The following is a 143,826-nucleotide window of genomic DNA, read 5'->3' on the forward strand; positions in this document are numbered from 1 at the left end:
GAGACTTGGGATTTTGTGGGTATATCTTCTACAAACCCTCACGAGAGCACACTCGTCCACTAGAGCTATCTAGGGGTTTAAAGGGCTTGTTGCATGTGCTAAATGCAACCGTGATCACCTACGGAAGTGGTACTAGAAGCGAGGAAGGACATGCACGCGAGAACGAGCGAGAAACGAAGAAACGGAGCTGCCAGTGCAGACACTAGCGCGCCCGCGCTAAGTGGTAGCGCGCCCGCGCTACTAACTGCATCACTAGCGCGCCCGCGCTAGAGTAGCGCGGTGGCGCCCCACTGAAGCTTCCCGGGCCGATTTTTACAGCTTTTCTGATGGATTTTCGCAGCGGCCGAGGCCCGGTTGACTTAGTCAATGCATTTTATTTCTCGTGTGTAAAAAACCCTAGCCTCATAGTAGTAGAATATCGAAACAATATCATAGCTAGTTTTCTTTTGTAATCGAGCACATTATCAGTTGTAATAGATCGTTCTTCGCGAGGAAGTGACAGTTTCGAGCGAGATCGTGAACATCAAATCTGTAACGTGTGATCCTTATTATTATTAATTCAAGCATTTTAATTCAATTCAATTCTTGTCTTTTATTTATCATGTTTTCATTAGAACCCATGATGTCGATTAGTTCGATTATGAACTAACCGCCTTCATGGGATTCTAATGGATTTATCGATGTAGTCTAGTAACGATTATAATTACGTGATTTTGTGACATATGTTGATTGCTTTGCATGAGCCGTGCTTATTCTTCTTAGAAGCGTAGCTAACTTCTAAGTTGTGTGTTAATTCTTTCTGAAGCGAGAGTGGATGATTGAATTTAGAACTATGCCATGTAAACATAGGATTATGTGAATGAAACATAATTTGTGGTAGACTTGAACTATTTTTATCACCCTGTGTAATCACGATAGACGACTTGTTATTAAACCTCTCTGCTTACACTACCGCTATAGAGATATAGGGTCTGAGCTTTGTTGGTGTCCATGAGATTTCTGTCTTAATTGCGGATTTTGATTGGTATGATACGTGTGCAACGAGAGTTGGCATGTATTATGATAAGTGGTATTTATACACACTTATAGGCCTACATTTCCACTTAAATTGGTTGATTGTACTTAAGTGTGTAGTGTCTTTTGATGTGTTTTTATTGTTTTTCTGTGCAGGTCACGAGTTGAGGTGATGAAGTGATTTTCTATCATTTTAGGTTGGTTTTGGTGCATTATTTGCGAGAATAGAGAATTGTGGATTCACCGAGACTTGGGATTTTGTGGGTATATCTTCTACAAACCCTCACGAGAGCACACTCGTCCACTAGAGCTATCTAGGGGTTTAAAGGGCTTGTTGCATGTGCTAAATGCAACCGTGATCACCTACGGAAGTGGTACTAGAAGCGAGGAAGGACATGCACGCGAGAACGAGCGAGAAACGAAGAAACGGAGCTGCCAGTGCAGACACTAGCGCGCCCGCGCTAAGTGGTAGCGCGCCCGCGCTACTAACTGCATCACTAGCGCGCCCGCGCTAGAGTAGCGCGGTGGCGCCCCACTGAAGCTTCCCGGGCCGATTTTTACAGCTTTTCTGATGGATTTTCGCAGCGGCCGAGGCCCGGTTGACTTAGTCAATGCATTTATTTCTCGTGTGTAAAAAAACCCTAGCCTCATAGTAGTAGAATATCGAAACAATATCATAGCTAGTTTTCGTTTGTAATCGAGCACATTATCAGTTGTATTAGATCGTTCTTCGCGAGGAAGTGACAGTTTCGAGCGAGATCGTGAACATCAAATCTGTAACGTGTGATCCTTATTATTATTAATTCAAGCATTTTAATTCAATTCAATTCTTGTCTTTTATTTATCATGTTTTCATTAGAACCCATGATGTCGATTAGTTCGATTATGAACTAACCGCCTTCATGGGATTCTAATGGATTTATCGATGTAGTCTAGTAACGATTATAATTACGTGATTTTGTGACATATGTTGATTGCTTTGCATGAGCCGTGCTTATTCTTCTTAGAAGCGTAGCTAACTTCTAAGTTGTGTGTTAATTCTTTCTGAAGCGAGAGTGGATGATTGAATTTAGAACTATGCCATGTAAACATAGGATTATGTGAATGAAACATAATTTGTGGTAGACTTGAACTATTTTTATCACCCTGTGTAATCACGATAGACGACTTGTTATTAAACCTCTCTGCTTACACTACCGCTATAGAGATATAGGGTCTGAGCTTTGTTGGTGTCCATGAGATTTCTGTCTTAATTGCGGATTTTGATTGGTATGATACGTGTGCAACGAGAGTTGGCATGTATTACTTTCGTGTTGTCTGATTAGGATCAACAGTCGCATGTTAATCAGTAATTTCAATTCTAGATGAATTCGATAATGAAGTTAGAATCCCATGTGTTTTCCTATTCTGAATTTGATTAGTAATTTTAGTTATTAGTATAAAAGAAACCAATCCTTGTTAATTGTCTTAGCAGTGATAATTGATCATACATTGTTGCATAGGTGCGTATTCTTAATTCACCAGTCTCTGTGGGATCGAACTTAATATATTACTTGTGATCGCGTACGCTTGCGTGTAGATTTCACCGAACAAGTTTTTGGCGCCGCTGCCGGGGACTCGGTGTTAATTAATTAGTTTATGTACTTGTCATCAGTGTGCATTAAAATTCACTGACTAGGATTCTATTCTCTTCTCACTTTTCTTCTTTTCTTTATTTCAGGTACTTGGATCGCGTTTATACTAACGAGTTTTCGAACCCGTAAGAAGCAATGGATTCATCTTTTTCTTCTGATTCTGAAACAATGGATTATGCTAGGACAGCAGTTGGTGAGGCATCCCGTGAATTTTCTCGTTTGAAAATCAATGATAATCAGGCTGACACAATTGAACCAGCAATATCAGCCAGTGGCATTCGTATCAAGCCATCAATCATTCTCAAGCTGCAAGATACCATTCAATTTGGGGGTTCTGTTCTTGAGGACCCAAACCTACATCTAAGGAATTTCGAGAAATTCATTACTGCATTGGACTTCAACATCGGACCGAAGGATCTAGTAAAGCTGAGACTCTTTCCATTCACGCTACGTGATGTAGCACGATCGTGGTTTATCTCTCTCTCGGCAAGCACTACTAATAGCTGGAATAAGTTGGAGAAAATATTCTGTACAAGGTTTTATCCTCTAATCAAAGTATCAGCTATCAAAAACACTGAAGGCAAATTCTCTCAATTCTCGGGAGAATACCTTTGCCTAGCTTGGGACCGATTCAAGAAGATTCTCGAAAACCTCAAGGAAGATGACATGCCTCCTGGAATGGCAATTAATTACTTCTACAGGGGTCTTAATAGTCAATGTAGAGCAGAGTTAGACGTAGCAGCTGGAGGAAGTTTGTGGAACAAAAGCTTCGATGATGCTTACGAACTGATAGAGAACCTGACCGCTGCTGAGCACAAAGATCTAAAGTGGAAAATTCCAAAAGAGGAAGAATCGGAGGAGGATGAAGCGGTCGAAGTCACTCAGGAAGTCCAGATGACTAATTGGCACAGAATCAGAGCTCACTCAGACTCAAACTTTAATGCATGTGGAGACACTTGTCCTCTATTCTCTGCCAGTGCGAGTAACCAATCTGCAATTCAATCACCTGCTGACTCAACACTGAATGAAGCACAGTACCGAAGAATAATCAGGCGTATTGACGTGTTGGAGGAACGAATTGGTCGCTTTGCTGATATACTAACGGATTCTCTTGCTGAAGCGTTCTTGGCACTAGACGTCAATGTTACTTGGGATTCGTTTGGTTATGGAACGAGGTATCCTCCACAGGATACTTCATCGGAATCTGATTAATTCTGGACTTCACGTCGAGCTAACGACGTTAAACAAGCGCTTCGTGGGAGGCAACCCACGCATTGGAACCACATTGTACCATTGTAAACCCCAAAAACACAAAAATCGAAAAATTTCAGCCTCCGGTGTCAGACACTAGCGCGCCCGCGCTAGTGTCAGGCGCGACCGCGCTAAGTTGCACAGCGCGCCCGCGCTATACTTAGCGCGGCCGCGCTACTGACTGCCGGACCAGCGGATTTTTCCCCCAAAAATAGTTTTTTTTTTTCGTTTTAAAAAGCCCACAATCCTAATTTTGCATGCCTAGCCCGAAATACATCCCATAAAACCCTAACTCAACTCTCCAATCCTTATATAAACACAAAACACATACCCAAATCCCATTATAATTCTCTAAACCCTAAATTATATATACACATCCATACACACAACCTTCATCCAATCTCCCCAACCCAATACACCCAAACCTCTTACAAATCTAAATATCTACCAATGGCACCCAAAAGAGCCCGAAGATCACAAGGACCGAGCACCCGAGCCGCCGCATCTAGCGATTCTTCCTCGATGGGCGAGGTTGAGTTTACCTCAGATGGTGCGAGAAACGAGTTTCAACGGCTTATGAATAAGTCGTTAGTTAAGGAGAGGGGATTCTTGCCCACGGCGGAAGATGGTGAGCTCTTGAACATGATTCAAGAACGCGGTTGGGAATCTTTTTGCGAGGCTCCGGAGGCGGTTCCCTTGGCTATTGTTCGAGAATTTTATGCTAATGCCAAGGAGAATCGTGATGGATTCACGGTTGTTCGGGGAATCCGAGTGGATTACAGTGCGGATGCAATCCGTAGAGTCATTGGGGGGCGTGCCAGGCGCCCTGATGAAGAAGATTGGGTGGTGGAGAGGATTGGGCGTGCAAAACGCCGATTTGATGATGATCCGGTTGATTTGGAGCGGCTAGTCTATGATATGTGTGTGCCTGATACACGTTGGAAGATGACTGCACCGCCTTTGCCGGCACATGTTTCGTTTCCAGCAGCCGCGTTGAACCGGTATGCAAAGGCGTGGAACGCCTTCATATGTGCCAACATCATGCCATCGTCACATGGGCATGAGGTGATAGTGGAGAGAGCGATTCTGCTCTATGGGATCGTCTTGGGCAAGTATATTGACCTGGGACATGTTATTCATCAGGGGATTCTGAGGTTCTTGCGAGGAGGAACCACTGGTGCCATTCCCCATGGCACAATTGTTACCAAGCTCTGTCGATCGAGTGGTGTTCGTTGGCCATCCAACGAGCAATTACAGTTGCCAGCGACACCTATTGATCATTCGGCTATCAGTCGGATGACAGAGTGGGATGGAGGAGTTCCCCACCCTCGAGGCCTCGGGTACTTATATGATGAGATGCCAGGGGGACGTCCCGAGTTTGTTAGGAGGGAGCAGCCTAGAGCTTCTGGAGCTGGTACTTCTCAGACGGAGAGGAGCTCCGAACCGATGGGAGATGCCCACTTTCGCCGATTAGCGAGACGGATGGACGCCATGCATGACATCCACCAGAGGTTTGCTTTTGATTTGACACAGGCTCTAGGCAGTGCTTTTCAGGCACAGGGGGTCACAGTTCAGTGGCCAGTATTCGGAGCAGGGATGCAGTATCCTCCGCCTGATTCACCTCCAGCAGAGGAGGGCGAGGACTCGGACTCCGATTAGGTATGTGGGCGCTCTAGCCTTTTTATCACTTTCAATGGGGACATTGAAAATTTTAAGTTTGGGGGTGGTAATCTAAGGAAGAGCATGAGCATATTATTAGATAGTTTTTTTTTTATTTGCATGTGTTAGTTAGTTTATTATTTGCATGTGTTAGTTAGTTCATGTAGTTCACGTTTTTTTTATTTATTTATTTTGCTTTGATTATTTCTCACGTTTTCTTTCTAATTTTTCCATATTTTCCATATTTTACATGTTTAGTGGTAATTGTCGTAGTTAGTATCACGAGCATTTGCATGAATTATGAAGTTAAGCCAAGTTAATTGCCTATGATGAATTATGTGCGTAGTTCTTGATTAGTAGTTTCAATTGCAATGCTAGGTTAGTACTTGGAAATTGCTTGTGTTGGAAATTGTAATTCACATATGTTCTTGAGATAGGATTTAGACGAAATTCCATGAATTCTAGGATTGAATTGAGCACCCTTCAGCTTAGGTCTGTAAATCTTAAGTTTGGGGGAACTGAGGAGTAGATATACCTTTCTAAAGAATAAAAAAAAAAAAAAAAAAAAAAAAAAAATATAGTAGTAATAAATTCACTAGAAAAATAAGTGGTAGAATTAACTAGGTTGAGCTCATTAGTACTCGAGTAATTAAGTCTGAGGGGACTTTGTGCCTAACAACCTAAAGCCCTTCGTGGTTTGGGATTGTTGACCCAACGCTCGCTACATGGGTACTAGTGCATAAATCTTTAGGGATCTCAACCATTGCACGGTTAAATAAACCACTAGAATAAAGTGAATAATTGGTGTGTGAAGTCTTGTGGTGTTCGTGACGCATTTACACTGCGAAGCGCTCTGACCTTAGACCGAGCAATTAATCGCCAATAGAAAAAATATATATATATATAGTGAATAAAATAGAAGGGTGTGGACATTCTTTGGGACCTTGGCTTTTAGTTGGACTTGAGTGACGGGGTGTTAGTTTAGACTTTTACGATTCTTGATTGGGATTCTGTGGGAGTAGTAGTTTTTGTCTTGTCTCAATAAAAGAGCATGCTTGCACACACGGGCACTCCACACTTGTAAATAGAAGAGTGATTGACTTGGTAGCGAGAGAGATGAAAGTCGAGAACATTAGCACAATCTGAGGTATTAAAAATTGACAAGGCAATGACTTCATAGTTTATTCATTCATCACGTAGTTGCATTCATGCATTGCATTGTATTATTGTTAGTGTCGTTGACGCTTGAGGACAAGCATCAGTTTAAGTTTGGGGGTGTGATAAGTGGTATTTATACACACTTATAGGCCTACATTTCCACTTAAATTGGTTGATTGTACTTAAGTGTGTAGTGTCTTTTGATGTGTTTTTATTGTTTTTCTGTGCAGGTCACGAGTTGAGGTGATGAAGTGATTTTCTATCATTTTAGGTTGGTTTTGGTGCATTATTTGCGAGAATAGAGAATTGTGGATTCACCGAGACTTGGGATTTTGTGGGTATATCTTCTACAAACCCTCACGAGAGCACACTCGTCCACTAGAGCTATCTAGGGGTTTAAAGGGCTTGTTGCATGTGCTAAATGCAACCGTGATCACCTACGGAAGTGGTACTAGAAGCGAGGAAGGACATGCACGCGAGAACGAGCGAGAAACGAAGAAACGGAGCTGCCAGTGCAGACACTAGCGCGCCCGCGCTAAGTGGTAGCGCGCCCGCGCTACTAACTGCATCACTAGCGCGCCCGCGCTAGAGTAGCGCGGTGGCGCCCCACTGAAGCTTCCCGGGCCGATTTTTACAGCTTTTCTGATGGATTTTCGCAGCGGCCGAGGCCCGGTTGACTTAGTCAATGCATTTATTTCTCGTGTGTAAAAAAACCCTAGCCTCATAGTAGTAGAATATCGAAACAATATCATAGCTAGTTTTCGTTTGTAATCGAGCACATTATCAGTTGTATTAGATCGTTCTTCGCGAGGAAGTGACAGTTTCGAGCGAGATCGTGAACATCAAATCTGTAACGTGTGATCCTTATTATTATTAATTCAAGCATTTTAATTCAATTCAATTCTTGTCTTTTATTTATCATGTTTTCATTAGAACCCATGATGTCGATTAGTTCGATTATGAACTAACCGCCTTCATGGGATTCTAATGGATTTATCGATGTAGTCTAGTAACGATTATAATTACGTGATTTTGTGACATATGTTGATTGCTTTGCATGAGCCGTGCTTATTCTTCTTAGAAGCGTAGCTAACTTCTAAGTTGTGTGTTAATTCTTTCTGAAGCGAGAGTGGATGATTGAATTTAGAACTATGCCATGTAAACATAGGATTATGTGAATGAAACATAATTTGTGGTAGACTTGAACTATTTTTATCACCCTGTGTAATCACGATAGACGACTTGTTATTAAACCTCTCTGCTTACACTACCGCTATAGAGATATAGGGTCTGAGCTTTGTTGGTGTCCATGAGATTTCTGTCTTAATTGCGGATTTTGATTGGTATGATACGTGTGCAACGAGAGTTGGCATGTATTACTTTCGTGTTGTCTGATTAGGATCAACAGTCGCATGTTAATCAGTAATTTCAATTCTAGATGAATTCGATAATGAAGTTAGAATCCCATGTGTTTTCCTATTCTGAATTTGATTAGTAATTTTAGTTATTAGTATAAAAGAAACCAATCCTTGTTAATTGTCTTAGCAGTGATAATTGATCATACATTGTTGCATAGGTGCGTATTCTTAATTCACCAGTCTCTGTGGGATCGAACTTAATATATTACTTGTGATCGCGTACGCTTGCGTGTTTGCTGATATACTAACGGATTCTCTTGCTGAAGCGTTCTTGGCACTAGACGTCAATGTTACTTGGGATTCGTTTGGTTATGGAACGAGGTATCCTCCACAGGATACTTCATCGGAATCTGATTAATTCTGGACTTCACGTCGAGCTAACGACGTTAAACAAGCGCTTCGTGGGAGGCAACCCACGCATTGGAACCACATTGTACCATTGTAAACCCCAAAAACACAAAAATCGAAAAATTTCAGCCTCCGGTGTCAGACACTAGCGCGCCCGCGCTAGTGTCAGGCGCGACCGCGCTAAGTTGCACAGCGCGCCCGCGCTATACTTAGCGCGGCCGCGCTACTGACTGCCGGACCAGCGGATTTTTCCCCCAAAAATAGTTTTTTTTTCGTTTTAAAAAGCCCACAATCCTAATTTTGCATGCCTAGCCCGAAATACATCCCATAAAACCCTAACTCAACTCTCCAATCCTTATATAAACACAAAACACATACCCAAATCCCATTATAATTCTCTAAACCCTAAATTATATATACACATCCATACACACAACCTTCATCCAATCTCCCCAACCCAATACACCCAAACCTCTTACAAATCTAAATATCTACCAATGGCACCCAAAAGAGCCCGAAGATCACAAGGACCGAGCACCCGAGCCGCCGCATCTAGCGATTCTTCCTCGATGGGCGAGGTTGAGTTTACCTCAGATGGTGCGAGAAACGAGTTTCAACGGCTTATGAATAAGTCGTTAGTTAAGGAGAGGGGATTCTTGCCCACGGCGGAAGATGGTGAGCTCTTGAACATGATTCAAGAACGCGGTTGGGAATCTTTTTGCGAGGCTCCGGAGGCGGTTCCCTTGGCTATTGTTCGAGAATTTTATGCTAATGCCAAGGAGAATCGTGATGGATTCACGGTTGTTCGGGGAATCCGAGTGGATTACAGTGCGGATGCAATCCGTAGAGTCATTGGGGGGCGTGCCAGGCGCCCTGATGAAGAAGATTGGGTGGTGGAGAGGATTGGGCGTGCAAAACGCCGATTTGATGATGATCCGGTTGATTTGGAGCGGCTAGTCTATGATATGTGTGTGCCTGATACACGTTGGAAGATGACTGCACCGCCTTTGCCGGCACATGTTTCGTTTCCAGCAGCCGCGTTGAACCGGTATGCAAAGGCGTGGAACGCCTTCATATGTGCCAACATCATGCCATCGTCACATGGGCATGAGGTGATAGTGGAGAGAGCGATTCTGCTCTATGGGATCGTCTTGGGCAAGTATATTGACCTGGGACATGTTATTCATCAGGGGATTCTGAGGTTCTTGCGAGGAGGAACCACTGGTGCCATTCCCCATGGCACAATTGTTACCAAGCTCTGTCGATCGAGTGGTGTTCGTTGGCCATCCAACGAGCAATTACAGTTGCCAGCGACACCTATTGATCATTCGGCTATCAGTCGGATGACAGAGTGGGATGGAGGAGTTCCCCACCCTCGAGGCCTCGGGTACTTATATGATGAGATGCCAGGGGGACGTCCCGAGTTTGTTAGGAGGGAGCAGCCTAGAGCTTCTGGAGCTGGTACTTCTCAGACGGAGAGGAGCTCCGAACCGATGGGAGATGCCCACTTTCGCCGATTAGCGAGACGGATGGACGCCATGCATGACATCCACCAGAGGTTTGCTTTTGATTTGACACAGGCTCTAGGCAGTGCTTTTCAGGCACAGGGGGTCACAGTTCAGTGGCCAGTATTCGGAGCAGGGATGCAGTATCCTCCGCCTGATTCACCTCCAGCAGAGGAGGGCGAGGACTCGGACTCCGATTAGGTATGTGGGCGCTCTAGCCTTTTTATCACTTTCAATGGGGACATTGAAAATTTTAAGTTTGGGGGTGGTAATCTAAGGAAGAGCATGAGCATATTATTAGATAGTTTTTTTTTTTATTTGCATGTGTTAGTTAGTTTATTATTTGCATGTGTTAGTTAGTTCATGTAGTTCACGTTTTTTTTATTTATTTATTTTGCTTTGATTATTTCTCACGTTTTCTTTCTAATTTTTCCATATTTTCCATATTTTACATGTTTAGTGGTAATTGTCGTAGTTAGTATCACGAGCATTTGCATGAATTATGAAGTTAAGCCAAGTTAATTGCCTATGATGAATTATGTGCGTAGTTCTTGATTAGTAGTTTCAATTGCAATGCTAGGTTAGTACTTGGAAATTGCTTGTGTTGGAAATTGTAATTCACATATGTTCTTGAGATAGGATTTAGACGAAATTCCATGAATTCTAGGATTGAATTGAGCACCCTTCAGCTTAGGTCTGTAAATCTTAAGTTTGGGGGAACTGAGGAGTAGATATACCTTTCTAAAGAATAAAAAAAAAAAAAAAAAAAAAAAATATAGTAGTAATAAATTCACTAGAAAAATAAGTGGTAGAATTAACTAGGTTGAGCTCATTAGTACTCGAGTAATTAAGTCTGAGGGGACTTTGTGCCTAACAACCTAAAGCCCTTCGTGGTTTGGGATTGTTGACCCAACGCTCGCTACATGGGTACTAGTGCATAAATCTTTAGGGATCTCAACCATTGCACGGTTAAATAAACCACTAGAATAAAGTGAATAATTGGTGTGTGAAGTCTTGTGGTGTTCGTGACGCATTTACACTGCGAAGCGCTCTGACCTTAGACCGAGCAATTAATCGCCAATAGAAAAAATATATATATATATAGTGAATAAAATAGAAGGGTGTGGACATTCTTTGGGACCTTGGCTTTTAGTTGGACTTGAGTGACGGGGTGTTAGTTTAGACTTTTACGATTCTTGATTGGGATTCTGTGGGAGTAGTAGTTTTTGTCTTGTCTCAATAAAAGAGCATGCTTGCACACACGGGCACTCCACACTTGTAAATAGAAGAGTGATTGACTTGGTAGCGAGAGAGATGAAAGTCGAGAACATTAGCACAATCTGAGGTATTAAAAATTGACAAGGCAATGACTTCATAGTTTATTCATTCATCACGTAGTTGCATTCATGCATTGCATTGTATTATTGTTAGTGTCGTTGACGCTTGAGGACAAGCATCAGTTTAAGTTTGGGGGTGTGATAAGTGGTATTTATACACACTTATAGGCCTTCATTTCCACTTAAATTGGTTGATTGTACTTAAGTGTGTAGTGTCTTTTGATGTGTTTTTATTGTTTTTCTGTGCAGGTCACGAGTTGAGGTGATGAAGTGATTTTCTATCATTTTAGGTTGGTTTTGGTGCATTATTTGCGAGAATAGAGAATTGTGGATTCACCGAGACTTGGGATTTTGTGGGTATATCTTCTACAAACCCTCACGAGAGCACACTCGTCCACTAGAGCTATCTAGGGGTTTAAAGGGCTTGTTGCATGTGCTAAATGCAACCGTGATCACCTACGGAAGTGGTACTAGAAGCGAGGAAGGACATGCACGCGAGAACGAGCGAGAAACGAAGAAACGGAGCTGCCAGTGCAGACACTAGCGCGCCCGCGCTAAGTGGTAGCGCGCCCGCGCTACTAACTGCATCACTAGCGCGCCCGCGCTAGAGTAGCGCGGTGGCGCCCCACTGAAGCTTCCCGGGCCGATTTTTACAGCTTTTCTGATGGATTTTCGCAGCGGCCGAGGCCCGGTTGACTTAGTCAATGCATTTATTTCTCGTGTGTAAAAAAACCCTAGCCTCATAGTAGTAGAATATCGAAACAATATCATAGCTAGTTTTCGTTTGTAATCGAGCACATTATCAGTTGTATTAGATCGTTCTTCGCGAGGAAGTGACAGTTTCGAGCGAGATCGTGAACATCAAATCTGTAACGTGTGATCCTTATTATTATTAATTCAAGCATTTTAATTCAATTCAATTCTTGTCTTTTATTTATCATGTTTTCATTAGAACCCATGATGTCGATTAGTTCGATTATGAACTAACCGCCTTCATGGGATTCTAATGGATTTATCGATGTAGTCTAGTAACGATTATAATTACGTGATTTTGTGACATATGTTGATTGCTTTGCATGAGCCGTGCTTATTCTTCTTAGAAGCGTAGCTAACTTCTAAGTTGTGTGTTAATTCTTTCTGAAGCGAGAGTGGATGATTGAATTTAGAACTATGCCATGTAAACATAGGATTATGTGAATGAAACATAATTTGTGGTAGACTTGAACTATTTTTATCACCCTGTGTAATCACGATAGACGACTTGTTATTAAACCTCTCTGCTTACACTACCGCTATAGAGATATAGGGTCTGAGCTTTGTTGGTGTCCATGAGATTTCTGTCTTAATTGCGGATTTTGATTGGTATGATACGTGTGCAACGAGAGTTGGCATGTATTACTTTCGTGTTGTCTGATTAGGATCAACAGTCGCATGTTAATCAGTAATTTCAATTCTAGATGAATTCGATAATGAAGTTAGAATCCCATGTGTTTTCCTATTCTGAATTTGATTAGTAATTTTAGTTATTAGTATAAAAGAAACCAATCCTTGTTAATTGTCTTAGCAGTGATAATTGATCATACATTGTTGCATAGGTGCGTATTCTTAATTCACCAGTCTCTGTGGGATCGAACTTAATATATTACTTGTGATCGCGTACGCTTGCGTGTAGATTTCACCGAACATATTACTTTCGTGTTGTCTGATTAGGATCAACAGTCGCATGTTAATCAGTAATTTCAATTCTAGATGAATTCGATAATGAAGTTAGAATCCCATGTGTTTTCCTATTCTGAATTTGATTAGTAATTTTAGTTATTAGTATAAAAGAAACCAATCCTTGTTAATTGTCTTAGCAGTGATAATTGATCATACATTGTTGCATAGGTGCGTATTCTTAATTCACCAGTCTCTGTGGGATCGAACTTAATATATTACTTGTGATCGCGTACGCTTGCGTGTAGATTTCACCGAACACCTTCAACTGATCTTCATCAGTTGAATAGGAAGTTTAAAGAGGCGCTTATTTCATCCGTTGAAAGTATTATCAGATCTGAGCCGTTGAAATCTCTTTTGTCTCTCACCTACTTTATACACACGATCGTGTGTGTAATTTTGTAGAGTTCAATAAGAGTAATTTCTTCTCAACGGTAATTTCTCAGCCAATCACAGCAATTTTCTGAGAAAGTATTTAAGTGTTTTAATTCATTTTCACTCTCTTTTCATCTCACTCTTTCGAATTCTCAAAGCTCTTCTCTCTCTCTGTGCAAAAGCAAACTCTAATCTTTCCTCAAGTTTTTTTTCTGCAACTACAATGGCACCCATGAAGAAGTATACTGCACCAAGTGGGTTTATCTATGAGAAGAACAACTTTGCGTCATTTGTGGATACTAAAGCTGTGGAGGAGAAGGAGTATCACAGGATGATGGAGTTCATCAAGTCAAGCCAGCTCTCTTATGCTATGACTGAAGCTCCTATCATCTACCATGAAATAGTGGAGGAAATGTGGACCTCTGCAGAATTCAATAGTGAGGATGAAACTCTAACTTTCTCTGTCAATAATAAAACTCATTCTGTCAATGCTGATGTTATGAAAGCATGCTTTAAGATTCCTGAAGATACTGTTTTATCTTTGCCTAGTGATAATCAGTTGGTTAATTTACTTTATGCCATGAATTATGTTTTGCCAACTGATGCCTTAGGTAAAATAGAAAGAAGGGGTCTTAGAAGAGAATGGAGTTATTTATGTGATGCTTTTATTAAGGCATTTTCTGGTAAGATTAGTAATTTCAATGCTCTCACTTCCCAGATTTTGCAAATGCTTTACATGTACCTGACTAATGAATATTTCAATTTTGGTGGTTTGATGATCCAAGAAATTGGGGAGAAACTAGGTGATAAAACTAGTAGACCTAGGAATATTTATTATGTCAGATTTCTTATGATGCTAGCTAAGCATCTCAACAAAAAACTGGTTATTACTAACAAGGAAGCCAAGCTTCCCAGTTTTGTGCAGGAAAAGAGAGTTTTTAAAGACCTCTTCAGGATGAATTTGTACCCCTCCTTGGAGGTGGTGTACCTGCCAATAATGGAGGCTGGAAAGCAAAAAGAGATACATGGCTTTCCTACTACTCTCTCTCAACCCTCAACTTCTTTGCTTTCTGCTATCAGGGCTGTTGAAGAGGCCCATCAACAGCCTACACAAGTAGCAAAACCCTCTAAAACCAAGTCTTCTAAACCAACCTCAGATGCCTCCCAAAAGGCATCTGTTGTAAAAACTAAGAAACACAAGCCTGAGGGGAGTGTGATTGGAGGAAGTGAGGGGGAGGGAAAGGGTGATCATCAAAGAAACCCTAAGGATAAGGATGGAGAGGTGAGTGCTAACCAGCCTAGCCACTCTGCAGTCTCCCAAAAGACTGTAGATGTTAATATGGATTTAAGCACATCCCTAGCAGCATCCTCCCAAAAGGATGTTGTTATTGAAAACAGTCCTCAGCCAAGGACACAGTCAAAAAGGGGGAGGGACACCACTTCTTCACCTGTTAAAGCCTATGGGAGAAAGAAGAAAAGAAGTGATGAATCAAAGCACTCTGCACACACACAGGAATGTATTCCTGTCATTTCTCAAATTCAGATTGATGTGACTCCAATAAATGTGGAGTCACAGCCCCCTTCTTCAGTAAATCCAATTACCCATATTCATGATCTTACCATCTCTACTGCTCAAACACTATCCCCAACCTCCTCTGTGGATGTGGAATTAATTCACACCACACTTGTAAATTCTCCATCTTTGGATTTCATGGAGAAGCCCCCATCTGAGATTGATCATCATCATTTTGATGATTTGTTGGATCTTTCTCTTCCATTTCCTTCTTCTGTGACAGTGTGTTCTGTGGATTTTCCCTTAAAATCAATCACCACAGACTCAACTGTCACAGCCTCTAAACCTATTTCTTCATTATCTTCAACTGATCTTTCTCATCAGTTGACAAGTGTTTGTCATTCAACTGATCTGCTTAACAGCTCTCATCAGTTGAATACCTCCTCTACTCATGTTTCAACTGATGTCTCTCATCAGTTGACAACTGCTACTACTTCAATTTCTTTACCTTCTTCTACAGCAGTTGATCACATGGTAGCACAGACACTTTTAGGATTGAGTGGAGTGAGCTATGGAGTGGAGAGGCAGCCTAGTGAGCTGGCAAAAGGAGAGGGTGTGGAGAGTCTGGCATTTTCTTCTGGCCAGGAAAAAGGAGAGGATGAGAGTGACCCTTTAGTAAGGGTAAGTGAGGGAGAGGTGAGTTGTGTGGTGAGCCAAGGGGAGCCCTTGATGCAAGAAAAGAGAGAAATTGAGAGAAATGCAGGTGTCAATGAAGGGTTTAGTGAACAAGAGTTTCAAGCTGAATACAGATCCATATTGGATGGTGTTTCACTAGACCCTGAGACTTTTACTCATGGGATGTCTTCCATTCAAGATTTTGCCAGATTGGATAATCAAGCAGCTGAGAGGCACCTCAATCTGATTCACACTACATCTTCTATGCTTAGAGCAAAGGAGGCATTTACAGCTCTGCCTGCCAATGCTGGAGATGATTTTCATTATGATGATAGTGATGAGGACCTCAATGATGCTCTTGAGGAATCCCTTGGTGAACAACCTACCACTTCTCTACCTTCATGGCTCTCTATGCAGTCTGCAAATGCAATGGTTGTTAGCATGGAGCTGGAAAGGCAAGCCTCCACCATTCTTCAATCTCAACCTGGAAGCTCATCCTCCTCTCAAACCATCTCTGCCACCATTGCCAGTCAAGCTTTGGAAAACCTCAAGCTTCACAAATATCAATCTCTCCACTTTCAGAAAGAGATAGAGCATCTCAGTTTTCTTATTGGCTCTGTTAAGACTGATCTGACCAAACAAATTGATGAAAAGCTTCCAGCTCAGGTCAAATCAGCTCTTTCTGCATCTGAGCAAAAACAACTACAATTGGAGAAGCAAATGGATGCTCTGGAAGGAAATGTCTATATCTTAAACTCTAGAATGGATGAGATGTTGCAGCATCAAAGAATTCAGACTGGACTCCTTCAACATCTTCTTCTTGCCTCTGGTGTTTCTCTTCCTAGTCCATCCCCTACACTTGCTGCTAACAAAAAGGGGGAGAAAGAATTACCAACTCCTGCAGAATTGATCAGACAAATTCCTCCTCCTTTCCACACTGAAAGGGAAAAGCAAAAGATTGAAAGGATGAAAGAATTGGACTCCATTGCAAAGAGAGTGGCTCAACTAGGCAAGAAATCTTCCACATCTTCTACAGCCACTACAGCTCAAATCTCTTTTCCAACCACAACCACAATTCTCAGGGTGATTACACCTGAGATTGTTATTCCCTCCAAGACAGAGAAGGGTGAGCCATCATTTCTGAATGAGTTCAAGCCAACTCTGTTTCCAAACAATTGTGGTTACTCCAGGCCTGGAAAAGACTCAAGCTCAATCTACTTTCCTTTAGCCAGGCCTGACAAAAATGAATACAAGCTTTTGGGCCAAGAAATCAAAAGTTATAAAGATTGTGCAGATGAGGCCTTAAAGGCTCATTTTGCCATCATCTACAGAGAAGGCCAGAAGTTGTTTATTGGAACTGGCCATCCTCATTACTCATATGCAAAAGCTGAAGAGGTGGCCAGAGAATGTGAAAAAGAGGAGTTTGAATCCCAACTCCCTTTAAACCAAATAGAGGTGGATGAAAGGTTTGCTATTGAGCTGGAAGAGGAGTTGGCAGCTGAGCTTTTAAATGAGAAAGGATTGCCTCTTGAATCTTCTCCAAAGAAAAAGAGAGTCAAATCTAAAACTAAGATGCCTGAGGCAGCCAAGAGAAGAGAAGAAGTGCCAGAAAAGCCTATCTCAAAGCCTTCTTCTCCAATCAAGGATACCACTGTAGTACATCCAGATGTCAACTTCCATGATGAGCCAATAATGCCAAAGGAGGAGCCAATTGACTTGGAAGATATTCCAATACCAGCTTTTCTTGTCCAAGAATCTTCCAAGCCAAAGAAGAAGGTCAAGTCTGTGGCTAAGAGGATGGCTAACCCTCCTAAACCTCCAAAAGAACCTGAGAATCCTGATGACTATCTGATCATTGCTAACATTGAAGAAATTTCTGAGTTGGAGCTGGAGCTGGATGATCTTCAAGAAGTAAGAGGAATAGAAGCAACTTCAAAGTTACCTGAAAGATTGGTATTCTCTTACAAAAACAAGGGTGATGTCATCTGGCCTCTTCACAGAGTTCTGAATTCTGAGGGATTCAGTTCTCTAACAAAAATATATGGATCTATGAAGAGGACTGGAGGATTTACACCACCTGCAAAGCAAATGGTACTAAAGAGAATCCTTGAGATCAGGAAGGAATGGAACTCAGATGCTAGTCTACAAAGAAGGCTGAAAATTCCCTACACTGGAAAGAAAATTCATCATGAACCTACTCCAGTCATGGAATTTAGGGACAATCAAGGTGTTAGGAGATTTTTCAGACCTAAAGATCAACTCAAGGTTGCTAGCTTGAATACTCTGAAGACTCTCCAATCCAAGCTCAACAGACAAGATAGTGATGAAGAATGGTTCTACAGGATCTTTCAGAAGCAGATTAATATTCTTGAAGAAAAACTTAAGTCCAGAAGAAGAAGATCTTCTAGGAACAAGTAACTGCTCAGTCTAGAGGAGCATAATCATCTGTAATCTTTTCTAACTCTTGTATTTAAATTCTGCATTTTATTTTATTAATGTTTTGTTATCATCAAGTGTAGAATTTATGTCTGCATCTTCTCCAGTCATAAATTGGGGGAGATTGTTAGGAATCAATAATTTTTGATGATAACATAAACATTTTGTAACATGTCTTACTTAGAATCTTTATCAAATTTCAGTTGTAATTGTTACATTTCTTGTCTTTGGGAATTATCAACGGATGGGTAGAATAGGATGGCTAATTGTAAATATCCAATGCCATGTAATTTTATCTAAGTGAAGGATATTCAACTGATGAGATGTAACTGTTCAACTGATGAAGACTGGATGATGTTTCAACTGATGAAAATCAAGCATTCAACTGAAGACAAAGTATTCAACTGATGATGCTGAGGAATTCAACTGATGAGACTGGAACAGCATTCAACTGATGAAGTTTGTAATTCATTCAACTGATGAGCCAGGCATTCAACTGATAAAGCAAAGAGCAGTTGAAAGTGACTAGAGCTTAAGTCTGACAAATCACATGGATCGAATTACACTAAAATAGACATGGAAGCCTATTTAGGAAAATAAAGAAGAAGCAGAAACATACTTATCTCATGCAGTGCAATCTGGATCAAATCAAGATGATGGTCAAAGATGAAGACATCTCAGAAAGCATGCATAAGACAAAGTTGTGCAGCATTGTTTTTAGATTAGAGTGCATTTTGTAATCTAGCTAAAAGCTTTGTAAAACTTGGAGTATATAACCAAGTTAGTAGCATCAGTTGAACTCGTTCAAATTACTTGAGAGAAAAATCTGAGAGTTAGAACTTGTTGAGTGATGAACCAGCAGCTGTGCGAATTGTAAAACAATCCACAGATTCTTCTATATAAAATCTCACGGGTGGATCATTCAATCCACCCGTATTTTTAATACTTGGTGTTTTTCTGTTTACTGTGTTTTAGTGTATCATTCTTGAATCTTTTAAATTTGTAAAAGATTGTATTCAACCCCCCCTTCTACAATCTTTCTCATAGTTGGTGTAAAATAACACTCCCATCCATGACTTGTACTCCCTCTGTCCCTCTCATTTCTTTACAGTTACTATTTTGGGATGTCCCTCTCATTTCTTTACGTTACTATAAATAGTAAGTTTTTCTCATCATTACACCCACTATCTTCCCCCACTATCTCATATTTAACAATAAAAACTACTATTACACCCACTACTTTCTTCCACCATCTCAAATCTATTATTAAATATTGATAGATCCCACCACTTTACCCACTTTTCATCTAACTTTACTCATTTTCCATACACTGTCTTGGTCTCCGTGTCCCCCTCCAATGTAAACAAACAATTGAGGGGGACGGAGGGAGTATCTATTTTTACTTTTGGATGAGCATTTATGTTTTGTTTTACATTGTGAGGTTGACTCGGGTCTGCATCAAGTCCTCAATATTATTCCAATCAGTGACAAACAATGTAGTATGTACTAATTTTCAGCAGTCAAATACTTGTTTAAATTTACTTAATTAAAACCAGTGTGTCAGTAATTTTATAACCCTTTTCATTTTTGAATGACTCAATATTCTCAATTTTTTTAATAATAAATTAATAATTAATCTTAATTTCAAGTTAATTATTTTATTTATATAAAATGAGAAATAACATCTAATTAATTATAAAAAATACCTCCTGGTGATATTCTTCACATCATGAAGATATCTTAACATGAACATGATTAAAAAAGATAAAATTAACTAATTTCAAATACATCTCTAAACAACAATGACATGGATAAAAACCTAATACTAACACAACAGTTGGCTTGATGCTTATATAAATATGATATCTAATAAATCAAAACAATTCTGAATCCACCTTAAACAATCGATAACCCAAAATTCCCTATTTTAGTATTTTAATTATTACAATAATTTTCATTTTTATTATCATCGTCAAATACATTAACAAATATAAACATGACAACTGTAAGAATCTTCAACCTTAAAAAGTTGAATGAACAAAAAACACAAGAAATGAAGAGGAAAAATTTAACCATGTTGAGAAAGCTACAAGCATTAGTTAGTGTTAGTTAGTGTTAGACTATTAGCCAAAGGAAAGAGGAATATAAAGATGTGACTAGTTAGAAGCTTGAGGCTGAGTTATGCTTTGCCTTTACATCAATAATGTCGATGATTGCTTAGCAAAAAGTATTTGTAAAGTAATACCGGTGGGGTTAACTAAAGAAAGTATATTATTATATTTAACTAAAGATGGGCCAAAAGTTAGAAAGCTAAATTTAATTGTAATATAGAGGATTATTTTAGTTTATATCGTACCGAACTCGGCATTTTATCATCTACCTTTCAATGATATTAAAGTTAATATTTGACTATGTATAATATGATCATGGCTTAATAATTTTTTGACCTATTTATATACATAAGGCGCCAAAAGATAGAATTCGCAAATCTTTATATATATGTAATATTAAATAAATATATACTTTTTCTGTCAAAAAAATAAAATAATAAATATATACTTTGAGTGTTCATATTTCAAACAGAAACAGGTCTTAAGATGATTTTAAGTAGTTACACGATAATAAATTATTATAATTACTCTCTCGTCTTATTTATATTTATAAGTGGTTTGATCAGTAATTTTAGATGCTTTCACCTTACTGTAAAAAAATAATATTTTTATAATTTTTTTCTGAATAAAAATATTTAAAAAAATTTATTTAAAATAATAATGATTATAAATATGTGGCCGGAAGGAAAATATTTGCAGCCAACTGCTTAGCGGTGTTATAAAGATTGTACCAGCTAAAACTGGTCTAAGTCCAACCCTTTGACTCTAAAGGTTGTTTCACTCAAATTAAATGGAATGAATTTTACATGTTAATATGGTGTTCATTCTAGAATTCTAACCTATATATTTTGAAATGAATAAACATTTCATTTCTATATGTTTCTTTATGATTTTTATCACATAAAATTCAAATTTATTTACTATTACTTCATACTTTCTTGTTTTTTCATAAAATTTTTATATAATATTTCATTTTTTTTTTCTTTCATTATATTCCATCCAAATGAACACGTCTAAATTACTACTACCATCTGTACTAACGTCGAATATTAGGGGAACCTCGAATAAGAACTCGACAGTCAACTCATGCAGTAGGTCTACAACGAATTATAAACACGCATAACATTTATTTCACATTATCAGAATATGAACTCGACAATCAACTCATCAGTACGGTGATTAAGAGATTAAAACACACGTAAAGCATTTATTTTACTCGTCAAGTTTTTCTACGTTTAATTTCTTGGTGTGTTTTGGAGGTGAGCATTCTCATTTCTCACATTTGAACATCTAACCATGATATTACCAACTTAAAAGTCGTATATATAATAATATACAAATATTGGTGACAAAAAAGTGAACAAAAGCTGCTTAGTTTTTTACATGACCCAAATAAATTACTAAATTAAATAAAAAAAATTATCATAACTCGATAATGTGACAACTGAGGTGAGAATTTTTAATTGGTACTATTAATGCATATACAGGAGTTCCATTCTAATCAAAAATTGACACATATTTATTATGTGAATATTTTTATACCCAATTTTGTGCTTCTGACATTTTCTTATGAAAAATGGCATCTTTTCCAAAAACTATGACACAGATGTCTCTTATATATAAATTTAAGGGATATATCTCGGTGATGCACAAGATTTGTGGACTTCTTACCAAACCGCTATTTCACATAATAAAACATCATATTCCCTTTCTTTATTTCTTTGGACAAAATAAGAAAAAGCCCTTTTTCAGGACCGGTGACCTAACGACGAGGAACCCTTTTCTGAGAAGCAACTTGCATGCATTAGGTTTCAAAACCAAGGCCTCAGGAACCTCTGGTTTTTGTTTTTCTTTTTTCCTATATATTATTCATTTAAATAATAATTAAACCATACTAAGCTTTTACTCGGATACTTCTCAACAGACTTGCACTGTAGATGAGGCCAGTAGTGGAATATTTGTTGCTGCTAACATCCAAACACATGGAGATTAGAACTGTTCAACTGTTGTGTTATTAAGACTAAAGAGTAGGAGTGTTAAAAGATAATGCTAGTAACACTACAAGAAATTTCATTGTTCCCAACGAAATATTTTGTTGGCAAATCAAGAAAATCCGTTGGTAAAAGAGATTCCTAACAGAATGCCCACTGAACTGGACCGTTGGAGTATACGTTGTTGGGAAGCACCTCGCCAACCGAATTAGGTGTCCGTTGCTAAGTTTAGCAACCGAGTAGTAACAATCTAGTAACAGACCTCTGTTTTGCAAAATAACAAAAGAAACACCACCCCGCCAACAGAATATTTGGTTGGCAATTCTAGCAACAAATGCCCAACGGAAAATCTGATGTTAAATATAGTCGATAAAGAACTTTACCAACCGATTACCTACAGATTGTGCTCCAGAATAAAAGCTACATTTTAATTATTTATAATTCAATTCCGTTGGTAAACGGTTGGTAAAGTTATAAAATATAGGTTTTTATTTTTATTGATACATTTAAATCTTTTTGATCCCTATATTATACAATTAATATAATAAATTGCTTCATTTGAATAAAAGAAAAGTCATAAATTAAAAGCAAAAGCAACAGCAACATCCATACGTACAAGGTTTATAATTCATAAGTCATACATACTTCATACATAACATATAAAAAGCTATCTTGTCTCGTACACAATATCTAAATTTCATTCCGATTATTAGATACCATAGCAAGTTGGCTCTTCGTCTCTTCCATTTGCTTTCTCATCACTTCTAATTCCTGATTTCTCATCTCTTCTAATTGCTTCACCTGATTCTTCATGTCTTGTAACTCAATTTGCATTTGTTGGTATTCTTCATTGTTAAAGGCTCTAACCTGAGGATATATATATATATATAACTAAGTCTATTAGAACTGGATTTTATTAGCTTTTGCAAACTCTAAGCAATGTGTATCAGGTTCAGACTATTAAAAAGTGGCAGAGCAAATGATCTTACATGAATGAAATATCTGGCTGCTTGTTCTTGTCAAGCCATATATCTTTTGACCTGCGTACAACCGTCTTAAAACATAAGATTTTATGAATATAGAATGGAAGGCATAAGATTTCATTTCTCTTTAGAAGATGCATCTTCATATAATCCACCAAAATCTTGTAAGGTTTCTTGTGAATTCAAATTATTAAAATACAGAATTGGTCAACTGGTGATGATGAATAAAAAGTGTTTGAATGCACCTAGCTATTATTGTTGACATAAAATGCTACATAACAAGAGGAATCAAATCTAAATTCTTGCACAGTTTAATCAAAATTCTGAAGCAATTCTTCTTGATTTTTAGATAAAAAGGGGCTATCAAATCCAAAAGAACTTGTTACTTGTTTAGCAGACTCTACATTACAAGTATGCCCACTACAGTTGGTGATATGCATATACAAAGAGTATATAGATGATGAGTAAGAATTGGATATACTGACCCTCCCCCAGTGTATCTCAAGCTCTCTAATCTTTCCAAAACTATGCATTGCATACCTTTCCTGCACCAAATTAACAAATCACAATATACCCATGTCATCTTATTTTACAATAGCATGATGAACATAAATACTATAAGTGTTCACCAAACACCCACATAATAGCTTTCCTAGTTCAACAAATCTATTGAATCAAACATGATTATCTATATTCTTTTTGCTAAAGGGTGATGGTTGGAGAGTATTTTTTTTACATATCATCTAAAAGTGCCACTTAAATGACACATGAGATGACACATAGATTTTTTACCTAACAGGTCTCGCCCCTTGGAGATGCTCTTAATCAATAAAAATGAAGAGCAACACAAATAAAAATGTGTACCTAATTACAAAACTTTATTAATTAAAATAAGCAACACAAATAATATAGATTTCGAATTGGTAACTAATTAATACTAAAATAGATATGAAGAGCAACTAACCTTATTTTTATGAATGGAGTAAATCTTCTCTACGAATGGGAAGAAGTAAGGTGATATTTTAACAATTTTCGGGTGTTTTTAGAGAGAAAATAAGATGAAGAAAGCTTAGGAACTGACTGCTAAAACATTTAATATGTTACACGTATGACGGATTGCCAACGGAATTTAAATGACCGATCTACTTTACCAACGGTTTCCCAACGGATAATATCTGACCAATCTATTTTAGCAACGGTTTCCCAACGGATTACCAACGATACTACTAATATGCAATTTCAACCTTATTTTATCATTTCTTGACAGATTTGCAATGAATTACTAACGGAAATAGTGACGAACTAAGCACCAAGTTACTAATGGAAAATCCGTCGCTAAAGTCGTAACAAGTCTGTTGGTATTTGGTTACTAAAATCTCCGTTGGTAATCCGTTGACAATTCTGTCACTATAGCTAAGCGGGAAGTTTTGGCGCCCCCATTTCCCAATGGAATATTCCGTTGGTAAATATTGGTAGGTGAACTGTTGGTAATCTGTTGCTAACTGTTTGACCTTGTTCCATACAAAAAGTGGTCGGCATTCCGTTGGTAAATTGTAACGGAATCCTTTCCGTTGGGAAATTTTGTTGGTAATTCCGGGATTTCTTGTAGTGTAAATTGCACCGCCGAGCTTTGTTTTCCCACGAATTAGAGGGATTTTTGGTGTGAGTGACTTGGCTAGTAAGCTTCCTTGTGGTCTTTTAAAGCTGAAAATTTAGGTAGTGGGACTGCAAAGGTGATATATTTGTGGAGTTTGTTGCAGGATAAAAACATTATGAATTGAGGAGGAAGTTACCTGTTGTTAGTTTAAATTTCAGCTGAATTTTAAAATTAATTAATATTTATATATGATAAAATTAGTCTAAGATATCTCAGAATTACCCTATTATATATTCTATCGTCTCTAATCACGATATTCATAAGATATTTGAGAAGAGTATGTATCTCGTTATAATATATATTTTGTTGTCTTTAGTCACGAAATCCAGTAGCATGAACATACACATCGTTTTTGTTAGTCGAAATCTGCGATTGATCCTCTATCGTCTCTATTCACGATATCCGGTAAAAGCACTATATCCTCTTTATTATTCGAAGTCTTATCTTAATTTAGTCATAAGAATCTATCTCGTATTAATTATCAAATTCGACTCTTACTCATCCATACTAACTAGAATAAAAAAACCCATTTTTGATAATATTAACTAATATATATATAGACAAGTGCTCAAATACAAACTCCTTAGTGTACAAACGTACAAACAATCACGAAATGACTTGAACGGAATCACTAAATAATTGAACAGAATCACTAAATAATTGAACAGAATCACTAAATTTACAAGGGGGTCTGATGGAGAGATAAGGGGAGGGGAGCACCTACGGGGTGGCATAGCCGAGTGGTGGTGCAGCGCGGCCGGCGGCAGCCGCAACGCCGGCGCGAGGGCAGTGCTAGAAACACGATTGAGGGAGAGAGACATGATTGAAGGAGATGAGAAAAGCAGTGATGAATGTGTTTGTGTGTGTATAGCACTCGTCGGTGAGCGAACAACCAAAGAGAGAGCCGCTGCCAGTGGTGGTGGTTGGTGGTCGGTGGTGGTGAGAGAGAGAGAGGCGTTGGACAGTGGTGGTTGGTGGTGGATGGTGGAGAGAGAGAGAGCGGCGCTGGACGGTGGTGGTGGATGGTGGGTGGGGTTGTCGTGGTGGTGGTGATTGGAGGTGATTGTGGTGGCGGTAATGATGTATGTATGTATGTATTTGTTAAATTAAAATCTGCTAATCACTAAATATTATTGTCATAATCACTGGTTTGTACGTTTGTACAGCAAGGAGTTTGTACTGGAGTAAGACCCTATATAGATATATAGCCTATAGGCTTACATTCCATTGTTTCGGAATTTTAGATAATTACTAAATTAATAAAAGTATACAAATCTGATCATACTGCTTTCATATATCTTTTGTCTACGCGGGCTATGTCATGACCACATTCATAATTGCAGATTTGCTAAATTTAATCCAAAAATAGGAATATCTTGCTACTATATTATGCAAAGTTGTGATTTTCAACACAGAAAGCACCGCCGAGTGCCGACCCACAGCTCGAAAGCTAGCAAGGAAGGAAGAAAAATAATTCAAGTTGATGATGAAAAAGGGGTCTTTCATAAGAGCTACCAAGCTGGCTGTGGAGCATTGGTAGACTCTTGGATACTGGGGATAAACAATTAACACATATCCCTATCGAATCATATATATGTATGAGATCATGAGTCATGACCAGTAGATACACATATAAGTACCACCATAAATGTATTCAAAAATAATCGGGACTAAAATAAAATTATTGGCTAAATAATTAGGATTAAAATAAATTATAGTTGATAGTCAAATATTAAATTATAATCTTATTTATCTTATTGTAATGAGATAAAATAAATTGAAGAGAGTTGACCCTCGTGACCACAATTTGAAACATTAAGCCTCATATATCGTCATAGGAAAAGATGACCCTCAATATCACTTATTAACAATATATCATGTAGTGTTAGCTAGGTCATATATAAGAACAGAATGATATTTTGTGTAACGTTTTATTGGGATCAAAATTATAAAACATTACACGATGTAACATATTGATAGAGTTAAAAAAACAAAACGCTACACTAAGTAGCATTCTATTGAGGTTAACTGAACAAAACCCTACACTTTGTACAACATTTTGTTGAGATTAACGAAACAAATGTTATACCATCTACCGTAATCTTCCAAAATTGAACATGCATAAATGATATTTGGGGTCATCTTTCCAACTCTGTTATTTAGGACATTGTTTCTGTGTTTTGCGATATCATGGCCTTTTCTCAAAATTGAATGACATAGGGTAAATAAATTTGCATTCTTATATAGGGAAAAATGACCGGAATTTAAATTGATTGAAATATAATAATGAATTTCATAACTTGCATTTTCATATATAACATGCATGCTATATAGTTATACTTGTAGAAATCGGAAATCATAACTAATCAGTTTAGCTATTGATTCATGATTTAAGTGATCGATCGATTCAGGATTTAACTTATATGTCCACGTATACACCAGACTGCGCACACACATGCATGTAAGTCTGCATCACTGGTTTTTTCGGTCATATCTCACTTTTGTAGCTAGCATTTGGAGGGTTGCGAAAGAGAATGAGAAAAGAAGATTATAGTAATGAATATTCGAAAGCCATTTGAGAAGCAATGATCGAACAAACCAATGCCCTAGAAAGGCGAAACTTATATAGCTCCATATCTTTACGCGAAAAGGTGAGTAAGCTACAAAAAACAAGGTTTCATGCACATGCTTCCCTCTACTTCCCATGAATATTGTACGTGGGGGAATTATTTTTACAACTCAGAATTCTACATTGCTGTTGCACTGAAGAACTCATTATATCTGTGGTGGTTTCAATAAAAAAAAAAATCGAAACAGTCACGCGTGAATCCTATGCGTGTTATACCCCAATTGCTAGTCCATATTAAGTGAAAATATTAGTAATGTTTTAAACATTTTCTTTTAAAAATGAACAATTCTTTCACCTAAATTTTGATGGATCAAAAATAATTAATTTATAATTAATTTAGTTTTATAATTTTGAGTTTCTGATATTTTTTCCGTCACTAATGTACACTTGTTCATATATGAGTTTGTTTGCCATTGATTAAAATCAAGAGTTTTAAGTCATTTTTAATTTTAAATCAAAAAATATATGTTTTGTAATAAGCGAGAGACTGACTTAAAGTTAGAAATGGACTTAAGAATCATAGGTTAGTATTTACATTTTGAAACTTGAATTTTTGCATCCAAAAAATGACTATATATGGATTATTAGGGTTATTCATAACCCATCCCTTCCACCATCACTTTTACCCACGCGGAAATTCAATTAATGATACAAAACTGTCGATTTGTTTTTGAAATTTAAATTTATTTCTAAGACTGATACGATTTCTGAAAACGTTATTTCAAATAATACTGAAAATTCGAGAGTGGTCAGGATAATATATTGATATGAAGTAAGTGTCCAATTAGATAATCAATCTTTATTTTAATACTAGCGGCCGGTCTCTATATCCTTCTTGTAGTTTGTGGTTGCAGGTGGATCTAGAGATGTTCAAAAAATCTGAAATCTGAAATCCGATCTGATCCGATCTGGAAAAAAATCTGAAAAATCCGATCCGAAAAAAACCCGGCCCGGCCCGGCCCGGCCCGAGGGCCTAAAACAGGCCTAATATTTTCAAAAAAACCCGGATAAAATCCGGATTTTTGAAAAATCCGGGCTTTTTATAACTAAACCGGGCCTAATATTTTTGGAAAAGCCCGGCCCGGCCCGGCCCGATTTTTAAAAAAGCCCGGCCCGATCTGGTTTGAAAAAAATCCGGATTTTTTTGGCCCGGTCTGGATCTGGCCCGAACAGATCTTTTGTGCATCTCTAGGTGGATCCACCGAAGATTCAGTTCCGGATAATTATGAACGAGCTGAGTCATTAATCCTCGGTAAACTTGCATTAAGGGAATGGAATACCCGATGCATGCTTTTACTATAATTAATTAGTAAAAAGATTAAATATCAAGGGTGCTTTGGTTGGCAAGAGGTAGGCCAGGAGATAGTATACACATGCATGAGCTCCCCACTAGTACTAATAATCTTTCATTAGTGAAGATTAAGCAAGTAATTAGTAGCTTAATCATACTAGGCAGCAGGCACTAGCTATCTGATACAACAGAGGTTACCTGTAAAAGTTAACTAAGCTAATTTTCCTCGCCAGAGTTACAGGACAATAACATGCTTCGAATAACAGAAGGGTTAACTGTTTGCTCCGATCGATCACAGAAATTTAAATACACGTAATTGATTATTTATTAATAAACCCTAGGCTACACATAATGCAATGCAGGGTATTTTATCTCTTTACTTATAAAGAAGATATGCAATGCATGGTATTTTATCTCTTTAATTATGAAGAAGATAGATAGGTCATTATTTTCTTTTCACATTATTACTTATTTGCAACAGTTAGTATTATTATTTTAACAGAGGGAAATGAGGGAAATTAAAATTAGATACAGAAATATATTTGGGTATATCAAAATTGGCTTGAGTTCGACTTGAATAAATATGTAACATATATTGAATAATCATACTATATAATATATAAATAATATAAGATAAACTTTATTTTTGCTAGACTTATGAAATAAAAAAATTAAAATTTGAACTTGACTTGATAAATTTCAAAATCAAATAAATTTGACTTAATTATTTTTTAAAATTTAATTTAGAATCGAGTTCGAGCAGAGCCGGAGCAACCGCACACCCTTTCAAGGAGCTAGGGAAGAGATATTCTCCTCTGAGATACGACTAAAATAGCTAGCTAGTTACTACCCTTTCCAGCGTGAACACCTCAAAGATTTCCCTTTACAAACCAAGTCCAAAATAGCATAGAACTGTGAGTTGTGCAAGTGATAGTTGGCAAGGCATGGGCAGTGTGGGGCAAATCAGCCACACAAGTCACCATCCCAATGCTTGGAAGCTAGTTGAGTTTCCCTAGACTCCTAGTTCCAGCCCAGGTGACCCAATCACTCCACGTGAGAGCCCTGTGCTTCCCCAGCTCAGCACCCCCTGCTTTGCCAAGTCAGCCCTGCACCTAGAGGAGATTTTTCATTTGTTTTGTATTAGATTTTTGAATTATTAGGGGACATCTGAATCAAGGATGGGAGATTACCAGTCACTTTCACTGCTCCCTAATTCTCATTGTTTTATGTTAAGTTGTATTTTTGTGCTAAACTAAAGCAAAATTTTCATGTTTCTTGGACTTTTCTAAGTAGGCAAACTTGATTATTTACCTAACAAGAAAGTATGATTAATTTAATTCGAAAAAGTAATGTGAATAAATGAGAATCGAATCCAGAATTTAGAGGACAAATGATAAATATTTATTATTAATTAATTCGAAAATTGATTGTAACGACAACATGGATGAGAAAATCGAATTCAGAATTTGGGACAGATGATAAACCTTTATCATTGTACAATCTCATCACGCTCTAAACAGACGCATTACAATAACATTAAATGAGTGAAAATTGAATTCAGAATCTGAAGATGATAAATATTTATCTCTAAACTATCTCATCACGCTCTAAACATACAATTACAAATGACGTGTTTCCGACTTTACTAGAACCCCTGAAAGCATCGGTGATCTTTAATGCAGATTTTTTACTTGACATATAGGGGGTGAAAAAATGTAACAAACTTAGTTAAAACAATCACTTTTCATACATGTCATTAATATCATACAAGTACAATGCCTTCATGAATCACATGAGCACCTTCCTTGTTTTATACTGTATGAACTGCCTTAAATACATATACTCAAGTGGAATAACAAAGTGCTCAATATAAAATTTTCAGCAAATCCCCTTTCTTCCCTTTAATATCAATCAGAATATAATAATATATAGTAAATTTAAGATAAAATAATTCAAGTAGCCCCAGGCTTATGATTTCAGAAAATGACTCTTCCAGGCACCTCTTATTTAAGCACCTCCATCCACTCCTCTCATTCCAACAAACTCACCAGCATTCTCTTACAAATCTCCCCAGTTCAAGCTTCAATTCGAAATCTCCCTTCAGTACTTCATCGAATCATTTCTCGCAAAAAAAAAAAAAAAAAAAAATCTGTACAAATATTTTCCTGCAATTCTGAAAACCTCCCTAAATAGTACTTATTCTCTTCTGCATTTCAGTCGAAAAAAATGTTTACTGCTATGGATCAGACCGATTTTCTAGCTCGTCGATGTGTCTGGGTGAACGGGCCAGTGATCGTTGGAGCTGGACCTTCCGGGCTAGCTGTTGCAGCATGCCTTAAGGACCAAGGCATCCCCTGTGTTGTACTGGAACGAGCTGATTGCATTGCTTCTTTATGGCAAAGGCGTACTTATGATCGCCTTAAGCTTCATCTCCCGAAGCAATTCTGTCAGCTTCCTAAGCTCCCATTCCCTGATCACTACCCTGAGTACCCTTCAAAGAAGCAGTTCATTGATTATCTTGAATCATATGCAAGAAAATTCGACATTAGGCCACAGTTCAATGAGTCTGTCCTGTCAGCCAAGTACGATAAGGCCTGTCGATTGTGGAGGATCAAGAGTGTTAGCACCTGTGGCTCTGTCAGCTCAGAAGTTGAGTATATCTGTCAGTGGCTTGTTGTGGCCACTGGAGAGAATGCAGAGCGTGTCGTGCCAGAAATTGAAGGCCTCGACGAGTTTAAAGGAGAAGTTATTCATGCCTGTGAGTATAAATCAGGGGAAAAATATAGTGGCAAGAAGGTTTTGGTTGTAGGGTGTGGAAATTCAGGCATGGAAGTCTCTCTTGATCTTTGTAACCACAATGCCAAACCATCTATGGTGGTACGAAGCTCGGTAAGTCATTAATTATGTGCTAAAAAAATTTCTCTGCAGCTCCTTTTTTATCAGATCAGATTCTAATTAGTATTCTTGTACTTCAGGTTCATGTTTTGCCAAGAGAAATCTGTGGAAAATCGACGTTTGAATTAGCCATGGTACTAATGAGGTGGTTACCTCTGTGGCTAGTTGATAAACTTGTGCTACTTTTGTCATGGTTCATTCTTGGAAATACTGAAAGCTATGGGATCAAAAGGCCATCAATTGGTCCTCTGGAATTGAAGAACATTCATGGGAAGACTCCGGTTCTTGACATTGGTGCTCTAGAAAAGATTAGATCGCGTGATATCGACGTTGTTCCTGGAATCAAGAAATTCTCAAAAGGCCTGGTACAGCTTGTTAATGGCCAAGAACTTGAAATTGATTCTGTTGTTTTGGCTACTGGATACTGCAGCAATGTCCCCTACTGGCTCCAGGTGAGAAGAAGTTCTTTTCCTCTGTTTTTTTAAAAAATTCGAAGCTTCTTGGCTAAGTAAAATTTTCTGACATATTGGCTAATGTTTTTTATTTTTTTTGTTAACAGGAAACTGATTTCTTCTCCAAGAATGGTCTTCCTAAGACACCTTTTCCCAACGGCTGGAAAGGTAATGCCGGACTATATGCAGTCGGGTTCACCAGGAGAGGGCTTTCTGGCGCATCCTTAGACGCGACTAGAATAGCACAAGATATTTCCCAGGTCTGGAAGGAGGACTTGAAGCAGAAGAAACAAAAAGTCCCTACTCTTCGACGATGCATTTCAACATTCTGATCACTGGAATTAATCCCTATTCTGCAGCAATGTAAATAATGTAAAAAATACAGAGGAACAAAAACCATAGCACACATACAACATACTAGGCGTCTCCAGAAAGCCCGAGTTTAGAGATTTTCAGGGCATTTTTGTATACTAATTAGAGGAAGATGAGGCCTTTTTATTTTCCATCTTCTCGTATTTCATTTCAGTTTTTCACAATTTGTACAATGAAAAAATTTGTTCAGGATAGTTTTTTCTAAATTCTAATATAAACCATTTTAGTAGGTAAATTTCACAAGCCACATAGTCCATAGAGGTCGTACTTGGTGGAGTCATGACCTAGCAGATAGTAAGCAGACACTCGACGATAGCTCCAAACACGACATTTATGAGAGATTCATACTTATGACAAATGCATAGTATGTATATGAATAACATAGCATGGATATGAATAGTGAGTGATAAACTGAATAGTGGTATATGTTTTGTGTCCAGTTGCTTTCAGCTTCAACATCAATACAGTTATCAAAGTTTCGAAAAGAAATGCAGACAGGTCCAATAAGAGAACTAATTATCTTCCAAATCATAGGGGGTTCACTATCTTAATTTCTAACTATTACTGTAGTTTCTGGATGGTGTCAATGTACATTATGTTCTTCACATGCCTATCTTAAGCATTTTGAAGAAGAATGGTCCACAGATTCAATATATTTCAGCTGATTAACTTGTGAATTAACATCTACTGGGGAGATGGGTAGGACCCTGAGGACAATAGACCAGAAGCTCGTTTGAAAGTCACCTGGAGCTCGTTTGGGTGAGTTTAAAATAATGACTTATGATTTATAGTGATAAGCGCGCAACTTTAATTGTCTATTTGGATAATTTTGAATTATAAGTGATAACTGACTTGATAAAAATATAATAATAGACATAAATTTGACAGGTTAGTTATCTGAGTGAAAAAAAATAATTTTTATTAAAAAAATTAAGTCGTTGGAAAAAGTACATGCTACCGACCTTTGACTTCAATTTCTGATTTAGGACTTATTATACAAACTCACATTTCTCAGCTTAAAGTCGAAAATGACTTAAATCCCAGGAACATAAACTCCGCCAAACAGGCTCCTTCTCTTAAATACGGTAGCAATCACTTATTATCGTGTATTATTATGTCTTTGATTTTGACAGAGCTATGAAGAAGAGGCTGCAGTTTTGAAGATTATAAATTCAAACTCATGACCTATTCGATAACAAATAGACAGTTGATCATCACACTTGGCCTATCTGATCCGCTAGAAGACACTCGAAAATCTTGCAATCATAGAACGGCCCTTTTAACTACTTTATAAGAACTATAGTGATTCTTCAGGCCTAGTGATGAATCAGAAAATGATGTTATTCAAATTATGGTTCCATTATTTAGAAGTGCGCCAAAAGAACACGTGAAAGCAAAATAAGCTAGAGGAAATGGAATACTTGGACTCAAACAAGGGACTGTTAGTGCGACAACGATGAACAAATTGCACAATCAGTGCAAGAAAGTGGACACTGTTGACAAAATTGCAGAGCCTTTTGGACAAATTGTTGCGAGTTCACGACAGCTTAATCATTGACAATGTACTGTCTAGCACCAGCAAGCTTGCTGTTGTATTTCTTTCCTGCACGGAAACTCAACAACAATGTTTCAATAGAACATTCTTAGTTCTTAGTAAGTTGGAGCCAATTGCAGTGATGACTGAAGTAGTAAAATTGTACACTTGTCATATTTAAGGTAAATAATATGAATTAAGAAAGGCCGCCAGCTGGGATTATTATTATTATTACCATTTTTGTTATATATTAAGGGAGCCAGAGTTTCTACGAAAACAACCTCTCTACTCTGTTGAAGTAGAGGTAAGGTCTGCGTACATCTTACTCTCTTCATATCCTGTTTTACGAGCGAGATATACTAGGTATGTTTGGTTTAGTCTAGTTTTCCAGTGGCTAGTATTATTACTCTCATAGTAAAACACATCCAAGTGAGATTTATTAGAATAATTTCCACAAAAAAGAAACAAAAAATCAAAAAATTGCTTGGTCTCCTGCTAACTACTGCACACACACAAGAATGCTCCCCAGTCTTGACCGACCTTAGGATTTTTACAACATGATTATCATGATAACGTGTAATTGTATCGTACTCGTAGCAACCAAGAAGAGCTCAGAATACCAGGACACTGCAGTCTCCCCTGGTTTTTACATAGACAGGTTCTGCTTTTGCAAGATGAATTATTATCATGATCATTGTTAGCAAATTTATTAGCACACATTACGATTTAGGACTTGGGAAACACGATTTATTAGCAAGTCGTGTACTAGGAGGATCAAAAGTTATATCAGAAAAAGGTTTTAGCCATATTTTCCGCGGTTCACACGACTGCTGGTCATTGCAGGTAGACTGCTAGATGTGAATGAATGAAATATAAATGAATTTCGCAGAAACAACTGGCATAAATTAGGGTAACAATAAAGTAATTAGTGGTTTGAACATTGCATCTGTTCATTCTTAGCAGTCTATCTTTGTAACTAACATTTGGAGGCTTGTTTAAAGAATGCAAAAGTGATTATAGTACTAATTAGTATTCTAAAGTCATTTATTCTTTAAATTATTCCTCTTATGGCCAATCTTCTATTTAAGCAACTCCATTCTCTGCTCTTCCTTCAACAAACTCAGTAGTATTCTCTTGAAAATCTCTTCTTGATGATTGAAATACTCATTCATAAATTTCCCTTGAACCTGTACGAGTCTGCTCTCGACGGTTTACTTAAAAGTGCTGACTGCATAGCTTCTTTGTGGCAGAAGCGCGCCTATGATCACTTAAAGCTTCACGCCTTCAGCTTCTGATTCTCTGAACACTATCCTGAGTGCCCGAGGAAGAAGCAGTTCATTGATTATCTTGAATCATATGCAAGACACTTGGATATTAACCCACATTTCAACTAGTGTATCCACTCAAGACTGTTCAGACATGTAGTTCTATCTGTTCTGAGGTTGAATGCATATTTCTTTAGTTTGCTATGGCAACTGGAGAAAATGCAGAGCAAGAGAGCATGTTGTGCCGGATATTGAAGGTCTCCAAGAGTTCGGAGTAGAGGTTTTCCATGCTTAGGAATAGAAATCTGGTGAAAAATACAGAGGAAAAAAAGGTCTTGGTTGTAAAGTGTGGAAATTGAGGCATGGAAGTCTCAGCTGATCCTTGTGCAACCACAATGCTAGAGCATCAGTCGTAGTTCAAAGCTCGGTAAGTCATCAATGTTAGTCTGCATTTCCCTCTCTAACATCCAGAACTGGATACTACATTAGATTAGAATCTAATCATGTAGAATTTTCTGTTCCCCAGGTTCTAAAGACCATAAAGTGGAAGAGACCTGTTCTTGACATTGATGGCTCACGAGCTTTGGACCACACGATGGATAGTCTGGCATTGTGGTTGCAGAGATCAAGGGAAACTTCCATGCCTGAATTTCCACACACCGCAATCAGAACTTTTTTCCCACTGTATTTTTCACCAGATTTATATTCAAAAGCATTGATAACCTCTCCTCCGAATGCTTGTAGTCCTTTGTTATCTGGCACAACCGCCCTGCATTTTCTCCAGTTGCCACAGAAAGCCATTGATTGATGTACTCAAACTCGTCAGACTTAGCTGATCATCAGCACTCGTGGAACTGTGGATTGATATAGAAGTTTCTTGCATATGATTCAAAATAATCAGTGAACTGTTTCTTTGTTGGGGATTCAGGATAGTGGTCAGGGAATGGGAATTCAGGAAGCTGAAATAATTGCTTCAGAAGGCGAAGCTCTAAGCAATCAAAAGTGCGTTTTTGCCACAAAGAAGCTCTGCAGTCAGCTTTTTCGAGGCTGACAAAGGGTACTCCTTTTTCAAGGCATGCTCCTACAGCTAATCTCGATGGTCCAATCCAACTATAACCGGTTTCTTAATCCAGACACAGACACAGGACAACCAGAGAAGTCATTTTAATCCAGAAATGTAAATATACTAAACTGTAGGAACTAAGGCATGATTCAATTTCACTCCAGAATCTTTGTAGAGAGATCGTATTTAAGATGGCCAGAAATTTATACAGATTTTGAAAATGCGACTCAGATTTCTATATCTTCACCATGTACAGCATACAGACCCTTCCCTGCCATTCACTATGTTCCCATAACCTGTGATCTTACTTCACACATCGGGTTCGAGCACCTACTATATAATCCAATCCCCCTATACATAGTGTTGGAATATAATATGATCCTGGTAAGCCCTCCTCTGACAGCTCGAGGTTTTAGGAGAATTGGTCACTTAACATGATATAGGGAAATATTTCATCACAGATGTTTATGCGCCAAGGATTAGGGGCTTTAAACTAGATTACTAGTAATATACAACTAAAATCTCTTTAAGATTAGGAATGCAAGTACAAGTATAATACACAATCTTATTAAAGCTTGAGAGAAATATAAATATCGATTACAACAAAAGCATAAGCGCCATTAGCACCACTCAGCAGACTTCTTCAATCTCATCCAATGCATAGTTGTTTGTTGATACACCTGCATAGTTCACTTTCTTGAACCTCACCACAACTGGATATCGCGTTTTCGGGTCCTGCAGATCACAGAGATGTTAAAATCAACAGAACATTAGCCATTTAATTATGCCTAATTTAAATTAATTCACCGCGGAAAATTACTTGATCAACAGCTACAACTGAGCCAGTGCCTTTGTACCAGTAAGATTCCTTCCTCAGAATCTTCACCTGTCCAATTCCAGGTTCACAAAAAATCAGAACTCATGCATGCACTGCTCGGACTTTCAACATCTTGTTACACCTCACTAAAATTCTGACGTATCCACTAGACTACATTACTGACAAACACCTCGTAAAATTAGTAAAAAAAAATATTAAACTAAAAAATGCTACTTGAGCGCGATTGGATAGCCCAAGTGGCGGGTTTATCCTATGTTGTCCCCGGACACCCGGGTTCGACACTCGCTCACCCGAGAAGTATTAGAACAGATACTCATTTGTAAGGCGTATAAGCCTAAATTATCTGGGAAAAAAAAGCATGCTACTTACTGTGGTTCCTCTCTTGGGTCCAATAGGGGGAGGCTTGGGCTTGGCAACCGGAGCAGGAGCCTCCTCCTTGGTATCTGCAGGCGGTGCAGGCGCGGCGGCAGCAGGCTCCTCAGAGGCCCTGACAACCATCCTACCGGACCCGAATCTTCTAGAACCACAAGGGGGATTAAACATCATCTTAGTAGAAGTATTTGCACTAGTAACACTTGGTGCAACTACAAATGCACAAGCAGCTGAGGCCATACTGCAGCTAGCCATTATCAAAATTTTTTAGGGTGCAGAAAAAATGAATTGTTGTTATTAAACCAAGATCTTTTTCTTGTTTCTTGGAAAATAATGATCTCTTACATATTTACACTGGCCAATAAAAGGATGCCATTTGTAAAATCATATCTCATTCATCTGGATAATGTTGTCACCTTCCTTGTTAGTTTTGTCTAGTGCTAATCTAGTTTTCATACAACCACTCATATATTTTATATTTTTTAATACTATTGTTGGAGTATTATAGATCATGTTTCAAGTCTTGTTGGGCTTCTGCTTCTTACTGGGCCTCAAATTTTCAAATAAATGGATCAGATACATGAAAATGGTTTTGGAGACTTGGTTAGGCTCAAACATGAAGAAAACAAGTTAAACAACTCATTCAATAAATACTGGAGTTCTAAGTCAGTTTTCTGACTTTAAACTAGAAGGTTTTTTGCGATAAATAAATCAGACTCATTTTCGGAAGTTAGTTTGAGATATTTTTTTAATAACTTAATTTTTCAAAATGTTTTTTTATTGGATAAAAATTATTCATAAGTTGTAAGTTATTTTTAATAATTATATTTATTTTTTATCTTTTTAATATCTTATAGATTATTAATAAGTGAAATCACTCAGACAGATATTTTAAACTCTTAGTTTATCGTATTAAATTATAAATCAAAATTTCAACTTCATGCAAACGAGTCGGAGAAATCAATATCTCAGTTGTTTGAATTAAGAGTATGGTAGGTGATAGAATTAACAACTCACCTAAAAGTAGGAACAATGTTTGGTGATCAAGCTACTTATTGCTCATACTAATACAAAAACATTCCTGTTTTAGGCAATATCCTCAACATCACACTTTAAATGGTTCTGATTCACCGGGCAAACATCACTATTCTTCCAACTGTGTGCCACTATTATTACAATTAAAAACAAAAATCATTTGTGTATTAAATACAGACAATTTAATTATTGTACTTTCTTTTGTGCAATAACTAAGATTAAGATAGAGATATATATCATAAAAAGAAAACCAATCAGCCCAGTTTTGAAAACCCATTTTGGACCTATTCTGTGTAATTAAAATAAAATTCAGTCACTTCATCGAAATATGATCACTTAATCATAATTAGATTAATTACTAATTTTTGAAGTATTCGATATGAATACCTGAAAGTAATTTTAAATCTATCACATATTTTTAATGATCGCATACTTTTCATTTCATAAATTTAGAATTTAAAATTTTGTATTACATATAATATTATCCATTTGATTCATTATCTAAAACTCTCTAATCTATTAAAATTTATGATTAATTTTTAAAAAAATTTTATAAAATTATTGATTACACTGTATTTTGATTAAAATATTTGATTTATTCAAAAAAAATTAATAAATATTTATCTGATTCTGAATTGATAAATCAATTAATTAATTCTGAATGTTATCTTAGGCTACATGCCTACATCTAAGCCAAGTAGGGATGGCAGCGGGTTGGATCGGTTCGGATATTTGAGATATCCAAATCCAAATCCAAATTATTTTTAAAATCCAAATCCAATCGGGTTTCATATATCAAATCCAAATCCACGGGTTTCGGATCGGGTTCGGGTTTATTCGGGTTTATCCAAAACCTGAATTCCGAAATTTATATGGTATTGTAAAAATATTATTTTTGATTTTTTCGCCCTTAAATTTCATTATATTTAAAACTAAACTACTTAAATAATAAAGTATTACACATTAATAAAATCTTGAACCGTATTTAATAATTTCTAAACACAAATCTTCACTGTATGGAATATTATCTTTAGCAAAAAAAAAAAAAGAAATTTTAAAGTAACTAATTAGTTAAACAAAAAAAGTCACTATAACCCAATAATATACACATTCACACTCTACCGATATATATATATATAAACAAAATTTAATAGATTTAAAATTGAAAATAAATATATTAGTATGCATATACATATACACACACATATATATATATATATATATATGGAATTTTTTTTTCGGGTTTCGGGTTTGGATCGAATTTGGATTTCGGGTCGGGTTTCGATACGGAATACCTAGTATCCAAATCCAAATCCAAACTCGAAAAATCAAATCCAAATCCAAATCCAAAATATCGGGTTCAGTAAGATCCATTCGGATCGAAACGATCGAGTATCCATTCGGATCGATTTTTTCTGTCATCCCTAAAGCCAAGGCAGGTGGTTGTTGGAGGATTCTATAGATTAGATGCAGCACTATAGTAGTATATAAATACAGGGAGCAGAGTGTAAATATATACAAGTACATTTTATTACATCCTCCGCAAAACTCGTATCTAACTGTTTCATAATCTCACTTCAGTCTTCAGACACACTCTCTCTCTGACACCCTCTCTCTCTCTGCACACATTTTACATTTCTCTCTCTTTAGCCTAAGCAGAAGCCATTAATTATACAAGGCTCCTGTTATTCCGGTGAATACTACTGTGCTTTCCTGACCCATTTGGTTTCCGGCAAATCTCCGGTCATTTTTACCTCCGGAATGTCATTTTCCGGCAAGATAACTGTTGCAGTACTGTTATTGTAGCTTTCATCCAGGTGGGTGTCTTCTCTCTCTCTCTCTCCCCCCCCCCCTCCCCCTCTCCCTCTCTCCCTCCCTCCCTCTCTCTCCTTGTGTGTTGGCTTATAACATCTAGATTTGATGTAGCTCTGTATATCATGTTTTTATTTATATTATTTATATTTATATTGTTATGAATCTTTGTTAACTTGTTTTGTATTGTTTACAATCTTATTGATAATTTACTTTGTTATTTACTTGTTACAAGCTAAAGATTGAAGTCTAAGTTCTGTTGTAACCTGAACTCCCTGTCTGAGGAGATTGTCAATCCTTGATGAATAAATTTGGTCAATGGTAGTATACTAGTATGATTTAGTGTCTCGAAATCGAAAATTCCCTGGGTTTATATTGTGAGGCTTCATGTGAATGTTGTGAAATCTCTGGAGTAAAAGAGTAGTTTTGCATTGGATATGTTATGCCTTTAGCACAAATCTCGTAAATTTTGCATTTGGCAGTGTTGTTTTTTGAACAATAAGCCCTTTCAAAAAATAGCACACATTTATAAGATCCATTTTTTTTTTTGGTCAACATTGTGTATCAAGTTGTACAGTGAGTGATAGTACTGAAAATACTGATTTCCTGCGGCATAAACTTGAGTTGAGAGTACTTTAGGAGAGTGTTGATTTAGGGGGTGTTTTTTATGTAATCATGTTCCATGTTCCATTGGTCCGCATCCCTTACGTCTTGCTCCTAAGATGCTGGACAATAGAAGTGTATAGACACTGAAGTTGGGATTTATCTTACCTGCTGCCATGATGGTAATTAGTATGCATTACGTTGTATATAATTCCCTATTGTGGATAAATTTTAGAGTTTAAAAAATTAAATTGTTTATCTTTTTTATAAACTTCTTTATAATTACTTATTTTGAAAATATTCAGATACGTTCTATTTTATGCTTTGCTAGATTAACCCCATTGAATTCAAGTTGTACCTATAAGTTTGTCTTCTATCGAACATACCATGAGATTAATGTTTTGATATGTTCATCCAGGTTTTGTAATGAATGGGATTCAGAATGGCGGACCTCACAATCTTGAAGAACCTTTACCAGGATGCTTCGGAAAAATGGATAACCTTTTTGATCTGACTGCAGGCATGCCAGGCAACCAGCTTCTTACAGAAAAACCTTATCGTGATGGTATATTTTATTAAATGCACATAATGTATTAAAGTTCATCTCCTTCTTCTGCAATTTAGTTCTATCCACATAATGTCAAATTAAATTATTATCTTCTCAAGTAGCCTGTTATGCGGAAGGAAATAGTTTATACTCGGGTGTTGCCTTGGGATTTAGTCAGTTATATGACACTTCTATTCTATTTTAATTTCAAATACTCTGTTATATTTTCTTCCATACTTAAAAAGGCTTTATAAAGTGCTTACTAATGACGTAGAAACTATAACAGGTTCTTCCCTGTCTAGGAGTTGTTCAGATGTGTCAGGAATAAGTCCAACCCAGGATCTTCTCGAAGATACAGAGGTGACTAACTGATCTATGTTTTTGCAATACACATGCAACTATCTAGAAACAGAAAATATGGATTAATTAGTACTTGCAGACGGGGCATGAATAAACTTTAAAAGTAATATCTCCTGGGAAGAATTACTTGTATAATTCTTTTTGGCAAAATTATATATTAGAATAGAAGCAAGCTGCTTGTAAGATATGTATAGCTCTTTGGATATTTTTTTTTTTTTAAATCGTATAAGTGTCAAGGAACTGAATTCATTGAGGTGTTTGCCTTTGATACTAGGTTGAGACATTTTTATCATCCTAATACGACTCATGTTAGTGTTGTGGTGTACAGATTATATCCAAAACGAGAAGAACATCTTTAAATAAGAAATCAAGAAGAACACCCATAAAGATGCTCATAGCTGAAGAAATGTCAAAAGAAATGATTTCTACAGAAAGCCCGACCAATGTAGTTGCCAGGTTAATGGGGCTTGACGCCATTTCATGTCAGCAGCCTCATTCAGCTTCACAAAGAAGTCACTCAAGAAATTCTTCCTATTCTAACGTGCCTATGGAATATTGCCAGCAAGTACATGACTCATTCGAGACACAGAAACTACATGAGATTCATCCATATCCAGTTCACAATAATTTTAAAGATGTTTATGAGATATGGCAGTCACACGACATCTGTGTTAAAGATAAATCGTCTCAAAGAGAGAGGTTCAGTGGAAGTGCAAGTGAGAAAAAGATGGCTCTCATTCGTCAAAAATTCGCAGATTTGAAGCGTCTTGCTTCAGATGAAAAGCTTCGCCAAACCAAACAGTTCCAAGATGCATTAGAAGTATTAAGTTCGAACAATGATTTATTCCTTAGATTTCTTCAGGAACCAAATTCTATGTTCTCCAAGCAACTGTGTGACCTACATACCATCGCTCCGTCTCCTAGTACAAAACGTATTACTGTTCTTAGACCTGCTAAGATGGTGGATGGTAACAAATTTACTGGACTACAGAAGCAGTTTCAAGTGAAGAAAACTTCCCAGACTGAACAGGTCCGTAGCCGGGACAAAAGAACTTGTGGATTTTCCAGTCCAACAAACTGTAAAGCTGAGGATAGTCATATTCAAACAACACGAATAGTGGTACTAAAACCTAGTCTTGCAAAGTCCCGTGATCTTAAGACTGTTGTTTTGCCACATTCCTCGTTTCCAAGTGCATTAAGTACAAAAGATGATCAAGGAGAGCATGAGAATAATGATGCACGTGAATCCAGTGTAGGAAAGGAGATCACACGGAAAGTGTGTGAAAATTTTGGTGGACATAGTAGGGATGGGACCTTGCGTGCTCCTATGCTTTCCAATGGTTATAGCTATATGGGTGATGGAAAATCATTCCACAGTTCGGAGAATGAATATGCTGTGGAAAATCTTAGTGATCCTGAACTTATGTCTCAGGCTTCTAGGCATTCTTGGGATTACAAAAACAGGTCTGACAGCCCCTATTCTCTATCCTTCAACCGTGCATCTTATTCACCTGAGTCATCAGTTTGCCGAGAAGCCAAAAAACGACTATCTGAAAGGTGGACTATGATGGCAGCTAGTGGAAATTGTCAAGAAAAGGGACATATGCGGAAAAGCTCTAGTACTTTGGGGGATATGCTTGCTATATCAGATATGAAAAAATTACTGAGACCAGAGGGAGATTCTAGTCATAAACAAGAGGCTAGAGCATCCACGTCATGCTTATGTACTAATTTAAGTGACAATGATAGTTGCAATGCTACTGCCAGGAACTTTTTGAGGTCAAAATCTCTTCCTGTATCTTCTACTATTGATGGTTCAAGGCTTGGTTTAGAAGTTTCCAATCCAAAGATGGAGAAAAATGAAATCATGAAGGAGGTGCCAAAGGCAAGAGCCGTGAAACTAAAATTAAAGCAAAGAGTTTCGAGCTTGTTTTTCTCAAGACACAAAAAGTATGGTAAAGAAGAATCAAGCCAACCCAGTTCCGTAAGTGACCATGGATGTAATCCCAGCACTGAGGCACCTGAACATAGTAATGACATAGCATCATCAAGCAAAGTGCCTTCTTTAGATTTATCAAGCATGGAACCTATACTGGAGACAAGTCCTACTAAGGTAAGGTATCTTTATTATACAGTCTGACTGCATGCCTTAGGTCTTATTTATATCTTGATATTACTGCATGTATATGTCCTTTGTTTCCAAAGTTGAGAATTGATATTTATTGTCACTGCATAAGAGATCTGTATGGACATATCCTTGTAAATACAATTGCCTTTTTTGTTCAAGTATTATATTGTCATTGGTTACATTGTTAGCCTGTCCCCAAGGTTGACAATATCGTTAAACATGCATTCTCTGTATTATGCAGGCTGTATTTTCAGTATTAAAGTCTTCTGCAAATGAAAATTTTAATGAGAACCAGGAGCAACCAAGTCCAATTTCTGTCTTGGAACCTTCTTTTGATGAGAATGATCATGGCATACCTGAGTTTTATAACAATTTAAAGCCAGTTGGAAATGGTAAGAAGTTAATATCGGTACACTGTTGAAGATCCTTGTACTTTATTCTTCGACTGCTGTTTGTTTACTTTGCTTATTTCCATTAAACAGGGACAAGAGAGTGTTCTTCCCATCTTACTAAATCAAATCTGATTGACAAATCCCCGCCAATAGGATCCATTGCTCGGACTCTTTCATGGGATGATTCTTGTACAGAAACGACTACTCCATTTTCAATGAACATGACTGCATTTCCCATATGTGCAGATAAAGAAAGACAAGAATGGTTTTTTTTAGTTCAGACACTACTATCCGCAGCTGGCTTTGACAATGTGGAGCAACCTGATACACATTTTCCGCGATGGCATTCCCATGATAGCCCTTTAGACCTATCACTAAGAGACCAATACTTAGACCTCAATGACAAGGAGGTACAGCATGAGGCTAAGCTAAGGCAAAGGAGATCAATCCAAAAGCTCGTGTTTGATTGTGTAAATGCTGCTTTGAAAAATCTAGCTGTCTACGAGTCAACTACAGGGAAAAAAGGAGTATCATGTAATAGGTCCAATGCTAGCCTTAAAGATCATGCATCATCCACAATGGTGGAAATTGTATGGTCCCAGATCGAGGAATGGTTTTCCGATGAGATGAAATGTGTTCCCGGTTATTTTGGAGACAACAGGTTGGTTGTGGAAATGGTGGCAAGGAAGGAGGTAGCAGGAAAGGGTTGGCTTGAACATTTGGCAGTAGATATGGAAGATTTAAGGAAAGAAATTGAAAACAAGCTGCTGGAAGAGCTTGTGCAAGAGGCTGTGGAAGACTTGACAGTTTTACTATGAGGAGGCTCCTTTTTTAGCTTATAAATTGTAAGTTCCACTCAGTTTAGAACAATATTATTGTGTAATGCTAGGTTTTTCAAATATGCTTCTGTCCAAGATTACCAATACGAAGAATGAAACGAACTTAGTATGATATGTCAAGTTAAAAAAAATTGAGCAAATTGGTAAAAAAAAAATAAAAAAATCATCAACTGTATCATAATAGTTTCTAACTGTAACAAAATTAACTTGTTAATGCCATTAATCAATCATATTTTGTGCCTACTGGAACACATAGTTGAATTTTGAAAAGGTAAATTTATGGCAACTATATGACAAGTGAATAAAACAATCAAAAATTTAATTATAAGTTCCGTTTTCACACATTAAACAAATCCGAAATTAGAGATGGCAAAAAATATTGATTTGGTCTTACCCAAATATAAGATATACACGAGAAAACTTTCGGGTCCAATTCGTGAATTTAAATTTTTTAAATATAAATTTTATATATTTGGATTTATTATTTAGAATGACATAACTAAAAATTCCCAAAAATCTTACTAGATCCGCCGCTGATTTGATATATAAGATATATCTGCATTATTGAAATGATTATAAAGTTGTCTAATCTTATCCAGAATGAGAATTTTTAAGATGGTGTCTTTTTCCAAGAGAGAAGTAATGCTTGCAGCATTCTCTGGACCAGACAATCAAGTTCACTATTGATTATGAACACGGGAGGTTGATGCCTTGACAATGAGTTGATGTCAAGTAGGTGCATGCAAATTAAAGCAGAAGCTGCCAGAAACTGCAGTTGCTGAGTTTTACAGGATTCAATCCTCTCTTGTACAGATGGTAATTACTGAAGTAAAACTTTAAAAAACTTTAAACTTGCTTGATATATGATAATTGGTGAGTGAAATGGATCATCTGACTCTTATTATTACAAAATCAGGACATTTTATTTTTTTTAATTAGTTTTTCCATATCTGGGAGTAACGCATAAAATCATCTCCGACGCCAACAAAGTCTGGTGTAGTTTGGCCCTCTTACGGGAGGTCAAGGGTTTGACTCATTAAACCTGTAAGACATTCTATAATATGTGTTAAACCCATATTTGCCATATTTGATGGTATTTGCTATAGTGATTAGTTATATTTGAAAAATAATATATTAATAATATTTTAGAATCTCATGAATAAACTATATCGCTTCATTACGATAATAATTATGTGGAATATTCTTATAGATTTGTTACAAGGTTGACTACATTCATTGTACCATTGGAATTGAATTTTTCTTAATACAATCTCAATATATTTTACTTATAATATATATTAAAAAAATTTAGTTAAAGATTCTTCGTGATTGAAGATGCTCTAAGACAGAAAGAAAACGCCAAATAAAAACCACACATAACTTGTGTTATCATATCAGAAGGGATTCTGAGGTAGAAGACACAGAAATTGGTGGGGAAATAAAACAAAAAGAATATTCTCAGCAGAACGAATTTTAATAAAATTCATGATATTTGACTAACACTTAAGAATCACATCAAGCTGAAAACTGAAGCACAACCCCGTGACTCGTTTTGTACTTGGGCTTTGCCTCTACTCGAGTTTTCAACAAATGCAGCCTACAAATATGAAGTTGGGATGATAGGACAATCACTCTTCATTTAAACTTACTGAAGGAACAGCTCAGAAGACAATGACAATATGAGAAATAGCACATGCATGATAGAATAATTGCAATCTGTCTCAGTTGTTTATATTCACCTGTCACTACCACATCCAGATGGGGAGGAGGGGGTTGAATGCTTTAATTTATTACATGTTATCCTCGGGAAGATTGAAGATTAGTAAAGATTAGTAAACTAAGCACGCTAGTTTTACCCTACTGAACTGAGATTATGTTACCATGTGATGCCAGACTGCCGGGGACAAGCTGTCCAGCATCATATAGTAAAATACTCTCCCTGACAGATGAAACCATGGACAAACATAAACTACGTATATACACAACAAGCCTCTATCTCATCCTTTTCTATTGTCACACAATGTATTCCAATTACAAGCACACCAAAGGAAAAGCACGACATTTAGAAGACGTATACACGGGACTATAGAAAGATCAGACTATACGGGGTAAAGTTATTAACAGACGTCACGAGCCTTTAAAAGTAGAAACTCAAGCAAGCAGAAGCCTGAACACTCACACGAGGTTATGTTTTTAGGTCAGGAGATTTAGACACGAGAACAAAAGAGTGACTACTCATGATACAGGCGGCAGAGTTATACAGAGTTGTACGACATTGACATGTATTCGCTTGCTTTGGTTACATCCACAGAAACCTCCGGATTCAGCAAGTTCTACTTGGGATCACTCCCATTCAACCCATACTGCAGCACCAAAATGCCAAAATCAATAAAAGAAACAGATTTGTGAAACTACAATAAAATATTAATATGATGATATCAGGAAAAAAGATACAGGAGATGAGTTATAAGGGCAGGTTAAAAAAAAGTTTGCGATAGACCGGTACTTAATCTAAAAAAAGTTTAATGTTTCATGCACAGAAACAAAGAACTCTTGGTCTTCGAAAAAGTAACTAGCATGGTCTGGTCTGCACCATTCTTAATAGGTGTCTGGTGTCATCTTATTTTATTTTGAGAGCTTTGAATTAAAAAAAATAATAAAAACAAATCAGCAGACTTGAGTCATGGAAACTTGCTTTATGGAGAGAGATAATGTAATGAAATACCTTCTCCCTCATTCTTGAGCTCCATATATCTGAATCACCCTTCACTGATCCAGATGCCTGGCCGACATGTGAATTCAGAAGTGGTTCCCTAGTTCTTACCCTGACATCATAATCTCCCTCAATGTCATCCTCTACCGGCCGAGTAGAAACCATGGATCGCAGAACCAGGGAAAGAAGAAGGGACAATGCCTGAAAATTGAGAAGAAATTTTTATAATGCATTTAACATAGGTATTTACAGGTGTTAGACAATAAACAAATTTGAATGTTATTCATTATACTACGATATTACTAATTCCCCATAAGATCAAGATCTAACTCAAAACTTTTAGATTTATATAAGTGAACACCAAATCCAAGTATTTCCTTAAATATCTGAACGAATAAGAACTTACCTAAGTAGATTATAATAAATATTCTCAATTCCCAGTAGTGAATAAATTAAATAACAACATCATACTAGTTGATAATTGATTTGTCTTCTGTTCCTCATAATATAGGATGCTCGGCATCAATTCTAGGCATATATCAAAACATTTAACCTTTGTTCTTACAGGGAATTTGACGCCAAATGGGTTTCTGTATCCACACATATTATAATAGCCTTTAGTAGGTCTGCTATGGCTCTAAAATATGCGGAGCAGCTTGGGCCAGAAGGTTAGTGCTATTAGACAAGAAAAGAAACTAGTCCAAGCTAAAATGAACAAGAGTACTCGGATACCAAAGTGGGAGCAACCCTTTCCCGAATTGAATATTCCCCGTACCACACATCACTCTGACTACTGATGGTTGATAAGTTTCTTTAGAGCGCTAACTATCGTTACATATCAATACTGGTGTTGTCCAATTTGCTGAATTATTAGTTCTGACAAGTAATATAATTATGTTTTTCTATTCAATTATATTTACTACAAAAGATGAAGTACTAAACATCTATATTTTTAATTAAAAAATACTAATGAACTTTCATATGTCTATTACAAGATGCATATTTGCAGCAAAAGATATTAATCTAACAGCTAACATATATACATTGGATAGCTTCAAATCTCCAACACTTACCACTCTACTTATTTGGATATTTTTATAGTTTTTACGCAATAAACTTAACACTTGAAATGCCCAGTTTGGTTGATTTTTGCATTCAGAATAGTTTCCAAAGTGCAATAGAGACTAAAAAAATGGAGATGCATGGTCAAAAGAATCAAAAATATGCAGCCAAGTATGAGTTATTTCCCAATATTTAATTATACCGCTTTAAATATTCAAGTTACAAAACTGAATGTGTCAATGGGAACTAACAGTAGAAAACAAAGGTAGTATAACAGAAAATATGGACAACAAACCAACGCATACCTGAACTATAAGTACGGCAATGCCAACCCACTTACATATATCAGCATTGTCCTCGATGAAGTTACGAAAGTTATCCACATCTCCAGTAGGGTCATATGGAATATCCTGGAAAAAAATCATGGAATATTTTTGAAGAAAAGTATATCTAGTAATAAACATAAAATATTTTTGCATTAAATTCATACCTTCTCCCAGTGACGATCAATGGCAATAAATGCTACCAGGGCCCCTTCGAGCAGAATGAGCAAAGTAGCTAAGATAGTATACTGTGACATTGGTGTTAAAGAATAGCGCATAAAGAACAAAGTTGGATTAGAAGCATTAGTTGAGACATTAGGGTTTCCTTTTCTATCCAACAGAACATATGAAAACGAATCCCGGCGTGTAAAATTTTGCTTCTCTCTACACGTAAGCCTCAAAGGAAAAATACTATACCTAAACTATAACTTTTCAATTAAAAAAAGTTGTGTCAGTTGCTTTATTACGTCAAATGTGAGCTCAGATATACAATCAACAAACTCGAGAAGGATACGAAACAAAGGCAACATCCATTGATTACTTCAGCTGCGATATGACCGATGCATGATATGGAACACAGCACAATCCCCAATCCCATAGTTGCATATATAAACCTGCCACCATAAAACACTACCATGTTCATCTAAATTTTCTCATTCATATATTACACCAAACATCAAACAATTCCATATAAGGTCCTTAAGACGTCACAGCACTCCTTGTTACTAACAGTCTAGCACACTAAAATCTCACACGTCATTCAATAAAAAGTTGTAAGTAACTTGCTTTGAAGATTATATATACCAAAAATCAAATTAGGGACATATTTTGTGAACTTGTACGATCATCTTATACTAATCACTTACTTCAAGCAATCACCAACTCAGAACTAAACGTATTTGTCCTAATAACATTAAATTTACACAATAATTACATATGGAAATCAATTTCGCTTTCCAAAACCTAAAACTTCACAAAAACACACACATGCACATATATTCACTAAGTTCACGTGAAAATTACATTCAAAATTCAATTCAACTCTCCGAAACCTAAAGTTTTAAATACACATACACTAAAATCGGCATAAATACACTTCTTCAATCCTCTTATACTAATCACTTACATAAAAGCAATAATGAATAACAAAAAAGTTGTCCGAATAAAACACACCAAAGAATTCAAAATTCAACTCTGCAATCTAAAACCTAAAACTTCAGAAATTTACATTTGATTCACAAGAAAATCACATTCAGAATCGATAATTCACCCCAAACCTAAAACTTCATCAAGATACACAAACAAATATGCATAAATTCATCAACATAACATAACCGATCACCCGAAAAATATTTGAAAAACATTCCAACATTACAAAACCTAATCTTTATACATAAACACATGAAAACAACACAAAACAAAGTAAAAATTGTATACCAAGGAGCAGGAAGCTCCACAGAATTCAATTTCCCTCCATCAACGCCCGCGAGACTCTCTCCGAAAAGCCTCACCGGCTCGACCCGATCAAGACCCGGTAAAGATCCGAACTTTACCCGAACCCCGTCAGAATTACCCGGCGCCGGCGCAATTGGGCCCGAATTGTGATGATTCCATTGATTGAGCAAGTAAATTGAGTACAGAATCAGCGAAATTCCCGCGAATGTCTGCAGAAAATGGAGGAATTTGAGAAGGAACGAGAGGAATGAGTGGCAACAAGGGGTTCTCATTTTGGGGGAGAATCGAAAATTGGAAACCCTAGGGGCTGTTTGGCTCGATTTGGGGGAAAATATTTGTGGTTTTTGTGATTTGCATAGAATTATACTTACAACTATACTTACAAGTTAGAGTTATAGATACACGATTTTTGTGATGCTGTATGATGATGGTTTTGTAGTTATCTTTTTTCTTTTTCTGGCCAGGTGGTTTGGCTTTTTGCGATTTATTTTTTCGGGTTCGGTATTATTTTATGATGGATGATTATCCTGTTTCTTTAGCTTTTTTAGAGACGGTGTATAATTATTTTTAACGAATCGACTTCGTATAATTTTATAAAATCAAACATTATATCCGATTTATTTAGAAAAACTGTACGTAAAATTAAATGTCTCTAAACAATTTTGAAGTTTAACTATTTCATGTTCTTTTAATCTGATACATATTTTTTAAATTTAAAATCTAAAACCATTTTAATATTAATTTTATAAGTTAAAAGATTAGAACCATGAGAAAGAATTTTATTTTTTATTTTAAATATTTTTATCGCTTGAACTCCGGAGGAAGTGTGATGCGAAAAAGTTTGGTAATTTGATCGTATACCTCGGCAGCTAACATGTATACAGACCTGAATAAATTTTTAATTTGAGAAACTACCATATATGCACTTTTCTTTTGTGTAAATTGTATTTAAGAAAAAACTGCAAAACAAACTACTAATAAATATTGAAATTCGTAACCGGACACAAACATTATGATAAGTACTTTCAAAGAGGAAACTTGGGAATTGAATGTGAATGAATTTAGCTGCTACTTTATCATGTGATTGAGTATTATAAATTCATATTTGGTGTAGAAAAATATTATAATTCATGGTTAGTATTCACGTGATACACACGGCAGAAGATGTTAAAGCCGATTTTTTTCATATCATTTTATTTGTTTCTAAATTTTTTGACATGAGAATTCGGAGTAAATTAATCAATTTTTAAATTACACATAAAGTTCAAAATTTCGTATATTTACACTTGAACATAATAAAATCTTTCGGAGCCCGCACCCCGGCGCACCATGCGGTGACTCCCCATTTAAGACTCCCGCTTCCGACAGGCCCGCATTACTTGTTGGAAGACAAACCAATATCAACCAAAGAGTCCAACAAGAAGTGATATTCAACCTACCTATAATAATTTTCAATATAATTGAAAGATTTGTTAAACTTTTATTCATAAAAAAAATTTGAAAAATAATGCGTCTTGTATTTTAAATTACTTGCAGAAAATCACTCGACGCAGTGGTGTCAGTCATCATTTAAGCAAACAGGAATTTATTTGGAGTTTGTGTTAATTTTCACTTTAACATTTTAGCTTACTGTACATAGTAATGCTCGCCAAGTGTTTGATACATTTATGCTCAGTATGATAGCTTTAGTAAGAGCATATATATACCTTCTATTATAATTTAGGTATATAAAACACAATAATTAATGGTTTGTGCTTTTATATGTGTGTGTATATAACACAATACTCGTACTTTAACCGAGAAATATGAATAGAATAAGAATATGAAACAATACTTATTTCTAAATATGAAGTATGAATATTCATTTGGACATATATATTTAAAAAAATCTAGATGCAGATAGTCTAGCGTTGACTTTAGAATTTTGAGTGGACCTCAAGATCTCTCTTTGGTTGAAGACCAATGACCACATTGACAAACCACCATGGATGAATTTTTTCTGAAAAGAAGAAGAAGATCTGGTTATGGTGCTAGTTATGAATTAATTCACACCAGTCCTTCTGAGTTCAGAGCCACAGTTCAAAGATTTACTGGCCATTCAAATTCATACAATTTATTTGATCGTTGTTTAGAAGAACTAAATAGACTCCTCTCATATACTGACTGCCTTCTAATACAAAGATGTCAAATTTCTTGTTATTGTCGACAGCTGAGGTTGTTGTCTAAGGAATTCCGAAGAACATTAACCACATGTCATGAGAGTTATCTGTCTGAGTTATTAACTGATCCAACACTACATATTCTTGTTACCAGGATAATCGAGCATAAGATCCTAGGATCAAGAAGCAGTGGCTTCTTGGATTTTAGTCAAGATCTTAATGCTGTTGGAGGCCGTATAGCGTTTGAAGTGGCTGTGATTTACAAAGCCTGCAGTCAAGATTTTGACAAGGCCTCCAAAGACTTGGCTTCCAGATTTTATTTTGACAAGAAGACTTTTCAAGAATATGAGGAGGTTTTGGTTGGATTCCAAGAGGAGGCAAATTCTCTACTCCAGCAACTTGCAAGTATCACGAAGAAGCGGCTTCAAGTGATCTCAATTGTGGGGATGGCTGGAAATGGTAAGACAACATTGGTTAGAAAGCTTTATAATGATCCTTATGTGGTATCGTACTTCCATGTTCGAGCATGGGTTACTTGCTCTCAAGTTTATGATAAGAGGGATTTATTGCTTGCTATTCTAAGGTCTGTTGTTGAGATTACAGATGAAGTTTATTCTAAGAATGATGGTATGCTAGCTCATGATGTGTATCGTGCTTTAAAGGGGCGGAGATACCTTATTGTAGCTGATGATATATGGAGTAATGAGGCATGGGATGATTTAAAAAGATCTTTTCCAGATGACAACATGGGGAGTAGAATTATGCTGACAACCCGGCTCAAAGACGTAGCCTTGCATGCACAAACTGATGGGCATCCACTTTGTTTGCGTTTCCTAACTGAAAAAGAGAGTATTGATCTTTTTGGAAGGAAAGCTTTTGTGACCACAGGTATCTCTTCCGATTTCATTGTGATAGGAATGAGAATTGCAAGAAAATGTCATGGGTTGCCTCTAGCTATTGTTGTGATTGCTGGACTGCTCAAAAATAATTTGAAGATTGATTGGTGGGCGCATGCTGAGGAAAGTTTAAGTTCATACATTGTGACTGATGAAAGTCAATTTATGGATACACTAGCATTGAGTTATAACAACCTGCCACAACACTTAAGATCTTGCTTTCTGTTTTTTGGAGCATTCCCAGAAGACCATGATGTCCCAGTACGTAAGTTGATTTGGTTATGGATTGCAGAGGGGTTCATACATCACAATGACACAGAAAAGAACTTGGAGGATGTTGCAGAGAATTACTTGATGGATCTTATAGGGAGAAGTCTGGTCGTTGCAGGTAGGAAAGGTTCCAATGGTGCAATCAAAACATGCCATATCCATGACCTCTTGCGCGATTTGTGCTTAAAAAAAATTGAGAAGGAGAACTTCTCACCAAACATATACAACTACAATAGATTTTCTCATTCTTTGACAAATTCTTTTACAGAATCCCAACTTTTGCTCAGCCCAAATGTCCTTCCTGGTCCATCAACAAGCTCTTGGTATTGTCCTGAATTCTTACCGTCATTTTTTAAGGAAAAATCTATTGCAGTGGAAAGTTCCAAATTTATTAGGGTTCTGGATCTCTCTTCCATAGAATTGTTTGCATTTCCATCTGAATTATTACAACTGGTACGCTTGAGGTACTTAGAAATTCGGTTCAGGTCTGGTAACCTTCCAGAATCCATATCTGACCTTACAGAACTGCTTACTCTTATCATCTCATCAAAGAAGAATGTTTTTGTTCACAAGAATATATGGAAGATGATAAACTTGAGGCATCTCTGTATCAAAACGGGGAAAAATGTTTTGAAAATTCTTGAAGAAGAACCTGGTTTTTTAGAAAACTTGCAGACCTTGTCACTAGTGAGCCCTGCTAGGCTGAGTCCTATTGTCTTGGCTAGAATTCGCAATTTGAAGAAGCTAGGTCTTTGTGGACCCTTGACAACAAAGTGCGGAGAGTTCAAACTTCCTGATCTAGGCCTTCTAATGCATCTTGAAATATTGAAGTTGTTTAACACAACTGTTTTGTGCAACGCAGGTAGATTAAGCAATTCAATTATTTTTCCTGAAACTCTCAAGAAGCTTACAGTGTCAAATACTTGTTTGGATTGGACCGAAGCTTGGGTGTTCCAAATGATTCCTAAGCTTGAAGTTCTCAAATTGAAATTTCATGCCTTTGTTGGTAAATACTGGGAAACAAGTCCAAATACATTCCCTAGTCTCAGACTTCTAAAACTCGATGAATTGGATGTGGAGAATTGGACAGGTTTTCGTGACCACTTTCCAGTGCTTCAGCGCTTGCAGGTTTGGCGATGTCCATGTCTTTTGGAAATTCCGGAAGACTTTGGTAATATTTGCACACTTGAGTGGATTGAGTTAAGCGGGTGCAACCATGCTGCAAAAAATTCTGCCAGGGAGATTCAGAAAGAGCAAGAGAGAAATGGTAACGATTCGCTTAAGATCCTTCATCCTTCTCAACCCTGGACTAACAAATCCCATACCCAAGAGGGCAGGTCAGGTCAGTGATAATCTTTTGTGAAGTTCCATATGGAAAGTTGGCCTAATAGGTTGCTAGTTTGTATATTTCCCCATCAAGTGGCCTTGTTTCTCTCAAGGACTATAGTCTTGGAACCAATGACGCACGTTAACAACTACTTTTTAGTTAGGTGGCGAATTTATATTGGCTCCCATGTTATTAGTGATAGCCCTCATGCACAAAAATCTCTTTCCACCTAACTAAAAAGCAGTTGTTACATACTAGAAAGACACTTCTCGGAAATGTCTCAAATTTGCAGAAATTATGTCAGAGTTGTTTAATAGTTCTGGAATGCTTGGTGTATGGTTATTTGAAAGAAATTTGAGAATAATTATTTGAACATGACAATTTGAATGAGCTCTTTGAAATATTTGTTCACAAAATTTGTCTGAAGCCTTTTGACATGCCTTTTAAACAACTCTGATTTTTCTCCAGGGCTCTGACAAATTTCAAAAATGGGTTGTTTATATTATGACACCGCAAAACACGATATTATCATGTATTTCGTAAAAACATTAATGTATTTTAAGCTTTTATTATTTATTATATGAGTATTTTCAAGATGCAAGTTCAATTTATATTTTTTTAGCAAGGTAGAAATTATAAAGCACCTTAAAAATGTTCTGACAAATATAATTCTCTATATTTAAAATAATTAAATAAATAGAAGTTATAAATGCACTTTAGAGACAAATAGTATTCTTTACTTTTAAAATTTAATATTACCTGTATAACACATAAATTATTATAATAAGAACAAGACCTGTTACAGACAACAATGCTATATTGTTTGAATTTGTTGTTACAGCCAGCCGCAGGTTTTTGCTGAAAAACAGGTGACGCCGCTACCCTGCTCCTCCTCTGCCTGGAGGCTTCTTGACAGCATCTTGCTAACTGTCTTCCTCTGCATGGTTTTCGAAACATACATGCATTAGACTGCCTATTCATAGTTGCTAGTCAGCTAGGTTGTTCTGCCCATAGTTATTTCTTTGCCTGTCTCTTGAGCTTGCCAGTGTTTAATCCTCGATTAGCCTGGGAGATTAATTATCAATTAGGCCCTGTACTTCTTCCTTGTTCAAGTCTTTAATTATTCAAGTTCGCGGAAGAAAAAAAGCCAGACAGGGAACATTTTTAATCTTGCGACTAATCCAAGACCGATAACTAGCATGATATGGAACGAAATCAGATTCAGTACCACCAGCTTCTTGGAGTAAAAGCATTACTACATTACAGGAATTAATAAAGCTATTCGAAAAACCAGCCAATATTCTTCACTATTATGCACCATCAGTTAACTAAAGTATCAGAGCAAATGCTTGTGATATTCTGCAGACTGCAGCAGAACAAAGGGAACCTTTAGGCACAATGGCACATAATGACCCTTGCAGAGAGTTTGTTTGTTTAGGTTTTAAGTTAGGGGCTTAAAATTGTTTTTGACTTTAAGCTGAAAAATATTTGTTTCTGTAATAAGCTAGAAACTAACTTAAAATTAGAAGTTAATTTGAGGTATTTTTTCAGTGACTAAATTTTTTATAATTTTTTTTATATAAAAGTTACTCATAAGTCATTAAGTCAAGTAATAAATTACGATTTAAAACTTAGCCAAACGGGCTCAGAGTGAGGACTCAAGGAAGCCATGACAGAGTACAACAACTTTTAACTCTGACAATAAATTACAAATATACGAGCAGCATCAATCAAGATAATTAGCAAATATGTGGAATAAAACAATGAGATTATGGAATTGCTTCATATGAGATTAAATTTTGTTTCTGCTACTAGTACACATAACGTAATGGAATACTAAAAATGCCAATAAATATGGATTCTCTGTGACAGAACTGCAGTCTGTTTACAAGAATCCAACAGATATTAAAAGTCCTATCATTATATTAGTTAGATATGCCTATATTAATCTTAGCATTAAAATTAGCTAATACATCAGGTAATGTACTTAACTAACTAAAAATCACTTTTAAGTTAGTATTGTACTTCTGGAGTCAGGAGTTAATTAGCTGCATCAATTCTCTGACCACTTCATCGATCTCCTCATCGCCTTTTCTCCTGATGTTAGCACACAGTTTCTTTGTTTTCTTCCTCACATACCTTCCATTCTTCTTGAAAACAACCTGTTCAATGACAGAGGCAATCCCCTCTCTTTCAAGTCTTCCGTCTCCATCTCTCAGTACCTCAATTCCTGTCCCGAATTCCTTCACCAATCTAGCGTTTATAGGCTGGTCCAAGTGCATTGGCATGGCAATAATAGGAACTCCAAAGTGCATGCTTTCAATCACAGAGTTCCATCCACAATGACTAACGAAACCTCCAATACTTGAATGGCCTAAAATCCGAGCCTGAGGAGCCCATCCCTCGACAATCCTCCCTCTGTCTCCAACTTTCTCAAGGAACCTTGAGGGCAATTTGTCTTCAACCCTGATTTTCTCTGCAACTGGAAACCTGACAACCCATATGAAATTAACAGTACTCAACAATAAGCCATGGGCTACTTCTTCAAAATCTTCTTTCGACAAAAAGTACTCACTGCCAAAAGAAATAAAGATAGTTGAGCACTTCTTCTTCTTGTCAAGCCACCGGATGATTTCAGAATTGGTCTGATCTTTACTGTCAGGCTCTTGAACCAGCGGGCCAACATGCACAACTCTTTTCCCAGACAATGTAGACAGATAATCAGTGAACTTCCCCTCCATCTCTTTAACTCCTTTGATGAAAATCACTTCATTAGACCTTTCAAGGCTTTCAATATTCTTACGAAGCTCACCACACTCCCCTGATTTTCCCACTTGAGCATTCTCATAACCGCGATAAAATATGGTTGAAAAAGGGTACACTACACTTGGATTCTTGAATGCATGAAGCATAAAAGATGTCATGGTAGCACTGGTGGCTATAAACTGCACAGCCGGAATCCTCTGCTCCAATGCAGCCTCTGCAGGCCAAGGCCTAAGAAAATCATAAACAAGCAAGTCCGGCTTCACGGCCTCCAAAATCTTGGAAAAACCAGGTTTTGCCCTGTCAAAAGCAGTCTTGAGAGTGTCCATTAGATGAGGGGGCAGGCCATTAGTAGTATGGTAACAAGGAGGAAGATTCGACAAACTTGGAAGATCAAGCTGCACTAGCTGAATGCATGATTCTTCTCCAATTTTTTTCCGGATAGAAGTGAGATTTGCAGGAGTAGAACACAGCTGCACATTGAAGTTTCTCATGCTCAGTTTCTTCCCTAGCTCTAGGTACGGAGATATGTGCCCATGAGCCAGCCATGGGAACATCAGAACAGTTAAGTTCTTGTTTCTTTTGCCATTCATGAAAACTTCTGTCATTGTTTCGAGGTTCTTCAGGGTCTGTGTGAAACTGTGAATATGGTTAATTGGTTATGACAAATACATGCAGGGATTATATAGAGGCTCATGACTGATGATAAGAAGGTGATAGAAATGGCAATGTCTCCCACAAGACAACAATGAAATCGAAAGATTAGATAGTTGCCTTAATGTTATAGGATAAACATGTTCAATTAAAATTTGAGCACGATTGGATAGTACAAATGGTAAGTTTATCCTGATATTAATTTGTAAAGCATATAAGCGTAAAAAAAAATTAAAAATAATTTTAAGAATGGAATTACATGTAAGAAGAATAGAAGGTATGTTTCGAATGTGACAACTACTATATTTATAATTGATATACTTTTTGCTAATTAATTATGTACTAGATAAACATCAAAGCCCATGGTTTACATAATAAAATTAAATGTTTATCTGGTAATAAAAATGTTTATCAAAAAATTTTAACTTATCTTGAAGCTCTTTCCTTTTAACAATATGGGTTATATTTTACGATCGAATGGAAAATGTTTTTCAAGATATAACCGGGAAACTCTTTTCTTTTAACAAAATCGGTTATATTTCGGATCAAAGATAAAATGCTTCTCAAGAGTAACGTGTTCTCATTTTGTATTTTGAATATAATAAGAGGAAGCTAGATCAAAATAATCAAAAAATAAAAATAAAAATAGATATTTATTTTACTAAAATTATCATTCTTTTAAATGCCGCGTTATGTATTTAGTTTTTCTCCTTGTCTTATTCGTTTACAATCATAATATATTTTAAATTGTTAACAAATAGATTAATATGTATATTGTTTTAATATATTTCTAAAAATGTATAACCTTGGTTCACGTAGTTTGCAGGCTATTGCGTGAGCTCGTGGGTTTACCCAGTGCGCACCCGAAGGGTAGCGGCTGCGGGTTCCTACGTTAAAAAAAAAATGTATAATATAATTCTATGTCAATTTTATGTCACACCATCTCAAAATCAAGTAAAATAATTCAAAATCATTCTTTTTTGAATTTTATTCCGTTTTTCCAACGCTAACCAAATCACCCCTGGTCATTATAAACTAAAAAAACATTATATTTTAGATTGTTTTTTTTTGATAAATGAGTTAATTCAACAATTAAAAACCATACGACATCTACATAAACAGTCGCGTCGAGCAAACAAAATACAAAAACAATCACTGATTAATCCATTCTCCTTTGAGATAAAATCATATGATTTGTTGAAGATGATATATACACATACTTTGCCACTTTCGTTTTCTCCCCAAACAGTTTGAGCTATCGACTGTGAATGCAATCCCCTGACAATTTCTAATACTAAATCAAGCACCATACTCACACAAACGGTAAAAAAATAACAAAATCCACACAAAATGGTGAGACAACAAAAAATCAAAACCAAACATGATAACCTAACAACCAAATGCGTAAATGAAATATTAGCTAAACCAAGACAATCCTTATATTTGGGGAATAAACCCACATAAACAAGATAACTCGGACCACTTTCGAGGATAAACGCACCGGGAAGTAGCTCCTTGAAATTGAGATTTAAGAAAAAGAAAGCCAAATCTGAAAAGGTTTTGAATCCTTAGATCTGAAAAAAAAACAAACATAACAAAAAAGTTTTATTAAAAGAAGGAAGATTAGATTCAGTTTCTTAAGTAATTCATTTTTGTTTTTGAATTTGATTTTATAAAGATATATACGAGACATTTTAAAAGATAAGTTGTGCAGTAATATTTATTATTATATTATTTTTATTTCTATAAATTTCGAATAACAAAAGAATTAACAAAGCTTATAAATTTAAAATTATGTTTCACAAAATTTTAATTTATAAAAGATAGTTTAATTATTTTTTAAGTCTGGCGAAACCACCGCAATAACTGCCAGGTGCCAGCTTAATTAGGAAATTATTCTTGAAAATTTATGGACAATTGAAAGTCAAACAACAGTAAGAGCAGACGAAAACATTAGTCAATAATTTCTTCACCTATAGATACAACTATACTTACAAACTCATCACATCATCTTCTTCACTTTAAGCTTCAGATCCACATTTCAAACCCTAATCACTCGCTAAACCACACTCTCTATATCCAAACTCACGCTCGCTATATATACAGAACTCGAGATTTTTAGTCAAATCGGAGTGTAATGGAGGACGCTTTAGAAATGGCGAGATCGAAGGACACGAAGGAGCGAATGGCGGGAGTGGAGCGGCTGCACCAGGTTCTAGAAGCTTCGAGAAAGAGCTTGTCGTCGTCGGAAGTGACGGCGCTGGTCGACACGTGTCTAGATCTGTTGAAGGACAACAATTTTAGGGTTTCGCAGGGGGCGCTTTTGTCGCTGTCGTCGGCTGCGGTTTTGTCGGGGGAGTTGTTTAAGTTGCATTTTAATGGAATTGTGCCGGCGGTTGTTGATCGGTTGGGGGATGGGAAGCAGCCGGTGCGAGACTCCGCGAGGAGGCTGTTGCTTACTCTTATGGAGGTAGTTTAGTAATTTAGTGACTTATGTCTCGTAAATTATCGAGTTTTCTGGAATGTGATAGTTTCCGAAGAATTGTGCTATCTCGGGATTGGAGAATTTAAATATGCTAGTTAATTTTACCGGGTTATTTTAGAATGTGATAGTTTTTGAGGAATTGTGCTGGTTGTTGTTTCACAATGCTTGTAAATTAGTAGTTTCGGGAGAGTTTAGCTATGATAGTTAATTATTGAGTTTTTGCAAATTTAGTCCACTTCTTATAATTTGCTAGACATGAGAATGAGTGGGTTAAGATGTGGATGATATCTAATTTTTTGATACGCAAAAATCACAGGCCAAGCTCTTGACATCTTAAATGATTTTGATGTGATCTTGTTTGCTGCAGTGTATTTCATGGGCTTTATACCTTGGCCTGAAGATTTAGTACGCCTTTAGTGTTAGACGTAAGCAACTCACGTGTTCAGATGGCCAAGTAGGGGCCTAATAAACTTGAAATTTTAATAATATTGAAAAGCCTGGTCTTAAAAGAGTCAAGTATATAGTTTGAGTGTACCAACCTGTACAGAGTACAGTCTTCCATTGGTCCACTCTTCTATTGCTTCAAAATATCAATTGGCCTTGCATTGAATAATCAACAATTGTTGTAAAATTACAAGTACAGTCTTCCATTAATCCGCACTTCTACTTCTTTAAAAGCTATATTAATCCTGCACCTGATAATCCACAATAACTATTATAGTACAACACTATTTACTAATTTAAAAAACAATGAAGCAAAATTTCTGGAGCCACAATATGTAGTAAATGCTTAGTTCCCTTGACATATCTCTTGCATTAAAATGTCTATTTAGTAATTGACATGTCACATGAGAGTTCTTATAGAAGTTATCAAAACAATATGTATTACTCTGCTGGACAGTTTAAATGTTATGTTACTCAGACTTGGCTAGAAGTGTCCCACATAGATTTGTCCATATGTCGGACTCGGTACTATTCTGAAAAATTTACATGTTTTTGGTCTAAAATTAGTGTCCTGTCCGAGTGTCGAGTGTCCGACATGGGTACTTCGAGGCAAAATGAAGAGTCCCAGTAACTGGTTTAAATGTGCATGGCCATGTGAAAGAATCTCATGGTTATATTTTTTTTCTTCATGACTGGTGCTAGAAATAGATGACTCGCTCCATGGTGCTATATATGGTTGAGTTCCACTATTATGCTGTTTAAGTCTTTAACCATTCTTTAGGCAGATCCCTTGCTTATCAACCACTTTTCTAAGTTTAGTTTGGTTTAGTTTCCCTCTTTCCACTACTCAGTTCAGTTCGCTTTTATTTACCTGTTAAGTTTGGTTTAATTTCCCTATTAAGTTCAGTTTGATTTTCCTTGTGATTACTCGTCTATATCATCTCTAGCTAGTATATATTAGATCTATTTGATTCGTTAGGTTTCTTTGATACCGAGTATGCTGTTATGAACATTTATTTTTGTTGTGCAGGTCTCTTCACCAACACTTATAGTTGAAAGGGCCGGTTCGTATGCTTGGATGCACAAAAGCTGGAGAATAAGAGAAGAGTTTGCGCGGACTGTTACGTCAGCGATTGGTCTTTTTGCTTCTACTGAGCTTCCTCTTCAACGAGCTATACTTCCTTCTGTATGTTACATGATTCCTATATGAAGATGAAATACTTTTAAGTATAGCCATTTAATGCTTTTTAAAGATTAAAGTTATACTCCATTGGATTTTCAGATTTTGCAAATGTTGAATGACTCACACCCTGGGGTTCGAGAAGCAGCTATAGTGTGCATTGAGGTTTGTTACTTTCAATTCTTAGCTTGGTGCAATGTTTTATAGTATAAAATTATGCAACTTTGTTCCCCTCTCCATTAATTAAAAAGCCTTGAGCTTCTTTCTGAATGAATTGGAGTGTCTTTGTGTCAACTCTATTAGATTTAACATATAACCTTTTGTCCACATGGCTGTTCAACCGAGCAACTTCCCAAAGATCTCTAAACTGCTAAGGAAAAAAGTCTGAGAAGCATCTCTCAGTTTCAATAACCAGTCAAGGTCAAAGCTAATGGTATTACATACCTCATATAAGCTAATATTTGTGCAATAACCTAATGGACTAAGGATTGTGAACATATGGGCTACTAAAAGTAATCTAATTGAACAAATAATAGATTTCTTTATAGCTAGATCCTATATAACTATAAGTGATTAAAATAAGTACATGAAATTTATACCTGGAATACATGTATTAAATAAATATCAATGTTCTCTATCAATTCTTTCTTGTTTACCTCATCCAGATAGAGTTTGTTGGCCACATAATGATATATGCATTTCTTGGCTCAAGTCTTTTATATGCCAAGTGACGGAGATATCTGGTTTTGGTTTATATCTAGGTGTGAGCAAGATGAAGCAATTAGTTATGAACTGTTGCTCACAAGCTTCAGAATTCAGAAAATACAGATAGGAGTGAAAAAATATGTATGTATTATAATTGATAATACATCAAAAATCAGATACCTGCATTTTTCTTTCATGCTTTAAATAACTTCAAGATTCATCGTACCATATACGACACTTTTGTGCATCTTCTTATAAACATTGCTGATAACAGTTTGGTTTGATATGCAAGTCCTGGTCCATACTGATTGAAATCCCCATATTCATTCTCTTTTCGTGCTCCGTTTTCTCAAGGTTTCAGTATTTCCTTGTTGCCACCTTGAATCAGGTTATACTGTAAGAGTCATTTCCTTTTACAATATTTTTGTTTGTCAGAAATGTGCAATATCGTGTCTTTTTGAGTTAATAATTTAGTTTATAAAGGGAGTAGAATTTTTGACATAGTTTACAATTTGAGTCAGTGTGCGACCCTGGACATGATCAAATTATCTTATGTTTGGTATTGTTCAATAAGATTATGATACAATTTTATCTTATAAAAATTCACTGGATCTTTCATGTTAGTATTAAATTAGTAAGGTTTGTATATTGTTGGTGGACTTTGATTATTTCAGGACTTTATTTCTTCTCATGCAGGAGATGTATACTCACATTGGGCCTCAATTCCGTGATGAACTCCTGCGTCATCACCTTCCTACATCAATGGTGATTATTTAACCGTGTTTTCCAGTATAGTGTTACATCTTCATTTTATTTTCATTTACAATGTTTTTAAATATGATACCCCATATTAGGTAAGAGATATTAATGCCAGGCTAGAGAGGATTCAACCAAAAACTTCCATCTCTGAAGGACTTAATAGTAATTATGCCTCTGGAGATGTTAAGTCTTCAAGCAATAATCTGAAAAGAAGTAGCCCAAAGGCAAAGAGCGTAACCCGCGAAACATCTCTTTTTGGGGGTATACATCTTACTCATTTTAAAAGCATACATGCCTTACGTATTTGATATTCTTTATAATTCGAAATGCTACAATAAACTGTGTAGATGTATGGTAACAATGAAACGATGCCTGGTATGTAGCAAATTTATAATGCATCTATCTATAATTGCATTATTTTTTTGGCTACATTGTTACATACAGTGTAATTATAAGTAAACTAGGTTATATTTGGCAAACCATCAGTTATCCTTTTTCCCCTCTTACTTCTGATAACAAATGATGTAATGGTTGTTGGTTATGAGTGATTTTGGTGTTAACTTTTGTTCGTTAATGGTACTATGTAGGAGATAATGATTTGACAGAAAAACCAGTTGAACCGATTAAAGTCTACTCTGAGAAGGAGCTAATTAGGGAATTCGAGAAGATCAGTTTGACTCTTGTTCCTGAAAAGGATTGGTCTATACGTATTGGGGCCATGCAAAGAGTTGAAGCTCTTGTTATTGGAGGTTTTTTTCTATACCATGCACCTGATTTAGAAGTATAATGTGAACTGTTTATGTATAATTTATTTTCAATGTAGTGAATAGATCATCTTTTAAGAGCTTAGTAAAATCAAGGTCAGATGGCAAACACATATTATTTTTTTGAGAGATGAACATGCATTATCTGTCTTGTTGCTCTTTAGGTTCATTGTAAGAAACATATGTCCCGTTCTAATCCCCTAGAAAGTTGGGAACTAGTACGATATCATTCGAACATGTCCCAAAATTTTATTCCCCCCTCCATATATTTGATATGTCCTATACTTCAATAAAAGGTTTTGTTAATTAGTTTCCATGTTCTAACATATTGATATGTTTTTTGAATGTTAGAGAACATTAATGAACATAATTATAATCCTCTTTTTCATATGTGCAGGTGCAACTGACTATCCATGTTTCCGTGGACTCCTGAAGCAACTAGTTGGTCCTTTAAGTACACAATTAGCTGACCGAAGATCTAGCATAGTAAAGCAGGTATTGCACATTTCCTTGAAATTATGTTCTTTCGTAATTCTCTGGAATCCTTTGAAGTGACAATTTTGTGTTTGTAAACTGTTCTTTTGCTCCTCCCATTCTAGGGTTGCCACTTGTTATGTTTTCTATCAAAAGAACTCTTGGGTGATTTTGAGGCATGTGCAGAGATGTTTATTCCGGTAAGTCCAATCTCTTTGATGGATCTTGGTGGTCATAATTTGCTGAATCTTTTAAATTTTCTGACTATTAAATAACCTCCAGGTTCTTTTTAAGCTTGTTGTTATAACTGTGCTCGTAATTCAAGAGTCCGCGGATAACTGCATCAAAACGGTAATTCTATTATACAGTGCTTATTTTTTTAAAATAACTTTATAGCACTATTAACAAATTTGACTTTCCAGATGTTGCGCAACTGCAAAGTTTCTCGTATACTTCCTCGTGTTGCTGATTGTGCAAAGAATGACCGTAATGCTGTACTTCGTGCAAGGTATATATAAAGATACCTCCTCCCCTCCAAGTCATTTTACACTTCTTTTGAAGTAATATCTAGTTTGATTTATTTATCTCAGATGTTGTGAGTATGCACTTCTGATTTTAGAATACTGGGCTGATGCACCTGAAATACAACGTTCTGCTGATCTCTATGAAGATCTGATCAAATGTTGCGTTGGTGATGCGATGAGTGAGGTATAACAATTGACACTTACCCACATTATGCTTGCTGTAAAGATACACATATAGCTTTCTTCAGGCATGCTATATATATGGTCAATGCATAGAAAATAAGAGAAACCTTAATTTTGGGATCACTGATAGTAAATAATTTAGTTGGTTTGGGATTATGACTGTCTGAAGATGAGTTGATAGGATTGCTGTTTTCATATTCACAATGCGTTATACATTTAAAGAGAGGACATAAACAGAATGTCTGGAAAAATAGATAATTATGGAGCGGATGATGTCTCAGCAAAGTTTGATGTAGTAATATTAAGTGACTCAATTTTTTGGAAATAGTATATGTTGCCTGGGTGCCTACCTTGTCGTACATCTGTTGTCATGTTTACAACATCCTTTTATCTGCTGGAATATTTTCAAGGTCTAGTTACACACATTAATCGAGTGGCATGCTATAGGTACGTTCAACTGCTAGAGCTTGCTATAGGATGTTTGCGAAGACTTGGCCTGAGCGTTCCCGTCGTTTATTTTCGTGCTTTGATCCTGTGATTCAACGTGTAAGTGCTTCTATTTGTCTAGTGGAAGGTTTTTGTACCACAGGAGCTCTCTTTTTCCCCGAACAATATATATAGGAAATCTTATATCTCAGATAAGATTATTTTCATTGTCATGCATGTTTGTACAGTTAATCAACGATGAGGATGGGGGTATGCACAGGCGACATGCTTCTCCTGCTCTTCGCGAGAGAAGTTCACAAATTTCAACAAACCCTCAGATTTCAGTTTCTTCAACTCTTGCTGGATATGGAACTTCAGCCATTGTTGCAATGGACAGAAAAGCAAGTGTAAACTCAGGCCCGTCATTCTCTTCTGGGCTATTTTCCTCACAAGCGTCAGTTGGTAAAAGTACGGAACGTAGCCTGGAAAGCGTGCTGAACGCAAGCAAACAGAAGGTTACAGCCATTGAAAGCATGCTACGTGGTCTGGATATATCTGAGAAAGGGCGATCAGTTAGTCTGGATCTAGGTATTTCTTTTGACCTTCTTACGTTTCTTTCCTCCTGCTATCTATATTTTTGTCAATAGATTTACCAGAAATTGATTCATGCATTTTTTGTGAACAGCTAATTTCTCTTTTATTGTTCCTAGTGCAGGAGTTGACCCACCTTCATCTCGTGATCCACCATTTCCTCTTGCTGTCCCCGCCTCGACTAGTCTTGCCAGTTCTTTATCATTAGATTCAACATCTGGGATTTCAAAAGGTAATAGTCAAAGTGGTGGTTTGGTTTTATCTGACATTATCACTCAGATACAGGCATCTAAAGATCCAAGCAAGTTATATCGTGGTAGCATGGGATCTGAGCCTTTGTCAACATTTTCATCCTATTCAATGAAAAGGCCATCTGAAAGGCATCAAGAAAGAGGTCATCTTGAAGATACTGATGTTAGGGAGGCTAGGCGATCCTCGAACCTGCAAAGTGACAGGCAGTATCCGGATACATCCTATAGAGATACAAATATCAGGGATTCACATAACAGTTACATTCCGAATTTCCAACGTCCACTTGTGAGAAAAAATGTAGCTGTACGAATGTCAGCAGGTAGGAGAAGGAGCTTTGATGATAATCAGTTCTCTCAAGGTGAGATGTCAAGCTATGTTGAAGGTCCAGCCTCTTTGAATGATGCTCTTAGTGAGGGACTTAATTCCAGCTCAGACTGGAATGCGAGGGTAGCTGCATTCAATTATCTGAGGTCTTTGTTGCAGCAAGGAACAAAAGGTGTTCAGGAAATCACACTGAGTTTTGACAAGGTGATGAAGTTATTTTTTCAGCACTTGGATGATCCACATCACAAAGTTGCGCAGGCAGCTCTTTCCACACTTGCAGATATTATCCCAGCTTGTCGGAAACCTTTCGAAAGTTACATGGAGAGAATTTTACCGCATGTTTTCTCACGGCTAATTGACCCAAAGGAATCAGTTAGGCAACCATGCTCGACGACTCTGGATATTGTAGATAAAACATATGGTGTGGATTCACTTTTACCAGCTTTGCTTCGTTCACTAGATGAACAAAGATCACCGAAGGCAAAGTTGGCTGTTATCGAGTTTGCAATCGGTTCTTTCAAGAAACATGCTCTAAATGGTGAAGGCTCTGGCAACACTGGCATTCTTAAATTATGGCTTGCTAAGTTGACACCATTGGTGTATGATAAGAATACAAAACTGAAGGAAGCAGCTATAATTTGCATTATATCAGTTTACTCTTATTTTGATTCAGCAGCAGTTCTTAACTACATCTTGAGTTTATCTATTGAAGAACAGAACTCCTTGAGACGAGCTCTCAAGCAGAAAACGCCCCGTATAGAAGTTGACTTGATGAACTTTCTGCAGAATAAAAAAGATCGTCAACGCTCTAAATCCTCTTATGATCCCTCTGATGTTGTTGGGACATCTTCTGATGAAGGTTATGTTGGAGCCTCGAAGAGGAGTCACTTGTATGGAAGATACTCTTCTGGTTCAGTTGATAGTGATGGTGGCAGGAAGTGGAGTTCTGGACAAGACTCAACACATAATTCAAATATTATTGGTCAAATTGCTAATGATACTCAAGATCGCATGTATCATGATCTGGAGAGGGGCTCTAACACAGGGCGTAATCTAAGATCCAGTGATGTAAATTACGGGGTCAGCATTCCAGGTGATAATTTGCAATCCTGGAACATTAGGCAGGATAATATCAACGGCGTGAATGTAGAGGATTCATCCACACCCCATAATGATATGAATGGGCTGGCTGACACTGAGCATCTATGGGTATCTACAGGAAACAATTTTGGTAATGGGTCTCCTGGCCATACAAAACTTGCATCAAACAGCAAATCTGTTCCAGATACAGAACTAAGCATCCCACAAATACTTCATCTGGTTAGTGCTTCGGTAACTACCTTTTCCAGTTTTCCCTCTCTCCCTCTTCTCCTCTATATACTTTAGTTTTTGGATAGCGTGTCCTATTAATAATTATCCGTAAATTTATTTTCTTTGATTGACTGACATCTAAAATATTTTATTTGGTAGATTTGCAATGGAAATGATGAAGGCTCTAATGCAAGCAAACGGGGTGCACTTCAGCAGCTAGTTGAAACTTCTGTGGCGAATGATCATTCCATTTGGACTAAGGTATGATTACTTTCTAAAATTGGTATGTTTTCTTCTGTGGTTGAATTGTACATGTCAGATCGAAGGAGATCCAAATGTTGAATTTTCTCTCCACTTTTGACGAACTGTAGAATGCTCGGCAGAAAAATAGAACATTTACATGGTACTTTGTATGTCTGCAGTACTTTAATCAGATTTTGACAGCTGTACTTGAGATATTGGACGACTCAGATTCATCTATTAGGGAGCTTTCTTTAGACTTAGTAGTGGAGATGCTGAAAAATCAGGTCTTATGTCTATATTTTTTATGGTATATTTTATGGGCACCGTACTGCCTTATACGAAAGTTCTTGACAAGTCTTTTTCCTTCAGAAGGATTCAATGGAGGATTCTGTCGAGATTGTAATTGAAAAACTGCTCCATGTTACAAAGGATCCTGATGCAAAAGTAAATCTTGTCTATAGCTAGTACTTCCATGGTTTCTGTTTTTCGGTTCACCATGCCTGACTTTCTGTTTCCTACCAGGTTGCGAATGAGGCAGAAAGTTGTTTGACTTCGGTTTTGTCTCAGTACGATCCATTCAGATGTTTAAGTGTATGTAAATGACAATTTTTTTTAATATTGAAACTTACATGTGTAATTTGTAACATAATAACCTTTTGTATGCCATTGCAGGTTATTGTTCCTTTATTGGTCACGGAAGACGAGAAAACTCTTGTTACATGCATAAACTGTTTGACGAAGGTGCTACTTCTTTGTTATGGAAGTCCTTATTGTAGATGAGTAACTTCAGTAGTTCAGTACACATCACCCACCTCTTTTTTGAGCTATTAGCATTTAACTTATCAGTAAAATACTTATATTCCATTTCGTAGTATTATATATTTTCCACATCACTCAATGCATAATTCGGTTATATTTAAAAAAGTAATTTCATGAAGCCTTTTAAAATACCTCAAAGCAGGTTATGAGATTGATATTCATGATTAATTGCATACCAAATCAAAGTTAATCAAAATAATTGTAAAAATATGCCATAGTTTTAACTAATTTTCGGATATGTTTTTCAGCAATGCCAGATCATATATAGATGAATTTGACTTCTCCTCGTAATCAAAAATTGAAATTCAGTCTAGCTGACTTTTGTGTTAATTTATAGCGTTACGAATATTATTTCCAGCAATGCATGATCGTATATGGATGAATTTGAGTTGCTCCTTGTATTCAAAAAGTAAACTTCAGTCTAGCTAACTTTGTGTGTTAATTTTATAGCATCAATATGCATTTATTATGTTTAAGTTTATTGGTGATGACATTGCTCTACGCTTCTTCAATTGCTGTTGCAGCTTGTGGGCAGGCTCTCTCAAGAGGAATTAATGGCCCAATTACCGTCATTTTTACCCTCTATATTTGAAGCTTTTGGAAACCAAAGTGCTGACGTCCGCAAGGTAATATATATAAATTTAAAATTTTAATTTAAGCTGAATCTTTGGTTTTAAGTTAAAACAAGTGTTGCTTTTAAGAAAAAATGGTAACAAAACAAGCAACCAGACTACCCTTTAAAGAGCACTTGTTGAGAATTTCCCTTTTACACAAACTTTACATAATTTTAATGTCTTCAGTGTGTTGAAGATATGTCTACCCAAATCTGTTTACATTTTGACTTGAAACTTTTGTTGTTCAGACAGTTGTGTTCTGTTTAGTGGACATCTATATCATGCTTGGCAAAACATTCTTGCCATACTTGGAGGGACTCAACAGTACACAGTTGCGATTGGTGACAATCTATGCCAACCGGATATCACAGGCTAGGACAGGCACTCCAATAGACACAAATAACGAGTAGCCGTGTTATTACCTTGTTGCTGAAGAGATTGTGGGTTTAGGGAATTCTTCTTTATCATCCATTCATTGTATATTTTGTGTTTTGTGCTTTCTGCTGCATTGTAGAGGGTGGGCTTTTTTTTTTTACCTCTTTCTTAGTGAATATATAGAAATTACATTTGTTTCCCAAGTTGAGTTTGGGTTTGGGTTGTGAGTGCGTGTAGTTGTCTGTGGTATTATATTTTTGATTTTGGTCCAATGATTAACCCCACATTTGGGGAAAATCATTGTTGTGTGTATATGAGTTTTTAACTTTGGTTTTCGAGTTTCAATGTAGAACTTGTGACATGGTCGGTGTGGAATATATGCGGAGTCTTGATTGATCCTTATAGTTTCGTTTCCTGTGGTTACAAATTGTCATACATGTTGACTTATATAATATAAAAGGTCCACATTTTAATTTAGCAGAGGGCCTTCAAAACAGGTGGACGAAAACCATAAACTTGCGTAATGCAGTTACTTGAGAGAACAGACGAGGTGTTTGTATCACTGGTATGCCATTGCAGTTGTCCAGTTAGTTGAGATATCTGTTGAGCTATCACAGTTACTTGAGATGTACTTTCATTTTAGCCGTTTCTTACTTGAGATTTACTTTCATTTTAGCTGCCTCTATCTTTGCTTTGTTGGCTGTTGCTATTGACCATCGAAACAAAGATTCAAATATTTGACCTTAGTTCGGTATATCAACTATTTTATACATTAAATAAATATCAATGGGTGCTGGTCCCTGACAGTTGTCAGGACAGGTTATTTAACACACAGGAGCGTCGGATTTATATTTCAAGGGTCCAGATTACAACTTCGTTTTTTTAAGTATCCGCGGATAGGAAAAGTTACTATTCCCGGATATTTTCTGCGGATAGGAAAAATTCCTTCTTTATCCGCGGAAAATTATAGCAGATATTTTAAAAAACAAATTCCAATCCAAACTTTTGAAATACAGATCTGATGTGGTAATAGAGCTGTGTGTTAGATAAAGCCTCTCTATCTGACAATCGGCAATCAGTTGTTAGGGACCAAAACCCAATATCAATATGCACTATCATTGTATCATCTTTTGCTTCCCTTTTTAACTATTTTATACATTATTTTATTATTTGTATCCTTTGTGCCTACTGAAAATAGAGCAGCTCTAAACGATATTAATTATAGTTTATTAGTTAAAATAATATAAATAGTAATTAGCTAAAATATAAAATTTAAAAAAGTATTTTATTTCAACAATATTAGTTATAATAATTAGTTATTTTGTAAAAGTAATAATTTAAGACGCTAGATTATCAGTATACTAGAGATATTTTTTCCAACTATGTTATTTTAGGTATTAATTCCAGAATTCGGAAGATCTGGGCCCATTTTTCAAAAATAGAATGTGAAAACATAAACGAGTTTTATATTAAATTGGCCACCCGTTATGTCAAAATGTCTCATAAAAATGTCTCATTTGACCCACCCATCCCAACGGGGACTCGTTTCAGCCACAATAAACCAAATATATATCGTTTTACCCACACCACTATTCATCATCTTTACTTAATCATTTATCAAAAATCAACCGTTTGTATTTTTACTATAAAACAACTTCGAGTACTTTCACAATTGTCTCTAATATTTATCAAAATAATTTGATAATTTTTAATGCAACATACCTAGAGTGATCAAATAAATATATATATTTATAGCTATATATTTTTTTAACTGCATAGCTATGTTGTTTAAGAAATTTCTAAATTATTTTAATAAATAATAGAGACAATTATGAAATTACTCGAAGTGGTTTTGTAATAAAAAGACAAACGGTTAATTTTTGATAAATGATTAAGTAAAAAAATATAAATAATGATGCAGGTAAAATGATATATATTTAATTTATAGTGGTTTAAATGAGTCGCCGATGAAAATGATGGCCGAGTGAGATATTTTGATGTGGTCATGTTGATATAAAACTCAAACATAAACCATACAAAATAATTTACCAAAGAACTTAGAAGAACCCCGGCCCAAAAGCTCTATGACAAAGCCCAATAACCCTTGTCCCTCGTCCAAGTCACGTCTCCTTCAACTAAACCCTGAACCCTAATCTCTCTCTCTCCCTCTCTCTCTCTCACACACACACTTCGACAATGTATCGCTTCGCCACCAAGCTCGCTTCCAAATCTCTGTAAGTATACTCAGTCACAACACACAGAGTGACATTTTTTCTTCCAAATTAAGCTCCTAATTAATTTAATAATTTTTTTGATAATTTTGTTTTGTAGGATCGCTAAGAACGCTAATCAACAGGTAAATGAACTTAATTCTTAATAATTTCTTCTTTTTTTCAATTTTTTGTGTTTTTTAAATTTTTTTGGGGAATGTGTGATTGTAGTTTGCTAGTAGACTGGCTTGGAGTCGCAATTATGCTGCGAAAGATATTAAATTTGGCGTCGAAGCTCGAGCGATGATGCTTCGAGGTGTGGAGGAGCTTGCTGATGCTGTTAAAGTTACCATGGGGCCTAAAGTATGTAATTTTTCGATTCTTACTGATTTTTCGTGTTTTTTTAACAGGTCACGGACTCACGTAGACGTCGTTTTGAAGAATTGGGGTATTAGTTTTCCGTGTTTGTATCTAGTTAGTGTAGGAGTAATTAGGTTTGTTATTGTTTCCTTCATTGTAGATGCACCTAGGTTAATGTAGTGCAAGTGTGGATTGTGGGTAATGATATACTGTGGTTATTGGTGGGGCGGCGGAAATTAGTTCAATAATAGTAAGTTCCAATGGTTAATGATACAGTCAGTTTAATTCTAGCTTAATTTTCAGTCAAAGTCACTACAAAATTTAAATTGAAGTAGTATTCTTATTTAAGAATTTGGACTAATCTACATCGATATCTTCTTTTTAGTTCGCGTAGACAAAAGCTTTGCGAATCAGAATGAGTTTCGAGTATATATTTCTTTGTTTCAGAGATTCATTGAGTTCATTTTTTTTCTTGATTTCATCTTTTTACTAATTTAACTCAGTCCCAGATTATATAAATGGACTGCTATTGGAATAGGTCGAAAAGTGATTAATATCAATCACATTGTTCCATAACATTGAATAACTATTTGCGTTTAATGTTTATAGTATAGTGAAAGATTTTACAGGGATATTTTATATATCATGCTCTTTTTATCTGTATAAGAGGAAGGGAGCAGGATTTGGTTCTTGTTGCCATCGTAATGTATTTTACTTTTCTCGCTGATTTTCTGTTAGGGGCGCAATGTTGTTTTGGAACAAAGTTACGGGGCTCCTAAAGTGACAAAAGACGGTGTCACTGTTGCAAAGAGTATTGAGTTTAAAGATAGAGTGAAAAATGTTGGTGCTAGCCTTGTAAAGCAGGTTGCCAATGCTACAAATGATGTTGCAGGGGATGGTATGATAGTCAACTAAGTTTATATTTAAAGCAAATACTGCTACTTACCAGATAATTTATTTGAGTGAAACCCTGGGCAATATTATGTCTTGAGTGAATATAGCTAATGGTCAAGTGGTTTGTTTACATGCCTTTAGGTACCACCTGCGCCACAATCCTAACGCGTGCAATATACTCAGAAGGGTGCAAATCTGTGGCAGCAGGAATGAACGCAATGGATCTCAGACGTGGAATCAATATGGCTGTTGATGCTGTTGTCACAAACTTGAAGAGCAGAGCACGGATGATCAGTACATCTGAGGAAATAGCTCAGGTTGGTACTTTTTAGCTCGAAGGAGTATTGTAATAGATATTGGGAGGTTTTGTGGTTGTCGATTTTTCCTATACATGCTCAGGTCAAGTGCAAGGAAGCAATTATACATTAACCGTAATTTTTGTTTCCTTTATCGTGTATTAAAAGGTTGGCACAATATCAGCAAATGGAGATAGAGAAATTGGGGAACTCATTGCCAAGGCCATGGAAAAAGTCGGCAAAGAGGGGGTTATTACCATTGCTGTAAGTGTTCTCTTAATATTTTTCCTCAAGTTCAATGTTAATTAACATTTTGAATTTATCCGATAGATAATATTGTAGGATTTCAAATGTGTTATCCTGATTTGGCCAGTTTGAGCTGTTATATCTCCAATTGGTCACTGTCATGCACAATAATTGCAAATTACGATAGTCTGTTGTGTAACTACTAACGAGATACCCGCTAGTGAACGTCATTTATTATGCTTTCCTTGGTGTTCCCTTAAATGCAATCTGACATGTTTCTTATTATATTCTATTTCTTTTGTTCAGTATGATAGTAGCTTGATACCTGTTGTTTAAGTTGGGAGTACTAACTATACACTCTTGTCTAAATCAGTAATTCATATTTATTTTGAGTTTTGGATACAAGTCCCTATTTTCTACTCTATAGAGCCACTGTCTGTGACTTCATTTTTTGGTTACCTTTGCCCATACAAGACCAATTGTACGAGACTTCTGTTTCAGAGATTTTGTTTAAACTTTTCTCTGTATTTATTCTCTATGTGAAACCGTTTCAGGATGGGAAAACTCTATACAATGAACTAGAAGTGGTTGAGGGAATGAAGCTGGACAGAGGCTACATTTCTCCTTATTTCGTAACCAATCCCAAAAACCAAAAATGTGTAAGCTATTTATTTTAATCAAAGCCATGTCTTTTCTTAATCCATGTAGTGATGCTCGTTTTCTGTGTGTTTGGTCAATAGGTTGTATTTTTTTGGTGGTCGGGACTCTTTTCATTTTAAAAGATTCAACTCTGAATTTTTTGTTTTGTATCTTTCGGGGTCTTATTACTGGGCAGGAATTGGATGATCCATTGATTTTGATCCACGAGAAAAAAATATCCAACTTGACTGCTGTGGTGAAAGTGCTTGAGTTGGCCTTGAAGGTACTTTTGGTTAATGCAATATCTATTTCATCTTTTGTTATTATCATTAACCAGTTTAATTGTGCATTTGCAGAAACAAAGACCTTTGTTGATAGTTTCTGAAGATGTCGAAAGTGAAGCTTTAGCAACTCTTATATTGAACAAGCTTCGAGCTGGAATAAAGGTTTATTGAGACTCTTTTAAAAAAAATTTATGAATGATTTCCTTCATTATAGATAATAGGTTGTTATCTAAATTCTTTTTCATGATATTGATTGGGGTATGTATATGTAGGTTTGTGCCATTAAAGCTCCTGGATTTGGAGAGAACAGGAAAGCGAGTTTGCAAGACCTTGCGGTCCTCACTGGAGGCACAGTATGCTCATTTTGATTATAATTTATGTGGCATGAACACTTTCTAATGTGGTAATGCTGTTCATTAATTATTTTCTTTATTCTTTGTGTATCTCATAGGTTATAACCGATGAGCTTGGGATGACTCTTGAAAAAGTTGGAATTGAAATGCTCGGGTCTTGCAAGAAGGTGGAAATCTACTCATTAATGACAGTTTACTCGTGCATTTTAACTTCATAAATATCTCCTGTTTTGCCTATGAGCATATCCTTGTATATGCCTGCTAATTTTTGAGCCTTTACATGTGGATTTAGGTTACCATATCAAAGGATGATACTGTTATCCTTGACGGGGCAGGTGATAAAAAAGCTATCGAAGAACGATGTGAGCAGGTTGGGGCTCGTTCAATTTAATCTGATTTCTGTTTGGCTCCGGTTTAATATGTTTCTCAGTTGCATAGTTGCATTTTTCGCTGGCAGGTAAGATCATCAATTGAGTTGAGCACTTCTGATTATGACAAGGAGAAGCATCAGGATAGGTTAGCGAAGCTTTCCGGAGGTGTTGCTGTCTTAAAGGTCAGATTCTCTTAGCAAGAGTTTCCTTGTGCAATTATGTAACACCACTCAAATTACAGTCAAGATGAAAGATTGATTTTAATTTAAATTGTGACAGATTGGAGGAGCCAGCGAACTTGAGGTTGGTGAAAAGAAAGACAGAGTAACTGATGCCTTAAATGCTACAAAGGCAGCAGTTGAAGAAGGAATAGTACCTGGTGAGGTCAATGAATTAGTTTCTTATAATTCATTACTGACATATTATGAATTTATGAGCATATATAACTTGGTGGTTATTCCTTCAGGTGGTGGTGTAGCTCTTCTTTATGCCTCGAAAGAACTTAATAACCTGCAGGCTGCCAATTTTGATCAAAAGATTGGTATTCAAATAATTCAAAGTGCTCTTAAGGTTCGTCTATATCTGAGTCCATGCGCAATATAAGTTTTTTTAATCGCAAAATAGTTATTATTCAGCTGGACATTTATAATTACTACTTAAAAGTAATTTATGTATCCTTATAACGTTTTTCAGATTATTTGTGTACTTTTAATGAATTCAATTGGTAATTGGTATCTGAAGTCGGAATTAGTTCAACTTGTAGTAAGTTTGTTGCAACCCTATTAATTATCAGAAATTATAAATGCGAGCATGTGCTGTATAGGCACCTGTGCATACAATTGCTTCCAATGCTGGAGTTGAGGGAGCTGTTGTGGTGGGTAAGCTTTTGGAGCAGGATGATCCTGATCTTGGATATGACGCTGCTAAAGGTTTCCTTTCCCCCTCAGTTTTCTGAGAAATGATATACAGCATATAGTAGTGGATTATTTGAAATGTTGATTTTCCTTTTTGTTTGTTTTCTCTGTACTTTTCTGCACTAGGCGAATATGTGGACATGGTCAAGGCTGGTATCATCGACCCATTGAAAGTCATTAGGACAGCTTTGGTAGATGCTGCAAGGTAAATTGGTTACACTACAGAATTTTTTTTTTTCTTTTTTTCAGAGTAAGAATTTACGTTTGTCTTGTGTGGCAATGTAGTGTCTCGTCTTTGTTGACTACAACTGAGGCCGTCATAGTAGAACTTCCAAGTGATGACAAGGATATTGCAGCAGCAGGTGGCATGGGAGGCATGGGTGGAATGGGCGGCATGGGTTTCTAATTATCGTTAGCCGACACATCTGTAGCTTTTCTCAGTGACGATACTTTACCTTAAATTAGAAATAGACGAGAAAACTCATATTGGGTAAATATATTGATATTACCCCGGCCTCTTTTATTTCAATTTCCTTTTTTGTATTAATTTATGATTGCTTTTCGGAAAGTCGAATACTGGCACCATCATATACTGAGATCTGAGCCATTAGTGATGCTTACAAACTGCTGCCTTCTCCTGCTGGGTCAGATTAGCAGTCACCCCAATTTGTATATTTCCCCATGTACAAGTTTAATTATCAAATAAAGATTCATTTGTTCTGTTTCTTTACTGAGAAAGATGAAAGTAGAGTTTTAGCAGCGCATGTCAATAGTTTCAACATGTTGCCTCTTTTGTACCTTGTTACGCTCAAACTAAACTGCTTCTATTGTCAAACATAAGTACATTACTGGCCTATAAGCTCATGTCTGTGAAAAATTTGTGAACAGCGAAATAATAGTTCTTATTCGGTTAATACAGTTATTACTCGGCAAAAAATAAATAAATTTTGCTGCTCAATATGAAGTGAACAGGCACTCTTATCTCAAATATTTAATCTTGTTTATCAAAATTCTAACAATAATTATTACATATATTATATAACTACAGATTTTTTTTGAAATTACATCAGAAGAAAGTTTATATCAATTGACATGTCTTGGTTTTAAGAATTGCTTATTTTTCCTTACCATTAGAAATTCATCACTCTTGAACATACATATGTATGCAATAATAAATATTATCATTAATTATTTCCTCCATCATTCCAGATTAAATGACCGCAAATTTCACATATATTAATAAATTTTAAATAATTACATATTTTCCATCTTTATATATAAGTATTATGCCGACTTATTATAATACTAATTAAACAGATGGTACATTGGAAATGACAAATGAGAAGAGATAATTTTAGACATAATATAAATTGAATAAAGATCAACCAATTTGTGATAATTATTGTTTTACAAGAAACATGTAAATTGGAATGGGGGAGTACTAGCCACAAGCAAGAATTCTTTTTGTGATTTTTGAAATTTAAGCCAAAAAAATAAAATCCAAAAGTATGACTAACTCCTTTCTCATATATAATATAATAGATACTTTTATAATTAAATTACACGCTTTTGGTTATTTTCAAACAAATTCAAAAATTTATGTTGACGGTCAAGTAAGATATGTCGACATGTGTGATGTTGATAAAATAAATATTAACAAAATACGTAACAGGTTAAAATAATATGAGAAATAAAGAAGACTTCAATAATCTAAAGGACAAGATAAAATTTATCCTTAAATAATCCTCTCAAAGTCCTCCGAAGGACCATGATAACGTTAGCTTTAATGATAGCTCAAAATTTGTTAACACTAATGAAGGTGCTGGTTCGAATAAAAAAAAAGGCGGCGGTAAAGAAGAGTGATACTATGACCGGAGAAGACAAAATAAATGAATGATGATCAAATTTCAAGAGTGATCTTTTTGAATCTGACGTTAATGATGGTTTTGATAGCAAAAATGGCACCCAACCCTACTCTTGATAATTAGAGAACAATATTATCCTATTTTTATTAATGATATACTTACGATTGATTCCAAATTTGAGCTAGGTATACATTTTGAAGTGCAAACTTATTTAGAATAATCATAAGAAATCAATCTATATATACTAGGTAAGAATGTAGTGGAGCGCGTTGGAAATTTTAGTGTTTGAGTGAAGTTTGTAGGTGCAAAAACTGAACTACGTGTGTTGAAGATATAGACTTCTCTTGTTCAAAATAAAAACAGATAATAGGGCACCCAAAAATTATTAAAATTTCAAGCAAGCACATTTAACTGCAAGACAGATTGCAGAAAGACTTGTCCATCAAAGATAAGACATATTTCAAAATTTTATGTCTAATATGATCGATATTATTCTCTTATGTATTTAATCATTTGTGTCATTATATAATAATGTATATGGTGGAAGTAACCAACATATAAATAATGGAAAAAATGCATGTTTAGGATTAAGTGCAAAGGATGTTCCCCCAAATCATGGGAACAATTCTCCTACCACAGGGCCTCAATGCATTTTTTGTCAAATCAGATTAGAAATTCAGTTGAAATATATATATAGGGATAGGATCAAATAATTTTTTTTTTAAATTACAAACTTACAAACTTTTTTTTTGATTTTTTTTTATTCTCTCATTGTGTTAATCCTTAGTTATAGAAAGTATTCATGTTGAAAATTCTTGAAAAAACATCTCAATCTTTCAAAATAACGAATAAATAAATCGTGCATTCAACACATTTGTACCTGGGTTCAACATCGGAGGTAGAATACTAATTATCATTGTGTTGAATATATCTATAAAGATGTTTAAACTATCCCTCTGGGGTTTGGGTGGGGTCTATAGAAACATAAATATTAGTTACTCCCTCCGTCCCTTTTTATCTGTCCATTTTGGAAAAAAAAACACATACCAAGAAATACTTGATTGTATAAACTTTTTCATTAAATACCTCTAATTAATATCTTGAAAATGGTGGAATACCCCTACTTTATGTCTTGAAAACATGAATTCAACCAAGTTTTAAATAAGTCAAGCCTTGAAAATTGAAATTATGGAAATATATTTGAAAAACTATCATTAAATTAGTTTTGAAAGTATAAATGGACAGATAAATAGGGACAAATTTTCACTTCCAAAGTGGACAGATAAATAGGGACGGAGGGAGTATATAATACGTTTAACTTAGTTCCTACAATTAGTTTATGCACTTCTCCAACACAATTTTAATCGATGTTCAACAAAATACGTTAAAAAATTGTTGAACTCAAATTATATGTGTTGAACGCATAAAGTTTGTAAGTTTATAAGTTTGTACCAGGACCCGCCCCTATATATATATGTATGTATGTATGTATGTATGTATGTATGCATGTATGTATATATAAGGACTAAGGTAATATCTAGGTGATAGTGAATTTATACAAAGAGTGCACCTAGACCTCATACGAATCAAGCTGCCCGTGGTAACTCAGTGGAAAAAATTAGCATAAAATAAAGCCAAACACAATGAAGAAAAAAAAGATAAGCTTAAACTTTTTCTTTTTTTAACGTAGGAAGCCGCAGCCGCTACTCTTCGGGGCGCCCCCAGGAGGCCCCCCTTCGGGAGTTGAACCTGTGACAAAAAATATACAAGTCCCCTTTTTTAACCAGCTGAATCCTTCGGAAGTCCAACCTGTTTGCGGGCAGGTTAAACTTATATAACACAATAACAAGTTAAGTAAAGAACTATCCATGTGTAATATTTAGGCTATACAATCAACTATTCAACTTGCTAGGTGTTTAACGAACGTTTCAGAATTTAACCACAAAGGTTCACTAATAATGAAAAATAATGGTCTAACTTGGGATACTTCAAGCAGTATTAATAACTAGCCCGACAAATTAGCTATAAAAAATCATTTCGAAAGCTGTGATCATGTTATTAACAATTATTTTTTGTTGTATTATGTATTTTTACAAACAAGTATTCTTATTATAAGCATTGGATTAATTTGTTTATTACTTAATTTCAGTACAAATTAAGAAACACCAGTATAACTAAGGACTTTTGTAGGTATTCATGAAAGCTCATAATTTTGATGATATTTTTAAATTTAAACCACTGATGTACTAGGTGAGCTTGAACTCATGGAAAAGATGATATGATTTGAATGAATTACTAGTAGGCATAAGGGAGATCGTGGAAGATAATATTGATGGATGAAGACCAGATCATTATTTTCTACGAGGGTGGCAAAAACTGGCACGACCCGAAACCCGACATGAACTCGACTCAAAAAGTATGAATTAGGGTCGGGAATTTTGTATTTCGTGTTGGATTCGGGTAGTGTAATTTTTTACTTGAAAATCTTGGGTCGGGTTCGGGTTGAACCGGAGTACCCGAACCCGACCCAATAATATTTATATATATAATATATTATGTTAATTATATATATATATATATATATATATATATATTTATATTACAAAAGTACATACATTAATGATATTATTTATGTATTTTTAATAAATATAATTTTTTAATCGAGATAATTAATTTTTAATACATTTCGGGTCAAAACGGGTCATTTTAATCATATATATATATATATATATATATATATATATATATATATATATATCCACCATGACATATTTTAATCTCCCATTCGAAATCTATTTGTGATAACTCGAACTTATTCTCACGTCGTCATTAATTTTTGGATCGCAGTATACAATTTGCACCACATGTCAAACAACATGTATATAAAATTAATTTTTTGAATAATAAATACATAGATCATAAAAGTTGAAAATAATGGTTACATGAAATATAATTCGTGTATCGTAAAAACTTTTGACTTCGTGATATCAAATGAAATAGAGCAACACCAAATCATATATTAATTAGTATTATAAAACAACACGGAATTATTACGAATGCACTTTTCATTGTAAAAATTAATAAAATTTCATGTTTGATCTTGATAAAATTATTTGGAACAATAAAATTATATATAATAAACTAATCAAAAAGCAATTTATTTTATATTTATCTTTATATAGTTGAAATATATATTAAATTGCAACCAACTCATATATAATATAAAATTAACGATTTTTCTAGTGTGTGTCCATGGAATATGTTAAGAGCTAACTCCATTTGATTGGTGTGGTTTTATATGCCGCGGGTCCACCAATATTATTAAAAAAAAGAAACCAATCAAAATGAGTAAAAATATAGAATTTGGCATGGGCACACGGTAGAAAATCATAAAAAATTACTAATTAATTAGGAAGTTTCTAGAGAGTCTATTATTACCACACTCATGCTATATATATTGTGTCAATACTCTCTCTCAAACTCATTCATCATTTTGTTTTCCTTATATCTCTTTCATCCTTCTTGCTACAGTTTTTTCAATAGCAATATTTTGTAAGTATTAATACTTTCTTAGCTCACTTTTCTATAGTTACACATAGAGACACAAAAATATTTGTTATACATTACATTTAGATTTATATATGATGTCTTATGTAATAAAAAAATGTTACCTCGACATTATTTTTATTTTATATATGATGTGTTGTCTAATAATAAATTGTTATTTCTCAGGAACAATGTCGAAGAAAATTTTAAATGGTATCGATGAAGAAGCATGGTGGGTAAATGATCAAGAGTTTCTCAATTTTTTGTCTGGCCTAGATGAAGGCGAAAATTCACTATTCGGTCCCAATACACAACCACCGACCGAGTCTCAAAATTCTTTGTCAAAATTTTGGTCTGGTTTAGATCAAGGCGAAAATTCACTCATCGGTCCCAACACACAACTACCGACCGAGTCTCAAAACTCTTTGTTGAATCAACAAATGTTTTCAGTAATTTTCTTTCCGATCTTTAAAGTATTTAGTGGTAGAATGTAGACAATTATTTTGTTTTGAGTAAAATGCAAATAACATGAAAAAAAATAAATTCAAACTAACACCCAGAGAAATATGGATTTTGGTGCAGTCTATGCAGCCACAACATGCTCCAGTGTACTCCCCCTCGCTGCCGCAACCACGACAAATTAGACCAACAGCACCGGTGTTTCCTTTATTCATGAGTCCACCGGTGCATCACCAACTGCCACCACCATCACCACCGATTGCACCACTACAGTATTCGGTGCTGCACTACCCTCCACAAGTGCAGCACCGACAGAGTGCACCACATGTACCTGTGTTTGGTGCATCCAGATGTATTAGTCCCCCAAGCAACTACAATCCCCCACCATCATCTCAGCCACCATCACAGATGATACAAGAACAATCATCACACACAATCTCTGCGGTACCTCCAAGTAAGGGGAAAAGGCCAGCACAAGAAGATTCTGGTAGTGGCATAACAAAAAAGGTTTGCCTTTTTTGTTTGTTTGTTTATTTTGGTCATTGATTTGTTTGACTTTTGCAAAGGAATATTTTTTTAACGTGGGTCCGAGGTACAAATATTTAAGAGCGGGACTTTTGGAATATAATCTGGTATCTAAGTGGGCCCGAATGAATAATTATTTAATCTTGAAAAGTATAATTTATATATATAATTATTGACTTAAGTTGTATATGAATCTTAAATTCTTATTCATATTGATACTTTTACTTCTTTTATAGGGACGTCTGACCAAAAAGACATGGGAGCAGATCGATATTTTGCGGGAGATCGTACCTCATGCTTCACAGGTTTAAAATGAATTGGAAGCAAAATATATATTAATTTTCTATCATGACATTATCTATATCATATACTAATGAATGCTTGCTAAATTTAAATGAGGGTACAACGATATTGAAAATCAAATTATTTTGACTTAAATATAAAATACAAAATTAATATATAATAATACAAAACCACCTCGTATCAAAATATGTATGCTTATATTTTGTGTTTTGTTTATTTTTAATCTTTTACAGCAAGATCCAGCTTCAACTCTTGCTGACGTGGCTGACTATGTAATCTACCTGAAGGAAAGAGTTGATCAACTTAGTAAAAAAGGATCAGTGGTATAGACATAATATAGATAATTTAATAGCTATACATCTAATTAGTGTTGATATTTTAAAATTGTCGTTGATATAATTAGCAATCTCATTTGATAAATGGAATGCAGTCTCAGACAACCGCTGCACAATATGAGAGGCCAGATAGTCCGATATCTGGACTAGCTGCACCAAATCAGACGCGGATTACTCATGAAGGAACAACTATGAGCAGCTCTCATGTTAATCACCAGGCCGTTGATGTGACTGGGGTGCCGGAGACCACTCAAGAGAGTTTCACATTTGGGACAACCATCCATGGAAATCTCTCATTTGATACTCATCCTTTTTTTTAATTGTCTAACTAGTACCATAAAAATATTGGATATCCTCTATCATCATCAGACATCCGGATTATAAAAATTATACTAGTGTAATTTTAAGCTGTTTTTTTTGTTTTGTATGTCATTTGGGCAAAACTTTGAATACATTTCATTTTTTTCTAGCTTAATGATATATATATCTTTTAGTACTACTTCTGAAATTTTTTGCAAACATATAAATATTATGGCTAAAAAGAGTTTTACCATGCGGGGCCAGTATTATAAAAATCCCCGATCTAATCAATATATCCTCTACAAGGTGGATTCGATTTTTGGAATCCGATTACTCCTTAAAAAATTTTCTCAATAGAAATATATATAATAAATTATTAAATTTGAATACTAAATATTAATTTAAATATGAACAATTATAGAATTTATGATATAATAAATATATTTGTTTTTAAATAACGAATATAATAATAACTAAATATTAAAAACAATATTTTAATATTAGAATACAATCGATTTTCACTCCGATTGATCCCCGATTCCCGATTAATACTGAATCGGTAGCTCACCCGATTCTGGTAGTGGCATAAAAAAAAGTTTTTTATTTATTTTATTCTTTTATTCTCTGGTTATTGATTTGGACTTTTCCAAAGGAATATTTTTTTAATTTGGGTCTGAGCTGGTACAAATATTTAACAGCTAGACTTTTGGAATATAATCAGTATCTAAATGGGCCCGAATGAATAATTATTTAATCTTGAAAAGTATAATTTATAAATATAATTATTGACTTAAGCTGTATTTGAATCTTAAATTCTTATTCATATTGACGTTTTTACTTCTTTTACGGGGGATGTATGACAAAAAAGACGTGGGAGCAGATAGATATTTTGCGGGAGATCGTACCGCATGCTTCAAAGGTTTAAAATGAATTGAAAGAAAGATATATATTAATTTTCTATCATGACAATATCTATATCACACACTAATAAATGTTTGCTACATTTAAATGAGAGTACAACCATATTGAAATCAAATTATTTTTACTTAAATATAAAATACAAAATAATATATAATAATACAAAACCACCTAGTACCACAATATGTATGCTTATATTTCGTATTTTGTTTATTTTTAAACTTTTACAGTAAGATCCAGCTTCAACTCTTGCTGACGTGGCTGACTATGTAATCTACCTGAAGGAAAGAGTTGATCAACTCAGTAAAAAAGGATCAGTGGTATAGACATAATATAGATAATTTAATAGTTATACATTTAATTAGTGTTGATATTTTAAAATTGTCATTCATATTTGCAATCTCATTTGTTAATCTGCAACATCAATCTCATTTGATAAATGAAATGCAATCTCAGCAGACAACTGCTGCACAATATGAGAGGCCAGGTAGTCCGATATCTGGACTAGCTGAACCAAATCAGGCGTCGATTACTCATGAAGGAACAACTATGAGCAGCTCTCATGTTAATCACCAGGCCGTTGATGTGACTGGGGTGCCGGAGACCACTCAAGAGAGTTTCTCATTTGGGACAACCAGCCATGGAAATCTCTCATTTGATACTCATCCTTTTTTCTAATTGTCTATCTAGTATCATAATAATATTGGATATCCTCTATCATCAGACATCCAGATTATAAAAATTATACTAGTGTAATTTTAAACTGTTTTTTTGTTTTGTATGTCATTTGGGCAAAACTTTGAATACATTTCAATTTTTTCTAACTTAATGATTTATATATCTTTTAGTACTACATCTAAATCTTTTTGCAAACATATAAATATTATGGCTAAAAAGAGTTTTACCATGTGGGGTCAGTATTTTAAAAATCCCTAATCTAATCGATATATCCTCCACAAGGTGACCGACCAATTCGATTTTTGAAATCCGATTAATCCTTATAAATTTTTCTCAATCGAAATATATATGATAAATTATTAAAATTGAATACTAATTATTACTTTAAATATGAACAATTATAGAATTTATGATATAATAAATATATTTGTTTTTAAATAACTAATATAATAATAACTAAATATTAAAAATAATATTTAATATTAAAATACAATTGATTTTCACTCCGATTGATCCCCGATTAATCCTAAATCGGTAGCTCACCCAATTTAGTCTGATTCCCAATTTCCGTAACACTGCGTGGGGTAAACCATGTTGGAATCATCATTTTAATAATTTCTTTCGAATATCCAACTATACGAATATTCAATTTTTTATTCAAAATCACATGTTAAGAATTATATGATTATTTTCACATAATATGCTGCAAATATATTAAAAGTAATCATACAAAAATTTGAATTTTATATTTATCAGTAATCTAAATTGTCATGTATAACACCAACTTATTTGTAACTCGGTATATAAATTAAATATCAAATAATTGCCCAAAAATTTTAACCCGTTTCAGGTTTCGGGTTGGGTTTGGGTTGACCCGAAAATTGGACCGGGTAAGACAAACCGACCCGTCCCCGACCCATTATCAGAAAATGCCACCCCTAATTTCCTATATTTTATGCTTATAAATATTATATAATAAGAGGGTTGGTTCAGCCGCAATATACAATTTGCGCACATCTCATACAATAGGCATATAAAATTATTTTTTGAATAATAAATACATAGATCTTTAAAGTTGAAAATGATGGTTACATGAAATATAATTCGTGTATCGTAAAAACTTTTGATTTCGTGATATAAAATAAAATAGGGCAACACCAAATCATATATTGTGCCTGTTTGTTTGCCGAAAGCAACTTTCTGTAAAGAAGTATAAGCACTTTTAAGAAACTGAGAATGCTAACTTCTCTCTCAGTTTCTGTTTTTTTTTCCAAACACTTTATTAACTTTTTTACTTCTCACTTCTACTTCACTTCTTTACTTTAAACAAAAAATCACTTCTTTTAAGTTTGCCCAAACGGCGCCATTAATTGGTATTATAAAACAACACGAAATTATTACGAATGCACTTTTTATTGTAAAAAATTAATAAAATTTCTTGTTTGATCTTGATAAAATTAGCTGGAACAATGAAATTATATATAATAAACTAATCAAAAAGCAATTTATTTTATATTAATGTTTATATAGTTCAAATATATATTAAATTGCAACACTCAACCAACTCATATATAATATAAAATTAACGGTTTGTATGTGTGCTCATGAGCACATGGTAAGAGCTAAACTCTATGCATTTAACTCCATTTGATTGGTGTGGTTGTTATATATACATGGGTCCACCATTGTTAAGAAAAAGATTCCAATCAAAATAAGTTAAAAACATAAAATTTGGTGCTTAATATGTCCCATGGGCACACCGTAAAAAATCATAAATTAATAATCAATTAGGAAGTTTCCAGAGACTCTATTATTATAATCCCACACTCATGCTATATAAACTTTGCCAATACTCTCTCTCAAACTCATTCATCACTTTGTTTCCTTATATCTCTTTTATCCTTCTTGCTACATTTTTCTCAATAGCAATATCTTGTAAGTATTAATATGTTCTTAGCTTATTTTTCAATAGTTACACATAGAGACACAAAAACATTGGTTGGACATTACTTTTAATTTTATATATGATGTGTTATGTAATAATAAACTGTTACCTCAACATTACTTTTTATTTTATATATGATGTGATGTGTGATAATAAATTGTTATTTCTCAGGAACAATGGCGGAGAAAATCTCAAGTGATATCAATGAAGAAGCATGGTGGGTAGATCAAGAGTTGTCCAAATTTTTGTCCGGCTTGGATGAAGACGAAAATTCACCGATCGTTCCCAATACACAACCACCGACGGAGTCTCAAAACTCTTTGTCCAAAGTTTTGTCTGGCTCAAATGAAGACGAAAATTCACATATCAACACACAACCACCAACCGAGTCTCTAAACTCCTTGTTCAACCACCACCATATGTTCTCGGTAATTTTTTTTTAATTTTTAAAATATTTAGTGATAGAATGTGGACAATTATTTTGTTTTAAGTAAAATGCAAATAACATGAAAAAAAATAAATTCAAACTAACACCAAAAGAAATAATGGATTTTGGTGCAGTCTATGCAGGCACATCATGCTCCAGTGTACTGCCCCTTGTCGCCGCAACCACGACAAATAAGACCAACACCACCAGTGTTTCCTTTATCCATGAGTCGACGCCCCTTGTCGCCGCAACTAAGACAAATTAGACCAACAACATCGGTGTTCCCTTTATCCGTGAGTCCACCAGTGTATCACCGACCGCCACCACCATCACCACTGATTGCACCACTACATTATACGGTGCTGCAATACCCTCCACAAGAACTGCAGCACCGACAGAGTGCACCACATGTACCTGTGTTCAGTGCATCCAGATGGATTAGTCCCACGGGAAGCTACGATCCGCCACCATCATCCCAGCCATCGTCACAGATGATGCAAGAACCATCATCACACACTCTCTCTGCGGTACCTGCGGTACCTTCAAGGAAGGGGAAAAGGCCGACACAAGAAGATTCTGGTAGTGGCATAACAAAAAAGGTTTGTTTTTTTTTTGTTTTTTTTGGTCATTGATTTGTTGACTTTTGCAAAGGAATATTTTCTTAATGTGGGTCCGAGGTACAAATATTTAAGAGCGGGACTTTTGGAATATAATCTGGTATCTAAGTGGGCCGGAATGAATAATTATTTAATCTTAAAAAGTATAATTTATACATATAATTATTGACTTAAACTATATATGAATCTTAAATTCTTATTCATATCGATACTTTTACTCCTTTTACAGGGACGTCTGACCAAAAAGACATGGGAGCAGATAGATATTTTGCGGGAGATCGTACCTCATGCTTCACAGGTTTGAAATGAATTGGAAGCAAAATATATATTGATTTTCTATCATGACATTATCTATATCATATACTAATAAATGTTTGCTAAATTTAAATGAGAGTACAACGATATTGAAAATCAAATTATTTTGACTTAAATATAAAATACAAAATAATATATAATAATACAAAACCACCTCTGTATCAAAATATGTATGCTTATATTTTGTGTTTTGTTTATTTTGAATCTTTTACAGCAAGATCCAGCTTCTACTCTCGCTGATGTGGCTGACTATGTAATCTACCTGAAGGAAAGAGTTGATCAACTCAGTAAAAAAGGATCAGTGGTATAAATATAATATAGATAATTTAATATTTATACATATAATTAGTGTTGATATTTTAAAATTGTCATTCATATATGCAATCTCATTTGTTAATCTCTGCAACATCAATCTCATTTGATAAATGGAATGCAGTCTCAGACAACCGCTGCACAATATGAGAGGCCAGATAGTCCGATATCTGGACTAGCTGCACCAAATCAGACGCGGATTACTCATGAAGGAACAAGTATGAGCAGTTCTCCTCTTAATCACCAGGCCGTTGATGTGACTGGGGTGCCGGAGACCACTCAAGAGAGTTTCACATTTGGGACAACCATCCATGGAAATCTCTCATTTGATACTCATCCTTTTTTTTAATTGTCTAACTAGTACCATAAAAATATTGGATATCCTCTATCATCAGACATCCGGATTATAAAAATTATACTAGTGTAATTTTAAGCTGTTTTTTTTGTTTTGTATGTCATTTGGGCAAAACTTTGAATACATTTCATTTTTTTCTAGCTTAATGATATATATATCTTTTAGTACTACTTCTGAAATTTTTTGCAAACATATAAATATTATGGCTAAAAAGAGTTTTACCACGCGGGGCCAGTATTATAAAAATCCCCGATCTAATCAATATATCCTCTACAAGGTGGATTCGATTTTTGGAATCCGATTACTCCTTAAAAAATTTTCTCAATAGAAATATATATAATAAATTATTAAATTTGAATACTAAATATTAATTTAAATATGAACAATTATAGAATTTATGATATAATAAATATATTTGTTTTTAAATAACGAATATAATAATAACTAAATATTAAAAACAATATTTTAATATTAGAATACAATCGATTTTCACTCCGATTGATCCCCGATTCCCGATTAATACTGAATCGGTAGCTCACCCGATTCTGGTAGTGGCATAAAAAAAAGTTTTTTATTTATTTTATTCTTTTATTCTCTGGTTATTGATTTGGACTTTTCCAAAGGAATATTTTTTTAATTTGGGTCTGAGCTGGTACAAATATTTAACAGCTAGACTTTTGGAATATAATCAGTATCTAAATGGGCCCGAATGAATAATTATTTAATCTTGAAAAGTATAATTTATAAATATAATTATTGACTTAAGCTGTATTTGAATCTTAAATTCTTATTCATATTGACGTTTTTACTTCTTTTACGGGGGATGTATGACAAAAAAGACGTGGGAGCAGATAGATATTTTGCGGGAGATCGTACCGCATGCTTCAAAGGTTTAAAATGAATTGAAAGAAAGATATATATTAATTTTCTATCATGACAATATCTATATCACACACTAATAAATGTTTGCTACATTTAAATGAGAGTACAACCATATTGAAATCAAATTATTTTTACTTAAATATAAAATACAAAATAATATATAATAATACAAAACCACCTAGTACCACAATATGTATGCTTATATTTCGTATTTTGTTTATTTTTAAACTTTTACAGTAAGATCCAGCTTCAACTCTTGCTGACGTGGCTGACTATGTAATCTACCTGAAGGAAAGAGTTGATCAACTCAGTAAAAAAGGATCAGTGGTATAGACATAATATAGATAATTTAATAGTTATACATTTAATTAGTGTTGATATTTTAAAATTGTCATTCATATTTGCAATCTCATTTGTTAATCTGCAACATCAATCTCATTTGATAAATGAAATGCAATCTCAGCAGACAACTGCTGCACAATATGAGAGGCCAGGTAGTCCGATATCTGGACTAGCTGAACCAAATCAGGCGTCGATTACTCATGAAGGAACAACTATGAGCAGCTCTCATGTTAATCACCAGGCCGTTGATGTGACTGGGGTGCCGGAGACCACTCAAGAGAGTTTCTCATTTGGGACAACCAGCCATGGAAATCTCTCATTTGATACTCATCCTTTTTTCTAATTGTCTATCTAGTATCATAATAATATTGGATATCCTCTATCATCAGACATCCAGATTATAAAAATTATACTAGTGTAATTTTAAACTGTTTTTTTGTTTTGTATGTCATTTGGGCAAAACTTTGAATACATTTCAATTTTTTCTAACTTAATGATTTATATATCTTTTAGTACTACATCTAAATCTTTTTGCAAACATATAAATATTATGGCTAAAAAGAGTTTTACCATGTGGGGTCAGTATTTTAAAAATCCCTAATCTAATCGATATATCCTCCACAAGGTGACCGACCAATTCGATTTTTGAAATCCGATTAATCCTTATAAATTTTTCTCAATCGAAATATATATGATAAATTATTAAAATTGAATACTAATTATTACTTTAAATATGAACAATTATAGAATTTATGATATAATAAATATATTTGTTTTTAAATAACTAATATAATAATAACTAAATATTAAAAATAATATTTAATATTAAAATACAATTGATTTTCACTCCGATTGATCCCCGATTAATCCTAAATCGGTAGCTCACCCAATTTAGTCTGATTCCCAATTTCCGTAACACTGCGTGGGGTAAACCATGTTGGAATCATCATTTTAATAATTTCTTTCGAATATCCAACTATACGAATATTCAATTTTTTATTCAAAATCACATGTTAAGAATTATATGATTATTTTCACATAATATGCTGCAAATATATTAAAAGTAATCATACAAAAATTTGAATTTTATATTTATCAGTAATCTAAATTGTCATGTATAACACCAACTTATTTGTAACTCGGTATATAAATTAAATATCAAATAATTGCCCAAAAATTTTAACCCGTTTCAGGTTTCGGGTTGGGTTTGGGTTGACCCGAAAATTGGACCGGGTAAGACAAACCGACCCGTCCCCGACCCATTATCAGAAAATGCCACCCCTAATTTCCTATATTTTATGCTTATAAATATTATATAATAAGAGGGTTGGTTCAGCCGCAATATACAATTTGCGCACATCTCATACAATAGGCATATAAAATTATTTTTTGAATAATAAATACATAGATCTTTAAAGTTGAAAATGATGGTTACATGAAATATAATTCGTGTATCGTAAAAACTTTTGATTTCGTGATATAAAATAAAATAGGGCAACACCAAATCATATATTGTGCCTGTTTGTTTGCCGAAAGCAACTTTCTGTAAAGAAGTATAAGCACTTTTAAGAAACTGAGAATGCTAACTTCTCTCTCAGTTTCTGTTTTTTTTTCCAAACACTTTATTAACTTTTTTACTTCTCACTTCTACTTCACTTCTTTACTTTAAACAAAAAATCACTTCTTTTAAGTTTGCCCAAACGGCGCCATTAATTGGTATTATAAAACAACACGAAATTATTACGAATGCACTTTTTATTGTAAAAAATTAATAAAATTTCTTGTTTGATCTTGATAAAATTAGCTGGAACAATGAAATTATATATAATAAACTAATCAAAAAGCAATTTATTTTATATTAATGTTTATATAGTTCAAATATATATTAAATTGCAACACTCAACCAACTCATATATAATATAAAATTAACGGTTTGTATGTGTGCTCATGAGCACATGGTAAGAGCTAAACTCTATGCATTTAACTCCATTTGATTGGTGTGGTTGTTATATATACATGGGTCCACCATTGTTAAGAAAAAGATTCCAATCAAAATAAGTTAAAAACATAAAATTTGGTGCTTAATATGTCCCATGGGCACACCGTAAAAAATCATAAATTAATAATCAATTAGGAAGTTTCCAGAGACTCTATTATTATAATCCCACACTCATGCTATATAAACTTTGCCAATACTCTCTCTCAAACTCATTCATCACTTTGTTTCCTTATATCTCTTTTATCCTTCTTGCTACATTTTTCTCAATAGCAATATCTTGTAAGTATTAATATGTTCTTAGCTTATTTTTCAATAGTTACACATAGAGACACAAAAACATTTGTTGGACATTACTTTTAATTTTATATATGATGTGTTATGTAATAATAAACTGTTACCTCAACATTACTTTTTATTTTATATATGATGTGATGTGTGATAATAAATTGTTATTTCTCAGGAACAATGGCGGAGAAAATCTCAAGTGATATCAATGAAGAAGCATGGTGGGTAGATCAAGAGTTGTCCAAATTTTTGTCCGGCTTGGATGAAGACGAAAATTCACCGATCGTTCCCAATACACAACCACCGACGGAGTCTCAAAACTCTTTGTCCAAAGTTTTGTCTGGCTCAAATGAAGACGAAAATTCACATATCAACACACAACCACCAACCGAGTCTCTAAACTCCTTGTTCAACCACCATATGTTCTCGGTAATTTTTTTTTAATTTTTAAAATATTTAGTGATAGAATGTGGACAATTATTTTGTTTTAAGTAAAATGCAAATAACATGAAAAAAAATAAATTCAAACTAACACCAAAAGAAATAATGGATTTTGGTGCAGTCTATGCAGGCACATCATGCTCCAGTGTACTGCCCCTTGTCGCCGCAACCACGACAAATAAGACCAACACCACCAGTGTTTCCTTTATCCATGAGTCGACGCCCCTTGTCGCCGCAACTAAGACAAATTAGACCAACAACATCGGTGTTCCCTTTATCCGTGAGTCCACCAGTGTATCACCGACCGCCACCACCATCACCACTGATTGCACCACTACATTATACGGTGCTGCAATACCCTCCACAAGAACTGCAGCACCGACAGAGTGCACCACATGTACCTGTGTTCAGTGCATCCAGATGGATTAGTCCCACGGGAAGCTACGATCCGCCACCATCATCCCAGCCATCGTCACAGATGATGCAAGAACCATCATCACACACTCTCTCTGCGGTACCTGCGGTACCTTCAAGGAAGGGGAAAAGGCCGACACAAGAAGATTCTGGTAGTGGCATAACAAAAAAGGTTTGTTTTTTTTTTTGTTTTTTTGGTCATTGATTTGTTGACTTTTGCAAAGGAATATTTTCTTAATGTGGGTCCGAGGTACAAATATTTAAGAGCGGGACTTTTGGAATATAATCTGGTATCTAAGTGGGCCGGAATGAATAATTATTTAATCTTAAAAAGTATAATTTATACATATAATTATTGACTTAAACTATATATGAATCTTAAATTCTTATTCATATTGATACTTTTACTCCTTTTACAGGGACGTCTGACCAAAAAGACATGGGAGCAGATAGATATTTTGCGGGAGATCGTACCTCATGCTTCACAGGTTTGAAATGAATTGGAAGCAAAATATATATTGATTTTCTATCATGACATTATCTATATCATATACTAATAAATGTTTGCTAAATTTAAATGAGAGTACAACGATATTGAAAATCAAATTATTTTGACTTAAATATAAAATACAAAATAATATATAATAATACAAAACCACCTCTGTATCAAAATATGTATGCTTATATTTTGTGTTTTGTTTATTTTGAATCTTTTACAGCAAGATCCAGTTTCTACTCTCGCTGATGTGGCTGACTATGTAATCTACCTGAAGGAAAGAGTTGATCAACTCAGTAAAAAAGGATCAGTGGTATAAATATAATATAGATAATTTAATATTTATACATATAATTAGTGTTGATATTTTAAAATTGTCATTCATATATGCAATCTCATTTGTTAATCTGCAACATCAATCTCATTTGATAAATGGAATGCAGTCTCAGACAACCGCTGCACAATATGAGAGGCCAGGTAGTCCGATATCTGGACTAGCTGAAACAAATCAAGCGTCGATTACTCATGAAGGAACAACTATGAGCAGCTCTCATGCTAATCACCAGGCCGTTGATGTGACTGGGGTGCCGGAGACCACTCAAGAGAGTTTCTCATTTGGGACAACCAGCCATGGAAATCTCTCATTTGATACTCATCCTTTTTTCTAATTGTCTATCTAGTATCATAATAATATTGGATATCCTCTGTCATCAGACATCCAGATTATAAAAATTATACCAGTGTAATTTTAAGTTGTTTTTTGTTTTGTATGTGTTTGGGCAAAACTTTGAATACATTTCAATTTTTTCTAACTTAATGTTTTATATATCTTTTAGTACTACTTCTAAATGTTTTTGCAAACATATAAATATTATGGCTAAAAAGAGTTTTACCTGTGTGGTCAGTATTTTAAAAATCCCTAATCTAATCGATATATCCTCTACAAGGTGACCGACCAATTCGATTTTTGAAATCCGATTAATCTTTATAAATTTTTCTCAATCGATATATATATAATAAATTATTAAAATTGAATACTAATTATTACTTTGAATATGAACAATTATAGAATTTATGATATAATAAATATATTTGTTTTTAAATAACTAATATAATAATAACTAAATATTAAAAATAATATTTTAATATTAAAATACAATTGATTTTCACTCCGATTGATCCCCGATTCCCGATTAATCCTAAATCGGTAACTTACCAAATTTAGTCTGATTCCCAATTTCTGTAATACTGCGTGGGGTAAACCATGTTGGAATCATGATTTTACTAATTTCTTTCGAATATCCAACTATACGAATGATATTCACACACAATTAAAGTATATATTCAATTTTTTATTCAAAATCACATGTTAAGAATATGATTATTTTCACATAATATGATGCAAATATATTAAAAGTAATCATACAAAAATTTGAATTTTATGTTTATCAGTAATCTAAATAGTCATGTATAACACCAACTTATTTGTAACTCGGTATATAAATTAAATATCAAATAATTGCTCAAAAATTTAAACCCGTTTCAGGTTTCGGGTTGGGTTTGGGTTGACCCTAAAATTGGACCGGGTAAGACAAACCGACCCGACCCGACCTCGACCCCCGACCCCGACACATTACCAGAAAATGCCACCCCTAATTTCCTATATCTTATGCTTATAAATATTATATAATAAGAGGGTTGGTTCAGCCGCAATATACAATTTGCGCACATCTCATACAATAGGCATATAAAATTATTTTTTGAATAATAAATACATAGATTTTTAAAGTTGAAAATGATGGTTACATGAAATCTAATTCGTGTATCGTAAAAACTTTTGATTTCGTGATATAAAATAAAATAGAGCAACAGCAAATCATATATTGTGCCTGTTTGTTTGCCGGAAGCAACTTTCTGTAAAGAAGTATAAGCATTTTTAAAAAACTGAGAATGCTAACTTCTCTCTCACAACTTCTGTTTTTTTTCCAAACACTTTATTAACTTTTTTACTTCTCACTTCTACTTTACTTCTTTACTTTAAACAAAAAATCACTTCTTTTAAGCTTGCCCAAACGGCCCTATTAATTAGTATTATAAAACAACACGAAATTATTACGAATGCACGTTTTATTGTAAAAAATTAATAAAATTTCTTGTTTGATCTTGATAAAATTAGTTGGAACAATGAAATTATATATAATAACTAATCAAAAAGCAATTTATTTTATATTAATGTTTATATAGTTCAAATATATATTAAATTGCAACACTCAACCAACTCATATATAATATAAAATTAACGGTTTGTATGTGTGCTCATGAGCACATGTTAAGAGCTAAACTCTATGCATTTAATTCCATTTGATTGGTGCGGTTGTTATATATACATGGGTCCACCATTGTTAAGAAAAAGATTCCAATCAAAATAAGTTAAAAATTTAAAATTTGGTGCTTAATATGGCCCATGGGCACACCGTAAAAAATCATAAAATTAATAATCAATTAGGAAGTTTCTAGAGACTCTATTATTATAATCCCACACTCATGCTATATATACTTTGCCAATACTCTCTCACAAACTCATTCATCACTTTGTTTCCTTATATCTCTTTTATCCTTCTTGCTACATTTTTCTCAATAGCAATATTTTGTAAGTATTAATATTTTCTTAGCTTATTTTTCAATAGTTACACATAGAGACACAAAAACATTTGTTGGACATTACTTTTAATTTTATATATGATGTGTTATGTAATAACAAATTGTTACCTCAACATTACTTTCTATTTTATATATGATGTGATGTGTGACAATAAATTGTTATTTCTCAGGAACAATGGCCGAGAAAATATCAAGTGATATCAATGAAGAAGCATGGTGGGTAGATCAAGAGTTGTCCAAATTTTTGTCCGGCTTGGATGAAGACGAAAATTCACCGATCGTTCCCAATACACAACCACCGACGGAGTCTCAAAACTCTTTGTCCAAAGTTTTGTCGGGCTCAAATGAAGGCGAAAATTCACATATCAACACACAACCACCAATCGAGTCTCTAAACTCCTTGTTCAACCACCATATGTTCTCGGTAATTTTTTTTTAATTTTTAAAATATTTAGTGATAGAATGTAGACAATTATTTTGTTTTAAGTAAAATGCAAATAACATGAAAAAAAATAAATTCAAACTAACACCAAAAGAAATAATGGATTTTGGTGCAGTCTATGCAGGCACATCATGCTCCAGTGTACTGCCCCTTGTCACCGCAACCACGACAAATAAGACCAACACCACCAGTGTTTCCTGTATCCATGAGTCGACGCCCCTTGTCGCCGCAACTAAGACAAATTAGACCAACAACACCGGTGTTCCCTTTATCCATGAGTCCACCAGTGTATCACCGACCGCCACCACCATCACCACTGATTGCACCACTACATTATACGGTGCTGCAATACCCTCCACAAGAACTGCAGCACCGACAGAGTGCACCACATGTACCTGTGTTCAGTGCATCCAGATGGATTAGTCCCACGGGAAGCTACAATCCGCCACCATCATCCCAGCCATCGTCACAGATGATGCAAGAACCATCATCACACACTCTCTCTGCGGTACGTGCGGTACCTTCAAGGAAGGGGAAAAGGCCGGCACAAGAAGATTCTGGTAGTGGCATAACAAAAAAGGTTTGCCTTTTTTTTTTGTTTATTTTGGTCATTGATTTGTTTGACTTTTGCAAAGGAATATTTTTTTAACGTGGGTCCGAGGTACAAATATTTAAGAGCGGGACTTTTGGAATATAATCTGGTATCTAAGTGGGCCCGAATGAATATATTTAATCTTGAAAAGTATAATTTATATATATAATTATTGAATTAAGTTGTATATGAATCTTAAATTCTTATTCATATTGATACTTTTACTCCTTTTACAGGGACGTCTGACCAAAAAGACATGGGAGCAGATAGATATTTTGCGGGAGATCGTACCTCATGCTTCACAGGTTTGAAATGAATTGGAAGCAAAATATATATTAATTTTCTATCATGACATTATCTATATCATATACTAATAATTGTTTGCTAAATTTAAATGAGAGTACAACGATATTGAAAATCAAATTATTTTGACTTAAATATAAAATACAAAATAATATATAATAATACAAAACCACCTGGTACCACAACATGTATGCTTATATTTTGTATTTTTGTTTCTTTTTAATCTTTTACAGCAAGATCCAGCTTCTACTCTCGCTGACGTGGCTGACTATGTAATCTACCTGAAGGAAAGAGTTGATCAACTCAGTAAAAAAGGATCAGTGGTATAAATATAATATAGATAATTTAATATTTATACATATAATTAGTGTTGATATTTTAAAATTGTCATTCATATATGCAATCTCATTTGTTAGTCTGCAACATCAATCTCATTTGATAAATGGAATGCAATCTCAGCAGACAACCGCTGCACAATATGAGAGGCCAGATAGTCCGATATCTGGACTAGCTGAACCAAATCAGGCGTCGATTACTCATGAAGGAACGACTATGAGCAGTTCTCCTCTTAATCACCAGGCCGTTGATGTGGCTGGGGTTCCGGAGACCACTCATGAAAGTTTCTCATTTGCGACAACGAGCCATGGAAATCTCTCATTTGATACTCATCCTTTTTTTTAATTGTCTAACTAGTACCATAAGAATATTGGATATCCTCTATCATTAGACATCTGGTTTATAAAAAATGATACTAGTGTAATTTTAAGTTGTTTTTTGTTTTGTATGTCCTTTGGGCAAAATTAAACACATTTCAATTTTTTCTAGTTTAATGATTTATATATCTTTTAGTACTACATCTAAATCTTTTTTGCAAACATAAAAATATTATGGCTAAAGAGAGTTTTTACCACATTGGGTAAAGCATGTTGAAATCATGATTTTAATATTGAGGTGTGGGAAAGGAGCCTGGCTGTAGCTGGATTGATTTGAAGAATCATGTGCATGTATTTGTTACTGGGGATCAGTCACATCCACGGACTAAAGAAATACGGGCTGATGTACTACCTAATTCTTGAAGAACAAAGGTCATGAAGCAGCTTGTGATTTAAGCTTACCAGTCTGTAGGATCGACTCACTTGGTATATGGTACTAAACCTCCAAACCTTTGGAATCCAGCATTTCTCCTGATCTCTTTTTTTCCCAAAAATTCAATCTTTAACTTTTGTACAGGGTAAAATTTTTGATCTGGTCCGCAAGAGGTGCAAATTTGGAGTAAGAGGTCTTGTGATGTACAATGATGCTTAAAAATTTAAGAGATTAAAGCCTATTTTTCGTGAAGCTACTTGGTCATCTGGCAATCTCTGTAGAAGGTAAATAGTTTAAAAGCTAAGTTGATGATTATTCAAACAGCTAGTGATTTAGATTGAGGGATTGAGATGAAGTGTGAATTGAGTAAGAGGAAATTTAGTCAATTTAATTCTAGCTGATAATTGTGTTCATGTTGTGTCCAGCGCTTCCAGGCCTATCATTTAGCAACACAGAAAATAGTAAATCGGATTGAGTACTCCTCCGGCTTAGATGGCAATGTATTTTTTCCTAGTTAACCTTGGATATTCTGCTGATAAAAAAAAAAGAAGAAGAAGAAAATATTGAGGAAAAATGAAGGCATCTGCTAGCAATGCCGATAAGGGTCAATGTTCTATTGTGATGGAAGGAGATAAAGGGGATGAACTATGAAGATTTCATGGATTAAAGCTAGCCATTTGGGAACAATATGAGGAATGGGCTTGTGATCAAGTTTAATCCTGTAACGAGCTTGTTTTTAATGGTGTATTTGAGACATGGGGTCTTCATTTTTGTAGAGCTTAGCTTTCATTTCAATATCCAGTTCTTATATATTCTAATATAAGATCTATGTTGGCTATTTGCTTCTTATATGTTTTTATGTGATATTGTGTTCTAGTGACCAAAATTTTTGTTTACGGAAAAAAATCAATAATGATGTATTATTTTAAATCTCTTCTATTTTTTTGAATTTTATAATTAATATTTAGATAATGTTATAATCAATTTTATATCTACTTCAATCTAATATTAGTATTATAAAACAACATAGAATTATTATGAAAACACTTTGTATTGTCAAAATTAATAAAAATTCATGCTTGATCTTGATAAAATTAGTTGAAACAATAAAATTATTAATAATAAACTAATCAATAACCAATTTATTTTATGTTAATATTTACATAGTTCAAACACACCCGGTTTTAAGTCTATGCAGCCCATGCAATGGCACCCGGCCTTCTTTACAAGGGGCCATTTTCAAAATAAAAAATTATATATTAATATAATATACAACCCACATTTGATAGTAAATTGAAATAAAAACAAGGTGAAAGTAGAAAATCAAACCGTCATTTCTGCCCATCTTTGTTCTCTTTTGGATTAACTCACAACAAATCGGCAAGATTAACGAGAACTACAAGACTATTAATAAAATTGTAATAGGAGATTAAAGAACTCATCACAACAAATAGCAATCACAGTAAAGATATCTTATTTATCTGCGTTCAACTATGTCCTGGTCAAGATTAAGTGGTTCAGTAATATTATTCATTAAAAGAGATCTAATCGAAAGTCTTGATTTCGAGAGTTTGATGAATGATTGTGCATCTAAAAATGCATGTAGAGCTATATTTAAGGAAAAAAAATTACTTCTCTAATATACATGGGCTATCATTTTGCGCTTGCATAGGGCCTTTTATTTGTTGGAGCCGGTCGTAAGTTCAATTATATATTAAATTATACCCACCAACCAACTCATATATAATATAAAATTAATAAATAGGAAGTTTCTAGAATCCATTATTATCCCCCACTCATGCTATATATACGGTGCCAATGCTCTCTCAAACTCACTCATTACTTGTTTTTCTTCCATCTAAAATTATTATATGAGTCACACAGATAATTATTTTATATAGAGTTTTGTAGAAAACTCCTTTATATACACGCACAGAATATATATATATATATATATATATATATATATATATATATATATATCGCTCATATTGTTTATCAAATATTTAATTGATAAATAAATAATTAAAAGAGAAATTATAATATTTTTTATAAAAAAAATTATTAAAAATTCTCATAATATTCTAACTGGTTCAACTGTAGAATCGTATATGTCCAAAATGGTTCTGTAGTAGAACCAAATTTTAAAATTAAATTTTTTACATAAGCTTTAAGTCATAAATCGTTTTTGCATATTATGTATGATTAGTATTCTACATTATAATTAAATATTAAACAAAAATATGAGCAATTTTAAAATTATTTATGAGATTTTAAAATAGAACCAGATAATTCTCTAAGGGACTTTATATATAAGATGGTTTTCTATATAATAATGACTTATATACGAATATCATGGTGAAGTTTAAAATTATATTTTAAATTTTTACCGTTACCGGTATAACGTATGACATATTCGTTCTATATAATGTATAACATATATTTTCATTGTCTTTTATATTTTTGTAATTTAAAATTTTAAAATTATATTAATTAAACGCGAACAAACATCCAACCGACTATTAAATAATAAAAATTATTAATATATTGGATGTTTCTAGAATTAAAAAATAAATAAATTGGATGGTTCTAGAAAGATACAGTAGTATTATATATATCCCAAGTCCTCTATGTTGACTCACACATCACTTGGTCTCCATTTCTCCCCTCTTCTCTGACTACATTTCTCATATAATCGGTATTATCTTAGTTTTTTTTTCCATAGAATGAACAATAGATATATGTTGTGTACACTATTTGTTATCATATAGGCATGTAATGAAGAATAAAGGCATATTGTACACTATTTGTTATTATGTTGCGTTGTTTATGATAATTTGTAATTTTGGCAGAAAAAATGTCGAAGCAAATTTCAACCAGAGGACAGCGGGAAGATGATCTTGTAAGTTCTGATGTATGGGGGGAAGGCAGTCCGATGTTTCATCCAACCGTAGGTAATTACAATCTCCAATCATTACCACCACAACATCCACCCATGAGTACTATAACTAGAAGTAATTATGATCTGCCTCCATTACCTTCCCAACTTCCACCAATGAATCCAATTGGAGGTAATTATGATCTGCCTCCATTACCACCACAGCTTCCTTCAATGAATCCAATTGGAGGTAATTATGATCTGCCTCCATTACCTTCCCAATTTCCACCAATGAATCCAATGGGAGGTAATTATAATCTGCCTCCATTACCACCACAGCTTCCACCAATGAATCCAATTGGAGGTAATTATGATCTGCCTCCATTACCACCACAACTTTCACCAATGATTATAACGAGAGATAACTACCATCTGGTACCATTACCACGACAGCATTCACCCATGAATCTAAGCGGACGTAATTACTATATGCCACCAATATCACAGCAGATTCAGATTCCACCACAACCTCATCTGAGGCCATCACCACAACCTGCTCCGGTAATGTACTACACTTCTGAACCGCATGTGTTCTCTGCAACTAGGTGTGACAATCCAACAGTCTCTGTTGTACCGTCACAGCCGGAGCCTACAGATAAGAAGAAAAGGCCAGCTCAACCCAATTCCGGTGGTGGAATAAAAAAACGGGTCAGATTTCTTTGTTTTAGAATTTGTTATACTTTTCCAAAGGAATTTCTTTTAATTTTGTGGGCTCAGTACAAAATTCAGGAATATCTTTTAATTTTGTGGGTCCAAACGGTATAATATATTCTAGAGAAGGACTTTTTATAAGATAGTATGATAATGCTATTTAGTATCTAAATGTCAAAAAAGAACCTTTAGCATTCAATCATGAAAAATGTAATTTAATAAAAATAAAAGTTGTTAAATTTAAATTCTTATTAACAAGAATTTACTCGATTGTGCATGCAGGGACATTGGTCTAGTAAGACTATTGAACAGATAGAGACTCTGCGGGATATCATACCATATCCTCCCAAGGTTTGACAAAAGAAGCAAGAAAAAATTGATAACAATAATCATAATTCATATTTATCTATTTATATATATATAATATCGATATTATCAGTATCATATATGTAATTACAGGCCGAAGCAGTCTCAGTCCTTGCGGACGTAGTTGACTACCTGACCCCCCTGAAGCAGAGAGTGGAAGAACTCAGGAAAGAAAAAGCAAGGGTATAAAATACAATTATAATTAATTCAGTGATTATATATTTACTCTTAGATGATTAGTATTGATTTTAAGATATTGTTATCTAAAATTTCACTTGCTAACATGTAGCGACAAGCCCTTCAACAATCTGCAGAAGATTATGAGAGGGAACGCCAGAGGAAGGGGAAAGGAATTCTTGAAACAACAAGCAGCTCTCCGGATGAGTAGGGTGCTAATGGTGGCGTGGCATAGGAGCCTTGGACTACAAATGATCCTTTTGGCCCTTACTGCAATTTTGTCTGATTAGTACCATAGTAATATTGAGGTCTCGTGTTATTAGACATCTTGATTAGCTAAAATGGTATACTATGCTGGTTTTGAACAGATTTTTCCTTCCCTACATGTCGCTGGGACAAAAATTTGAAGACATTTTGATTTTATTATTGCAATATTGTTTAATGACTCATAGTAATTTTGAGGTCTTGTGTCATTAGACATCTTGATTAGCTTAAGATGATTGGTCTCGTAGCTCGACTCGAGTTGAAAGAGATTAGAGATTTTTTAAGAAATTTTTCTTGAAAATAGTATGATGGTCATTCGATTAAAAAAAACCAAAAGGGGGAGAAGTTTCCATAATGAGAAATTAGGGCGCAAGCTTCAATTAAGCTACAAAAGCAACAAATGTGGATGAAATCCATTATGTTTGAATTACAGCTCTCCGGCTTTATTATATTGAGATGTGGATTGTAGATGTATATAAAGTATGAACTACTACAAGAAAAACGTCCATTTCTTACTGACCAAAGTGGATTGGAAAAATTCGATAAGAAATGGTCATGCGTATTTTTCACGGACGATTTATATGTTTTTCTTATAGTGGACATTAATATATTAGTGCATATATACATTAATCTACAGCCGTTAGCAACTTAAAACCGGTTACCTATGATGTATAAGTATATATATCTACTTACCTATGATGTATAAGTATATGTACTAAGAAATGTGTATTGTATATATTCGAGCAGCTCTCCAGATGAGCAGGGTGCTGATGGTGGCGCTGCATAGGTGCCTTGGACTACAAATGATCCTTTTGCCCCTTATTGCCATTTTGTTTAATTAGTACCATTGTAATATCGAGGTCTCGTGATCTTGATTAGCTAAAATGGTACTATGCTAGTTTCAAACAGAATTTTCCTTCCCTACATGTCATTCGGACAAAAGTTTGAAGACATTTTGATTTTTTGATTGGAATATTGTTCAATGACTCAGAGTAATATTGAGGTCTCGTGTAATCAGACATCTTGATTAGCTTAAGATGATTGGTCTCGTACCTCGACTCAGTCGAAAGATATTAGAGATTTCTTGAGAAATTTTTCTTAAAAATAGTATGATGGTCATTCGATTAAAAAAAACCAAAAGGGGGAGAAGTTTCCATAATGAGAAATTAGGGCGCAAGCTTCAATTAAGCTACAAAAGCAACAAATGTGGATGAAATCCATTATGTTTGAATTACAGCTCTCCGGCTTTATTATAGTGAGATGTGGATTGTAGATGTATATAAAGTATGAACTACTAGAAGAAAAACATCTATTTCTTACTGACCAAAGTGGATTGAAAAAAATCGATAAGAAATAGTCGTGCGGTATTTTTCACCGATGATTTATTTCTTAGGAAATGGTATGTTTTTCTTATAGTGGTATTAATATATTAGTGCATATATACATTGAGCTACAGCCGTTAGCAACTTAAAACTTGAAACTGGTTACTGTGATGTATAAGTATATATATATCTACTTACCTATGATGTATAAATATATGTAAGAAATGTATATATATAATTGTGGTTTGTAAAAATATATTTCAGTGAATACAAGAAAAAAAATGTACTTAAGTCGTCAAACACTGTTGCAGACTTGCGGTCACTCTTATTTGAATTTCGAAAATTATCACTTGCATGCTGCAATAAAAGACCTGTACTATGTTATACACAGTAAATCACTATAAATAATATCCTTGAACCAAAGGAGAAAAGAAGAAGAATTCATTAGAACCTCATTACGAGAAATTAGATTGTATAAAAACTAACCTCTTTGATAAAAAAACAGACCCAATACTAGATATATAATACCTGGAAAAATTACCTCTATATATACAAGAATAATCTTGTTATGATAATTTTTTCTGGGCCAAAAGAAATTATTGTATTTACTGTACAAGGAGGTTATTCTTGTATTGAGGTTATTATAAAGTGTTTATTGCTCTTGAGCTCAAACCCTACTGATGAATCCACTATTGACTTTCTAAAAACAGCTATTACAATAGCTGTTTGCACTTGAGTCGGAACACAGATATTACAATAGCATTACAAACATTCATGAAACTAATATTGAAAGACAAAAACTCAATAGTACTGTTTGAAGCTATTAACTCTCTCAGCATATTGTGCAAGAATCTGCGACATTTGTAATTGTATCAAAAAACAGAAGGAAAAAAAAAGCAGCTACTTTAGTTATCAAATAGTTCATGCAGTTGGGCTTCCAGGAATGTCAACTGTTTATATGTTTCAGAAGAGCCAACACACATACCTATTGGGGAAATATAATATATGTTATATAATTTACACTACATCAAAATTATGATAATCTACCAACAACAGAGAAATTAACAGTAAAAATAATTACTTTCATATCACCTTATTAGTTAAGCTAGGTCTTAAGATAAGATCTAATTCTGAATCGAGAAGTTGAGAGGAAAAAAAAAATCAGGACTAGGTCTTAAGATAAGATTTATTTCATATCACCTTATTTCATGTAATGTAAAAAATTTCATATGCTTCTAAATTTTCTCGTCATTGGAATCAAATAGTATAGAGTCCACAGATAAGAGATTTCATGAGAAAAGTTTTCTTAGAAATAGTATGATGGTCATTCGAATCAAAAGATTTGAAAGGGGGAAGTTTCCCTAATGAGAAATTAGGGCACGAGCTTCAATCCAGGTACTAAAGCAACAAATATATATGGATGAAATCCATTTTCTTTAAATTACAGCTCTTCAACCTATGGAATTGCTAAACGTATCTATCATATATTTTTAAGCTCATATTTGATTACATATACGCCATCGAGGTTCAGGTTCATCATCCTGAACCGGTATCATGCGAATCACTTGCCTTTTATACTTTGCTAGCCCTAGATGAAACCATTCAATGGATCTCGAATTTGCATGAAGCTGCACCAGAATATCCAAAATTAAGGATTGTGAAGTTATGGATACTAACCGGAGTTTTATATGTTCTCTGACATCTATATATCAAAATATATAACAGGAGATTAGCACTACAAGAAATGGGAGTAATTTTAACCACAAAAAACTGGTCGCTTTTAACTAAATTTGACTGCTCGGTCAGTGGTCGTATATACGCTTGTCAGTGCAACAATTATATCAAACATAAGAAATTAATCATATCTACAATATTGAAATTATGAAATTACACTTGATAATTTAAAGTGATCTCATGTTTAATTAAACAATGGTGAACATGAAATGGGGGAGTGTTAAAGAGAGGAAGGAGGGGGAGTGATGGCATAGAAATATTATTGGCGGTAGGGTTGCTAATTTGACACGTGCAAATTCAACTGAGAACATAGAATTTAATATTTTCGACTGGAAATGGTTGAATATATAATTTACGACTAAAAATAGTTACATTAGTCAAAACTGTTGAATACATTATATTATATTATATCGGAATCGGTCGTCTTTATTATTTTCAAACCGGGTTTTGTTGAATTAACTCAAAATGTATTCGAAATTCATTTCTAAATAAGCTGTAAAATTCCCGCAAAATACATAAATTCGACCGATATATATTCCATCATTCCCGGTCGATATTTTCCATCATTCATGGCCCTCCTCGTCTTGGCATGTTGCAGTATTGAATTCGACCGATGTCGGTTGAATTTATATATATAAATGATTGGATAAATTCAACCGCACATAAAACATAACCAACTATTTATGACCGCATCAAAATTGAAACGATGTTAGTCAAATTTTAGCTTGACTTGAAAATTCCTTTAGTTTGGTACGTAAATTTAACAATGTTCCTGAAAATAAAATTGTTATTACTGGTAAAAGAATAGGTGGAGCCAAACCGGCCAAAGATCTTGCATATTACTTATCAGCCATTGTTACAGCCAGCGGCCACTTTGACAAATACCCCTGACATCAGGATCAGTTTTTTTTAGCTCTCAAGCTTGATGTTTTAGTTCATTAAATCAGCCACCAAGTCTAGCTTGAAGGGATTCTTCAGTAAATTATAAGGATGACTACATCATAATGTTTACTCTTATGATTTTAGCTTACTGTTCCAAAAAGCTACGGTACTTATAAAACAGTTGTACTAGTACTTCTAAAGAAATTCATGGACAAAAAAAAAAAAAAATTATTTTATTATACAAATATTCGCCATCAGATAGTGAACAACAAGCTTTCTCAGGTAACTTGAGAGACCTGTTAAAGTACTTCGATGACTGTTCAAACTGTATCAATGTTACAAGACCAAATCACTCAGCAAACCTTATCCTCCTCCAGGTGTCCTGTAGCTTTTGCGAATATTTCATTGGAACGACATTGTCACGCACCAATGGTAGATAATATCTGCCAACAAAAAAGATGCAAATGAGAGCGTTCATTGTTCACGAAGAGTTGTCTTTTGTATTTGTGTATGTCAACAATCTTTAAAAATCGATTCTGCATTTAGAAATTAGAACAATCCATGCTACACAGTCAATGATTTTCTTATGACACTATATGAGGCCAATTCAAGAACTTTGACAGTTGCTCCCAGGACCAAATAATCCATGATGTAGCCCCAAAAATATCTTATAGCAATCCAATGCATTAAGTTCAGTGAAAGTTCAGACCAAGAATCCCAGACCTTCAGGCAAAGTGCAGCTTATTCTTAAAATTCACGTGTGTGCCATATAATTAGAGTTCACAATTGACATTAAGAGGTCAAATTCCATTGTAATGAACTTAACAGGAGGTAGAGAAATCCAAGATACGAAGGTAACATCATAATTAACATAAGAGTTAATTTATAAAGCATCCATTTGGGTGATGAAAACCCACTCGAGTGGAGTGGTCCCGTCATTGGACTGAGATAGAATGGTCCAGAGATGAGAGACATCACGAGAAAATGTTTTGGTAAGTGGTATGATGGTCTTTTGTTACAAAAGATTTGTAAAGGGGAGAAGTATCCGTGATTGAGAAATTAGGGCATGAGCTTCAACTGAGGTAGGCAAGTAACAAATGGGAACGAAACCGCTTTTCTTCAAGTTACAGCTCTCCAACTTTATTATAGTGAGCTGTGGGTCACAGTCTCACAAGGGATAAGAATTTGGTGTCACCCAATTCATTTTGTGTAACCTTACATCGAAATAGTGTTGCATTGGAGTGAGTTATACACTAAAACTTGCACTACATTGGTGTATTAGTTTGGAATTGTAGATGCTCTAAAGACTGAACAAGGTGTTACCTACCTTGTCGGTAAAAAGTCGAAATGCATCCACTTCCATTGCTTTATCAAATTCCTAAAAGCAACAAAACGCCATATATTAATGTGACTGAATTGATGTTATGTAATCAGTCTCTTATTAATTTATCAGTACAATATGAAAAGGTTAATGGCAAGTAGTTTTTTTCTATCTTTAGCATATCAGTACATACACTTTCAATATCTGCAGAATTTTCTATTTTGCATATGAGTTTCTGAAGCTCTTCATTCTTCAAAGCATCAATAACTTCGCTCGAAGAAGCTGCAATAATATAGTTTAGTATATATTTAATATTTGAATGTTATAAAAGGTTAATGAGAAATACCTATGGACTCAAGTTGTGACTGCTGCAACACTATGCTTGGTTCATCAACAAAGCATGGCCTTTCAACATGCGGATTTGGAGCTAGAAAAGAGAATTTGTAAATGAAGAACAACTTAATCAGAAACAAATTCAAATTAAGAACTTCGCAAATATTAATATTAATATACGATGAAACATAGGTGCTACAGGTTTTTACACCTAGTTTTATTAACACGCCTGTAAGCAAACTAATATTATTAGAGCATTGCCCCGCATAAGCAAAGGAGGCCCATTTCAAGTAAAGAATCAGAAGATCTTGGACTAAGCAAGACACATTAGGGATGTGTAGCGAAGGATGTGCAACAAACAACAAAGAGTGCACTGCAGTTCACTTTAGACTAAGCAGCACCGAACAGAAGTCAGCATTCAGTGTAACAGTATAGTATTTATAATTTGGCATAACTCATAGTTGAAATAGTAAACCACCTTCACCAGATATGTGATACAATGTTGTCCCAGCACACCTAGTGGATTTTTATAAGGCAAAACCCAATATAAAAATTCTATATCTGAATCAATGAATGCCAAACTGTTTTTACAATAGATCAAAGGACCGCCTGGGTCAACTACCATTCCTATAATCCTATGACTAAGCATGGGTTCTGCTTTCAAATTCGTGTTCCTGTATCCCTTTACAAATATAATTATCAGAATTAAAAAGTTGAATTTGTTGTCGACATATATTTATACATATACTTCATAACTGATTCACTGAAATGAATATCATTTATCATGAATACACATATAGTGGAGAATATAAGCAAATGCATGTTTTGATAGGTTTTCCAAGCTGACCGATCCCATTACATGATTATCCATGGTGAATTTCAGTTTACAGCAAAAAGAAATCATATGATCATAGCACCAAAAATAATATTCTTCAACATTTTACAATAAATAATACTAAAAATTAGAGCTCAAGAATAACGACTCGTACCAAATTTTTTCTCTGCGGGTACTGCCTCCTTAACGCATGGAATTTCTGCAGTATTTGATTCAATCAACATCAACTTACCACATAAGCCTCAACAATTTGTGCTACCAAAATCAGATATGTGCTGATGTGAATGGACACATTACAACTTACAAGGACGCATTAAAAGACCTGACATTGACTCTGGTGTTTTAATTCAATAGAGAAATGTAGATTAAAAACTTTAGAATCCAGAATAGCATATCCAACTTCCATAAAAATAAAAGATGTGTAAACCCATAAAAAACTTGGTAAAACAACCTCAAGCAAATAAGGATATGCATGTGATGTTAGACCTGCACACCTAGTCGACCTTATAACGAAACCTGATATTATAATCCTATGTCTGCAGAACATTAATTTAAATGACAAAATAGGCAAAGTATTTATGTAACATATTGACCAGCAAAGAGTACAATTATTTTCGAAGCTATAATGCCTGATTCTTTGTCGAGATCAACTATACAGATCCAGAAAATAGATAGCATATCGGCATTAGGAAAAAAAATGTTTATATTGACGAGCAGCTATAAATTTAATTGATCCAAAAAATTTACTGTCTGTCATGAATGCAAGTAAAGAGAACATAGGCGATGCATACTTATTTAGTATATCGTTGGCAACCAATTTCAATCATGATTATTGGTGCTGGTTCAAGGTTTACAACAAAAAGTCAATAACAGGTACGTATCTCCAAGTGTGATATCTGTCAACAATCTAAAACAAAATAAAAGCAAAGATGCAGAGTTTAAGGAGAAAGACCCTCACCAATTTTTTCTTCCGCGGGTTCTGCCTCCTCCTTAACGCACTGAACTTCTGTAGATTTGTACAAGTCAAAATGAGCTTTATCATTAAGTTACCAGCTCCCCCTTAAACCTTAACGTGGTAGGAGGGTTTAATTGAATCATAAATATTTAGCATTTCCTTCACCCGACAACCCATTGTTTGGGATAAAAGTGTGGATCGCTAGATCCTGTCTCTACAGATAATATTCAGCCTTATGGCCCATATTAAATATTTTTAAGGAATATCAGGTTTACCAGATTAATTTTACAAGAACTCATAAATTAGACATTAACTTGTGTCTTAGTTAGACTCGAGTGTAGCAATGTCACGTGTGTGTGTGTGTTACACAGACCAAACCAACTAATTCAGTAATTCTAAACGCTGAACAAGGTAAACAAATTCTGACACCGTGGTTTCAAATTGATCGAAAAATGCCAATTCTAATCAATTACTTTTGCACATACACAATGCCATTTCTAATAAACACAAAAAACAAAATCTTTATATAACCCACATACATTAGCAATTCATATATACAGAATCAAAAAGCAATAAACTCAAAAACCCTTAAAAATCCCACCTTTATGTTTCTTGAAACAACCCAAAGAACAGCTGCAAAATCCAAAAAATCAAAAAATAATCAAACCCCATCTCAAGATTTTACTAATAAATAAGTCCTGACCAAAAATTAACAGAAAAAAAAAATATTATGAGAAAAATAAAAATAAAGAAAGAGGGGGGCTTACTAAGGAATAAGACAAGCAGGGCACTTGTATTTTGAGTCAGCTTCTTCGCATACTTTGCACTTCTTCTTTGCCGCTCCCACCATTGATAAGTAAAAATAATCGGCTTATAAGTTGATTTGTTTCAGCTGTTTGGGGGCGTTTCAAGAGGGGGCCAGGGGAAGAAGGGAGAGAGCAGAGACGGTGGTTTTGATTTTGGAGGGACAAAAGTTGGGCTTAAAGCCATTTAACTATGGGCCTGGGTGTTTTTGTTGGATGGGTTGTTTTCTATTTGATAATGGACTTTATGTGTTTCATGACATTCATGTTGGAGGTAAGGGCCTGGTTAGCGGGTGGTGAAATAAATACAATTATCAAATCGAATATTCATTATTTATTTATTTTTGTCATAATTCTCATCATTATTGTTCCCTTTCCCATTTCATATAAACTACCTCTCTTTTTTCGATATCTCAAAATTTTTTATTATATAATTGATTTCTTTGTTTTGATTAAAATGAATAGTAAATAAAGTTGATAAATCTAAATAAATTATTATAAATATTAGAAATCATAACATCGTACTTGGTTATGATAATATTTAGGAAAAATATGTAAATAATATTTTTACTCTTTAAACTCATAATTAAAAATACATATAATTTATTTAAATGACCGATTTGAGATCGTTTGGAGTTTGGTGTCCAACTTATCCATCGAGTTCTAATATTGAATATTCTAGCATTGTTTGTAAATAAAATCCGAAAATAAGATTATATAGTCAGTCGAATACATAAACTGATTCTAGCATTTAATATAATTTTGGATTTTTTTGAAAATACTCAAGTTATAAAAATTATTTTCAAAAATACGGTACAACTTAATTTGCAACCTCGTTTGGAACTCGTATACATGAAAATCAACTGTAATCCTTTTTTTTTTTGACAAAATGCAAATTCATTCCATTAAATTAAAACAAGTTTAGTCGAGACAAATCCCCAACTGACAATGCAATCAGGTTGATAAACAATAAAAAGAGTTAAACAAATAGCCGCATTGTTTCCGGACTGTTTAACCCCCTGAATGCAAGGACTTTTGAAAATGAAAATGAATACAAAAGTTTCTCGAGTAATCCAGCCTACATCAATTCCGAAAATGGTAGCTTCACACTAATCAACTACTGTAATCTTAGTTGCAACTTTGTTCGTATTCTTGAAAATAAATCTAAAAACAGAGATATTTTCATAAATTTTCTAATAATTTTTTTATTCCAGGCCAACAAACTATTACAAAAAATTAAGAAGTACATAACTCAAAACAAAAAAACAAAGTTTCAGAAACCAAACAAATTAGAAACACTTGATTATCAAGCAACTCACTAAGCCTTAAACAATACTACTACACAAACCATAGCGCCCCATGCAACGTACTTAGTTAACTTAATTAACCCTATGGAAGACCTCCAGTGCTGGCTCCTGCTGCCGGATAGCCACCACCACCACCAACCGCAGGATAGCCACCGCCACCGCCAACAGCAGGAACCCCACCTGCAGCTGGCAAACCACCACCCGCACCACCACCACTAGGCATCGTCCCAATACCACCCCCAATGCCAGTGCCAAAAGCTGGCAAACCACCACCTGCACTAGGCATTGTGCCAATACCACCCCCAACGCCAGCCAGGCCCGTCATGCCACCGATGTCTGCACCCGTGCCTACACCGCCCCCAACGCCACCAAAAGGCAAACCATTATTGCCAACCCCGCTGTAGGATCCAAGACCACCGAAATTGACAACATTTTTTTGGTCATTAAGGCCAGATTTCGCAATGTCTCTTGCTGCAACATTTGCAACAAGTGCAACAAATAGTAACATGAAGCTTGAAAGCCACTTTGCCATATCTGATCTCACTTGCTTCTCAGTTCTTGCTAGCTAGATATGGTATTTTATTTTTGATAACAACTTTTTTCTGATTCTCGTTTTATAGGCAGATTGGAACAGGGCACATGTTGTAGATTTCATTTAATTTTCGACAGCATTTATTTACGGTTAGCTGGCATTAAATTTCGATATTCAATTCGACAGTAATTTGTCATGCTTTTACTACACAGCACGCACAGGTACGAAGTAGTAATTCGTATCTAAAGTTGTGTAGGTGTGGGCATTATAAATTGTACTCGTAACGGAATTTAAATTTACCTAGTAGACAGTTATTTTGTCAAACTTATGTCGAAGGCCACTGTTCACCTCTCGGAGCATTGGTCGAGCCAGGAAGGGGGCTAAAATTCAGAGCTATAAAATGATCCAGGTGATATCGCATATCACTTGTTGTCGGATCTAAACAGAATATGAGTTAGTATCGTATTTTCTTACATGTATGAAGATAACATGCATTATCACGGTGAATAAATCATATTTTAGGAAGATTTAAACTTAAATAAAATATTAATTTTTTTTAAGATGATGACTATTTACTTACGAATCTAATGAGTTTAAAATATAATCTGTATATGAGTTCGGATCGAAAATGAACCCTGAATCATATTCAAGTATTCAGGTATTCGGGTAGGATCATATGAAAAATAATATGAGGCCTAATATGAGCAGACTCATATCCAGCCAAGATCATATTTGGTTCAAATTTAATATTTGCGCAAGATCTGATCATTTTTAAAACGGATATGAGGGACATACATCATATTTTCGAACTGAATATAAGATAGGGCACCGGATAGTCCGGATCGAATTACAACCCTACTAATATTTAACTAATCGTTAGGATTTGAAAAAGAAATTTTACTGAATTTTGAAATTCGGTCCGGCTAGAGCCTCTAGCCCCTTAGGTTCCGCCGCTGTCAACTATAAATAACCAACCTGTGACTCTGTGAGTGTAGAGTGTTACTACTAGTTCGCGTACTGGTATTAAAACATAAGAAAGATGAATTTAGTTTACGGGCATGTGCATGTGCAGCACTGAGAGCGAACATGCAAGGTACTCCCTCGTCCCCTTTTACATGTCCATTTTGCTTTTCGAGGAGTTAAATTGACCAATTTTTGACTAAACATTACAAATTATCTACTCATTATTTCTAAAAACTGAAACTTGCATATTAAAATAGACTAAATATACTTTCTAATGGTATAATTTATATTATTTTTCTCAACTATCTAATACATGTAAAGTTCAGTCAAAATATAATCAATTTGACTGGTCAAAAGTCAAAATGGACATGTAAAAATGGACGGAGGGAGTAGTAGATAGTATATATGAGCCTTGCAGTTGCAGGCATATGCATGACAGCTTGAACTGGCCGGACACTGGATTGAAGTTGAGCAGTATGAAGAGGTTAGTTAGCGCTAGCTGTGAATTGGGTGAAAACTAAATGCGAATTGGTCAGATAGTCTGCGCTTTCTGCAGTACTACTGCTGCTGCTGTAAAAATTGTCATAAATTCTTTCTCTGCAGCTCTGCAACCTCAACTATATGATTGTTTCTCTACTGTTTTTCCTTCTGCTCTGTGTAATAAAATATTAGTATTTGTATACGATACTGTTAAATCCCACATCCGTGAGTTATAAAATGCTAGTAGTGTTGTAACAAGCGCAAATCAGTTCTAAGCGCTGGAGGGAACTTCTAGCGCTTAAGCGATCAAGCAAAATTTTAAGCATATCAGTAAGCGTAATACTAACATTTAATCACCCACCGAGTATAAAATCGAAGCAATTTAGACCCCAATTCCATAATGTGTTTTTTAAGACACTGACTAGAAGCCTTTATAAACAAACCCGAGTCAACAACTAATGTATACCAATAACATATGGCGCTCTAATGATTATAGTAATAGCCTCTGATAAACAGAGGGCCAGCCTCTTAAAGCGCTTATAGAACAAAATACCAAAAATAAGACTCGGCCATAATAATGCTTAGACAACAAAATTCCAACATCCAAACAGGTAATAATATCATAGATTCGCAAGCATGGCTCTTCGAATTTGCCTTGCAAAAATTCAAACAGGTAATAAAATGATAATTACGCGGAGACATTGGAGCTCAAGGGCATCTGTTGGACTTGCTCCGAGACCTATCTGGGTAACCAGCACAAATTGTTTACTTTTGAATGATTATTTTTTGCATTTGGTAGTAAACCAAACCAACCGTATTTGAAAGTTGTGTCAAGTTTTGGATGCAAGCTAACCTTACCCCAAATTATAAGAAAATGAGTTAATGAGTTAAATTTTATTGTGATATATAAAGATGTTTTGATAAATTTGTAGCAGCTAATTACACAACACGGCTATGCAACTGCAAAATATGATAAAGCAGCAGGAGCCGCGAAAAAAGGAGCCAATGAGACGATGAAAGCTGGCCATGATGCACGAAAGCAAGCTACTTGTGCTGCAGAAAATGTAATAACTAAGCATCTCTGATCTCTCTCACACATACATTTTTTATTTTTTTGCTATATAATTCTGAGAAAATAAATTAATTGAGTAATTATAAGTAGTTGACAGACTTAATTATCGTATGTTGACAATGTTGTGTTTGTTTAATTTGATGAAGGTGGCTAAAAAAGCGAAAAATGCAGCTGAAAAAGGAAAGGATGTTGCAGAAGAGTTAGCTGAGAAGGCTAAAGAAACTGCTGAAGATGCATGGGATTCAATCAGCAAAAACACCCGAAAAATTAAAGATAATCTCTCCGATGTTGTTGATGATGCTAAGGAGGATTTTCTTGAAAAAATTAAGAAACAGGCTGAAATATTCAAAAAATTTCTGAAAGACTGATATGTAGCAATCTGAGTTTTTTTCTTCATTCTTGTAATTATCGGTATTTATGTCTTTGCTCGAAATTTAAATCTGTAACACGGTACTATTAAAAGGATAAAAGAGACTTAATGTCGAAATACTATCTATTTTTTTCTGAGAAATGAAAATGCAACATCAGAGAATGATCACAATCTTGGAAATCTACAACTGATAGATCATTGTTATCTACTTGAGAAACACTTTTGAATTAGAACACGAAGAGTCGAGCAGTGATGATGCAGAGAAACTGGAATTGTTGCTTTTCGAGTACATGCATTGTCTTGGTGTAGAAGATGGTCCTTCCTTAGCACTGTTATTGATCATCTGTCCCTCACTTGAAGCAGATTCTTTAAGAATCATGTCGATTTTTGCTCCATCTTCGCGGTCTTGTCTGATCTCTTTCAGCATTGCTGCAACATCCTTCATTGTAGGCCTATCATCTGGAGAATGATTGACACAGAGCAAAGCCACTCCTAGAGTCTGCATTATTTCCTCAGTTTCGGAGTCTGGCCTGCCTTGTAAACATTGATCGAGCACTCCAATTTTGCCTCTTCTTTGCCTCACAAAATCTACAATGTGGAGACCATCTGGAATGGTCGGATCAATTGGTTGTTTTCCTGTCAATATCTCTAACATGACGACTCCAAAGCTGTAAACGTCGCTCTTCTCTGTTATTTTCATCATGTAGCCATATTCTGCAGCAAGCATACAATAATTTAAGTCCCAACAATAATCAATTGATCTGCAAGGCTGAGGTTTTAGGCCTCGGTGGAGGCATGTCATTAGTATTTAAATTTCTGTAATTGATCATCCCTAAAAAGAATAAAAAATTCTAAATTGATTATGGAAAATGCAGAGAAAGAAATGAAAATGCAACTGACCTGGAGCAATATATCCATAAGAACCTGCAAGAGTCGTTGAAGATCGAATAAAATCATTATCATCAACAAGTTTGGCAAGGCCAAAATCAGCAATGTAAGGCTCAAACTCAAGACCGATGAGAATGTTATTGGCCTTAATGTCTCTGTGAACAATTGGAGGGACGCAGTCATGGTGCAAGTAGGCTATCCCCTGAGCAGCTCCTAAAATTATACGATACCGTGTATCCCACTCCAATTTGCAACCTTTTCTTTCATGAAGTACACTTCCTAAGCTCCCATTAGGCATGTATTCGTACATGAGCAATCTCGTATCTTGGTTCCAGCAACAACCTAAGAATTTGACAATGTTCTTGTGTCTGATTGAGCCTAATGTTTTAACCTCAGTCGAGAAAGAATCACGAACCCCTCTACTAATTTGAACATTGTCCTTTGGACAGTATCTGGATGCTACTGTAGTAGGCCACAGTTTTTTGACAGCAATGACTTCACCATTGTGAAGTTCAGCACGATAAACTATCCCAGAACAGCCCTTTCCAATCACATTGGATTCAACTAGGCATCTCAATATCTGATCAACTGCAAAATTTAGCTTTTGAAATGGAGTGAAATGCCAGGGAAATGAACTTCCTCTTCCCATTTCAGAATTACTTTCATCTGTTTCCGCCTTTCGAACCCTTAAAACTGCTAGTGCACCAAGAATCACCAATGCCACAGTAACCAAAACTAGAAAGGCTATCGCAAGTTTAAGCCTTAACGATCTCCTGGAATTCTTCGGCCCTGACAGCCCCGTACCTGCATCATTGCTCAAGAAACATGACTCGCGCCCCCTTGAACATAAGCCTTTGTTTCCAGCCAATTCTGATCCAGATAACTGCCTGAAAACCTTGTTGTCTGGAAGATAACCAGTGAAATTGTTGTAAGAAACATTTAAAGAAACAAGATTGATTAGTCCAGAAAGTGCCATTAGCTCTCCACTGAAAGTGTTGTGTGAAAGATCTAGTACAGATAGCTTGTTAAGACCAGAAACCTGAGGTGGGATTTCACCAGTTAATTCATTCCAGCTTAAATTCAAAGCAATACTTAGAGACTCAATGTTAAACAGCTGTACTGGGATGTTTCCGGAGAGACCATTTCCACTAAGATCGAGCAATTGTAAATTTGAACATTGGCCTAATGATGAGGGGATTGAGCCAGAGAAAAAATTTCTAGCAAGCACCAGTCTTTCAAGAGAATCAAGTTGCCCGAGATTCCCTGGAATCGGACCTTTAAACCGGTTCATTGAAAGATCCAGGACTTGAAGCTCACTGAGAGAAGAAAGAGTGCTAGGCGGCGAGCCTCCAAGACTATTATTGCTAAGATTTAGCATTTGCAGTTGTGTACATTTACCAATCTCATCTGGTACTGGCCCTGTAAGTTGATTTGCAGAGAGGTCAAGAAAACTGATGCTATCAAGTAAGCCAATTTCCTTGGGAATTTCTCCACTGATTTTATTACCAACAAGTCGAAGACGAACAAGGGAGCTACAACTACCTATCTCTGGTGGGATAGGACCTGATATCTCATTCGAAATCAAGAGAATCTTTGTTAGATTTTTCAGCTGAAATAAACCAGGAGGCAAGCTACCAGTAAGAAAATTATGAGACAAGTCCAAAGCTTGGAGGGTTCTGAGACCAGCCAATGATGAAGGTATAATGCCTTCTAGCTTGTTCTGCCAAGCAAAGAAAACTTCCAGCTCTTTTAGAGTCCCCAACTCCGAGGGAATCAAACCCGATAACTGATTAGTATCAACCTGTAATTGTACCAGGTTTGTAGCATTGGAAAGAAGTGATGGAATTGAACCAGAGATATTATTGTTACTCAGCATTAGTTCTTGCATATTTGTAAGCTGACCAAATGAATCAGGAATGCTACCAGACAAAAAATTCAAAGAAAGATCAATTATCTTCAAGCTTTTGCAGTTGCCAATCTCACTTGGAATATCCCCAACAAGATTATTTTGCCAAAGCAACATTTTTTCTAGCTTCTGAAGCTGGCCTAATTCCTTCGGAATTGAGCCAGAGAGATCATTTTCATACAAATACAAGTCAATAAGCTCAGAACAGTTACCTAGTTCATAAGGTATCTCTCCTGATAACAATGTAGTATAAACTGACAGCGTCTGAAGATTGCGTAGCTTACCCAATGAAGCTGGAATCGACCCTGAAATCTTCGTATCCGCGAGGCCTAAAACAATCAGTTTCTGACAGTTTCCAAGCTCTTCTGGTATCTTCCCTTGAATCTCTTTATTCCCTCCAGCTCTTAAAGACTCCAACTCCAAAAGATTCCCAAGCTCAACTGGAAGAACCCCACTCAACTGATTATCAAAAATCACAAGATTCTTGAGACTGCTGCAATTTCCAAGCTCCACAGGAACTTCTCCAGTCAACTGGTTTGAGTTTATGATCAAGTCTTCCAGGTTCTGAAGCTGACCAATGGAACTTGGAATACTACCAACAAAACCATTTGAACTAACATCAACTGAAACAAGTGAAGCACAATCACCAATCTCAACTGGGATTGTTCCAGTCAGATTAGCCCCAGAAATGGTCAATTTTTCGAGGAATCGAAGAGAAGACAGATTAGCAGGAAAGGGCAAGGAAAGCTGAATGGACTGAATATCAATTTCAGTAACAAACTTTTGTGCTGAACAAGTGACATAAGACCAATTACAAGGACTTGAATCCAAAGGACTCCAATCTGCAAATGCAGGATTTTTCACAGAAGACTTAGCAAGCCAAGAAAGTAACACAGAAACCTCATTGTTTTGTGCAGAAAGAACAGAACATTGTAATACAACAGTGAGTAAAAAGAGGTGATAACAAGCCTTCAACATTGGCATTTGCAATAACCTCAAAATCACAAACTACTCTTCTCTAAGTGTGCATTGGGGCTCACTATATTTCTGTATCTCTACACTCACTTCATTCATAAGCAATCTTCCTCCAGCTTATAGGAGTAGTATAGCTCTCAGTCATTAACCCGAGTTTTATAATAATTTTAACTATCCGATCAAATATTTAATAACGTGTGCAGAAAAATCAAACGATATCTAAAACCCGGATTGGAATATAAACAACTGTGATTATTTTTTCGAAAAATGTGAAGAAAATTTACAACCCACATTATCTCCACCATGTTTGCCTCGGGGCTATGTGTTGTGTGCTCCCCTTTATTTTATTAAACTGTTTTCTTCATGTACTAAAAAAATTTCAAATGAACATTTTACAGTAGCATGCATGTGTTCTTGCATGGTTTTCCTCAAAATTACTCAGCAGCAAGGGTGGTTTTTCCTTATTGGTAATCGAGCCTTAAGCTTTGAATTCATCACAAGGTTTGTTAGCAGTTAAAGTATTCGCTGAAACAATGTATTTTCTAGACCGTACTTTCGAGTGAGATACTTTGGGCAATCTTAAAAAAAGTAATTTCATGCTTAAAGTAAAGAAGTGGATTAGAAGTGAGAAATAAATAAGTTAATAAAATATTTGGAAAAGAAGTAGAAGCTGTGAGAGAAAAGCTAGCATTATGAACTTTTTAAAAGTGCTTCTACTTTTTTACACAAACGGGTCAAGAAAAGCAAAAGCCAGAAGCGGCTTCTACTTCCACTGTACAAACACACCCATAATTTAGTCTTAATTTCGATTTTTATGTAGTGATTTATTTTCTATTTTGTGATCTACATTATTTTCAAGATAACTTCATTCTTCAGGCTGAATGATGAGAAGATGAACATGAGTTTACTTTTGTGATTATGGGAATTTTTAGGTTTAAGAGAAGGGATTAATGGTAGTAAGTGAGTTTGGCTTCTTAATCAAGCCAGTAGGTATGATTTCCGACAGTTTAAAACACTAACTTCAAATTTGAGGTTGAAACATGTGACGTGTGAACTCTATTTTGAGCAAGGAATCTTAGAAAATCATAGGAGTAATTCATTAATAAGTGAAATATAAATAAAAGTAAAAAGAATATGTTAAACTGAACTCATGTGATTAGTATACTCTATGTATTTTTTTACGAACTCAGTAAGAGTAATGAAACAAGATATCCGGTATATTTTTTTTACGAACTCAACTGAATAACAAGATAGAAATAGAGCGGTGAGAATGATGTGGTAGAGTAAATATTTCTTTTACGAGATAGAATGTAAGCGGATAGAATGATGATAATTTCGTTATCTGAGCGGAATTGTTCCTGTATATAGACTAGCTGCAGATAAATTAAAATTAATCAATCATTATGATGATGTGCATCCATATATTAAAATTCAAAGGCACCCCTAATTTCTTGAACATTATACATTGTTTAGTAATTGTGTTCAAGGCTCAAGGCAAAGACCAAAAAGGAGATGAAGCAAATAATAATCACCTCACCTCCCATACTGAGAGCTCAAAGCTCAAGAACATATAAAATTTGGGAAGCTCCCCAGAAAGGAATCTACTCACATTTTGTTTTGTCAACACTCCATTTCAGTAGTTTACTTTTATGCTTTTTACACACACTAACACACAAGTGTGTGTTTGAAATCACCATTTTTGCCAGACTTGCTGGAAAGGCTGCTGAACAAAATGGATGCATGAAATGGGCCTCTTTTGGGCTAGGTTTAACTGATTTGGATCAGTTAGTCTAAGAGATTCTTGTTTTGGCCCAGTTGAAGTTTATGTTTACTGAAGCATTGCCAACAACCCAACAAGGGTGTCAAAACTACTATGTCATTACATGTTACAAGCATTCATGCAATGTAATCAGGGGGCGGATCCAGGATTCGAACTTTAGGGAGACACCAAGCAAATTTTCGGAAAACGTCTATATATTTTTAAATTTTGTGGAGGCATTTCTATAATTTTTCAAAATTTAGAATGGTGAAAAAATGTAAAAAATAAAAAATAAAAAAAAATTTAGGGGGGACACTTGTCCCCAGTGCCTCTTTCTAGATCCACCCCTAAATGTAATTGAAAGATGGGTCATCTGACAACTGCTTTTTACAGCAATCTTTTCATAATATTTTATCGTTGAAAGACACAATACCTGCTTTTTAATGTGAATGTTTCGAATCACGTCGCTTATCCGAGATTTAGACTTTTTGGTATTTTGGTTATAAAAAAGCGCCAGATTTAGACATTTTTTGTATTTTCGTTATAAAAAAGTGCATATAGTTTGGTGTCAAGTCACGGATCTTTGTAATCAAAGATACCAGCGACTCCTTTCAGTTGAATGATATCTCTCTCGTTCTATTTACGGGATCGAAAACTCTGATTTTTACTGACCGGATCAATTAAACTTGAAACAAATTGCATTCTTTCGGTTTTATACTAAGATTGGTGGATAGTAGACCTTACTAACAAAATAAAAAAGATTGGCGAATAGTTCGTCCCTTCTATGTAAGAAGGAAAGTTTAGAGCTTTAACCCTGTATGAATCGATAGTTTAAAGACTAACAAATGACAGAGATTTACAATATGAAACAGAGCAGAGTATAAGCTAGTAAAATCATAATTACATTTCAATTGAAGGGTCTGAGCCCTGAACTCCGAATCGCGTCTACAAATGAAAATTTTCTTCGTTTAACAGAAGGATTAATCTGATAAGAAGTAACCGATTTCAAGATGATAAACAATCAAGAGAAGTGGAGGAACAACGCTTCTGTGCCTGCTCCTTGTATTGCAAATTATCCGTTGAAGCAGGCCAGAGGTTGATCGCGGGGAACAATGGTGTAAATACTTAGTAAAATGATGTGTACATTTACCAAATGAAGAGACTTGGCTGATACTGACCTGAGCTACTGGACTTGTACTGACTTGGATGTTGCTGTATCGTAATGTATAGGGTAAAGGAAAACCGTAATCTGTTATCATCATTTTTTTTTGTAATGGTAATTTTGTGGTTTTCTTTTGACAGATGTTTGGGCTTGGTGTTAACATTGGCGGCCTCTACGACAGGTAAGAGCACCAGCATTAGAGGTAAGAGATCCGACCAAGGAAGAGGACTTTGCGCCCAGACTTGAGGCCCTGGCGTAGCTGGCTGAAGCTCCAGCACCAGATGGAGTAAAATAAGCTCCGTTGAGCATCAGGTCACCTTCTGATCTCCAATTCCAGTGCCTCCATCTGTGCGCATTTTGATCAACTCTCTTGGTCACCTGCACATTCAAACCAATCAGGTTTAAACATTGACACAATCATAGAAATCTGTCTTTCTTGTATGTCCTGTCTTTTTAGACTTTTTTGCTTCATCGACTGACCTCCTTAGCAAAAGGGTTTGAGGGGGCAAGATATCTGTTTCCCTGGCTGTTTATTGTAGGATCAGCACTGCCTCCAATGGCATACATTTCCCAGTGGGTATAGTCATTGTTTACCACATGAAAGTATCCGTGCCTGCACCTGCAAATCAATAATGCATCGAATCAGCACTACTAAATAATTGGTATAATATCATTCCCCTAATTCAAATTTGGTGAGGGTGGCATTAAATTACCTTGGCATTCTCTGCATAAGGCCCTCTCCGAAATGGTTGTAAGCAATTGTGACCTGCATGACCTTGTCTCTTGCGTAGGTGTCACTGTGGCCTAACAGCATCACCTGTTGATATATACTAGTTAATCTACTTGTTTTAGAACGTGATTAAGAATAATGAGAAAATTATGAAAGCATTGGTTAATTACCTCATTGTGGTGAGTGAAGTAGTTGTTAGAAATTGTAATTGCAGTCGATCCCATTATAGCATCGACTAGGCCATCAGCACAGTTGGAGAGGGAATTGTGATCAATCCAAATGTGGCTGGATCCGAAAATGGAGATAGCATCACCATCAGCCATTGTCCTCCAACCGTAATGACTTGGTGAGCTTCGAACCATGGCATTGCCAGTCGGTTTACAATCATGGATGTTAAGTCCATGTATAATAATATTTGTGACAAACTGAATAGTAATGCAAGCGCCGTTTGCAATATGGACAGAGTGTCCTCGGGCATCAATAGTTTTGAAGCTGTTCATAATTAGCTCTTGTTTTAGCGTGATCACCATGCTGCGTTTGAAGACAATCCATAAAGGCTTGTCTTGGATCACAGCATGACGCAGAGTTCCTGGTCTCGGGTTCACAGGGTCATCATCATTCGGGTCTGTGACAACATAGTACTTGCCATCACGGCCACCAACAGCACTGCGTCCGAAGCCAATGGCACAGTTGGCAAGGCGCTTACGGTTACGTGCCCAATTCTGGTCACAGCGCCAGCAATCATCAATAGGGTTCCCTGTACCACATGAAAAAAATCCCAGCTTCCTCCTTTCAGTGCTATTCTTAATTGCCCTGCATATTTCATGAACTCCAGTCAGTTTAGCCAGATCATCATATAATTCTACTCAAATCATCATATATTAGCTAAAACATAGGGTCATTGAATCATAAGTATGGCCAGGCATGTCTTGCATTGATCAAAAGCCATTAATACGATGATGTCCTTCGGATACTGGCATTCTGCAGGATAATCATATTTATTGTTCTCCCATCCATAACATGATCTTAGGTACAATCAGTCCCGTAATGTGACTATCCAGGGGCGGATCTAGGATTCAAATCTCGAGGGCACCAACCAGATTTTCTGAAAACATCTATATATTTTTAAATTTTGTGGTGATATTTCTATAATTTTTTGTAAAACTTAGAATGGTGAAAAAATGTCAAAAAAATTTAGGGGAGACACGTTTTCCCCCGTTTCTTACTAGATCCACCCATGTGCCCAACCATGTTCAAAAAGTACAATAATGTATCAAATTCACTTTGCGGTAAAACTGCATTACTCTGTAACAAGCCTAAACTTGTCCAGAACTAGAAGCAAAATATTTCATTCTTATACTACTGTAATCGAATTAAATGCGTAATGTGCGGATCTGTGTGTGAAATTACAAGGACATGTTAGTACCATGGGTAGTCTGGCAAGAAGAACATGAAATAAATGGAATGCCATGCAAGAGTATGGAGAACATGGAAGGTCACAGACTCACAGATCACCGCATCTGTAAAGGCATGTGAAATCTAATAGCAGAGTCATGTCGTTTCAGAAATGTTCATATCATAGAACGGCATCTTTGCTCGAATCATTTCAGATCCACGTACATCTTACTCTCTCGAGAAAGTAATTTTTAGAATAATATATGATCCTGAAAATCTCTTCTCCTGACATCTAAAGCTTTTGGAAGAATTAGTCATAGTCATAGTATAGTATGAAAATCTCTTCTCCCGACATCTAAAGCTTTTGGAAGAATTAGTCATAGTCATAGTATAGTATCAGAGTTCAGGCTCACCAGTAACGTATTCACGGAATCAAGATTCAAAGTCCATGGATCTTGAATTTGCAAGAAAATAAAAAATTTTAAATTTAAAGTCAAGATCTATGTTGACCAAAAGTTGAAGCAACAAATAAAGCCAAAGAATAAGGGTTGAAATTTAAAGGAAAGGCAACTGAGTAGGTGGGAAAATACTGAACAAAATTAAAAATGTTACTACTATGTTCTCCAGAATCTGCATGTGACCCTTCCTTCACATTTATTGAAACCACATGGACTCTCAGTGAAAAATTGACTAAATTTCAAGCAACAACAATTAAAATATATCCTGGCAGACTGAAAATAAATATATTTTGTTGTGCTAAATTCATGCAAGTAGTCAAGTAGAGAGACTTACATGTTCACCATGGTTGCTATTGCTTCAGGATCTTCCACTGCATGCTCATGCCTGCAAAATTAAATTCGACAACACCGACAAAATGTTATTTTGTGCATCTCGTATCGATTAGTTTGAATACCTTTATAAACACGAATCAACTAATATAAATTTGTGTCAGAACATAATGTATCATTTTTTTTGAAGAAACATAATGAGTTATCATTATAAATACGAATCAACATGTATTCAATCGTGAATAATTTTGTGTCAAAACATATCGGGTTAAGGATTTATTCGGTATGTATCAGGTATGCATCAAGTTGGGGGTTTGGACGGTTTGAAAAAAATAAGGTACGGGATTTTGGGGCAGTAGTAAAAGCACTGGTTGGCTGGGAGACTTAAAGTTAAAGCAGGAGATGCAATATTGCGATGTTTCATAAAGAGCAATCATGTGGACTGATCCCATTTGTAATTAAAAACGACACCGTACGTTCTAAAACACACAGTGCTCGAGACAATTCCCACCGGAAAAGGAATTTAAGAGATGCCATTGGCTCAAGACCACAAAAGTAGCGAAGAAAAAAAAATCATTTCGAGTAGCGAAATTACGTAAATAGCCTACGAAAATCTCATTTTACAGACCAAGGATGGATCATGTGAAGGGTAGTCCTATACTTATTAAAAAATATCTGATTAATTCATAAAAAACAATTCACCAATTTATCGATTAAATTCCAATTTGATTAAAAATCTTTGATTTATTCAAAAAAATTTGATAAATTATCTATAAATTCTGAATCGGTTGGCTTATCGATCAACTGTGATTCCCGATTTCATTTCTACGGTACAGTTATTTAACTACAGATCCAATCTAAGCGGTTCAGATTTTCAGGAAATATAAAATAGAATAAATCCGACGGTCAGGATTCATGCAAATAGAATTGAAAATGCGGGTAAGATACAGAGGAGTAGTACATACTTATGGACTGCCATTGTCGTGTTGCTTAAGCTCTCCAACGGCGTCGTTCTTTCATCGCTGCAATCACCGGAATCATAGATCAATTTGACGAGAAAAATAATCAGAACTTGACGAAAAACAGAGCTCTGTAACTCAATTCAGCTAATATGCTCATGGTAACTTGATTAAATTTTCAAATTCCCAATCTATTGCAATAAAATCAACAAACTTGACAAAAAACCGCAATGCACGAGAACGTATCCGGTGTACAATACTCTCACATGTCGAGATAAACAAATTCAACTCAAAAACAGAGATCGCACGGAACATAGTCCACTTAGTTCAGCTAAAATGCTCATGGTTGCAATAGAATCAACAAACTAAATATGTCGAGTAATACATAACAATGTATAAAAACGTATCCGGTGCACAACACTCTCGCATGTTATATCGACGTTTAAATACGAACCTCGATTGTGGATGCTCCTCATCAACTAGCACCACAGCTTTGGCACTAGAAAGCAGCAAAAGCATGCAAAGAACGTAGGATAACCTCAATGAGAGCACCATAGTTGTGGAGCCGAGAGCTCAAGCTAGCTTTCTCTCTCTGGATTAATGTGGTTTCTCTCTCTGGAACGAGGGAGTGGAGTCGAATGAGAGGAGAGGTTGTTTTATAGAGTAGGAGAGAGTGGGAAAATAGAGGGAGAGATTTTGCGCCTAATTTTGGTGATTAAAGATGTACAATTGTTAAGTGAAATTAAGACAAGTAAATACTTACTACTCCTATGATTTAACTGGTTTAACTTCATACCTAATTAACTGCCGTTAAACTGATTTTGCCTCTCCTTTTTGGGGTTTCACACGTGGTAAGTCCGTCGGTCACTCACGTGCGGGATCGGCAAGTGATCGTGTTTCAGTTCAACGAGATCTCACCGGGTAATATCTACTCCTCGTTCCATTTAATTCTATACGTTTCTTTTTCACCGCTTGACACGCACTTCAATACTTCTATAAAAAATAGTTCCATGACTTATTTTTAAATATTTTTTCTGAATAAAAGTAACATTCAAATTTTTATTCAGATTGAAAAAATCTTAAAATTAAATTATGAAACTATATTTTACTGGAGCATTAAAGTCTGTGTCACGTCCCCGTCCTCCAATGTATATAACTTAGGAGGATGGAGGAAGTATAAATTGTTTGGCTAGACTGATGATGGAAATAATTTTATTTCGAAGATCATAATTGTTTTAACAGGATATTTATATTTACAATTAAATATATTAATTTAAATATTATTGATTTATTTGTAAACATTGTATTATGAATTGGCGCCGCGTGTTGATGCGCAGATGGCGATTATTTTGGGAAGCGTACGGCATTTGTCTTGTTACATAACCGGGGCCGTACTCACAGGTTGGCACTTGACTTATATTTTATTTTTATTACATATTTTATTTTATTAAATTATACTACAGTTTTAATCTAGTTAGATGTGTAGCAGTAATTCATAGTTTTATAATAATAAATCAGATATTAAAATTAAAAAAGTTGAAGATTTAAAAATCAGAAAAATAACACTAAACTCGAATACCACTCCTCAATGTTTTTAAAATTCCTGATTTACTTAAAAATTCGTGATTAATCACTAATTAATTATTAAAAAAATCATTACACTTTAATTTGATTAAATCTTCGATCTATCAAAAAAAGTTCTGATAAATTTTCAATAAATTCTGAATCAGTATTTTTTTTCATACTAATTAGTTTTGATTCTCGATTTCTCCGAGCATAATACTATAATTTATTTCAGTCTCTGGCAAATTTTTAATTTCAGTCGAACTTTGTAATTGAAGCATGAGCAAAAACTGTTCCCAGACAAAGTAATATATGAGATGAATGTGAGTAGGAAGACACTAAATACTGTGACGGTGGTTGCAATCAGAAAAACCGAATCACACCGACTCGAGAAATAACTCTACCTCCACCTATTTATGACATTCTATCCTCTTAAATGACCCCAACATCTCATACACTTACTCTAGTCTCTCTCCATTTCTCCCATCTATCTTAACATGATTGTAAGTCTGAAAACTCAGAGTATATTTATCTCAGGGAGTTTAATTTTTACCGGCACTTTTTTAAAATATAATTAATCCTAGATATTTATGTTTCTGGAATTGATACTCAACACTTGAACGTGAGTACATAGTAATATTTTATCATCTGTTTACATTATTTCCGGATCATATATGAATTTTGTGAATTTTCGTATATAGGACTCGTGAAACATGAAAAAATTACATGAAAAACATTATATTAATCTACAAGATGATACAGGCTAGTCTGGAAATCAGATGTTTTGGGTAACATCAGAGATTTGGGATGTTTTAGGTCTGATCATCTTCATCCGATCCGTTGATGGTAGTGTTTGATAGTTAGCGGATTGAGTTTGGCTAAAAAACTAATTTTCAAAAAGTAATCTTGGACAATTTTTTAGGTTAGCGATTTTCATATATGTAATAAAAAAATTAATCAAACAGTTATTTACTAAACAGTTTTACAAAAAACTGCTACTCAAAACATTTATTCTAATCAACTAGTCAGAAAATCTAATCTAATCCAATAACTGCTAACTGTTTTAATTTCTAAACAGGACCATACACGTTTTTTATTAGAACGCTGAAGCAGGTAACTGGGGGATATGATTAGTTTAACAACGTTGGATTAAACAAATAGAAGCATGGAATTAGTTGATATATTTATGCAACATCAATGTTATGGTGGTATGAAAGATGAGCATGGGTTTTTCCTTTGTCAGTTTGCAGTTCCCAACCACGGGCACTGCATGCCGATAATCTGTTTGTCCCCCAGAAGATGGAAATCAATTCATCGTATAGCAGTATAGGTCCATATACATGCAGTTTAATACTAGATGGTCCCTAAAATGGATTTAAATCTCAAAATGGTACTCCCTCCGTCCCAATCAATTCTATACAGTTTCTTTTTTGGGTTGTCCCATCATTTCTATACATTCCCAAAATAGTAACTTTTTATAATATAAAACACTACTACACCCACTACATTCTCTCACTATCTCCATTCTATAATAATATAAACACTATTATACCCACTACTTTTCTCCACTATCTCAAATTTATTATTAAATATAAATGGGTCCCACCACTATACTCACTTTTCACCCACCTTTACTCATTTTTTACCCCTTTTCTTGGTCTCCGTGTCCCAGCCATTTGTATACAAATGACTGGGACGGAGGGAGTAATTCAAGTTAAGGCCACAATATTATTTAGTTATTTTTATTATCAGACACTCCATCGCATTATTCTAGTAACGAGTAATGATAATTTTAGGGTGTTGCTAAATACAGTTCATTTTTGCTTTCTGCAGTTCGCAGATATTACAAATATGACCTTAACCTTATTAAATGTATCAAACCCTAATAAATATGTGTTGTTGATTACAAGATGTTTACTTCTGACTACTTCTACGTACAAGCTTTGGCTAGATGCATATTTACACGTGTATAATACTATGCTATGACACTAATTTGTAAACAATCATTTTCTTACTTTCTTGATTTAAAATTTTAAAATATTTAGATTTTAATTCTAAAGCATGCATTCTTTTCAAAAATATATTATAAAATATAATTATCACGTTTCAATAATCTATTAGTTTTGTATATATAATATCATGAATTAATATAATTATTGATTATTGATTATTACAGGTTCCATTCACTTTTATAAATTTTAAATACGTTTAAAATTTCGTGCAAAGAGTAATTTTATTCACAAAAAAAAAATTAAAATTACAAGAAAAATTATTAAAAATTACTTTCATAATATTTTGTAATTTTTATTTTTGGATGAATTAATATATATATATATATATATATATATATATATATATATATATATATATTAATCATATGTTATTTAAATAAAAGAATTTACGTATGCATGCACTTGCAACTAATAAGATATAAGTGTATAATGAATTAATGATGAATCGTAATTTCCAACTGTTCCATGTTAAAATATTACTGGGATTTTATAATTTTATTTATAAAAATATTTATTAAGTCAAATAAAAAATATATGAATAAAACTTATATATCCAAATTATCTTTCTAAATCCTTAATACATATTAAAGGTTCTAGACGAGTTAAAGGTTATATTATAAAAAAATCAAGTATATTCTATTTTAACTAATATATTATATGAAACACTAGTGTAAATTTTTTAATATTTTATGTTATAGGGATTTTAGCCCATTTAGCCGTAATGGTAATTAGGGCCCGCCCGGATAGTATAGTTTTAACTTGTTTTGATTAAATGAGAATAAACAAAATAAAAAATTAAACACATCGATAAAAAATAAAGAAGTCGATATAATTATATATAGAGTCAAGTTTTTTAATTATAAATTATACACTAAGTCAAATAAAAACTATATGAACAGATTATGTATAAAAATTATCTTTCTAAATTCTTAATACATATTAAAGGTTATAGGCCAAATAAAATTTATATTATAATAAAATCAAGTATTTTTATTTTGACTAAAAAATTATATCAGACACTAGTATTAACTTATTAATAAAATAAAGTATTTTATTTATAAAATTATATGTAAAAAATATGAATAAATTTTATTTATACAAATTATCTTTTTAAATTCTTAATACATATTAAGGTTAATGGTCAACTAAAGATTATATTATAAAAAAATAATCAAATATAGTCTAATATAGTCATAAAATTTTAAGTTGTTTAAATTAAAGTTGTGAATGCACAAGCAATTTTTCAACAAAAACTAAAAAGAATAAAATTAACAAGATGATAACAAATCAAATCTATTTATTAATAAATAAATAATTAGTAGACACACCGACATGAATATATTAACATGCATGTATGTATTATCAAACAAAAAGAATGTACATATTAAATAATATTCATGCATATGCATCAGTTAATAGTTGAAAAAAAAAATTTTAATATATTAGTTAATGCTCGTATACGTAATCCAGTTCACGTGCACAAAAAATTAGGGCAGACTTTGTTTGTTTGCTAACATTAGGCAGAAGTTTAGTAAGGACACATTTGTAATCTCCGTGAACTGTACGAAGTAATTTTGAACTGTATTTAGCAACTATGTAATTTTATTATTTGATCATAGATCAATCAGGTCCAATTTAATTAACCATTAATTACTAGGATGGTATTATCGAGTCTCGATAATTTCAGCGACTAAGATGCTTTATAGTATAGTTTCAAAAAAAAAAAAAGATGCTTTATAGTAGTTTTAACTTAAGTGATTATTATTTTGAATTTGACTCTTATGAGAATTAATCCTGGTCTAAATCTATAATTGTGTGATGGATCGATATCATTTGCACTTCAACTAAGTGACTCCGTCCAGTTGAAATTTAACAGCCAGAAATTGGTCATTCGGCAGAAAAATTGGCTCATGATGTTGAAATTTAACTATAAATCCACTTACTAACTTGTCAACGACATGAAACAAAATAAAAAGGAATTCCTCAATCTGCGGTAGACCAATATCTATACGATTTCACCATATCGTGTGCGTGTGTATAACGACGAAGAAAGTTGCGCCACCGATTAGCTCTTACGGGACAAGCCCGTCAATTAGCGAAAGAAAATGCTAGTTTAGATATCTAATAGTGATTTCCATTTTTTCCCCTCAAATATCAGTTTATAATATTTTATTTAGGGGCCGTTTGGATGAACTTAAAATAAGTGCTTATTGCTTAAAATAAATAAGTGGAGTAGAAGTTAGAAGCAAGATAAGACTTATAAGTGATTAAAGTGTTTGGGAAATAAGCAGAAGTCCTGAGACAAAAGCTAGCATTCCTAGCTTTTTATAAGTGCTTCTTGACTTATTACACAAACAGTACAAATAAGTGCTCATAACTTATAATCCCGGAAGCTGAACTTATAAGTGTTCCCCAAACACCCACTTAGTCTCACTTATAATAATGAAACTTTCTTTATGCACATATCTTAATAGCTATCATATTATTCAAGAAAAAATTTAATGTACGTAACCAATATTTAATTGATTTCACTCGTATTAATAATAATGAGATCCATGTATATATAAACCATTCAATTAAAAATAATTATTTATTTACTATGTCGTTTAGAGAAAAATTGAAACAAATTTTGAAACATCATTATTCAAATGTTAAATACCATGCAGCATTACAAGTATTTTCTTTTCTTTTTTGCTAATTCACCACAAGTTAATTGTGAGTCTAGTGGGGGGTTGAATGATAATCAAAGTACTAATTGTCATTTCACCATTTGATGAGGAGATGAATCACAAATTCACAATGGCAATCGTGAGTGCACCAAAACAAGCATGGTGGTGCTCCACTCTTTTAATCTCTCTCATTTCCACACATAACAATTATTAACAAGAAGATTAATGTTTGGAGATATTTTTATTTGCAAGCCAAGTATGGGCAAACACATATATCATTGCTAGGAGATGCCCATAATTTCTTTGGAGTTGAGATTGACCAACATAAGTGGCCACCTTGTACCACATTAGTACATTGCAGATTGCACCTTTAGGTTGTGTTCACTTGGTTGGAATGGAATGGAGTGGGAATGGAATGAATTTTGTACTCTAACATGAGGTTGATTAGAAAAAATGTGTATAGTTTTCATTCCTTCAATCATTCCATTCCTACTATCTAAACTAGATTTCCAACCCACGTGTTCCGGAAGGAATGCTCATTCCATTTCAACATCATGTTTCCTTGTGATCTTTATCACAAGCAATTTAAATTCATTCGTATTTAGTCATTATTATCTTATACTTTCTTCTTTCTTAATAAAACTTTTATATAATTTTTCATTCCATTCTCCCCTCGTTCCATTCAATCCAAATGAACACAACCTTAGTGTTTTATCTTAGCCAGTCAAATTCAACAACCAAATGGTTCAACTTGCACCGGGTAGAACGAGGAGGCGGGGTTTTACTCATAAGCTAAAAAAAGTGTATGGTTTATAAATGAAAATTAATTTATAATTTATATACTTGAATAAATTTTTTAACTTTTATATCTTATTAGATGTAGAAAAGTCATTTTTAAGTGATTTTATATATTTAAATTTTAAGAAAAACAGTTTAAAAAAATTATGATTTTCAAATTCATAGATTTTGTCTTCCAATTCGGAATTCAGCATATAACTTCAAAACACTTTTAATAACTTATAAGTTTAAACTAACTTTTCACTTATAATTCATTTCTTTATTTTAACCAATAAGTCACTCTTTTTAAGCACAGTCAAACGACCTCAATATATTATTACTAAGCCCTTAAATTTATATTAGGTGCTAATTGCTATAATTAAATCCACTCGAATATTCCAGACTTTTCATTGTTGTCTATGACTAAAATTTGTGAAGAATTTATTAATATTTCTTTTTCTTTTTAACATCATTAGCCGAATTTAAATCACAAAATTCACATGTGCTTTCCCATGCCGAATATGGCAAAAATTGCAATATAATCGTTGCAAGGAGCACAAAATATAAGTCTTTAAAATGCGAATCCTGGATGACAATTAATAGTTGACTATTTAAGAAAAAAGAATAGAATATCAAGCTTACAAATGAATATAAATAATTGTATAGGAAGAAAACAACCTTCTTCTCAAAGAAAATAAATAGGCTCCATGATGAGGCATGTGAGGTAGAATCTGCCTACTGTCATGAACCCTAATTAATTTCACATGGGCACCTACATGGGTATGTGCATAGCCTATCTATTAATTTTTCAAATAATAATCTTGAAATTAATGGTCATTTTGTCATAACCCATACATAAATACATGATCATGTATTACCTAAAAAAAATGATATTACAGAAATCGTATCTCGGAACTGGTATGTTAATATATCGATTCAGTATTTAATACAGATTCATCCAAGATTTTTGGACAAACCAGAAATTTGTAGTCAAATCAGAATGTTATCAATAAATTGATGTTATATTTTTAACGGGAAGGGGATTTTTAGAGCACAATTGTAGCAATAACTCTGTCTCTGGTGACATCTCCGATGTGAGAATAAAAACGATTTTTAGAAAAGTAGAAAAAAGAGAGTAAATGAAATTATTTTTAAATATATATTTATCTTATGATTTATTAACTTATAACCCGTGCAAGGCACGGGAGCTTTTTAATTATTTGGAAACTTTTTAAATGGTGTACAAAAATTTTAAGTTATAAATAATAAATTAAAATTTTTAATTAAATAAAATGTGAAATTATGATTTGTTTGTAAGTTAGAACTGTTGTAAAGATATATAATTTTTATATGTTGTTGGTATAATTTAACATTTTATCTTAAATTTTAGTTGAATCGAATCCAAAATATTGAGTTTCCATGATTTAACGGTTGAGTAACTTAATCTTACACATTTGTCTTTAATAATAAAAATATTTATTTTGGATTAAAAAAAATTATACACACGTAAAAGACAGAATTTGTTTTGGATTCAGAAAAGGAATTATAAACATGAAAGTAGATATCAGTTATCTTATGAAACAGATGTTAATTTTGTTATAATTTTATTTGTTCAATATACGATCCAACGGATGATAAGCTTTTGGACCATACAACTATGCGACCAAATTATCTCCCATACGCTTATTATATATACTAGCTTATACCCCGTACAATACACGGACGGTTAATATATTTGTTATTTTATCCTATATATTTTAAATTTACATAATTGTATTGTAAAAATAAAATTATGATAGAATAATGCGGTTAAATAAATGTTTTATTTAACAGTTGGATGAATTCTTCATAATTAAGTCCGTCAAATGGCTAATTAAAAATTAGGTTGAACATATATATTTTAACGAGAAAGTTAATTTTTTTTTTTACATGTTATAATTTAAGGAGGCCTATAAACTCAGATATAAACTAACTAATTGAACTTTTGATATTTCGTTATTAATAATTAATAATATGATATAAAACATATTATAATTTAAAGGGATGCATGAAACCAAATATCAACCCATCATACTAACCTAAATTTAATGTTTTGGTTTAATTAATTGATAATAAAAAATAGAGCTATATGCAATTGGCACCCCTTATGTTTGGACATAATGCACATTGCACCTAATAGTTCCTAGACTTTTAACCTGTAGACACTTTGCATCCTTTCCGTTAATTTCTGCCGTTATTGTTAATTTTTGCAGGGGCATTTTGGGATATTTAATTATATTTAATTAAAATCAGACCTTTATTTAAATTTTCAGACCATCTAAACGATATTTTTCGGAAACACTTAAAGAACGAAGGTTGTAGTGAATAAAAAAATCTTCTTAAAACTATAAGTTTCAAAATTTTCGTAATTCTTTTTATAATTATTCTAAAAAAAATTCAAAAATTAGAAATCTTGTAAAAATGAACAATCGTTTTTAAATAATTATTTATATTTTGAAGCTTATTGTTTTAAAAAGATCTTTTTATTCTCTACAACTTTCGTTCTTTAAATTTTTCCGAAAAATATTATTTAGATGGTCAGAAAATTTAAATAAAGGTCTGATTTTAATTAAATATAATTAAGGGGGTGTTTGGATGATTGGTGGGAATGGGAATGGGGGGTATGGAAATGGAGGGTATAGGAAATGGTAACCCAAGGGGTGTGGAGGTATTGATTTACCCTTCACGAGGGAATGAGGTTCCCATTCCAAGCAAAAATTTTACTAATCCAAACACAATGTATGGGTATTAGGTTCTGATTCCCGTTAACCGAGCTCATTAACCATCAACCAAACGCCCCCTAAATTTCCCAAAATGCCCCTGCAAAAGTTAACGGTAACGGCGGAAATTAACGGAAAGGGTGCAAAGTGTCCACGGGTTAAAAGTCTGGGGCTGCAAAGTGTATTTTCTAAAACTATTAGGTGCAATGTGCATTATGTCCAAACATAAGGGATGCCAATTGCATATAACTCTAAAAAATATACTATACAATGTTATAAATTCAAGACCTCTGTGGGTCGAATACCAACCGATTCACCAAACTCAACTAACTGACCAACTAACTGAACGTTTTATTTTCGGCTTTAACAGTGTAATAATATATAATATGTGATATATTTGTAATATTTCTTTTAATGTGAAATCATTAGAGTATTTAAAAATAATGTTATTAATGTATTTTGGTTGAATAATATCACATGTTATTTATTAATAATTATATTTAATGATATTATATTTTTATATATATGTTGCTTGTGTTAATCGTAAAAACTCGATTTTTTTTGGTTAGAAAATCTAAAAAAGATAATGCGTTTTGATTAAAAAGATAATTACTATGTTGCTCGATGTTATTTTAGAAGATTGAGTTTTTTTAGTTAAAAAATATATATAAGATAATTTATTTTAGTTAAAAAGAATAATTAGTTACATAGATAGGCCCGTACTTTGGCCCAGATACCAACCGCGCAACCTATATAATAATGCTCCCTCTATTTTTTTATTATTTGACATTTAGAGTTTTAGCACACATGTTTAGGTATAAATATGTCGCCCATGTCCGTATTAATTGTAAAAGATTGATTTTTTAGTTAGAAAATTTATAAAAAGATAATATATTTTAGTTAAAAAAGTAATTACCATGTTTTTCCTTTTTTTTATTAGAAGATTGAATTTTTTAGTCTGAAATATAAGAAAGATAATATATTTTAATCAAAAAGAATAATTGGTTATATAAATAAATCCGTACTTTGGCCCAAATTAAAAAAAAAAAATTGGTTATATAGATAGGCCCAGAATAATTGGTTATATAGATTGACCGACCAAACTTTTAATGTTTCGGCTTTAATAGTACTAGCACTGCTTGAGAATTTTAAGTCATTAAAATTAAGAGAATCAACTTCAACTTTAAAGATAAAGTAATTAATTTGGCTACACGTTTTAAATTTACCCTACTTGTATCTTTCTTTCAGATGTTGTATTAATTAAATGAAATATATAAAACAATTGTAACTATCAGTTCCATAAATTTTTACTAATATTAAGTTTCCCAAATGCTTTCCACACGAGCACAAAAACAATAGTTATAGAGGCGGATCTTGATAGGGGTAAGAGGGGTCAGTCGACCCCCTTAAATTTTTGTCTTTAATTTTAAATAATTACATAATGTCGTGCAACGGTAAAAAATTACATAATCTGAATATAAAATTTTTTGTTTTCTATTTTATCATTTTGGTATCTACCATTCTAATCAAAGTGGACATGAATTATTTATATTGTGATACGGTAAAGAATTACATAATTTAATATTAAATTTTTTTTCCTGTGTTTATTCCAGTTTTTCATCGTTACAAAATATTGTATACGACCTCTTATGCTTTCGGAGCTGAATCCGCCACTGATAGTTAATAACCAATGTTTCTAAGGAATTTTAATGCTCCAATATAACAATAACAATCAAAAGATGTGAAATAATCACATATAACTACTCGAAGACCATATCATTAGTCGATGTTCTGGCCAGTGCAATAGTGCAAGAGCCTGTCCACGGTAGTCAAACTACCACCAATAGCGACAAAACTCCCGAAAGACAACCCAGCATAAGTCCGCTACGTCTGCAAATTTACATTACAAATTAATACAAATCCACATTATAAATGATCAATATAAAAGACTGAATTAACAAAATAAAGCAATGTTATGCATGATACAAGTCTTTCCTATCTGATGCTACTTCACTTAATTGATATTTTCAAGTTTTTTTTGCTAAATATAAATTCACTGATGACTAAAAAAGAACATGGTACAGGTAATACCCTGGCGTAAAAAGATTTCACTTAATTGATATGTTCTAAAAAAAATTTATTGAAAAATTCGATGATGACACCCAAACGTAAAAAGATAGCGTAAAAAGATTTCACTTAATTAATATGTTCTAAAAAAAATTTATTGAAAAATTCGATGATGACACCCAAACGTAAAAAGATAGCAATCAACTACACATAAAATTAAAGCAATAGTAATTCAAGCCTACCAAACTGAAACAAGTATAAATATATCACTAATAAAAAATATTATAATTGGTATAAAAAATTGTTTAAGTGGACATCATGTTAAACACAATCATATACTTATATATAGAAAATTGTTTTGGATTCAGAAAAAAGATTATAAACATGCAAGTAGATATCAGTTGCCTTATATAATTAGAAGTTAATTTTGTTCAAATCTAACACTGCTTATTTGTTCAATATACGATCCAACGGATGATAAACTTTTAGACCATGCGACCAAATTATCTTCCTTACGCTTATTATATATAAGTATATAATATAATTAGTATATATTTAAGATCAACCGAAATTTATAAAAAGAAAAGAGCCAGAAATAATCTCGGCCAGGCCGCAAAAGTGGACTAGCATTGTGGGTATATTTTTTTTTAGCCCAGCAAGATATTAAGAAAATACTCCAGTCTCCAAATGGCCTAGTTTTGGGCCGTAGAGTAATTCTATTATATGGGCTGGACGTTCATTTTATCTCTCCACCTGACTTGGCTTTTAGAATCCATTTAAATTTGCATCCAACGATGAATGATTTATGCATCTTTGTCACTTCGTCATTTAACTAGAATTCGAGAAGTATAATTAATAAATTGAACATCTAATATTCGAGTTCAAATTAAAGAGTTGGCTAGAAATTAAAAGATTGTTTAAATTCGAAACCAGCTTATGCATCTAGTATTGGGGTTCCAAGTTTTGTTTGAACACCCAAAAATATATTTTGATGTCGTATTATAACGATGAGTACAACTAATTTAGAGCAAGTCCAAAAATGTTTTAAATTGATTTCTTAACTAAAATTTTAAGACATTTGAAACAAATAAGTGTTCTGACAATAACAATGTCCTGGTGGTGTCTTAACATCATGTCTTATTTTTGAGGCACCACCACGTATGCCTTAAATCATTTTTATCAATAAAAAAATGATTTTCTTCTATTTGAACACATCTCTCTCCTCTCTCAATTTCATTTCCCTCCAATAATACTTCAAATCTATCACTATTTTAATAATAACAAACAATAATAATACATATTGTTTAAGTTGATATACGAGGATGATGTCGTAAATCATTCGAATACTGTTTTTTATTATATTTTTAAGGCATTTGTTGTTAGGAGTTAAGACATTATTGGACATGGACTTGCTCTTACATATAGTATCAGACTTGCTCGTACTTAGTTCACATGTCTCTCCTATAGGTATCATGCACCATTAGTGAATTGATAAAAATGAATAGGTACATTCATCGAAGCCACTAGAAAACACAACACACCTTTCATTAGCCAAAAACAAGAAACTAAACTAATACTCAAAGGGAACACAAATGGTGATGAAAAAAGTAAGAGAAAAACATTACTTTTTGCATTGCATCGATTCTCATCTTTCATCTCACAAATGAAGAGACAAATCAATTTTCTGATCTTTACCAACACTATCATTATTCCCACTAATACTAACATTATTATTTTGGTACAAAATTTCTTTAGTGAATCCATTTCTTTGCCAGTTCAACAAGCTTTGCTGATCACCTTCCTCACACTGATATGGACTATTGTTCATGTAATTCCCACCATAGTACACCAGATTCTCAAACCTTGGACCCCCTCCATTCGAACCGAACCGATCGAAAAATGGTGACCCTGGCAATGCACAAAGATTGGCTGCATGGGAGGCTATGTAAAGAGAGGGATTGAGTAGGCCAAACTGATGATGATTTGGAGTGAAAAACAATGGAGGGGTGTGAAAAGTTGAAGTGAAATTGCAGATTGAAGAGGCTCTTTTCGCCTTTTTCGCCGCAATTCTTTCCTTCTTGTGAGCATTTTGATGGCCTCCTAGAGCTTGTGAGCTATGAAATTTTCTTGAGCAGAATAAACATGAGAATGACCTTTCTGCAGCTGAGTCCTCTGCATTGTTTGGTGATTGGCTCACAATATTCTCAGCATCCATATCTGAAACACAAATTATAAATCAAAGATGAGATTTTTATAATGATAACATAACATGCAACTTAGATTTATAGTGAAATCTGACCTTCAAGAAGATGACAGGGGAAATGTATAAAAAAAACAGGCAAAGTAGTTGTAAAGAGTTTGAAGTTTGGCTTTTGAAGTTGATGATGTAAAGTGTAGAAACTAGAAAGGGGTATTTAAAAGAGTTTTTGTGTTGGAAAATGTGAAGCCAAAGGTGGTGGGGTGAGTATATATTAAAGGTAATGTGATGGTAATGGCAGTTGAAATGCAAGAGGATGTATGGGCTTGGGAACAGAGGATATAAGAAAGAGAAACGAGAAGTATCCCACACCTTTGAGGGGAGGAACCGGGTACACATGGTGCCTCGAAGTCTCGACTGATCTCGAAAAATTAAAATTATAAATTTTTAATACATGATTAATCTACCGCAAGATGTCTCCCCGATTCAGATTTTCACATTCGATAAATCATTATAATTTTTTCTTAAATGATATGTCATATGATAAATTATATAATACATCTGATTAATCCCCGATCAACACCTCCCTCCATTAATCCCAATTCCCGATTTTTACAACCATGATCCCGATTCTTTTAAAATCTTGTTTCCGCCGCTGAATTGCTCCAATATATATGCTTATTATGCATGGTAAGAGGCAAGGAGAGTTATTGGGGAAGAGATGCATGAATTGGGAAATGGAACATGTCACTCTTTCTGACAGTTTATCTGGTTGGTTTCATGGGCACTCAGTTGGGTTTTGCCTTTTGCAGGCATTTCTAATGGTAACTTTCAGTTACTTTGTTTAGTCCATCAGCTATGTTTTGATCACTAATTGTACAGTTCGACAATTCTTTTCTTTGTGTTTGACAAAAGCTGAACAAAATTTGTACTCCATGGCCACTAGTACTCCATACTTTTGACATACTGTATATGGCAATGTAACACAAAGCTGAACATGGCATAAATGGGAAATGTGTTCGCACTTGAAATCCTAATTTACATATAATGCAAAATACTCTAAATTAGCACACAAGTCTCGTTAATTTAATCCTAAAAGCACACGTCACACTTACACATGTCTCGTTAATTTAACTTTGAATACTATGTTACAACATGTGTTTGTCAGGAACCCGAACCCTTTAAGAAACATGACAACTTCT

At 34.6% G+C, this 143,826-nt stretch overlaps 15 protein-coding genes and 2 long non-coding RNA genes across 20 annotated transcripts; 8 read left to right on the top strand and 9 right to left on the bottom strand.

Annotated features, from left to right (window-relative positions):
* Positions 1–22,698: 22,698 nt before the first annotated feature.
* On the bottom strand, positions 22,699–23,733 carry LOC108213714 (uncharacterized). Its single transcript, XR_001805353.2, has 3 exons — positions 23,610–23,733; positions 23,131–23,181; positions 22,699–23,008 (listed from the first exon to the last, which is right to left on the bottom strand). It is a non-coding gene; the product is annotated as an uncharacterized LOC108213714 (long non-coding RNA).
* Positions 23,734–30,618: 6,885 nt separating this feature from the next.
* LOC108213351 (probable indole-3-pyruvate monooxygenase YUCCA8) lies at positions 30,619–32,551 on the top strand. Its single transcript, XM_017385138.2, has 3 exons — positions 30,619–31,590; positions 31,677–32,048; positions 32,156–32,551. Exons 1-3 carry the CDS (start codon positions 30,928–30,930, stop codon positions 32,378–32,380), a joined length of 1,260 nt encoding a protein of 419 aa, XP_017240627.1. The 5' UTR covers positions 30,619–30,927; the 3' UTR covers positions 32,381–32,551.
* Positions 32,552–35,065: 2,514 nt separating this feature from the next.
* LOC135151608 (uncharacterized) lies at positions 35,066–37,020 on the top strand. Its single transcript, XR_010290254.1, has 2 exons — positions 35,066–35,646; positions 35,746–37,020. It is a non-coding gene; the product is annotated as an uncharacterized LOC135151608 (long non-coding RNA).
* On the bottom strand, positions 36,793–37,883 carry LOC108211233 (photosystem I reaction center subunit IV A, chloroplastic). The gene is made up of 3 exons (XM_017382773.2): positions 37,490–37,883; positions 37,103–37,168; positions 36,793–37,017 (listed from the first exon to the last, which is right to left on the bottom strand). The coding sequence occupies exons 1-3, from the start codon at positions 37,745–37,747 to the stop codon at positions 36,913–36,915; spliced, it is 429 nt and encodes a 142-aa protein (XP_017238262.1). The 5' UTR covers positions 37,748–37,883; the 3' UTR covers positions 36,793–36,912.
* Positions 37,884–40,045: 2,162 nt separating this feature from the next.
* Positions 40,046–45,270, top strand: LOC108215333 (uncharacterized). 3 transcript variants are annotated; one of them, XM_017387788.2, is made up of 6 exons: positions 40,046–40,344; positions 41,361–41,507; positions 41,776–41,849; positions 42,178–43,962; positions 44,219–44,369; positions 44,460–45,270. In XM_017387788.2, exons 2-6 carry the CDS (start codon positions 41,369–41,371, stop codon positions 45,185–45,187), a joined length of 2,877 nt encoding a protein of 958 aa, XP_017243277.1. In that variant the 5' UTR covers positions 40,046–40,344; positions 41,361–41,368; the 3' UTR covers positions 45,188–45,270. The 3 variants fall into 3 exon arrangements, with proteins under 3 accessions (XP_017243277.1, XP_017243275.1, XP_017243278.1); XM_017387786.2 differs by having other exon boundaries at positions 40,050–40,344; positions 42,163–43,962; XM_017387789.2 differs by lacking the exons at positions 40,046–40,344; positions 41,776–41,849 and having other exon boundaries at positions 41,373–41,507.
* A 1,916-nt stretch (positions 45,271–47,186) lies between these two features.
* Positions 47,187–51,242, bottom strand: LOC108210407 (tetraspanin-18). Its single transcript, XM_017381673.2, has 6 exons — positions 50,744–51,242; positions 49,821–49,920; positions 49,474–49,554; positions 49,289–49,393; positions 47,934–48,122; positions 47,187–47,571 (listed from the first exon to the last, which is right to left on the bottom strand). Exons 1-6 carry the CDS (start codon positions 51,031–51,033, stop codon positions 47,542–47,544), a joined length of 795 nt encoding a protein of 264 aa, XP_017237162.1. The 5' UTR covers positions 51,034–51,242; the 3' UTR covers positions 47,187–47,541.
* A 1,407-nt stretch (positions 51,243–52,649) lies between these two features.
* Positions 52,650–56,691, top strand: LOC108211496 (putative late blight resistance protein homolog R1A-10). Its single transcript, XM_017383105.2, has 2 exons — positions 52,650–55,428; positions 56,255–56,691. Exons 1-2 carry the CDS (start codon positions 52,746–52,748, stop codon positions 56,284–56,286), a joined length of 2,715 nt encoding a protein of 904 aa, XP_017238594.2. The 5' UTR covers positions 52,650–52,745; the 3' UTR covers positions 56,287–56,691.
* A 755-nt stretch (positions 56,692–57,446) lies between these two features.
* LOC108213966 (UDP-glucosyltransferase 29) lies at positions 57,447–58,818 on the bottom strand. Its single transcript, XM_017385745.2, has one exon. The coding sequence runs from the start codon at positions 58,782–58,784 to the stop codon at positions 57,447–57,449; it is 1,338 nt and encodes a 445-aa protein (XP_017241234.2). The 5' UTR covers positions 58,785–58,818.
* Positions 58,819–60,765: 1,947 nt separating this feature from the next.
* On the top strand, positions 60,766–71,707 carry LOC108214279 (CLIP-associated protein). Of its 2 annotated transcripts, none has more exons than XM_017386205.2 (21): positions 60,766–61,300; positions 62,790–62,945; positions 63,042–63,104; positions 64,341–64,409; positions 64,499–64,664; positions 64,991–65,152; positions 65,565–65,662; positions 65,767–65,841; positions 65,924–65,992; positions 66,064–66,149; positions 66,232–66,349; positions 66,796–66,894; positions 67,023–67,362; positions 67,490–69,261; positions 69,412–69,513; positions 69,675–69,779; positions 69,865–69,939; positions 70,018–70,086; positions 70,168–70,236; positions 70,839–70,940; positions 71,177–71,707. In XM_017386205.2, the coding sequence occupies exons 1-21, from the start codon at positions 60,968–60,970 to the stop codon at positions 71,336–71,338; spliced, it is 4,290 nt and encodes a 1,429-aa protein (XP_017241694.1). In that variant the 5' UTR covers positions 60,766–60,967; the 3' UTR covers positions 71,339–71,707. The 2 variants fall into 2 exon arrangements, with proteins under 2 accessions (XP_017241694.1, XP_063946343.1); XM_064090273.1 differs by having other exon boundaries at positions 60,817–61,300; positions 69,868–69,939; positions 71,177–71,506.
* Positions 71,708–73,355: 1,648 nt separating this feature from the next.
* On the top strand, positions 73,356–78,600 carry LOC108215247 (chaperonin CPN60-2, mitochondrial). The gene is made up of 18 exons (XM_017387658.2): positions 73,356–73,537; positions 73,635–73,659; positions 73,745–73,876; positions 74,612–74,771; positions 74,909–75,084; positions 75,232–75,327; positions 75,864–75,968; positions 76,145–76,231; positions 76,305–76,394; positions 76,505–76,585; positions 76,684–76,752; positions 76,878–76,955; positions 77,043–77,138; positions 77,236–77,335; positions 77,423–77,526; positions 77,780–77,885; positions 77,997–78,075; positions 78,156–78,600. The coding sequence occupies exons 1-18, from the start codon at positions 73,500–73,502 to the stop codon at positions 78,274–78,276; spliced, it is 1,743 nt and encodes a 580-aa protein (XP_017243147.1). The 5' UTR covers positions 73,356–73,499; the 3' UTR covers positions 78,277–78,600.
* Positions 78,601–103,567: 24,967 nt separating this feature from the next.
* LOC108212972 (leucine-rich repeat extensin-like protein 5) lies at positions 103,568–105,228 on the top strand. Its single transcript, XM_017384685.2, has 4 exons — positions 103,568–104,299; positions 104,585–104,653; positions 104,762–104,851; positions 104,958–105,228. The coding sequence occupies exons 1-4, from the start codon at positions 103,571–103,573 to the stop codon at positions 105,054–105,056; spliced, it is 987 nt and encodes a 328-aa protein (XP_017240174.1). The 5' UTR covers positions 103,568–103,570; the 3' UTR covers positions 105,057–105,228.
* Positions 105,229–109,265: 4,037 nt separating this feature from the next.
* LOC108211798 (uncharacterized) lies at positions 109,266–113,448 on the bottom strand. The gene is made up of 8 exons (XM_017383487.2): positions 113,259–113,448; positions 113,093–113,124; positions 112,495–112,542; positions 111,691–111,735; positions 110,715–110,795; positions 110,562–110,650; positions 110,375–110,425; positions 109,266–109,490 (listed from the first exon to the last, which is right to left on the bottom strand). Exons 1-8 carry the CDS (start codon positions 113,339–113,341, stop codon positions 109,467–109,469), a joined length of 453 nt encoding a protein of 150 aa, XP_017238976.1. The 5' UTR covers positions 113,342–113,448; the 3' UTR covers positions 109,266–109,466.
* Positions 113,449–114,683: 1,235 nt separating this feature from the next.
* LOC108212973 (glycine-rich protein 5) lies at positions 114,684–115,133 on the bottom strand. The gene has a single exon (XM_017384687.1). The coding sequence runs from the start codon at positions 115,131–115,133 to the stop codon at positions 114,684–114,686; it is 450 nt and encodes a 149-aa protein (XP_017240176.1).
* A 2,278-nt stretch (positions 115,134–117,411) lies between these two features.
* Positions 117,412–118,017, top strand: LOC108213917 (uncharacterized protein At4g13230-like). The gene is made up of 2 exons (XM_017385701.2): positions 117,412–117,640; positions 117,795–118,017. Exons 1-2 carry the CDS (start codon positions 117,590–117,592, stop codon positions 118,014–118,016), a joined length of 273 nt encoding a protein of 90 aa, XP_017241190.2. The 5' UTR covers positions 117,412–117,589; the 3' UTR covers position 118,017.
* A 68-nt stretch (positions 118,018–118,085) lies between these two features.
* Positions 118,086–122,083, bottom strand: LOC108213916 (LRR receptor-like serine/threonine-protein kinase RGI2). The gene is made up of 2 exons (XM_017385700.2): positions 118,919–122,083; positions 118,086–118,732 (listed from the first exon to the last, which is right to left on the bottom strand). Exons 1-2 carry the CDS (start codon positions 121,794–121,796, stop codon positions 118,224–118,226), a joined length of 3,387 nt encoding a protein of 1,128 aa, XP_017241189.1. The 5' UTR covers positions 121,797–122,083; the 3' UTR covers positions 118,086–118,223.
* Positions 122,084–124,427: 2,344 nt separating this feature from the next.
* On the bottom strand, positions 124,428–129,220 carry LOC108210949 (probable pectate lyase 8). The gene is made up of 7 exons (XM_017382413.2): positions 129,035–129,220; positions 128,587–128,643; positions 127,626–127,676; positions 125,609–126,251; positions 125,422–125,525; positions 125,189–125,327; positions 124,428–125,086 (listed from the first exon to the last, which is right to left on the bottom strand). The coding sequence occupies exons 1-7, from the start codon at positions 129,133–129,135 to the stop codon at positions 124,865–124,867; spliced, it is 1,317 nt and encodes a 438-aa protein (XP_017237902.1). The 5' UTR covers positions 129,136–129,220; the 3' UTR covers positions 124,428–124,864.
* Positions 129,221–142,084: 12,864 nt separating this feature from the next.
* On the bottom strand, positions 142,085–142,642 carry LOC135146707 (protein LATE FLOWERING-like). Its single transcript, XM_064090204.1, has one exon. The coding sequence runs from the start codon at positions 142,640–142,642 to the stop codon at positions 142,085–142,087; it is 558 nt and encodes a 185-aa protein (XP_063946274.1).
* Between the last annotated feature and the right edge of the window lie 1,184 nt (positions 142,643–143,826).

The sequence above is a fragment of the Daucus carota genome, chromosome 3, assembly GCF_001625215.2.
Source record: "Daucus carota subsp. sativus chromosome 3, DH1 v3.0, whole genome shotgun sequence".
In the NCBI taxonomy this organism is placed as follows: Eukaryota; Viridiplantae; Streptophyta; class Magnoliopsida; order Apiales; family Apiaceae; genus Daucus; species Daucus carota.

Coding starts and splice junctions, on each gene's coding strand:
- LOC108210407 (XM_017381673.2), bottom strand. CDS start 51,033: ATGAGAACCCCTTGTTGCCACTCATTCCTCTCGTTCCTTCTCAAATTC. Junction 49,394..49,473: donor TTGATCGTCACTGGGAGAAG/GTATGAATTTAA, acceptor ATTTTTTTCCAG/GATATTCCATATGACCCTAC. Junction 47,572..47,933: donor GCTCAAGAATGAGGGAGAAG/GTATTTCATTAC, acceptor TTGGTGCTGCAG/TATGGGTTGAATGGGAGTGA.
- LOC108211798 (XM_017383487.2), bottom strand. CDS start 113,341: ATGGTGGGAGCGGCAAAGAAGAAGTGCAAAGTATGCGAAGAAGCTGAC. Junction 111,736..112,494: donor ACCCGCGGAAGAAAAAATTG/GTGAGGGTCTTT, acceptor CAAATACTGCAG/AAATTCCATGCGTTAAGGAG. Junction 109,491..110,374: donor TTCGACTTTTTACCGACAAG/GTAGGTAACACC, acceptor TTTTGTTGGCAG/ATATTATCTACCATTGGTGC.
- LOC108210949 (XM_017382413.2), bottom strand. CDS start 129,135: ATGGTGCTCTCATTGAGGTTATCCTACGTTCTTTGCATGCTTTTGCTG. Junction 128,644..129,034: donor GAGGAGCATCCACAATCGAG/GTTCGTATTTAA, acceptor CGGTGATTGCAG/CGATGAAAGAACGACGCCGT. Junction 125,526..125,608: donor ACTTCACTCACCACAATGAG/GTAATTAACCAA, acceptor ATATATCAACAG/GTGATGCTGTTAGGCCACAG.
- LOC108213917 (XM_017385701.2), top strand. CDS start 117,590: ATGAAAGCTGGCCATGATGCACGAAAGCAAGCTACTTGTGCTGCAGAA. Junction 117,641..117,794: donor CTACTTGTGCTGCAGAAAAT/GTAATAACTAAG, acceptor AATTTGATGAAG/GTGGCTAAAAAAGCGAAAAA.
- LOC108213916 (XM_017385700.2), bottom strand. CDS start 121,796: ATGCCAATGTTGAAGGCTTGTTATCACCTCTTTTTACTCACTGTTGTA. Junction 118,733..118,918: donor TTATGGATATATTGCTCCAG/GTCAGTTGCATT, acceptor TGCTTGCTGCAG/AATATGGCTACATGATGAAA.
- LOC135146707 (XM_064090204.1), bottom strand. CDS start 142,642: ATGGATGCTGAGAATATTGTGAGCCAATCACCAAACAATGCAGAGGAC.
- LOC108215247 (XM_017387658.2), top strand. CDS start 73,500: ATGTATCGCTTCGCCACCAAGCTCGCTTCCAAATCTCT. Junction 73,660..73,744: donor CTAAGAACGCTAATCAACAG/GTAAATGAACTT, acceptor GTGTGATTGTAG/TTTGCTAGTAGACTGGCTTG. Junction 75,085..75,231: donor CATCTGAGGAAATAGCTCAG/GTTGGTACTTTT, acceptor GTGTATTAAAAG/GTTGGCACAATATCAGCAAA.
- LOC108212972 (XM_017384685.2), top strand. CDS start 103,571: ATGTCGAAGCAAATTTCAACCAGAGGACAGCGGGAAGATGATCTTGTA. Junction 104,300..104,584: donor GTGGTGGAATAAAAAAACGG/GTCAGATTTCTT, acceptor TTGTGCATGCAG/GGACATTGGTCTAGTAAGAC. Junction 104,654..104,761: donor TCATACCATATCCTCCCAAG/GTTTGACAAAAG, acceptor ATGTAATTACAG/GCCGAAGCAGTCTCAGTCCT.
- LOC108214279 (XM_017386205.2), top strand. CDS start 60,968: ATGGAGGACGCTTTAGAAATGGCGAGATCGAAGGACACGAAGGAGCGA. Junction 61,301..62,789: donor TGTTGCTTACTCTTATGGAG/GTAGTTTAGTAA, acceptor TTTGTTGTGCAG/GTCTCTTCACCAACACTTAT. Junction 69,940..70,017: donor CAAAGGATCCTGATGCAAAA/GTAAATCTTGTC, acceptor GTTTCCTACCAG/GTTGCGAATGAGGCAGAAAG.
- LOC108213966 (XM_017385745.2), bottom strand. CDS start 58,784: ATGACAGAAGTTTTCATGAATGGCAAAAGAAACAAGAACTTAACTGTT.
- LOC108211496 (XM_017383105.2), top strand. CDS start 52,746: ATGGATGAATTTTTTCTGAAAAGAAGAAGAAGATCTGGTTATGGTGCT. Junction 55,429..56,254: donor TACCCAAGAGGGCAGGTCAG/GTCAGTGATAAT, acceptor TTGTTGTTACAG/CCAGCCGCAGGTTTTTGCTG.
- LOC108215333 (XM_017387786.2), top strand. CDS start 41,369: ATGAATGGGATTCAGAATGGCGGACCTCACAATCTTGAAGAACCTTTA. Junction 41,508..41,775: donor AGAAAAACCTTATCGTGATG/GTATATTTTATT, acceptor AAACTATAACAG/GTTCTTCCCTGTCTAGGAGT. Junction 41,850..42,162: donor ATCTTCTCGAAGATACAGAG/GTGACTAACTGA, acceptor GACTCATGTTAG/TGTTGTGGTGTACAGATTAT.
- LOC108211233 (XM_017382773.2), bottom strand. CDS start 37,747: ATGGCTAGCTGCAGTATGGCCTCAGCTGCTTGTGCATTTGTAGTTGCA. Junction 37,169..37,489: donor GACCCAAGAGAGGAACCACA/GTAAGTAGCATG, acceptor GGAATTGGACAG/GTGAAGATTCTGAGGAAGGA. Junction 37,018..37,102: donor CAGTTGTAGCTGTTGATCAA/GTAATTTTCCGC, acceptor TGTGATCTGCAG/GACCCGAAAACGCGATATCC.
- LOC108212973 (XM_017384687.1), bottom strand. CDS start 115,133: ATGGCAAAGTGGCTTTCAAGCTTCATGTTACTATTTGTTGCACTTGTT.
- LOC108213351 (XM_017385138.2), top strand. CDS start 30,928: ATGTTTACTGCTATGGATCAGACCGATTTTCTAGCTCGTCGATGTGTC. Junction 31,591..31,676: donor CTATGGTGGTACGAAGCTCG/GTAAGTCATTAA, acceptor CTTGTACTTCAG/GTTCATGTTTTGCCAAGAGA. Junction 32,049..32,155: donor ATGTCCCCTACTGGCTCCAG/GTGAGAAGAAGT, acceptor TTTTGTTAACAG/GAAACTGATTTCTTCTCCAA.